The following is a 144,179-nucleotide window of genomic DNA, read 5'->3' as shown; positions in this document are numbered from 1 at the left end:
TGCTGATGTACATTTACCAGCAGAGGTGCTAAAATCCGGAGTGACCTTGTTGGTTTAGTTCTGAGCTCTGTTTGATGGGGGAAAATAAGTGCTGCTGGTAGATATAACACAACAGAAGCACACAAAATCCAGAACAGATAATGGGAACATCAAAAATGTTCAGTGAGGCAAAGTAATAATGTTCCAGAAATTGGAAATCCCATCAGATGAAGTCAATGATATGGAATGTATGTCATGAGACATAAAATGTCTGATGGAAATAAAGAGGGTTTAAGAAAGTTATTGAATACACTGAACCAAAATATTTCAGTCTCAGAATCAGGAAGTCTGAGAGGGAATAGTTGGTTGTACTGGAGGCTCAGGAATCTTAATAAATATTTAAGGAAGGGAACAAGTCTATGGAGTTGATAGGTGGCTTTAAACATCTGTTTTTACCGGTGATAATCCATTTGAAATGTTGCCTGAGACATACTGTTTTAAGGGAATAAGCATGAGATCAATGAGGCGCAAAAGAATGATCGAAAAAACATACTCAGAATACACCTAGAAATTTTGAAAGGACTGAACAGTGGATTTTCTGAGCTTCAGACAAAATAAAAACAATACAAGAAGCATAATATCAGCTGCTACACCAGGAAATTGGATTGTAGCAAATATTTACATTTTTTTAAGTATTAAAAGTATTAAAAGAGAATATTTTAAAAGACAACAGATGTCTCTGAATTATGAGATTGAAAAAGGACTGAAAAAATAAATATTTAAAATATTTCTCTAAGACAGTCATATAATTTTTAATTATCATTTGCATTTCATGCTTAGTGTGTAAACATTAGCCAGTCCTCTGTTGCATTTGTAACTGACAGCCCTAGGACTTTTATCTGTTAATCTGAGGTTTTTTTGATTCCACGTGCTTTTCTTTTTCATTCTTTTCCATATGCCTGTAGTATCGTCAGTGCAGGGGAAAACAGAAAAGCTGAAAAAATGAATGGGCAGAGCAGTTCATTAAAGAAATTATATCTGTATCTGTGTGCATCTCATAGAAATCTGTATTAACCTTCAGCAAATGAGAGTGGAAACTTTAATTTAGTTCCAAGAGTAATAAAAATGTTCTGGATGGAAATGCGTATCATTTAACAGCACAGCCTTCTTCTTACTCACATTGTGTATTGCATTACTCCCTAGGGAACACATTCCTTCACATTTTTCTCCATCAAAGCCAGATTGCTACTATGCCACGTACATTGAGGCAGTACTTGAAGTGAAAGAGCTGGTGGCTCATCGTTATGTAAACCCTGCCAATGAGTTCAAAAGTGATGGGATTACTGAGTTTCTCAGTTCTGTCTCTTCAGCAACAGGGATTTCAGTGGCCAACTCCAGTGCTTGCAGCATGCTCTGTGGTGGTGGCTAGCTGCGCTGTCCAAAGCCACAAAGCTGAGCTCTGCGTGTTTGTGTGCCGTCACCTCCCAGCCCACGCCCTGAGCAGTCCAGTGCTTTTTGCAAGCCAGTTTGCAGGACATCTCAGCTGCATTATGAACAGGCTGTGGGGTGAGGGGATGGGGTGAGGTGCAGGGTGTCTCACAAAGCTGCCTGTGCCCATAGTAGCACATTGCAGGGGATCCTCTGACTAATGCTTGGCTATTGCCTTATGTGGGACTGCAGGAGCGCATTCCCTGCCTTGTCCTCCTTATCTGTTTCACGTTTTTCCTTTACATGGTGCTTGCCCTGTGAAATGCCATGTTGTAACCTCCTTATTCAACAATATCTAGCCCAGCTCACTGCACTCGGACCCCACCTTTTCCCCTCCACCAGCCTTGCTAAGGCAGCCTTTACTCTTTTTTCCATCAGCTGCTCTTGGGATGGTAGAAGCAGCCTGTTTGGAGTTGGGGTTTTTTTTGGTCCACAGCTATAATTTTCTTCTTCCTGTTGACTTCACTGTGATCTTTGGGAGAGCAGGAATGTCAGAATTTTGTCCCTAATTCAATACTTTAAGTTTTCATTAATGAAATACAACAGCCAGAATCTTAGCAAGATATGGTGCAAGCCCCAAAACTGATGAAGTGGGACCCCCTGACCACAGATGCTTTTTCCCTGAATCTTCCTGTGGAGTATGTAAAGCAGTTGGCAAGGACTCCTGGCAGATGGGATGAAGACGGAATAGATATGAAAGACTTTTTAATAAAGCAATATTAAAAGCTTGGGAAAATTTTATAAATAATAATAAATAGTACAAATTTATTTAATTTTTTTCTGTCCTTCTACTTTGAAAACCTGATGAAGGGGACTAGCATGGTTCAAGACATATGCAAGGGCAGTGCTACTTCAATCTTCTGTAACTTGCTTCTGTTTCTACATGGAGTTTGATCATTCTGGCCTTTGGGAGCCTTCTAGGAGGCTCAAACAAAAGATCCTGGTGCCAAAGACATTAGCTCCAAATACACATTTTTAAAGCTAAAAGTGGACAGCACCTTTCTCCTGGCTGCTTCACTGCTACTGCATTTAGTGCCTGGCAGCTGATCTTGGTCCATCTGATCTCAGTTCAGCTCAACAGAGCATGGACACTACATCCCTATTTTAGCTCGGGGGGGTAGGGGGGAGGGAAGGGAAAGCCATAGCAGAAACGTGCTTTGAGAACAGTTTGACAGTTGTCAGTAAGGAACAGCCAGCACAAAGCATTGGACAAACACTGAACTGCTTCATGCAGTGACAGTGAAGTGTTGTTTTCCCTTGTTTTCCCTAACTGCTTATTTAAAGTTAGTTATCTTCTTATTTTCTCATGGTACATTTCTCTACCTTTTGATCCTAAGAAACCGAGTAGTGCATTATAAACTATGAACTCTCTGACTGCACAGTATAGCTCTGGCTTCTAAAGCAGCTCTGTAGAAAAAAAGCAGATTGTAGAAAAAAAGAGCTAAAGCATCCAGGAAATTCTGGTGAGATATCACACGTTCCTGTCCCAAGCCCACTGACCACATACTTTATAATAAGTATCTTCTGGCACTGCATAAAGCAACAGACAATTACAATGTATGCTGTTTCACTAAACTCTCTCATCTGCCCAGTGCAACCTTCTCACACTATTTTGACGTTTCTAACACCAAGACAATAAGAAAGTATTTATTATTTAATTTCTTAATTACTTAAATGCTGCTTTGTGCTTATCACAATGTTAGACAAGTGCCCAGGAAAAGAAAACGGTAGATATGTACTGTGGACAAGAAAGAAGATCAAAAGGTGGAAAAAATAACTTCCTGGGTTTAAGATTTAGGAATATGGTCTTCTCACAGGAAAGTCAAGGCAGCACTCTATGGGCAGACTCAGTATAGAGCAATGACAGCAATGCTGTTGGAATTTCCAATGCAAAAATAGACAGAATTATGTTGCAGAGGTATTTCCATGTATTCCTAAGCAGAAACTCTCATAGTGTCTCAGACAAGCTGATAGGAGCTAGGATGGGAAAGTTGGTAATACACTATCAGACATCTCTGAATCTGGCTAGATATAGACAGGTATGTATGTATAGCTGCTCCTCCTTAGTCCCATCCACTGGTGGATTAGATAAAGATAGGATTAAATACACAAATACACAAGAAGAAGTGAAAGGGTGAAGAGACTTCTGATTGAATAAGAAAAGCAGCCCAGAGGACTGAATGGCATCTGCCTCAAACTTTCTCGTCTAGATTTCATAAACATTGTGAAATGCTCTGTGGTCTCTACTATGAACAAAATGTACCCGAAAGGCTTTTGTTTAAAATCTGCTTTAAAAAAAACCTCGGAATTGCAGTTTTTGTGGTCAAAAACCATAACAGATTGCAATAAGAAGAAAAAACCCTGGAAGATATAGGTGTAAAATTCATGCTTACCTTCTGGTTTCTGTGCTGTCAGAGTGACCCTGAGTGATAATTGATGGGATTTTTTTTCTTCAGCAACATGTCCAAAGATTAACCTAAGAAATCGGATGAAATTCTTAGATGATACCTCAAAGAACATATATATTAAACTCACAAGTCTGAGCTTCCCAGAGACCATCAAGTATTGTATGTTTAGATTAATATCATGAAAGCCGGCAATTCTTGAAAACCATGATTTACATTTCAAATCAAACTTTAGGGATCCCAAAAAGAAATTTGTAAGGAGGGTATGAGTGGATCCATTGGAGTGAGAGCTGATAGATCAAATGAAAACTACCATTAGCATATCCAGATAATCAGAAAAGTGACATTAGGTTGCCTTGCCCTAATAGAGCTGTCAGAAAACCTCTTTGACAAACCAGTCGTTTCTGTGTTTTCTTGGTCAGAAAATATCTGTTTGCTGACACCGAGTCTTTCCACAGGAACGTGCTATTTAAACAAAATTTATTAAGAAAATCTTTTTTAGGTTCAGGATAGAATTGCTGATCAAGTGTGAAAGAGAGAAGCAGAGAGAGCGTCTACACACCCAGTTACCTGGTGGTTAGAGCACATATTGCAATGGAAATGCTTCGTGCTAGTCCCAAGTGATACTTCATATTGGGTTTATCAAATGAGAGGTGACCGCCTCAGGTCTCCCGAAAGAGACAGTTTAGTGATTTTTCCTATTGTTCTTTGGCGTAAGAAGAAAGTTTATGGTCTTAGCACCACTATGAAATCTTAGGAAACCCAGTTCCATTCAGTTGTATTTTTGAGCTTGTAAATTTCAAAATACAAAACCCAAATTGATCAACTAAACTGGTAACATTTTCAATGTGCCATTTTTTATGGAAACAGAAGAAAAGTCAACATCCCGTGCATTGACAGTAAGGACAACAATCAAAGATTACATTATCTATAAAGTTGAAGATGGTTTTGGATATTTTTGAAATGTCTGAAGGCAGAGCAGAACACCATCTGGCAAGCTCAATACCTGAGCAGGTCTCTGGATTCTGGAATGAATCTGTCTCATTATGGAGACTCCCATAAAGCATAACTTTGAAATAGGGCTTAAACACAGTATACTCGTATTCTGGAAAACTGACCCAAGAAGAGATGTGCCATGGACTTTCACTTCTTTAAAACAGCCAAGTGTAAACTGACCTCACAGAAAAATGTTTCTGAAGTAGCATCCTCACACTACCCTAAGCAGAATCACTCATTCAGATACTATTCTTACCCTAGCTATCCTCTAAAGAATGGAAATCCTGGACAGGTGAGTTGTATAATTACTGCCTTCCTTTTATAAATCAGTGAAGGCATGGTTCTTGTCACTGGGTGTGTACAGCATGTGGAAGAAACTGTATGTGGATGGGAGAGGGACTTGGCTGCAAGGTACTGATACTGAAACAGCAAATATTCCTCATAGCTTAACACTGCAGTGCTGGTTTGGATGGCAAGATGGTGCAAACGTCAGTTTTAAAAGGGTTTCCAGTACTTTAGGGATGTGATTTATGGATCTTAGGTATCCAACCTCAGTTAACCATTTAGGCTTCTTCTGTGGTCTGTGGAAAGAGACTGCATAGCCATGTGGTAATGGATGCATCTTAATATAGGTCTGTATGATTAACAGGCAGAATCACTTCCTATAACTGCCAATCCCTCTCCATACACTAGAGAGGTTGCACACATAACTGATTACATTGGGTGTTTATCTTACAGATAATGGAAGTTAGATGAAATGAAAGTCCTCTCCCCTTAGCGCTGTAAATAACCATCTAGTTCCTGTTGTGTAACTTCTGAGCAAGGTATCTCGGTTTCTGTGAAAAGCAATGATACATAAGACTAAACTTTTGAACTCCCCATATGCAGTTTCTTGATCTCTTCTGGGGACGACACAGGTGGGAAAGAGCAATCAATCTTAGTTCATTGTGATTCTTCAAATTTTTTATCCTATTCCTTATAGACAAAGAAATCTGCTGTTTCATCTTTCTAGTGTAGCTTTGACATATGGAGACAAGTTCTTTAAGTGGGTGGAAGTGAACACTCCTGGATGTATTGTGGAAACATTAAGATCTTTGTGGCTATAAACTCAGAGTGATGTCATCTGGGAATTGTAATTTAAAAATTGACCTACAATAAAAGTTTAACTTAAACCAGAATAACTTTTTGTAAGTTCTTTGCACAGTGTGAATCTGCACTTACTGATTGTACCACACTATGACCTTCAAATAAGAAAAATCCACATAGATTATCTGCAGGGTCAATAAATCTTAGGTAGTTCAATGTTACCATTTTTAGTTTCTAGTAACCCAGACTTCTACATATAACATGTAGGTGTTATTCAATCTTAAGCATCTGCAATGATACTCAAGAGTAGAAGAAAATTTACTCTCTTTCTAAATTGCTGCAACACCTGAACCAAGATGCCAACTGAACGTCCTTTGAATGAGAATTCCGCTCATCTGCACTTCTAGCAGTCTTAGTCTGCAAAACGAACATCTACTGTCTCCTTGAAAAGTGGTAGTGGAAATATCCACTGCAGGCATTTGAATACCACTCAACACCAAAACGCCAGAGTCTGACATACAGACCTATTCCTAGGAATACAAGATATGAAATCTCATTGACAGCAGTGAACATTTCTGCTGGGACAGTTCCCTGATCATGTTCTATATTCTGTGATGGAGCTCAGATTTTTCTCAGTCCTTATGAAAAAGTGTCTCCTGTTGACTCATAGAGAAAAATCTTGTTACTAGTAGCTTTCTTATGGCTCAAATGAGATGGACTGTCTGTTAATAAAAAGTACCTCACAGCCTTAGAAAGAATGAACCTTACTGAACCTTTCTGGGTATTTTATCTCCATGACTAATTGACCATTATTAAAATTCTAAGGGGTCTAAAAGTGAGCAAAAATGGGGGCTGGGTGGCACTTCCTTGGATTTCTACACATGTCTGTGTTCAATAAAGTGAATGTAAATCTAAGACTGACAGGTGGTGTTTTATAACATAGTGTCCAAGGTCTAATGAAATTTTAATTTTCCTGCCTTGTCTTGCCCTTGCCTTTCCATCCCTTCCTTTCTGTCCCTTTTTTTCTGACAAGTATTTGGAGACTGAATGAATTTTTGCCTGGCAGTTTTAGGGTTTTTTTACTTGAGAACAACAGTGGAGCATGGGAGTTAACAAATCAGAGCAGAGTACTACATGCTGAACACAGTACTTGCACTGCAAGCAATATGACTTTTGTGAGAAAAAATGTACCTTTTTATCTTAAAGGTCATAGGAGGTAGTGTGTCAAATAAATCACCAAGTTTTGTGGATTTCTGGTTATTACATGTGTTCTCCTGGAGAAGCAAAATTTGAAAGAGCGGGACCCTGCTTCTAAACATGCTCTGTGTACTGGTGTTTTGCTGTGTGCGTGGGGAATTCGCTGTGCTGGGGCCCAACTGCATGTTAAAATTGGATGGTTTAAAATCAATTCCTCCTCGACATACCTTTCAAGTCTGAACAGATTGGAAGCCCTCAGGGTTCTGAATGTGACCTTCTCTGGAAGCAGTTTATGAGATTAACTCTCAAAGCACAGCTGGTCTCTGTCTCCCGTTATGCTACATATTAGTGATGCCATGAAACTCTATTTGGAAAAGCACAAAAATCTGCAAGCCTAAACTCAAATCTGACTGAGGAAAACTTGCTCCAAATTCCTTATGTTTCCTTCTTCTTTATTCAGAGGCCTTCATGGAAACAGCTTCCAGAAAGTATCCCGTGTGTTAATATCTTCGTATATTATATTGCAGGTGGAAGAAAATATATTTTCTTTACAACAACTTTGGAGAGACTTTAGGGTTTGGCGATTTTTTTATGTACAGTGAGTCTCTAAAAAACATGGTGAAAGAGAGAAGCAAGTTTTTCCCCTAAATTTGTACAGAGCAATTTTCTTCAGAGATCTGCTTCATAACACTGACAGCACTAGATAAACAGTTGTTAGGAAACAGGATTCAGAAACTAATCTAAAGAAATGTGAAGTAGAAGCTCTCTTCTTGCTCACAGGCTGTGATTATCTGCCAAGATCAGTCCACGGGTCTTTCTTTTAAATTGAATTTATTCAAAAGGCCACTCTATAAACAGCACAGAAAGAATGAAGACTCGGACTTTATTAGTTATATCACAGTTACTGTTTGGCATTTACAGAGTGAGTCTGTGGCTGTCAGAACCAAAATTAGAAAAAAAATTGGCCTTGACTACTACAGTTGGCCAGTGTCTGGACCAAAATGGAGTGAATTGGGACCAAATCTTTATCAAGACTTCCCCCTTTCAGTCATGGCTGCAAAAAATGGAAGTTCCTGGCTGGCTGTTCCCCAGTGTGCTCTGTCATCTTGTTATCTGCTTTGGGATGGAGCTGCTCTGCCAGTTGTGCTCGTACAGTGGCAGCAGCCTATTTAAACACTAAAGCACACATAGTAAAACTACATGTACTGTTCTGGTTCCTTTCCCTATTCACTACTTCATTTATGTATCTGAATATGAGATTACATGATACCATGTGTCATCTCTCAAAAGAGTCTTCAAGACAGCAGTTTTTTGTCCTGAAAATGTCAGACTTTACTGAAGGCTGGCACCTGGATACTTTGCATGAAAAAAAGTCAGCAGAGGAGTAAATAAGGAGTAAAGTTTGTACACAGATTGCAAAAGGTCATGATTTTGGAGAAAAATTGGAGCTTGCTTGAAATATTCAAAAGGAAAAATCAAGTCCATCTCTGAATTTTTATCCAGCTCATTCCTAATACTGGAAGAAAGCCTGTCTAGCATTACTTTAAAAGCTTTCCCCCCCAGCTTATGCAATGTGAAGTACAATGACTTCATGGTCCTGTTGGAAGCATCATGCATCTGCTGTTATGCTGTTTTCAGAGCAAGCTGTCTTCTGTCTCACAGAGGCTAAAGGGTCCAGATACAATTTATTGAATTTTCTAAAACTAGGAAAAGATAATTCTGATCTGCAGTTGAAGCTATACTGGAAAAAATCACTAAGAAATCATACTAACTTATGAAGTGGGTGGAGTAGAGCATCTGCCTCAGCCCTATTCCAGTCAAAGCCTCTAATGTAAGTTCATGTTGCTTAAGCCCCTGGAAAATCAGGTGGCTCCTGTTCAGATTTACTAGTCAGTTATAACAACCCTTGGCAAAGGTGTAAAACCAGATAGAAGTCAGGTAGAAAAAGATAGATTCCTGGTAGATCTGCATAAACTATCTTTTCACTAAATGATGAGATGAACCTTATCTGACTAATCCAATTTTCATTTGCTCTGGTGAAAAAGGAGGTAGGAATGAGGCAGTAATCATGTCTGCAATTACAGGAATAACACCTCAGTTCCTCTTTAAAAATAGAAATAGGTGATAAATCTTTGGCAATAGAGAAGAAAAAAGGTCTGGAAGCTTCCAGAGTAACCCATGTATTCACTGACAGACATGGACTAGAAACTTTCTGATAAAGGTTTTTATAATATGGGACATGTGATGGAGCAAATGAATGACTGCATCGGAGAAAGAGGACAATCAGCAAGGTTTTTAAATTATACTTGGCACAGTTTACTTTGCCTCAGAGCTTTCTAGAGAATTAGTCTTTCATTTTAGCATGAGCCCAAACCCAGGTTTTTTTTTAACAATCTAGCTTTTGTGGCTGGTTGCTAGAAATGTGGGTAAAAAGGAACTTTGAAACACAGTGCATAGTTGCATTTCCAAAATCTACATCAGGCTCTGAATTGTTCACTTTCCTGGGGCAGGGGAGAGGAAGAGAGAAAAATAATTAAGGTGAATATTTTGTTCCTTGCATTTATTCTCTGCAGTAATAAAAGATTCTAGATCAAAGAGGTTCTTTGTTAGCAATCTCCAAGTTCAGCCTCACCTCTAAAGACAAATCCAAATACTGTCCTTTTGATCTTTTTGTTTCATTCTTGAAACCACTCCCTTGATGCTCTGCATACCTTCCATCATGTGCTTGGATGGTAGTAGACTTTCCCCACTTTCAGACAGGGGCTGATCAACCCCTCTTGGGGCCAAAAGCAGTAGTGATATCTTTGAAGGGAGGGTCTGCATGCTAAATAAACTTCATCGCTTTTTGCTTTGTAAAGCCAGCACTCTGGAGAAACAATGAACAGCAGCCTTTAACTCTGTGATATGAATTACTGAAGCTAGACCAGTGGGCTAACCAACCATTTGTTTTCAAAATTTTGTGGAATATCTGTAGCCTTTCTTTATGTGCATCTGTAGTTCTGTGAGTTGGCTGCATGAAGGGAGTTAAATAGCACCAGTGATCAGAGTCTTTCTCTACTCTGAACTTTATTTAAGGTAGATATAATTGGCTATGTAATGTTTGTTGTTTTTGTATTAAAAACAAAACCAAACCAAAAGCAGTGTTATGTGAGCAATTTAACTGCAGAAGTCTTTCATGTTTACAGCAGTTGTAATTAGAGTTTCAGTAGGCATTTTCAAAAATCTGACTGCGATCAAGGAAAATGGAAAACCAGATAGAATGCAGTGGGGGAACTGTACAAGCAGAGGTTTTGGTTCCCATGCAGGACATCTGAGAAAAGCTACCACAGCACTGTGGCAGCTTGATGTTACTGATAATGCCTGAGTGTAGCCCTGCAAAAGGTACACGGTGAATGTGTTTTTTTGGTTGTTGTTTTTTTGTTTTTTACTTCTCCCACACACGCATGGGTTTGCCATTTAACAGTGAATTTTCAAGAGTATTCTAAACCAGTCTCATTTGAAAGCAAGGTAGTTTTTGGAAAGTAACTGAGGTGCCACAGCTGTGAAATCAGAATATCAGGGCCTGCTCCTTCGCAGCAAGGTTTTCATGATCTCTTCCAGAAATGAGATCATATGCACTGTGGAAAGATAGCTAGATACATTGTCCTTGGTATGAATGATTGGGCGAATTACAGGACATGAGCAAATGAGGGCCCAGAATATGTATATGTGTACAAACACACACACACACACACATGCATAAGCACATTTATTTTAAACACTTCTGTGCAGAACTGCCTTTACCAGATACATTTGTGTGCTTTGATGAACAAGCAGAACCACTGCTTTCAGCTATCACTGGCAATATGTACCAAAATACAACTGGCAAACAGGCCACAACCAGCTGAAGAGCTGCTTTTAATTAACCTCAGTGCAAGACGATAATGGAAGCACATTTCTGTTTTCCTGTTGAATGAAGATGCACTGATTCAGCAATAATTGAACTCTGAACACTTTGTAAACTTGTTCTGGGAGGAACTGCAAGAAATGCCAGCAAAGTCATCTGTGAGTCATTAAGAAGAGAGAGGCCTCTGCTGAGGCCTGTCTTCCCAGTCCCAGGCAGCAAAGGGAAGGCAGTGGCAGTGGCTGGCCGTCTTGGCCATCGCGCTTGGCATAAGCAGGCCACGTTGTGAGTTTTCTGGAGGTAGTTGTTATAAGACAATAGGGTAGTATGATGTGGTCTAAGATCTCTTTGTTAAAGACACTCTCTTCTAACAGGTCTTTTACCATTGCAGTAGAACTGTTTTTAATGTGCTTATGTTAGAAAAGCAGGACTGCATTTATGTTTCTGCTTTGCGACTGCCAGAATCCTCAATTGCTTTATTATAGTACGTTGCCAGTTTTGCTGTAGCCAAGACGGAGGACTCCTTGTGTCTGCAAGCTTTTTTTCATGTAAGACCATAAACTTTTGCTGGTCTCGCTTACAACTGCACATGCCTGCTTATGGTGCAGGATTGGTTTTGTGTTTCAGACCTTGGGTTCAATGAACAAGAGGTTTTAAGATACAATTTCTGAATAAAACACCATTTCATAGATGAAATCTGCGGCTGTGTGTACATGTGGACTACTATGTAACTCCCTATGGACAGTCACAAAACCTGGCTTCACTCCTACCCCAGGTTCACTCAGGTGTTCGCTGCAAACCTGCTGCTTCCCTGGGAGATGACTAAGAAAGATGTGAGGATTTAAATTTAGACGGGAAAAAAAAAAAAAGAAAAAAAAAAAGAAGGAAAAAAGGAAAGAGATTAGTCTTTGCAGAGAGGTACGCCTAGCTGTCAGGCACCAGATGAATTAGAGTGAGCACTGGCAGACAGAATATCCTAGCAAGTATCTGCCCATGAGCCAGGGGCTATATGAACTTAATTGCTCAAGGGAACATACTTTGGTTGCTGATTCCATGTCACACCCAAGCAGTGTAAATCTGAACCTTGCTCTTGGCTGAAAACTGAGAAGCCTCTGCAGGCGTTTCACTAAAATACAGCTCTGCTAAAGCAGGGTGTGTGTATGTGTACAGAAGAAATATAATCAGAGTCTACTGGCTAACCTGAAGCTGGTGGGGAAAAGAAAGTGCAACATATGCATGCTGGGTGGGAAGTGATGGAGGAGTATCAAGCAGCAGCTTTAGGAAGGAGGGAGGCACCATGCAGAGAGATAGACAAGAATACAGGGAATAAGAATTCAGGGAACAGTTAAAGGACAAAGCGGGGCTGGGAGGCCAGGGCAGCAGAAGGAGGAAGGAAATGGGTGAGGAAGGTAGGGGGATATCAGACGGGGCTGGGACCAGAGATTGCTTTGCTCTTCCTTCCCAGATGTGTTCTGGGTTACAGAGCCTGGTCATGGGTTAACAGGGCCCTCATCCTGTCTCCAGTTTAGTGAGAAACTGGGGCTAGGGAAGAAGTGAAGAGACAAAGATCATATGGATTTAATCTTTAGAAAGGAAGTAATTTAAATGTAAGGCATAGACAACCTCAAGTATGCTGGTGGCCTGGCTGGCGTATCACGAGTGGGGAAAGGCCTTGGAGGTGCATGGATCAGATAGAACAAACAGAGAAGAAAACTGTCTGGAAAATGTGCGGGATTTTATTTCAGTGATATCCTAGGCATGACCTGCTTGAATGATAACTCCATAACCCAGGAAAACCTTGAAACTGCTGTTTTTTCTAGTCTCTTCCACAACAGAGGATGCAAAAAGAACAAGCCCCTGTTATATGCTAACTTCTGCAGAGTCAATTGCTCAAAAAGGAGGGAGGAAGCAAGGGAGTGAGAGGAGGAAATGGAGGAAAAGAAAGAACTGGAAAAAAAATAGGCAAATTGCAGGTACCTTGTTGAGAGGGAAGACAAAGAAGGAGAGAGACCGTATATTTGTATTCTCCTTACCATGTCTATTTTTAATGGAAAATGAACATTTTCTGGCTATGTTTATACAGATCTTGCATATTTTCTATCAGGCGAGCAGTGATCTGATAGTGCTGGCACATGAGATGTGGTTGCTCTTGGTCAGAAACTCCAGCCAGGCTGCCATATATCCAAAAGTCTCAGGTACGTTCCTGAGCAACTGTATGGTGCAATATACCTACATGGATCTGAGAAGCTCTGGACCTACTTGATATCTTCTTCATAGATAAGCAACTATGTCCTGAAATCATTAAATTTACTGTGCATAGATTAATAGTGTAAAATGTGTGTAGCAAGTATATGAAACACATCTTGGGTGCACCACACAGCACAGACACATGGCCTCCAGTACATGAAATCCTGGAGAGAAGTGTGGTAGCCCTGCACAACAGTTCTCTTCCGAGCATTTTAATTTGCTATAGCTACTATACACTATACATGTTCATGATTTATCTCGGTAACCTTGTTAGAAACCACAAAAGGTAGGCATTTCTCTATTATCTTGCCCCCTTGCCACAGTAAAAGGTGAATTGGAAGGTGCAGCAGTAAATAGCACTCCCAATAGCAACCGTGTGGCTTAGAAAGAGAAACATTAGATTAGCAGCCTGACCCTGGAAGAAACAAGGTATGACGGAAGGCTTTTACACCTTGGAAAAAACATGTCATTTTCTTCCAGTGAGAACAGGGATTTCTCCTTCAGCTCACTGAGCACTCCGGGGTGGGGAGAGTGCTCACCCCGCCATACCATGGAACTCCGTCCTTTCTTTTTAATGAGGCACAAGGTGGAAGCTTTGTTAAGAAGGATCATGAATTTTTCTGGATCTGACATCTCTTTCCCTTGCAGGTTTCTTACAACACTTAGCATGTTATCCTAGGCACTTCCCTCCAGGACTTAGCATGACTGTATGTAGGTGAAATATGGCAGTAAAGAACCCCTCACTACCCTGCTATTCACAGCCTGCCAGGGGTTTATAACATCCCTTTCCATCACACTAGGGGGATCCTTTTTCTCCCTTCCCCAGGGCTGATCTGGGGCCAACAGGCAAACAGTGGTATGCTGACAGCTCTATGTGAGGGCTTCTGCTTGCTCTTGCCAGTATGGGCACACATGCCTTTTGCTACACATGGTTTCTAGACAAGAGCAAGATCAAAAAATCAGTGAAAGGAGACCTCAGATGGGACAAATGATAGCCCGATTAGGGCTATGAGACAGTAAAAAAGTTCTTTGCTGTCAGTACAGCTAATTGCTGACATTAATTGCAGCATCAATGATAAACACCACTCTGTGTGAAGCAAAAAATGCAATGGTGCCATGATACGTGAAGTGACCCTTTGAAATGCTGAGCAAGATACTTGCTGTAGCATGCAAAGCATCAGGGCAGACTGAGGAGGTACCTATGAGATCCTCCAGCTTTTCAGTTTTCTGCTTTCAGCTGTACATTTCCTTTACTTTGTGCAACTGAAATTGTCTGGAAAGCTGTAGAGAGAGACAGGAATTTGGAAGGAGATATTATTTTTCAACATAATAAACATGGTATTTCCAAAGTTCCCTTGTATGTTCACAGTCTACCAGGCTGAGACTACCCAGAGCACTAAAACTTTTTACACATAAGAGCTTTTTAGGTGCTATCAAGCTATGAAATCCCCTTCTGACATTTCCTGTCAGTTATCTTGCAATATTTGATATTACCTTATTATTTGTAGTATACAGATAATAGAAGCTTAGTTCTGGATTTCAAAGTTAAGTCTGTAAGCTGATCTGTGGTTTCCTACTAAACAGACATTTGGAAAATAAGACTTATGTGGAAAAGTTGAGGGAACTGGTTTTGTTTAGTCTGGAAATGAGGAGTTGAAAAGGCAAATGATAACAGGTATGCCAAGACAGCTACACAGAAGACAGTGACTGATTGGATTCCTGGATCATGGGGAATAGGACATACAGAAACTGGCTTATTTTGCAGCAAGACAACTTTAAATCAGATGTTAACAGAGCACTGGTACAGTTAGAGAAATTGCAGAATCCCTTTGATCATCTAGTGTATGTTCTTTGAAATGTATAGATGTCTGTATGGCACAGAGACACATGAAGCTGCCCCTGAACATGGGGATCTGACCTGAAGATCTGACCACTTGAGGCACCTTTCATCCGCTTGCTTCTGTGATGTTGCCCTAAGAAAACATTACTGGGACAGCCCCTGAAACCTGCCAGTGTTGCAAGAAAGATGTTTTGAAAGGTGTTGCTCTACCTGATATTAAGCAGAGATTGAGCACTGAAAGGGTGGAGGGTTTGGAGACCATGATAACCAGTCAAGATGGTCATCAGAGGAAGCTCCAGTAGCACAGCAGCCCAGCTGCACATGGTACATGGTGTTGGTGAAGCTTACTGTAGGTGTGCCAAACAGTAGAGTGATGTTGTCCTGCAGTCCCGTGGAGCCCACATGGACCATGGCTTCCCCTGTCACCCTCACACACTGTGGGAGCTCGGCATAGCCAGTAAAATGATGAAAAGCAAGCTTTTCAGGAGAAAGATCAGTGTCTCCCTGTCTTGGCCATCCATGAAGTCTAACCAAAGCTGCCACCAGTAGCTCTGATACCAGAGGAAACAAAACCCTTCCCTGCTCCTGCTGTGCCACCGTCCTTCCCGTGTGCCACCCTCTGCTCCCCACACAGAATCCACTTCGATCATTCCACCATTTTTTTACTTTCTGAGATGCTGTGGGGCCTCTGTGGAACAACCCCAGACATTTTCTTTTCATGAACACTCCAGATCCTATCTGGGTATAAGTTCTCAGGATTGCCCTGCTATGGATAGTGCTGTGGCTGTGTTGTCACAATGTTGAAATATGGAGTGCTCTAGGTGACACACACTGTATGCAGACAAAATGACTCAAAGACTCAAACAATTTTGTGGTGCAGAAGTTTGGTAGAAGTTTCTTGAAACTCCTTTTTTCCTGTGTTGATGGTGGCTCTGCATTTCCCAGTCTTGTACAGAAGTGGAAATTCCAAAATGCTCATGGAAAAGTTTTACTTGTGGTCTATGACCAAGCCATAGACATAAAGTACTGGAAACATTGTGCGAGCATTTTACCCGTCAGCTTGGCAAAGAGTAGCAATATTTATTTATTTACTGCCTAGACTGGCTCAAGCATTTAAGCAGTAAGCACCAGGACTTCCCAGACATCTATTTATATGACTTTTTCTATTTCATAAACAAGAGAGTTTGTACTTGTGGTTGCCAGCATATCCTTTTGGATTCTGTGCTGGTTCAGTATTCTTTTAACAAATTGCTAAATAAAACACCTTCCAAATTTCTGAACTAGTTTTGCTTTCTACCCTGGTGAAAATGAAAAGCTTTAAGGTATTGTTTGTGGAAGAGGCTCTGTCCTTCTTTTGGGTATTTTTTCACCAATGAAAAAATTCATATAGTATGTGGATTATTATATTTTTTATGTATTTTTAATTTTTTTTATTTTTTATTGTTCTTGTGTTCAGTGGGCTTAAGTCTTGGTCTCAGAAATATTCTTTTGCCAAAAACTGCCTTTGGCCAACCTCAAACCTGTGAAACTTCTGTAGATGTATAAAAGCACCTAGTACTTCAGATTTAAGGAGGAGTAAAAGGTTTTATAGTTTCTTTAGTTTGCCAAAGACTGTTTAGGATTACTGATACATTCCCAAAAAGGAAATAAAAATAAATTATATAAAATATTTCCCCCTGCTGAATTTGTGATCAAGATATCTTATAGCAGAACTTGAAATGACTGCGGTCAGCGAGGAAGAGTGAAAGGATGACATGAATGCAAAAAGGAGTTTAAGCTAGTATTTCTTTTTAAAATTATGGCTGTGAACCCTGAATTTCCACTGCAATTTCCTTGCTCTTGTGTGGTACCAGCCATTTTACAGTCACATCCTTAAGAAAGGGAATGATATTTTTTTCTTTAAAAATTAACAAGAAATTTAAATTTTATCAGTAGCACAGCACAATGAAATGTGCAGTTTCTACAAGGCATTTATGGACATGTTTGCTTTTTGGGTGGTCTTTCCAGCTCAGCTTCATATTTTTCATGAATAAACAGCAGTCTCTCATTTAAGCTTGAACATTTAACCATCTATTGTACTCACAGGCAATATGGGTGCTTGTTTGGTGCTCATGTGCTAAATTGTGAGACTTTAAACACTTAAATGTAGATCTATCTTTGAATTTCCGATCACTCTTGGTATCCACCTGTTCACTGGCAATTTCATGTTTAGAAATAGGGTTGGAGTCTCAGCAGCAACACATTTATTATCAAGGCCTTTCAGGTAGTCCAGATGCTTGGTTCCATCCAGTGTTTTTCATGGACTCCTGGATTTATGTTATAACTAACTGTGCTCTCATGGCATTAAATGGCTCAGCCACTCAGGTCAATGTTCACTTCCCTGGCAATAAAAAAAAAACCAAACACCAGGGACAAAAGGAGGATTTGCTGGTCATGAAATACGTTTGACAATAATTCTTAACACTGAGGAATAAGAATAGTAGGGACTGAGTATTGAAGGAGGGTAGAGTACAACCTGGAATATGCTACAGTTCACCTTTAGGTCAACTAGGCACAGCTGAACCCTTCCGGGAGTATTTTGGTGTCTTAACCTGTCATACTACAATGACCATCTCTTATAAGAACTTGGTAGGCAACACACTGTCAGGTATTCAAGTCTCTCAGAGGCTGGATCTGATAAGAAGTTACGCAGTGGTACAGTCTAGCTTTTGCTCTTTCAAACCCATCTTACTGTGGCTTAACACAAGCTACTTTGCCACTGTTCCCCATGGCTCTTTCCTCTGTGCTTGAATTCTTCTCTTTCCTAGTTTCATGGACAAAACAAGCTCATCATGGTGTTGCAAGCAACCTCACTGAAGTATTGACTCAAGCAGCTAGTGTAAATCTTGAGATGCAAATTAGAGGGTTTCCTTCTGTCCCTGGAGTTATTATTATTATTTTTTTTCTGCTTCCTCTGGAACTTCTTACTGTCAAGTTTCAGAACTGTTGTGGTGGTGACATCGTCCTATTTACTTTCTTACTTTAAAGTGTCCCTGATTCTTTGCTTAATGGGAAGCTATTAAAATCTTGCCTTGGACCATTATCTCAAATGGCTGAAATTTTGAAAATGCATTAATTCCTTTTTCTGGTGATTTCTTTTATTTGGTACTTTCCTTACCACTGCAACATTATTTTTACTTTTTTATGTACGTTTTTCTTAAATATCGGGGTGCTATCTTTCAATGCTGTAACTGAGATTTTTGCCATCTGATACAGAGAAAACAAAGTTTTGTATTTACCTTGAAACTTCATAAAATTAGACAGATTTTGCAAAAAGTAGAACCTATTCCCTATGGCCTTAATTATATTTTAAGGGCATCAAATGGGTTTTTTTCTGAATTTTTCTTTCTTTCAAGCTCCTTGTATAGGTACATCTTTTTCCTACATCTTTAATTGGCTTTCCTAGTCCTGTGTCACAGGTCCTCTTTAATATTCACTTTGACACCTGTCTGCTTCATTCAGTCTGTCTGTATTGCTAAAACACAAAGGTTGCCTGTAAATGTTCTCAGTGAGTTTGTGGTATCTCCATCCTTGGAGTTATTAAAAACCTGACTGGACACAGCCCTGAACAGCCTGCTCTTCATGGAGGTGGACTAAATGTTCTCCATAGGTCCCTATCAACCTCAACCACTCTGTGATTCTGTGAAAATATGGACAAAATTTCCTTTCTCTCCTGACAAGACTTCTTGTTCCTTCCCTCTCCTAGAATTCAGTTCGATGTTCATTGGAACTTCTGTGATAGTTGTTTTCTAAATTTCATTTGGCCTTTGATATTCTATTTGTCTTTTAATTTAGCTGTGTAAGAAATGTTATGCATGTACAAATTTAGACAACATCATTTCATTACTACTTTCTGTAAAAACATTTTCTGTCCCACAAAACCCGAGCAGTTAGCCAATATTCAGTGCTTTGCATAGTTTGGGTTGGTTTTTTTCCCCCAATAAAGAGGAAATGATTTCATGAGACAGAAATGTCTTTAACACAATCTAGTCTATTTACAATGAATACCAAGTCCCATTTGCTTGGAAAAGAAAAGGTAGATGGAGACTATTTCCTTGCTCAAATTTTCCAAGTCTTCAGTCTTTCTCTTTTAGCGCCTTCTCCGAGCCACACTTCTTTCTCTTACTGTTTCCAGACTTTAATTTCTATCTGCTTCTGACAAAGCAGCCAGTTTCAACAAAAAAGTGCCCAGATCTGTACTCTCATCAGTTTGTGGAGGCACCATCACCCATGTTACTCAACCTCTGCTGAGACATTGTCCATATCTGGAGCTCTGGTTTTGATGGTGCCAGTCATCTTATTCTGGGTGGGAGCTCAACAGCTTTTTCCATTTGGCCAGAATGAAGAACAATTCACATATACACAACTTATAAACATATTTGCTGGCAGGTCTCCAGAACACCTTTGTGATTAGTGAAAGATGTTTAGGCTGACAGGTATGAACCTGACATTTCATTTAGCTCCAAGAGAGATGTTGATAGTGCTTTATTTTCCAATGGAAAAGTTAAACATTTCAATTCATGCGCAGCTGATGAATGAATACCACCTCTGACTCCCAGAAGCAAACACACCCACCCCTCCCACCAGTCATTAAAAAAAAAAATTAAAATTAAAATTAAATTAAAAACAAAAAAACAACACAAGAGACATCTAGGGCCTGGTTTCTGTTCAGATTTTGTTGTATGAATTAAAAAATTGCACACATATTTCACATATGAAAAGAAAAATAAAGGTGATAATTAAACATAGTTTGGCAATCAAGGTTCTTAAAACCATGCTAGATCTCAACATTTACAAGTTCTTTTGGACTGATATTGCAGCTTCCATCCCTGTGGAAACAGCTGTTGTTAGAGGCATTATATTGAATCATGAAAGAAAGAAATTAACTCTGAAGAAAGATTGATTCTCTCTCTGGAAAATTGCAGAGCTTTCCTTTTCTTCCAAACTGAATTTAACTAGCAAAAATACAATTACCTCAAATTAAATCCCATTTTTTGGAAGTAAATCTTGTATTTCACATAACACCAGACTGACACCTCACCACGAGGTCTGCAGTGCCAGAAAAGAGGTCTATTGACTTTTCCAGGCTGAAAGAAAATGTACTTCCAAATCACACTTATACCTCCTTTCAATCACATATAGCATATGTTCTCATCTCTATTAAGAACATTCAGATTAACCTATTATATTAATGGGAAACATTTATGCAGGTCTTGCACCCGAAAGATCTTTACTTTTGCAATTAGCCCAATCTATTTTGCAGGGTAGACATAAAATATATTATTCTTCTTCCCCACATAAATGGCTACATACGTAAAATACTACCAGAGGTTCCTTCCTTTCTTCAAGCTGACTTTCCCTGCCCCTCCAAATTAGTTTGGTTATTCCAGCACTTCTGAAGCACTCCATATGTCGATGAATAAACCGTCATTTCCCACTTGTAATGAGATTACTCAGTCCTTGGGAGCAGATTTATTAGCTACAGTTATTTCCTGTCTAATCACAGCCTTACTTTCCATAAAGAAAATGAACAGGCATGGATTGCATTTGAGAGCTTGAGGTCCTAAATATTTGGGTTATGTCTATGTAGAGTGTCATTTGGAAGGGAAGCAAAGGGAAACAATAAAAGGCAGAGGTAGAGAGCTTTTTACAAACCTAGGCTAATAAATATGAAGAGTCTGTCAATGAGCTTTATGCATATGCTTTAAAGATTTTGCACAGGCTGAATACACCTTCACTATGTATTTGTCTAGCAACGATGTCATCTGTTATGAATAAATGATGGGTGGGAGCAGAAAAATGCAGTGGAGGGAATATGCTACAACAGTGGAATAAACAGGCCTTGTAGTAACTGTGTGGTGAGAGAGAGACACTGTGTGAGGTAGAAACCATATTTCTACCAGATGGCATGGGCAGCTGTCCTGGAGGAGAATAACCCTGGAGGGATATGATGGGGCTCAGCTGTAACTCTTGATCTTCCAAGTATCACCCTGATCCCAGAACCATGCAAGAGAGAGTTTTGGGAAAACGAAAACTCAGGTCATCTTCCTCTTTTCCTATCCATCCTCCAGGGTGAAATTCAGAGGGAAGATCCAGTCAGAAACTTCAGCTGCAAGGGTAGTAGCCAAAAGTAACCTAAGGAGGGTTCTTTGAATGTTTGGAGAACTTAGGGGAGATTTGGACCTGTAATTATCGTGGACTAACCTCCACCTAAGCCACAGCTGTCTCTCCTACTGCCTTCTCCCCTTACTCTGTTTTATTATCACCTGTCATTTTCAATGTACCCTTTATCCTTACCTTTCCTACTATGTAGTGTTTTCCTCCAAAGTACCTCTGCTGTCCCTGACACTGTCACCAGCCTGAGGTCTGCTGCTACTCGAGGAGTCATGTTTGTGGTGTCAAACCCATTCAGGAGTCTTATCTATCCTGCCTGTTTAGAGTACATGCTTTTTGCAGCAAGCTGCAGCTGTGATTCTTCCCAGCTGCCTTCTAGGTTGATGTTAATGTATAGTCATTCTCCATTGCTAACACATAAATAAACCAGGAATCAAACTTTTTCCATTCCAGGGTTCCCTTGGGTATCTTATTGTATGGCTAGTGCAGCTAGGTGTAATGAAATAATAGAAAAGATAATTTTCCAGGCATATTTCTTAACATAAAAGTTCACTTTCTACCATTTCCCTTCTCTTAAGAAATTTGTTGTTGCAGGTTTTGCGGGTTAGTACTAGAAGTTGTCATTTAGTTCAGAATCTGTTACTGGTTGGGTAGAAGCAGTACATTTGAATATATGCAAATGAACGTTAATTGTTTTTTAACCATTGAAACCTTGGTTCAGCGATGACTTTGCTCCCGCAGAACAGTCCAGTGATCTCAGTTTTCCAGGGAGGTATATATTAACCAAAAGATCCAGGCAGTGCTATTGCAATTTATAGGGCTCACCAGCTGAGACTTCTCTCACACAGTGCCTCTGTCGCCAAGTTACATGAAAAAAACAGTATAGTGCTACACTGCTAAAATAGCATACACTTATAGTACCTGGTATATTTGATGCTATCACTTTGATTTAATACATTAGTATATTTGAGGTTAGAACTAGGAATTGAAATGGAGAAAATGAGCAGCTTTGGGCATTCTACCAGACCACAACAAATAGCACATTTTTGTTTTCCAGATAGAGGCTAGACCCCCAACTCAGCATAGGTGGAGAATGTTTGGAAGAGAGGTGGTTCTATGCATCTTAGGAACCAGAGAAACCTCTAGCCTGCTCTGTTGTGGATGCTTGCAGTACTGCCTTGCCCTAGGTTCAAACATGCAGTTTTCTGAGAAGCAGGGACTTTTAGAGACCTCTAACATCTTTCAGGCTCTACCGAGACCTGGGCAAAGATGCAGAACATGGTATAGGTATTTCACTTCTGGACTATGAGATGCTTATAAGCTGGGTGCTTAATGTGGCTTTGACAATGCAACTGCAAGTACCATGTATTCTGTGCTTCTGTGGGCATTTCACAAAAGCTGGTAAGCATACAGTAGAAACAGTAGATGCACTAAAATTGTATCTAATTATGGCAAAACTCTGATTAATATGCAGTTGTCAACAATGAGGACACTAAATAGTAATTACTCCAAAACATTTTTGTAAAAACAAAATTAGCCAAAGTCAACCAAAAAACCATTGCCCTGTAGCAAGAGGAGCTGGAGGTGATGTGCATTCATTCTGGGATCCTTTCTTCCCTTTTCCCCTCTAATAAAACTTTCCTCAACAAAATCTCTGTCATCTTTCTCTTAGTGGACCTTTGCTCAATCACATCATGCTTGTCATTCCTGCTTTCTTAATCCCTCTGAACCAGACTCTCCCCTTTTATTGTTCCCTTTGCTTGTCTATCTTCTCCGTCCTATTAATCTGCTGCCCCAGCTGCTATCCTTCAGAAGTACTCCCTTGTTTCCATTGTCCTGTTCTGTCAGTGTCTCTCTTACAGCTCTTTTATTCTTATCCTTAGTTATATATAATCTTGTCCTTAGAATTATGAAATTACCATGTCACTACTTAAGGATATTATTGTATTGCTTATTTTTATTGTGGTAAAATTGTACGAGAATTGTAACTGGTGACATGATCACAGATCTTGAAACATTAATTAGGCCCTGTGCAAATATTCCAATATGATTCCTACTCCAGGTAACGTAAAAGTGTTAGAAAAGAGACAACACAAGAAAGTAAGACAAAGAGGAAGGAAGGAAGGGAGAAAGGAAGGAAGGAAGGAAGGAAGGAAATAGGGAAGGAGCGAAGGAGGGAAGGAGGGAAGAAAGGAAGGGACAAGAGCACAAGAACTGTAGTGCCACATTGGTTTATTCACTTACCACTATCTCTTCAAATTAAAGAATTATGAAATAATGGAATCTGAGTTGCTTAATTTTCCCACATATCTTTTTGTTTTAGTCTTATAACTTCTTAAAATCCCAAACTACAGCAATCAACTTTAACATGTTACTTCCAAAAGCCAAGCTGTGACCAGATTGTCCTTATACAGCATTTGTGGCCAAATTCTTCTGCTTCCATCAAGGTAACGTAATTCATATACTTGCTTCTAGTTCCATACCCCAACCATCACCTGGGAAATAAACACAGTATCTCTCAAATCTCATATATTCTTGCTTAAAATAACTTTCCCTGTAGAAATATGTCTACTTTCTGGGTGCAAGTTGTTTCTAATACCTAAAAACTAATGAGAAAACTGCTGAAAATCATCCTGCAGCTGTGGTGAGAAGTTTGGTTTTCATACATGTGGACATGGCAGATGCAGATTCCAGAGATTTCTAAAAACAACATCTGAGATTTGAATGACAGATGGTTTGTGCATTAATGCAAAGAACATGGGCTAAATTGAATGGTGTGTATGCTTTTTTGATTAAACTGGAATATCAGCAGCTGTAAGATAAATTTTTGGTTTTGCTTTGAGAAAAAAGGGTTACATTCTCTTTTTAATTAGCAGTGGCAGCATGCAGAGAGCTCTGAAGAGATTTGTTCTATGCCAAAAATCTTCACAGGGCACATGGGGTCTGCGCTCTGAAAAGGCTGAACATAAATGGCTAGCATTAAGGGCAGAGTTTACTAAGGGAACAAGACCATGGATTCATAAGATGGTGGCTACAGCTGCAAAACCAGCATGGGAAGTTCCCACCCCATGTAATGCCTTTGGTTATTAATTTCTCTCCTGTGCTATTTCCTTAATTGTAGAGTTACAACTGGTCATAGTGTTAAACTGTCGAACAGCTCCCTGAACCTACCACAAACAGCTTTTCAAAAAAGAAGGTGTTTCTATTCTTCACTCCAATTACATCAGTGGTCTTGGGGGTGCAAAGAATTGAATGCAGGGGACATTCACACTGGTTTTCCTGTCATGGCCAGTGCCCTATCTGACCATACATATAAAAAGTCCACCAAGCAACATACAGAAGTTCCTAAGATACCTCAGAATGTTTGTCTGTGCAGAGACATCCTTGGACAAAATGACTTCTCAAAATTTAGCTCATACCAAAAATCAGCTATCATTTAGAAAAAGGTTTTCCAGTGTCTTTGGAAAACCCAGACTCATAAGTATGCTCTGAGAGAACTCAAGGGATGTTGTTGAGTCCAACAGGATGTTTGAAGTAAAGTCTTTTTATCTGGGTGGGCAGGGTGGGGGTGGGTAGGGGGGAGTGGGTTTGGCAACTTTGGAAGACTTAGATTTATGCTTTTCAGTTTGATGGGTTCAAGATTACCTACCCTGATTTCCAGGACATTTCTTAAAGCTTTGCCCAACCAGAAAGACTGAGTTGGAATTACTCTTGCTTTTCAGTAAACCATTTTTACTGGGTTTGGGTAGCTATGGGGTGGTCTGAGATCTCAGTGAATGCAAGTACCACTGAGCAAATCACTCACCTTCTCGGGCAGATGTGATCCCTCTTCTGCATCTCTATGTGCAAAGCCTACAGTCAGCTCCTGGATGCTAAACAGAAACCGGTATCTGCTCAATACCTCGGTTAGTATCCTCACTGCCTCCCCCAAAGACTGCGTAGGGGCAACATTACTACTGCTGTAAGTAAATGTGTTAGGCTGACTTAGGGAATCTGGTAATCCCAGGAACGAGTATCAATCCACTGTTATTTAAGACGCATACAATAATTTGCAGTGATAAAATAATTAGAATTATCTGTGTCTATTATTTTTTTCTTCTGAACTAAGCAGATTAAATATTTCAGTCTTATAAGAGGGATTCTTTGGCGAATTTATTTGTTGGAATTCCTGTGTCAGCTATTTTTCACAAAAATTTTACTTTTCTATGTAGTTTTGAAAGACTTGAGAAGGCTTTAGTTTCATTTGCATTTTGGCTTGGCATTTTTTTTCTCTAGCTACTGCTTGCTAAGATAGATTGAAGTACATTTTAAAATGTAATTATTTAAATGTCATTCAATAGTGTAAGCAGTGTGCCTGGATACTTGTGGCTATATAGTCACACAGCTATACAAGGGGGAAAAAAGAAACCATGGTAACTATGTTACTCAGAAATAACACAGATTGCAATAATCAGTTTAGGATGGAAGAATATTGCAGAAATTATGCAATTTATAGATAAACTAGTATGCTATCTGCCAGCAGGCAGCTTTGCCGTAATCTGTGCACATATGTGTGGTTACTGTCTTTATAACTAGCAAAATTCTGTGACAAGAGGCACTAAAAAAAGAAAAGAAAAAATCTAGTATTTTTTTAAATTACAGTAAGAATTGTGTCCTCATATTTGTTTCACTTAATCCTTATAGAAAAGCTCATTTTTGGATACTTGGAAATAAATTCCTCAATTACTCTTCTGATAGAAAGGCACTACAACTAGCTTGGACATTTTTTCAGACATTGGCATTTTGAAACAATGAAGCCTAAATAGTGATTTTAGAGAACTGTTTTTGGTAGACTATGTTAAGAAAGTAATCAAAGAGGTTAGTAAATCGAAGATGGAATACTGTTGAGCAAATGAACACCCCACTCCAGTTTTTTTAGCAAGAATGGCATTTCTAGCTGACAGAACAGGAAACAGTACTTGGTGGTATAATAAGTTGCAAATTTATTAAAAATACAAGAAGTAAATTAATAATGGACATGTGATTGTCCTCATTTTCTTTCGTCTGTTTTTCCCAGTTCCTGTACACTCCCCAGCACCGTTTTTTGGAAACATTTTAAGGGGATTTTAAAGACAGATTAAAGATCTCTGACACTGAAATGCAGCAGTCTTCGTGTGACAAATATTTTTCAAGCTTACTTCTGGTAATTGTTTTCATGCTGTTTATGTGTGAAAGAGGGCAGTAGATATGATTCCTCTTATGCTCCTGGATGAGACAAGAGAGGTAAAGGCTGCATTTTCAGAGGGAATTATTTCTGCTTTATTGTTTATAGATGCTTTTGCTTAATTTGATAGTCCTCACTTAAGCATATAATATCCACAAGTCTTGTGAAGTCAGTGGGTAGCAATAAGAGCTTAGCACTTCAGAAATTCTTGTCTTTGAATATCTAACAACCATCCACATTTAATATAATTTTTGAGTATGAGGCTATGAGGCTTAGCATAATGCAACAGAGGACTTCTGGTGCCTTTAGAGGACACAATTCTCCACTAACAGCTTGCTTCGTTTCTTCACAACTGTGGAGAGTGGCGCTCTGCCACATGGCAAGCAGTTGATCTTCCCCCTCCTCCTCTTCCTCCTCCTCCTCCTCTTCATGTCACAGTAACAGGTTCCCGGATTGGCTTGAGGGTCCACAATCTGTTTCTGTGTCAATGATTTTCTCCCTTCTGCCACTAATATCCTTTAATACTTAGACCAAAGATTTTAATATAGTGAGTCCAGATTAAGTCTTGAGAAGAATAAATTTTGCTGGTTTGAGACCAAGTAAACAGGAATTCCTCCGTTATCAGTTTCTGCCTTTATAGCAAGGTGGTGTTTGTAGTTTTTTTCTTATTCTTTTTTGATATGTTAGCCTTACCTTTATTTTTCAATAGTTTTCCATCAAAAACCTCTTCCTTTGAAGAACTTGCAGTTTAGCAACTGTATATAAGCAAAGAGTAGATGAGAGGGAGTTCCTAAAAGCAGCAACAGACACCTCCCTCTTTGTCTTCAGTATAAAAACCTCTGCAAACCCAGCTGTCTGACGATAGTACAGCATCTGAACCACAGTACTGTTTAGCTTTTTTAAGAGTTGAAATGCTGTGTAAGAAGTGAGAACACTACATTTTTCCTTTGGCTTTGGATAATACCGGGTTTATAAAGAACTTCTGCCTATGTACTGTCTTTATATGACTTTCTGCCTCCATGTCTACTGACTGACTTGAGATCTGACTGCTAATATGCAGGAATCAGCTGAAAGTTTAATTTGAAGCAACCTTTTTGTCTAAAGATATCATGTTACTCCTTAGAGAGTGTTTTCTCATATGCTTTTCAAATTACAGATGCTCAGACAATCCTCTGACATCTAAGTCATTCAAAACAATGAATATTATACTCATGCTGTTGAGGCACAAAATGTCTTTATATTTCTTCAGGAAATATTTTAAACCAATAAACAGACAAGCAGAACATTCATAATTAAGGCTGCCAATTTGTCCTCAGTTCATGTAATTTTTAAACAAAATGCTGCGTTTATTTTTCTGAAAAGAAAAAGAGAAGTTTGTGCAATTAGATATGAAGCCTGAGATAGCTGCAAAGGAAACTGAAGCTGACTCTTCTGGAATGGCAAGTTAGGGGGTTTATGCAGTGGCTGTCATTGCTGCTGGCGTTCCCCTCCTCCCACAGACTCAAAACCACCCTTGGCCTTTACTCTGAAAGGAGCAATTTTGCTATGACAAGTTTTTTTAATAACTTTTTTTTTTTAAATTGCCACAGGAATGCAACTTCAATCTCCTTTTGAGCAGCAAATTCAGTTTCCCAGATTTGGGTAGTAGTGCTGTTATCTCGACTCCTTTCTTGGTAAGGAAGAAATTGATTCCCTGATAATTATATTCACTTGGAACATAAAACCAAGAACTGTTTCACTACAGTAACTAATATTAATGCTTCTCCTTACCTGAAACAAGAAAAAAAATTGGCCTTAAAAAGGCAATACCCATTTGAAGTCCACTCAACTTCAAGAAGTCAAAGAAAGTAAGTGTCAGTCCCCTTCCATTTTTAATAGCCTTACAATTTTTAATTTTCTGGTTTCTCTTCTCCTGTAGTTGGAAAATGAAACTATACCATTTCCCCTAGCAACACAAAACAATGGAAAGCTGTCTGTGTATACGCTGGAGAAGGTGAAATAATAAAATTTTGTGTTTAGTGACAGAGAATTCTGAATCACTAATCAGTATCAAAAGTGTTTGGTAGAAATGATGAAATAGTTCACTTCCTATGGCACCAGGCCTAAAAAATGACAAAATGGGGCAGACCCCCTACACCCATGGAGAGGCCAAGGTCCCTTGCTGATATATGCATACGCAAAACAGCCACCCACTGGAAAAGAGGGCAGTGGAATATCTCCATCCTTCTGGCTTCAGTTTAAATCCCTTTTTTTTTTTTTCCTTGTACAATTTCCTGACTCCCATGATAATTGATTTTATACTCTCTCAGGTATAAATTGCATTATTCTGCTAAATATTTAGGCAACTGTCATAGTACATGTTGTATTTTATGCCTCTTTATAGTAGAGAGGAATAAAACTGCCTTTCATTTGCTTTCTGTTGATAGTTCCCAATTTTTTAGCTTTACTTTTAGCTTTTCACCCATCTGTTCTCTGATTAGTTTTAAGGGAGCACACAGAATGCTTATGTGTCTATTTACAAATGATGTTCATGCAGTTTCAGTAAGATTAGCAGCAAAGCATTTCCAAAGCAAGTTTATAAAGATAGCATATTTGTAGTGCTAAAGGTGTTAAGCTGGGCATCTTACTGTCCTTAAGATTTATCAGCAGCATTTGTGCAGGCATATAATGTATTTCATGAAATCACAAACGGTTTGCAGCCTTCTGTTTGGCTTTCCACATTCTTCGGATTTAATTTTTTCGATGGCCTGTGGAAGTAGGCTATCGTTCTAAAATAGCTGTAAAAGAGCAGTTGGCACCTAATAAAAATGAATACCAAACCTTCCAAATTGCCTGTTCCTAATTGCCCAGAAAGTGTGAATTAGGCTCTAATCCTTTGGGTACTTCACTTGTACTTTACTGCACATGTGAAGGGACCCCAGAGAGTGGTGGATGGTGGCTGGGACCCCTGGCTGTGCCCTGTGCCACAAGCGGCTGCCCACCATCCCAGCTGTGGCTGCAGCAGCTTCGCTTCATGCACCTTCTGCAGATGCAGCCTCAGCCTGGGCAGCCTCGAGCAGCCTCAAAAGCTCTTACCTTTTCAACTTTCATCATTCTACCAAGACTTTGAAAGAAACAGGGGATGGAATTTGTGACTGGCCAAATTTTATCAAAAATAAAATACCTCTAGTAGTAAGATGCACCTTGACAGTTCATATCTGTACCAGCAGTACACAGCCAGAGCATTTATCTGTTAAAGATCTGGATGTAAATTCAGGTCTTCACTCAGAGCACCTTTTTAAAACCAACACCAACATGCCCACAGTAGTCTGAAGAATGATTTGGCAGCTCTTAAGCAAAATAAAGAGAAACCACCCATTCAGTGGTGTACTCACCTGCTAGGAAATCATCAGTAAACACCAGAAAATGCCCTAATTATGAAATTTGATAAGGTTTCCATTGTGTGAAACAGTTCAGACTTACACAGGGCTAACAACAGCCCAGACAAGAGAAAGAGAAAATGTCTTGGTACTAATTCTGCAGAAAAGAATCTTGACATGAGTCAGCTATGTTGTGCTATAGGAGTAAAGGGAAAAAATGGAAAAAAAAGTCATGTGGCATGTGTACATGAATATTGCTTGTGAGATATGCAAAATAATTTTTATAACCTACAACTATAGTCAGCATTCAGAGGGCATCAGCTGGAGTCCTGTTTTGGGTACTGCACTTTACTAAAGATGTAGACCCAAGGAAAAAGCCAGAAGGTAACTCTGTGAAAGACCAGTGAACAAGAAATCATAGTCTGTGAGGAAACACTGACAAAAATGAGGCTAGAAAAGAAAGAGCTGCACAGAAAGAGGTCTACAAACTACCAAGATTAGAAAATGGACTATCTCGTCTCCTTTTCAGTGGTGGCAGAAGAAGTGAAAGGCTTTGCTGTAGCAAGAAAGCTTCAGGCTGTGGGAAACAAACCTTTCCAACTGCTGGGAAAGGTCACCACACTGCTGCTGGAAGCAGCTGCCTCTGGAGCTGTAAGGCCTCTGTCACTGATGGCCCAAAGTACCCTGGGCTTGGCAAGGGTGCCTCAGGAGGGGCACAGCTACAGCTTACCCTGTCCTTCAGCTCCAGGTGGGAATGGGTGTCTTTGCATCCCTTCCACCTGCAGGTTTCTTCATAGAAGAGAAACTGCAGTTCTTAACCATAAGCTAGATATCATTGCACAAAAGACGTGCGTGGTTAGCAAGTGATGATGCTTGCTTGTTTAGGAAATAACATCAAAGACTCAATTATAAAGAAGATTTTCCTATATTTTTCATAATTCAGAGTTCTGGGATAGGTTTTGGTGCCTGGAACAGAAAGGTTTTATGAGGTTGTTATAGGCCCTGTAACTTCTTGGCCCCTTCTCATGATTCACCATTGGCTGTTGCACTCAAGAACCAGACTTCAAGAGTTTAGTCCGGCGGGTTTCTTAAGTAATGTGCAAAACCGTACCGAGTTAAGAGTTCAGACAATATATCTAATAATAAATGGCTTACATTTTAGATATGTCTTTTATTGGAGAAGAAAAGTATTCCCTGCTACCAATTTCAATTCCATGTTACATCCACACTTCTTGGATGTATCAACAAGGTGGATCAAGAAATATGAATGTGCATGTCAAAACCAGTATGTTACCTAATATTTACAGTTAGTGGGTTGGCTAATATTTATGACCATCATATAAGGTATAATTTTAACCCAGAATAATGCAAGCAATAATTTATCTGTAGGATCCTAGAGATTGCTTGTCTCCATTAATCATATCCAAATCTCAAACAGCTGTAAGCACGTTTAGAAAATGTAAAGTTATTCCTAAGAAAAGAGTCAGCACCTGTCTATAGAAATCTCTGTAGGAAAACATGTGAGTTGGAAATTTTACACACCTACTATAAGTAAAAATTATTTAAACTGGATTGAGTTCTGAGTTATCACTATGTTTGGGTGTGAGTAAGGGCAAAATATTTTCAAGTATTCAAACAAATTGAAAATTGTTTTTCTTTTGGTTTGTGTATTTGTTTTTACTGAACTTATGTAGATGTGGAGTTTGGTTCAAATGACTACCTAAATGTTACCTCCAATAATTTCTCAGCCCTTTGCTCAGCAGAAATTACAACAAATGTTGGTATATTTTAAAATCACTGTCTGAACGATTCAAAAGCAGAAATGATCCACTTCTAAAAGACAAATTATTTGCCAAGAATATTACTTGAGTTCAGTGATTTTTGTTGTTTTCTAGTTGCTGCTTTCATCAACATCCCTGTACTTCCATGAGTGCTGCTAAGTTCAGACTAATGGCATATTTTGAGAAGATCACATGGATTGAACATAAAAAGCAGTCTTTCAAATGCAACTTACATACATATAATTTTAATATTAAGATTTATACCATAGGTCCTAGAGACCTGAAATGACAGGTAAGCCTTATTTTCTTGTTACTAGATATATACCAGATAAGAAACACTCTAGTCAAAGAATCAAAAGCTTTACAATCTCAAACTTTCTATTGTTTTGACTTTTCAGATGGCAGAAATATTTTTTCTGGCATACAAACCTGTTATTTGAATTACTCCTAGTACGTTAAAAAGCAATATTATTAGCATAAAAGGGATGCTACCTGCCAAGCAGCCTGTGAATTCTATCTGGCTAATACGTTGGACGTTAATTCACTAGCAGTGCCTGGTACTCTGCCTACTCTGATACTCTTCATGTATGGCAATAAAATGAGACTCAGCAGCAACTAACACACAGCAGTATATTACATGCTACTTCCCAAATATTCCCTACATGAAGAATGTCAGACGAATCCCATGCCAAGGAAAGATAAAGTGTTAGATACTGGAGCTGGGAAATAGTAAATGGTTTCTTAACATTGGTGGAGAAAAATGCAGTATGGACAAAGTCCATGTTATTGAAATTAGCGGTCCTTTTAAACGTGTTCTGCAGAAGTAAATTACAAATCTTTATTAAAATGTATGTGAGCCAAATCTTTTCTTTTTCAGTACATAAAATATCTAGTTACTTTTCCTGTAATGTTATATTCATACATGATTTCACAGTAGCTTAAATTTTCTAATAGAGTTCCCAAAGTGCTTGCTTGTATCCAGATATGTGGTCTCATTTTAGAAGTGCTGAATTCCCACATCTCCCACTGAGCAAACACAACTGGGTCGATGCACAAAATTGACCTATTTATTTATGGTCTTATCCGACACCCTCTGAAATTAAGGAAAATACCCAATTCCCTTGTGTGCAGAAAGATGAAAGAGTTTGCTAGAGTCCTTTAATTTTAGGCATCTACTCATACAAAAGCTTGTCAATAGAACCTTCAAAATGCAAAAAGAAAAATTTGGTAGAAAATTTTGGGTTTGCAGGAAAACATTTATTTCTGATCATTGACACTTATTTTGGAAAATGTATTTCTAAGTCTTTTCTACCATAATATTTGTTGATAAAGAACAGTGCAAAAATACCTACACATGACAACATTTTTTTTTTGAATACTACAGAAAAGTTTCCTTCCAACTGATTTGGGAGAAAAAAATAATATCTTATTCTTCAGTGTTCTATCATAAGGCAAAAGAGGTGTATCTACATAATGAAAATACCCTTGAGTAAACACACTATAATATTCAAGCTATTTTCATATCTCAGCCTATTAATGCAGGCAGCTTTCTCACGGCCTCTCATATAATCTATTTATACTGTGTCTGTCTGGACAATATGTGACTGAGAATGGTATTTATTTTACTTTACTTCATACTGAGAAGCGTTCATTGCCCTCTTAAATAAGCATTTAGAACTTCCTGCTTCTTTTGGAAAAAAAAAAAAAAAAGCTTTCTTTTAAATTATGTGCAAAGCTGAATGAATTTGGAGGAAAAATAAATCCCTTGCTTACTGAATAACTTGCTCCAAAGAGCAGTATTATTTGTTAAGTACAGCAAATAAAATTTTGTTAAATAAAGTGAATAAATACTTGAGTAACAAACCTTATGAAAAACCCCCAAACAGTGCATATCTAGTAAACAATTTTTTGCCTGCTAATTTATGAATTCCCATGAGCCTTGTGCTTCCCTCTGGGCCCATCCTAGATAAGCTACACAAGCTTTTTGACATGCCTGTGATAGCCTTTACTCTTCCGCTCTTGTCATACCCTGCATAACCCTAGAACTACACCCGGGCAGCCCAGATGAAATGGTCAGGTAAAGCCCTGTTGGGCAGCTGTCTGTGAGCAGCCAGGTTGTTTTCAGGGGCCTCTGTGCAACATAGAAGCTTGAAAGGAGTTTAGTGCTTAATGATACTATTTCAGTGTTCAATCCACTATACCTTTCATTGAGAAGTTTTTTTAAAGCCCACTTTTTAAACTAACAAACTTTGAACATAGTATTTGCCTTGTAACAATACCAGTTCCTTTTTCTAGAAGTGACTGAAGAAATTTCTCAGCATGAAAGTAGAAAGAAGTATTACTCTGTGGGAGTGTTCAAGTGTACATATTTCTTAAGTCTCACTGGTGAATAATGGGAAAAGATGTCAGAAAAATGTATGTGCTAGGGGAGGAAAACTTTAAGTGATTCAGTCTGGTGAGCAATAGGCATAGCTTGAATTTCAATCTTTCTCCATCTAGCATTTTCCTTTCCCCTTTTTTCAGTCTTATGTTTTTTATTTTCCTCTTTAATTTATTTAATACTTTTATTTATTCACATTCAGTCTTATACAATTGACATTTCTTTTTCACAAGAGATAGTAATTCCCTGATACCACTCATTATTTAGAGCACTATGTGCTAGACAAACTTTTCAGATATTCAAGGGATGCACATTTTTGCATTGTGGAATGTCTTGCATTTAGTGGCATTTAATACAAAATATAACGAATATAACCACTTTGCCTTTACATATGCAGCCTCCAAGAACAGCTTTCACAAGAAAATATCTGGATTGCAAACAGTCTCTTCAGTGCCAGAAAAAACCCTGCTGTCTATACGACTCTACAGTCCCGTTGAGCTGCAATTTTAGAGTTGCCTGGCTATTCTTTCATGTCTACAAATCACATCATTGTGTGTCCCAGTGTTAATATGTTCCCTCAGTAACTGGTTCACGTGAAATGGATTGCTATAAAATTTACATCCACATTTTTATTGTACCAGTGAAGAGGAAAACCCAGGCATTGCAAATTTACTCCATATTTTTTGCTACAGACACATTAAAAGATAGGAATCTTTTGTTTGGACCAAATTAAACAAAGTGCAAGATTTCTCTGAAATAATATGTACTTCCCATGAAATGTTTACAAATTATTTCTGCAAGAGTAAAAAGAAGTAAATCAGTCCAATTTAAATGCCTGCTGTAAACCTGGTTATAGTAGGTTGAACATAGCCTTATATTAAATTTTAATCTATAATATTGACACCAAACTGAAGAAAACCAGGTCTGCAGTCCCTGAAGGAAAATAGTAATTTTTGTGCACAACTTCTTCTTGCACACTCTCAGAAAGATCTGCTACTCCAAACATTTGAAGTAGATGTCCAGTTTCATCCATGCTCTGTTAAATGCAGAACAGTGTTAAGAAATGACATCCAGATTATAAGTATATTTTTGTTGCTGATCTCTTACTCTGCCTCCAAGATGCAATGGAGTTTGGCTTCAAACAGATCAGAGCTGCTTTTGCTGGGTTCTACTAGCACTAATTGATGTGCCCACACAAACAGTACAGACAAACAGACAAAAGCGACTGAAATAAAATATTTCTAACCCTAGTTTTAGGGTAGATTTCAGAGCTTTGGTACTGATATTCACTGTCAGCCCTGAAAAGGGTATTTATACATTAGTCTTTCAATGGCTGAACTCACATTTATTGGTTCAGCCAATCCTGAAGTCTACGGAAAAGCCGGGAATTCAAGATGTTCACTTTTTACACTGTTTTAACCAGATGCGTCAACTCTTCCTTCTTGTTTCGGAATACGTAGTCACCTTTGTTTTTAGAGAAGCTGTTTGTTTTGTTTTGTGAACTATTTTGTTGGATTCTGAAGTAGGAGCATTATCCACTTGATATGAATCTTGTTTCATTACTCTAAGTCAGGTAGTTGAATACTGTGAGGGAAAGCCAGGCATTCAAATAATCCACCTTGCAATTCTTTACAATGTAATTATAATGCCATCAAGACGTAGAAATCCTTGGCAAGCTCAATACTTCTCATAGAAAGTCAGTGTCATCATTCTTCCACAAAAGGGGAAACGAAGCTACAAAATGTGATAATCTGAGATAATTTCTAATTCTCTCATGGTAGGTAGTATGGTGCCTCTGTATTGAATATGAAGGTGGAGGTTTGCCATTTTTCATATCTTTTGAAGACATGTAAGACAATAAAACAGTGACAAGGATTTGTTAAAAAAAAAAAAGGCTGTTCATCCAAACCCAGGTTTTCCTTTCAATTCGTAAAGGCTAGAAATAAGAAAAAAGTTTTAATTGCTTTCAAGGAAAAGGTAACTAAACCAAGAGTCAATCCTTTTGAAAATTCTTTAATGTCAAAAAATATCTCCACAAAGATAAAAGAAGACTTTCTAGTATAGCAGACAAGGCACAGAGGATGATTGCGTCACTCTTCTAGGCTCTGATGAAACTCGCATAAAGTATTAGGTACCCCATTTTAAGATTAAATTAAGAGAATCTGTTGGAGAATAAATGAATCATCAGAGGATTGGGAAAAAAAGTGTAACAAGAGAAAGGGTTAGAGGATCAGCAGTTGTTCAGAGAAATCTTAGGGAGGAAATGATGACATTCTTCAAGTACGCAAAAGGTTGCATCAAGAAAACTGCAATGAGTTGTCCCACAAGAAGTAGAACAAAGAGTAAGTGGTTTAATTTGCAACAGAGACTTGTGTTTGATATTGGGAAAGCCTTAACAGCTACAAGTAAGACTGACTAACGGTCCAGAGCTGGGGAGCGGAGGCCTTCTGGATATGCCTGGGCACAGGGAGCATCAGAAACGGCCACAGGGAGAACCAGGATGTCTGAGAGGTATTTAACTTGATGCTGCATCACAGCAGGAGGATGGACTAAATCTTCTTTGTTCTCTCTTCTACATTGCTATGACTAGTGTGATTATTCCTGCTGCACTTTGTCACAAGCTTGCAGTGCAATACCACTACTGAGAGAACGTGTGTTGGAACTTCTGCTTCACAGGCATAGCATGCGGTTTATATACTATGAGGCGCTGCTGTTTTATCAGCTCAAAAGCCTATCAGCATCAAGAGTGCTTGTTGCATTTGTGTCTACAGATTTTACAGACTTGCAGCCCATGGAACTTATGTGAAATTAATTGTGTTATCTTACTTTACATAGAATATACTTTTTCTCTGGAAATTAATGAACACTGAAAGAAACCACTCCATTACACTTGGCAACCCTGTAAACAGTATGTCACATTTACTATGTAATATATAGCTGGTTTATGACTAATGTACCTTTAAATACAAGGGATGTGGGACTCCAATTTGCAGTCACTTTTACTGAATTAAATAGGAATAAAATAAATGTGCTTTTATAGAAATGACTCAAAACCCAAGAGAACCAAATAATGAATGAGATTCTTTCAACAGAATTTTTACATGAAAGTCAACATAGAACAGAGCTCTACAGTAAGAATTTAATTTTCTGTTAATTTTCCATTTCATTGTTAGCTGATTTAAAAATACTATACAAAATCATTTTTCTTTATATTAAATACCTTTTTCATACACACAATTCAGACAATCAGATTTCCTATGTAATGATTTTTTATCTTGTTCTCTTCAGAGCTGGATGTTTATAAAGACAAGCAAAAGGATATTCTGATAAAACAATTTAATTCTTAAGCTTCTAAATAAAAATACATGTGTATATTAAGCCATTGCTCATGGTGATAGAGAATATCCTTGTGTCCAGTTACTGCCTATATTGAGTACACTTCTCCAAAAGCAGAGACTGGAAGAATTAAGAATCTGATGCACAGTTTTCTGTGCCTTCTGTAGTTGATGGGTCTTGGTCTACCTCTTGAAGTTTGGGAAAGCTAACACAGAAATCCAAAATTCAGTTAGCAGTAGATCTAAACCGAAATCAAGCTTTTACACTTAAGATAAGCCTAGGGAAGTCTGGGCAAAGGGCACACTGTAGATCAGAGAGTGGTAAAACTGTTGCATATGTCACATCAGTCACATCTGTTCATCAGCTTTCTACAAACAAAACGAAACTAGGAAAAAAAGAGGGTAAATACTCTGAATGTCTAGAAATGTCATATTTAATTAAGTTCCATTTTGTACTAATTTGCTTCATGATTGCCAGTTGCCCTGATTCAAGAGTTTATAGTCACCAGAATCGTAAGGTCACCACAATATTTTTTACAGTCACACTTAGCACCCAGCATAAGGTTTATCTCTTCTCAGTATCAAACAGCAATTCCTTCTCCTTTAGAGTATAAAATGGCAAATCCCTACATGAACATCACTTTTTAAATGGAAAAGATTAAAATAAACACTTAAACATTTGTTTTGGTGAAAAATGGGAATAAGTAAAAGGCAAAATTCACATTTTTTTTCGGAACACTCTGAGCAATTCTTAGACTGGCAAGGAAAATAAATTGAATCTACAATAAATATTGTACAAACTTTCATAATAAAGCAGTAATTTGACTCTCTTTTTCCTTGATGAAAGATATATGACATTATTTTTAAAAGTCTTGGACCTGAAATACAAGAATGTGAATTTTCATTTTCTAGAGCCACTGATCTTTTATTTTAAACAGAAGGTCATATTATGGTTTCATTTACAAAAGAAAAAAAAAATATCCTGAGGTATAATCTTATAGGTGAAGCCGTAAAAAAAAAAAAAACCACCAAACTCAGACAGGCTCAACCTTCTTTCAAGATTCAAAGAATACTTTTTAAAGCTACAAAAAACATTTTGCTGTCTCCAACAGTTACATTTCATACATTTTTAACTTTTTTAGTGCCACCAATTTTGTTCTCCTTTAATCTAAACATACAATAATAAATTATCAATTCACTATTTGAAAAAGAAACTATATGAAGAAGCTGCTTGCTTTGGAAAATAGCACCAAATTGTCTCAATGAACAGAGAATCTGAGGAGTAATGGGGAGACTTGCAGGAAAGAAGAGGGAATTTCAGTAGATGGTAGGAGCTCCATAACTCTGTGTGAAATTCATATAAAATGGCTGGCCAGTAACCGTTTTGGAGAGGATTTAGAACATACTGAGAAATGAAGTTATGTAAAGTGGTGGCAAGGGGTGAAATAGCGATCTGCCCCCAGAACAACACATTTTGCTGTTGTTATAGCAGAATACATGAGCTCATCAGACTGATCAGGCTATTGGGCCTCTTGTCCCAGCAATGCCATCGCCTGCATGTCCTGGTAACACTTACAACAAACAGTATAAGAGATCCCAGTGGCTTCAGGTGACCTCAAGTTTAGAAGTTCAAGGCCATGGAACAAAATAGAAATGTATTAATCTTAACCTAAGTAACCCTAATTTGCCCCTGTAAACCTGCTGTAATCCATAATCCAGAGGTTTATTCTGTTGGAGGCAGGGGAATGCAATGTCTGTGGTAGCCAGGAGAAGTGAGATTGCAAAATGGACTCTGTAAACTGCACAGGTTTCTGTCCTGGATGTGCACTTAACAAGTAGATTATGATTATTAGATAGGCACTGCAAACCAAATAGCAGGTGTCCTTTAGGCTAAAAGATAACCTAAATTATAGTCATAGTTGGATAAGGGGAAAAAACCACCACATTAAAGCCACAAAAGTAAGGCTTGCAAGAGGCCTGAAAGATTCTACAAAGACCTCTAAATCATCAGAATTTATTGGTTGTATTTTTAAAACCTGTTTTACTCTCTTCTATCCTATAATTTGCCTAATTTTTTTTTTTTTTATCTCGGTGACTTAATTCTATTGCTTCTTTTGCCAAATGTTTCTCCTTTTAAATTGACACAAAAATGGCATTGCAGGCTGTGAAGGGGTTACATAGAGTGTGAACTCCCACTCAGAAAGCTGAATTTTCTAATTGTGACTGAAAGATAGGTAAATCCTCTTGCAGAGCTGATTCAAACAATTTTCAGGAGACACAGGGTTCAGGAATACAGTGGAAGACCTTTAACAACATGACAAATGACTGTTCCAACCTGTCCAAGTCTCAAGATCCAATTTGCAGCGGTTTTGGTTTTATAAATGAGGAACAGTCTCTGAATACATTTTTGCTTGGAAGCATATGTGTGGATTCTTCAGAGGCAAGCTTTCCATCTTGTTACAAAAAGCTGATACATTCATTTTGAAATATCCTTTTTAATTTTTACATGCAAGGCAAAATAATTCCATCCTTAAATTTAGTTGGTAGATTCAAACTAGTTCAATATACTGATGTTTTAAAAATTATTAGTTGGTGTGGATGCCTGGCTGTTTTCTGTGGCCATCCTCCAGTGTGTTATGCAATACCTGATTTTCAAAAAAAGCTCTTTGAAAATCAAATCTATTAGAGGTATTTTGAAAAAACTGTTAGTCACTTTTCCAAATCTTGACTTAGATCTCTAAGGGTTTGGGTTCCTGGTATATTATGATAGATGAAGATGAGTCAAGAAATCCAATGGCTAAATTTTGAAATACCATAAATCACAGGATGCAGAAATTTCAATAAGATGGTATGATTTATGTCTCCTGGGGGTGTGTCCCAGCATGCTCATAAATTCATCTATTAAGTACAGAGATCTAAAAAAGAAAACCAACAAAAAAAACCCAACCAAAAAACCAGAAGTGAGACAAATAAGTGCAAACCAAGAATATTCATAATCAAAGCATAGTTTAACCTGTGTGTTATCCTTTAAGTTAAAATGTAGCTGGTCTTTTTGGAACAAACTTTTGTTCCAAATGGTATGGAACAAAGAAGTAACTGTAAAACAAGTTGTAAAGAAGGAAATAAAACAATGAATAATGTAGAAAAAGGATTGCCTTCATTTTTTCTCATCACCAATAGAGTAAACATTCCACTGTAACTGATTAGCTGAAGGAATTGCAATCACATTAAAAGTTTTTACATGTAGAATTAAAAGCTGTTTTGTTTAGAAAACCTCACCATTTTATCTAGGTTGACTACGGAAAATTACTGTTGATGAACATCAGTGCAATTAATTGGTTAAAGCAATCCTTTGAAGAGCTTATTTACAATAATAAAAGTACAATTTGCTTTCAATAGTAGAAAGAAAGCCCGTATCTGGTTAATGGCAAGTTAAAGTGAATGACTCTTCAAATGCTTAATGAAAAGCAATGGGTATTTTGAAGTGTTCTCTGAACATCACTCTAACCTAGAAGTATTTAATGGCCAATGCCCCTAATCCCCAGCAATGTTGGAAGTGGAAGATATCTGATTCTATATTGATAGAAAAATATTTGAAACGTATTCAAGACTTTTTTAATTCTGAGTCATGATAGTGGGAAAATGAGTTTAAAAGGTTTCTACTCCCCTTTTTTGTAAAATTTCATTTTGCCCTTCTTCAAGATGCTTGTATTCTACTTTTCCATGTCTTCGAATCAGGTAAAATTTGAGTACAGTGTATAGTGTTCTTATGATCACCTCATCCTGTATGCTAGAGATCATCTGTGCTATTTGACCTCTACTCCCACATCACTATTTTTCTTTATTATGTTTTTAAATTGAATCAAATGCAGTGAGCTACTTCAAAGGTCCAAGAGTTACAAAAAGCACATAGTTTTCATTTGAACCCCACAGGGCACGCCCTGTTTAGACAGGGTTGGTTCTGATGAAACTCATCACCATCTACCTTAAGATTCTCTTTATATTTCCTCTTTATAGTGATGTCACATAATCTGAACAAAACTGTTAAGTTTTGTGATGTCATTGCTTATATCTTCAAAGTAATGATTTCGTATGTTTAGCTGAAGTTAGAAATTATTTCCTCAACAGATTGCCAACATCCAAAAATGAGCATTTTAATACAGACACACAGACACAAACCCTACTGTAAAGGTCCTTTTTTTCTATTCCAATCCTGTTTTTAGGACTTCCCTCAGTAATACAGTCAATAGCTCCCTCTGAAAAAGTTTACCCTCTGTGATGACTAAATTGGAAATCAAGGATGACTTGGCTATTCACATGTTTTTCATAATCTGGGAATAGGCTGTTCAGAGCTGCACAGGATGTGTCTCATTTTGAATGCTGGTTCATAACCCCTGACTAACAGAGGACATACAAGGAGTATAGTTCCAACAGTTGCATGAATTACTGTCATCCTTTTCTAGGGCATTGTGTAATCCAGCTGGGATGACAAGGCTTGTCCAAAGCATGATCTCAGGGCCATCAAAATGGGAATTAAAGGTTTGGATTTCCATCTGAACCTTGAAAATGGTTGGACTCCAATTCAAGATACTGCAAAATACAAAGAAAGGCCAAAATCTGATGAAACAGCTGCTTACTTGAAATTTTATATCCTCTTACCTAAATGAATCCTCTCCTCTCCAGTCATTACTCCATCTTTCATGACCCACATTCCCAGTGACAGTCTTTCCTGGGAAGATCTCTTCCACAGGGAGCTGTAGCCTCCTGGTAGCTTTGGTGAGGGACATCTGCCAGCACACTCTTTCCTTCGTGTAAGAGATTTTCAAGAGGGCTGGAGACTGCTGACATTCGCACAGAAGCCAGGCAGGAACAAAATATAATGCTGTCTGTCACTGAAACACAGCATATGGAGCACCTGAGTGCTAATACAGAGGTATATCAGTGTGTATGATAGCAAATGTTTTCTGCATATGGTTTCTTCATCATTAATTAAAACTGAAAAGGTAAAGTCAAAGTGAGGTTCAGGTGTCTTTGGTCCATTATTGCTTTTTCTTTTCTCTCACCCTTTGTTTCTAGCATGGCTAGTAGCTGGGAGGACTCATACAAAGTCTAGTTTTACCAATTTACTGCATTTTTGAGGGAAAGAGGTAACAGTGATCCCAAAATGTCCATCTACACTACAAAAATGTGAGGAATAGTTAGGAACAGGCTTCCTCCTCAAGATGGAAGTTAAGTTTGGAGTGTGTGAAATGGTAAGTAGTAAGGCTACATTGATATGTGTTTAGCTCCTGCAGCTTCTGGATACATCTGGATAAAAAATTTGATTCAGGAGAGAATAGAAATGCCAGCAGAAAGGTAAGCCAGTGTCAAGTACAGAAACAGATTGGCCTTTCCAAAGAGAAGAGAACAAAGCAAAGGACATGATCATGTCAGATACTGCAGCTGAGGACAATTTGAATCTCTTTCCTCGAGTGACCCTTAGATCCCACAGACTCCCTTCAGAAGACAGCAGGGAGATGACTGTGAGGGATACACAGTACATGCTCTTGTGGAGTGGGAAAGGGAGAGAAGGGAAGACAGACAGTGATGGAAGAGACTACTCCACTAAAGAGAGGGCTCTCTTTTTTGCAGATTGGTTGCATTTTGTTCAGTTTTATAAGAAGTGCTTTCACAGCCACAGAAAAATAATGCTACTGGTAACACATGTCCAGAATCTGAGACACTGGTCCTTTTGATCTGTAGAAATGTCAAAAAGTTCAGGACTGTAATTTCTGAGGTCACAGAACACTGAAGGAAACTTTGATTCTCAGAATATCCAGAAATTACATTTCTGTCTCTTTAGCTACTTGTCAGCCTGTGCCTGGGTCAATATTTACCTGGATCAATGTTTACTAAGCATGGGTCAATATTTACTCGCATTTTTAGTAGAGGAACTCCATTGCTGTGGTAAAGAACAGATTACTACAGGTGACTGGAAGAAATTATTACGCATAGTATAGAAAGGAGATGAGAGACAGGCAGTAGTGTATTTGAGAACACAGAGGATACCATGCTAGGGAGCTAGGAAAGCCCAGGCGTGAGGTCTGAAGATAGAGAAGGTGAAGACGGCCCCTGAGAGGCAGCCAAACAGGGGATCTGGTTTCATCCATTCCTAATGGGATTGTCACTTACCTAGCTGGTGCATGAGCACTTTGAGGCAGATTTGCCTGCCCCTCTTCCTTACCACAACGACCACAACAACACTAACCAGTCTCTGATCATCAAAGCTGGGATCTATTAGAAGGCAGCCCAAGAAAAATGCCTTTTTCTGTAGTGGAAACTTAGAATGAGGAAGAGCCTGAACCTCTGGGCCACCATGTTCCTGCAGGACAGATCCTGTCCTCCTGCTTTGCTTTTCTTCCATAACATTCTTGATTGAAGTAAATGCTCCCCTTTATTTTTTTCCCCAGGCTCCCTAAAATAAAGCCTTTCTTCCCACCCCCAGGGGCAGATTATGTCAGCTCCCCATCCTTCTGAGGAGCCTGCAACCTGAGCTGCAGCACTGGGCGCCTGCTGGACATACCTCTCTCCCAGCCCAGCCGGGCGCTCCAGGAGCTTTTCCCTCAGGGTGTGTTTGCTCCTCGCAGGGCAGCCACTCACCCCTTCCTGCATCGGCTTCCCTGGACCCAGGCGAAGCAGTCAGCAGCAGGCAGGCTTCCTGTCTCCTCTCCCACCCCTGCTCTTTGAAAGGTCCACAAAATAAGCTGCGAGCAAATGAAGCAGATGCTATCCATCAAAATTTAATAAAAAGACTGTTATATAAATAACATTAGCATGCAGTTGCCTGTAACTTTCTGGGAATCAGTATTTGGAGCAGCATGTAGCCCTGTAAGTTTGTTAAATTGGAGTAATAAAATCATACAGAAACCAAGATTGTTCTAATCATGATTTTTTTTATATTGACTAAGCTGCAGTCAAAGTAGGTCAGACTGGGAAGGAGAGCTTATCGATGCTGGGCCCTGTGCATGGCCATGGGCCTTAAAATTACAGAATGACTTAAATGTTGTAGTTTAGTTGTTTTTTTAAAAAAAACAACCTTGTTTATCTTCTGAGTGTCATAGCAGGGGGCAAAGAGTGAGGTTAAAGGAGTACTTGTATCAGACCTACATACCCATAAAAGCACACGAAAACGGGCTACTGCACCAATGTTCAGACTTGAAAGTCCTCTCCCATTCATTGAGATGCTCTGTCCTCCACATACTCCACTTTGCATTTCAGGAGGGCTGGGATCCATAACACGTACCTCTACTGCCTCTGGGCATTGACAGGTAGTGCGTTTCCATAATCTCTAAAGGTAGTAACACCTTCCCTCTGAGTTTCTTGGGATGGGCTTTATTACAGAAAACATAGGAAAATCCTTCCTCTACAGGCAACAGTTCCTCTGCAGGCAGACTGGGAGCCCCCAGCTCAGGTCCACCTGCTCCCACCTTGATCTTGATGTCTTTCTTTGATTCTCCCTAATGCCTAACACAAAAAAGCAGAGATGGCTGTCCATCTCCTTATGTGCCTCCAAAGAGATGACTAAGCTATTAAATTATAACACCTTTCAACCCCATAACAGATATCAGAACAAATGTATTACGATTTTACTGGGAAAGTATATGAATGGGTTCTGTGAAGCAAACTGACAACAAGTTTACCCTGACCTGTTCCTCATCAAAATCTTGCTTTGAAATGTTTTTAAACACCAGATGCAGCTGGTAACGAAGGTTCAAATAACTGACATTACTAAGATGCAGCCAAGATTTCAGCAAGCCTCATGGCGACACTTCTAGACAAAGATAAGGCTTTGTTTTAAGCATGAAAGCTTGGAACAGCACTAACCATATGTAGAAAAATGTGACAACAAAAATCATTAGCAGTCTTGCATCCAGTGGAGAGGCAGGGGAAAGAAGTTAGCTCAAGGATTGGGAGTGGGGGTGGGGGGCGGGGAACAAATGATCCTTAACTTTTAGAGTGAACTATGTAAAGAAGCTGTAATGTAAGGTGTCTGATTACACCTTTGTGCTACACTGACCAAGACTAGCAGTCAATTATTCTACCATGTTTTCTTCCATCAAAGGAGAACAATTATAAGAGCTGTTTTAATGGCTCTTCTTAAAATTAAAAAAAGAGAACAGCTAAACTTTCCAGAGTTTATTGTGTTTCTAAAAATTTGGTGTTCTTTTAAACATCATTTCACATATTACAGGCTTTAGTTTCAGATTTGCACCTGGTCTTAGCCTGGGGGCAGGAATAAAAGGATACAAGTCAAAACACAGAGGCACAAGCCTCCAGTATATGGATAGGACAGCTAACAGAAGAGTGAAGCTACACAGGTTCACAATGTGTTTGGATTACTAAATAAATAGTAATTATTGTATTTGCTCTCCTTTCAGTTTGCTAGACTTTTAAACATTTTCAGGAATAGAAAAACTGTATTTTATCTTCTGTTGATTTTTGCATCAGAACAGAAATTACTAAAATAAAATACAAATCTGAACAGAGTCAGATATATTTTTCCTTTCATGCTTTAAAAAATCTCCACTGTCTTAAAAAAAACCACCCCCCCCAAAAAAACCCCACCCCCAAAAAAAACCAGTTAAAGCTAATTTCCCCTCTGTCTTGCTATCCTGGAGAGAAAGTAGTAAAAACAGCAGTTTTATATAAAGCAGTTCTAACCACAAATGTTAGAATCGTTCTACTAATGAAAACATGTTTTTCATACATATCAAAAACATGCTGTAGTTTGAAGAAATACAGAAAAACTCTATTATTAGACAGGATAATAGTGTATTACACTGTGTATTACTTGGTTTGACAATCATTATAGCATAAGCAAAGGCAGGTTGATATCTGTTTAAATAGTTTTACCTAAAGCTACCCCTTTTTTCTGATATTAATCTCCACTTTGACTAACTACAAGATTAATTTATATCATTTCCTTGAATTACAGATACTGTAAACAGGAGGAACAGCCAAACATTTTTCTCAGTAATGAGTCAGAAAAAAACCCCATAGTTAAAACCAAGAAAACTTTCCTAAATATATGTTATAGGGATATAAATAAGTAAGATGAATTACATCTAAGCATCTGTCTTATAGTGTACAAGTAGTTTGGGATTCTAAACAGATGAAAAAAGAAATAAAGCAAATGAAAAAGAAAAAGGAGGAAAAGAAAGCAAAAGAGCTGATAAAGTTTCTGGCTACAATACAGGAGACATATCATTACCATATGATCTAATGTGGGTGTCAGCCTGGATTGTGTTCATTGAGAGAAACCTTATTTTTTAACTGTGCTATGGAATAGAAGCAGGAGGGTTTTCCACCAAGTGACAGTCACTGAGCTGAACTTACCCCCTCCTCCTTTCCACACCTGCAAAGCCTTTTGCTTGGGTTGAATATTTAGTTTAATTACATCTCAGCTTTGAGAGCTCCTGTTGCAAATCCCTGGATTAAAAGGTACGGTTTTCAGTAATTCTCCTGAATTATGCTGCACTAATAAAACTTCGGGCAAGTCTACGGCAAGAACTAGTTGAATTTTAGGAGAAGTAAGGAAAAAATCCTACTAAACGTTTAGCAATGTTAAGTTCTGTATCCAGCACTTTTGTTTCTTGGGAACATGAGAATGCATTCTCAGGGACTGTGCGGATTTCCTACTGTTTATTTGACTGTTCTGTCTCTTGTTTTGATTTGTATAAGCACTGCTATAGTCCTTTCTTTTTCCTTACTGTAAACTTTTGCAGCAGTATATTCTCTGTTTGCAATCCAGTGTTTAGAATTGGTGATGTAGTGAGTGTAAAACAGTGCGTGAGTTCTTACATTTCTGTTTTAAACTGTACTCTGTGAGTTCTTTTTCATTTGGATTTCTTCCTATATATTCCAAAATTAATGAATATAATTTCAATTTCAGAGGAAAAAATATGAAGTAGATAGTTAAACAGGCTCAGGGTATGACTTTGTAACGTTAGAAAGTGCTATGTTACAGTGTACAAACAAGGGACTCATTTAAAGAAGGTTCCTATGAATGAAATAGTAGAAAAGAAAACTCCTGGAGTTGAAATTCCCGTTAACAGGGTTTTAATCTCTTTAAAACTTCCAACTCCTATGTTTGCACATCTAGACTTTATTACACAAAATGGGTAAAAAGTATAATTTAGGGGATTTTTTTTTGAAACTGCACATATTGTTTAACTTGTCTTTTGTGGCATTTTGAGAGATTTCTGACAATAGGTGAACTAATATTTAAAATGTAATATTAAGGTAAACTGACAAGAAGACCACCAATACAGTGGTGACGTGAACTGATGAAGCATATTTCCAGTGGTATTTTAAACTGAAATGTGGCCAAGTCTATGGTATAGTTTCCTCAGTTTGTGGAACAGTCTTCCTCATTATAAACACATAATTAAAGCAAATTTAAACAGTTATGTCCTGCAGATGTAAATATTGTGTCACAGATGTTTAAGAATTCAGAATTTTTTTCCCCTCTATTTTTTTGTAAGTGAAATGTGAATATTTCTTACTAGTACAGTTTTGTAAATGTCTTTTTCTCTGGTTATGTTCATTTACACATGCAAACAATAGGAACAGATACATGTGCCTGCAGTATGAATGTGTATACGAATGAAGATATGCAGACACATATCTACTCCTGTTTCCTGATTAATATGTAGCTTATGTCTGCTATTTTCTCTGCTGTGTCCTCAGATTGGATCCTTGATATCCTTTGTTGTCCTACAGTCTTCCTTTATACTCAGTTCTCACTGTTTTTATTATGGTTTTGACAAAACAGGGACCTAAGGAAAAGGCCTACTACAGGGTTTAACTGATATAAGTGAAGTCATCAATAATAATATGAACAAGAAGTAAAGTGTGAAGACACTTCCAAAGTGCCTTTGCATTGTTTTGGGTTTTTTTTTTGAGGGGTAGTAATTTAATTCCAGGATAAGGTTCTGATTGTGCATTCTTGGGAAGGATGGTGCTTCAGCAGTCACCTTGGGGGGGGGGGGGGGGGATACAAGCAGTTTTAAAAATTTAAAAGTATTTTAAAAATATACAAATATCTAAAAAAGAGCTGGGGAATCTTTTATACTGACAGCCAGTGCCATGCTGGAGTTAGTGTGCAGCATTACCAATACTTATTGATGTTAATGTATATCCTGAAAAGTAATTTGTACTGGAGTACTGTTTTATTGATCATTTTCACACAGCAGCTTATTAGGATGAATGGTGATGATTTAACAGATTTGTCTTTCAATTTCAGATTATTAATAAATTGCATTGTTATTTTTCAATAGTTCATACATAATAATGATTATTTTTTTTAAAAAAATGGTTTTGATTAAACTGTGGTAAGAATTCCCCACCATGCATTGACACCACATTACTGTGCCAGCCTTACTTGTCCATGTGGACCCTGCATGTGTCCTGGGGGTGCTGCTGGGAAGCGGGCAGCCCCGATGTCGGTGGAGGGCCAGGGCAGGGTGTGCAGGAGGGTGGCCCACATGGGGACACAGCCAGCCCTGCTGCATGGCACAGGTTTGCACAGCACTGAGCTGGGCTGACAGGACATGCTGAAACAGTCTGAGCCTCTAGTTGACACTGGGGTCTATGAAACCCCTCAATGCACACAGTAGGTAGTATGTCTGCTGCACTAAGGGAAAATGCTTTCAGTTCATATCAAGTCCTAAAATTACAGAAGCAAATGGTTCTTAGACAACAGAAACAATGTTTTGCTCCATGTGTGAAGTCACTTTGAAGTCTTTGGGACACTGGAAGATGTTAGGTACCTGTCTTCCTGTTAGGCAGGTGACAGAAACGTAAGCGATGATTTTAAAACACTAGCAAATTTTATAAGGTTACCTCATCATCCCCTCAAGACTGAGCCCTAAAGCTTTCTGGAGGATTGCAATGTTGGCATCTGCAGGTAGAATTTCATAAAGAAAATTGAACACAGGCACAATATAGATTGTATCTAATTCCAGGCCTGTGTGTTTTATTTTGTTTTTACTCCTGTGAGAGTGCTTGGGTGTGGTATTCTAGAAAGAGAGGCCTCAGTATACCAGTCGCACCTAACATCAGCTGCCCATGTCATCCATCTGCCTGGTAGGTTCCATATGTTGACGCGGAGAGGGAGACAGTCCTCCTCCTCTGCTTCCCCCCAGGTTTTGTATGTTTCCATTAGTCAATGTAGAGCTGAGAAATGCTACACCACACCCATAACTTTTAGATAACTTCTACTAGAAAAAAATTAAGCCCAGCTAACACCCAGACAAGGCATTTTGGAAGTTATTGACCTGAATAAGCAAGTGGACTTTTTTGCTTTCATTACAAAGAGCAACATCTGTACTCAGGACTATGCCATTCATTTTAAGAAAAGGCTCCTAAATCGATGAGAAGTTTGCCTTTCTGACACTTGGCCACTTGAAGACAGGTTTCTTCATATTTTTTTGTGAGTTGTTTTTAGACCCATAAAGGTTTGTAAAAGATAAACTTTCTTATGTAAAATAAAAAGAAAAATAAATTAATTTCCAGAAAACTAACTGATCTATACAGCCTTGATGCAAAACTTGCAAACAACTGTTTTGTAATTTCTCCTTAGTGCACAACACAGGTAGTACGTTGTACAGTGTGTTGAAATGCATTTAGGCCTAGGTCCTGAGAAAATGTATTTAAACAGTTTTCCTTGTTAATATCTATGGCAATACATGCTTGGGTAAAGTTGTTCCTGAGCATGAAAGTCTGTAGAATGAGGCCCTGAAGTCCCATTACAAAGTGTGCTGACAGTACAACAGGCATCAATTTGAATGCTCATGCAGTGTAAAACAGGGGATTTTCAGAGTATATTGTTTATGTCATAAAATCCCCTAAACAAAAAATTTGGAAAGAAAGTTAAGAATATCCAATATAACATCGTATTCCATTTTATTGTGCTGTTTAAACTGGGAAAGGAGTATAGCTCATTTAAACAACTAAAGATTTTCCCCTCTCCACCCCACCACTAAGTCCTACTCTTTCTCAGTCAGTTTTACTAGGCTATAATTTAAAACACACAGCAAGCTGGAACTTTAAAAAAATATTTCTCAAGCCACAAGTTTGGGAACCTCAGGTTCGTCCCCAGGGGACGAACTCATTCCTATGAAACAAATGCTAATGAAATCAAATAGACTGTTACGTTGGCAGAAAACAGACACATGGAAAATGTGGCTTATTGTTTTGACTGTTTTGCATAACAAAGTTGACAGCGCTGCCTGTTCCTAATAAATATTACTCTAAATATGCAAACAGATGTGTTTACAGTTGTCTTTAAACTGCTCTGTAAGAAAAAAGCCTACTGACAAGCAGTTACCAGACTTCTATCACATAACTGTCCTATTTTCACAATTCAGTTTTCATTTATTGAAAGGAACAGTTATGCAATTGGTGGATATGCTGGACCTCCTTCGGCAGGAACTGTGCAGCTATGGGAAACTGCTACTTTTGTTATAAATCTCCTGCTTTGATCCCTAGGTTGTGCCCGGAGTCGATGAACTAAGCCATGAGGCTGGCTCTTCTCTTTGTCCTACTGTTGCCAGCATGCTTGGCCAAGCCGTTCCACCAGCAGGGCCTCTTTGACTTTATGCTGGAGGATGAAGGGTCGGCTGATATGCCTCCAACGGATGATCCAGTCATATCTGGATTTGGACCAGTGTGCCCCTTCCGCTGCCAGTGCCATCTTCGCGTGGTGCAGTGCTCTGACCTAGGTAAGCCCAAGAGTATCTTTATAGAGTATATCCTTACATTCCAGCCACAGGTTTGCAGCTGAGAGGATGAAGCTTCTATGCACTGCCACTCTGAAACTGAGTTTTTGCCAAAGAAATATAAAGAAATATGCTACAGTAATGTTAACTAGAATGTGCTATATGAAGTAGGCCATAGAGCCCTGACAAGATGACATTTGTTGTGACCCTAAAGAATGTTTGATTTTTCAGTGTATATTTTGTGTATGTACATTTCATTTGTTCTTTGAAAGACCAGTTTTCTGTTGCAGAGAAAATAACTTTTCAAAGCTATTCCTTCAAATGCATATTAAATAAATTCAGTGAGGTCAGATGTGGGGATGGAAACATTTTTAAAGGTTCTAAATTGCATTGTCCAAGCTCCAGCACTCTTTAATCATACTGTCTAGTACTTCAACATAGAAATCATCCCATTTCCATTGGAATACATGAGCATGGAATAACCAACCCTGAATCATATATGCTGGGAACAGCTTTTTGGAGGAAAGAGCTTGGAAACACTCCAAACAATGAACATATTTTGGAGTTCCTTATTAAATATCTCTCTTAGACACTGTTCAACTGAAACCATGAGAACCTTTTTCACAAACTCCCCTTACTCCCTCACATACAAGGGCTTGTCTGCACAGTCAAACTATCAGGATGTGAAGCCACGCCTGCCATCACTGTATTTGACTTTCCCATGCAGAAATCTCAAGTAATGAAGTTGACTTCAGTGAGGCTGCTCTTGGTTTAAGCCAGTATTATTCAGTCTAAATCAGTGTGTAGCACAGAAAATCAATTAAAATTGGTTTTGCTCACAAGGAAGTTAGGCAATTTATTCAGTGAACAGCCAAATAACTTTTCTTATGATTTTATAGCTTTTTTTTCTTTAAGTTTTTTTTTTCTCAGCTGTTTAAATGTATAGCTGGATGTTTTTATTTTCCTGTGTTATAACATTGGCTTTGATAATTAGTGTAAATCATGGCACAAATCCATCAATTAGGACCTGGGTCTCATTGTGGTGGGTGTTGTACAATTACAGAAAAGGAAGGGGAAATATTAGTTACATCCCTAGAAACTTCAGTGAATTTATTAAAGCAAGCCACATAATTATGCAACAGATACGTTTGGCAAAGACCCAGTGAACAATGCAAACCAAGTTGCAGTAATGAGCATGGACTAACTCGCCTTGCATTCATAAAGTTTTCACAGTACTGTCCCCATTGAAAAAGAGTCTTTTTTTACCAGTTACATGTGAGATAACAGCAAACATGGGGTGGGGAGTGGGGAGGAGGTTGCCTCACATGCCATGAAGGTCTTAGGTTTTATTGTTGTTACATTGGCTAATGCTGATGGAATTTAAGTTATTTTGGAAACTTGTCTCCAGTCTGCTTCAATTCTGCAGAATGTAAGGAGCTTTCATTTGGTAAAAAAGTAGAGATACTCACAGAGGGATCTTTTGTTGCTGTACTTGCTCCCATGTTAATTCAGTTCTCCTTCATACACACATGGTTTCCAAAGGGTTGCACTGCAGTCCACTGCCTGCGCATAATTCTGGCTTAATAGAGTCCCGTACTGACAAGGACACTCAGACAGCAATTAAGGTCCCAGGTCTGTGTTTCTCAGATAATTTTGAGAGGAGTGATAAGAAAGAGATATATTTTGAGCTTGGTTTAAATTCACATTCTGCAGATACCGCAGTGAAAAAGTTGTGCTTTTGAAGCGGCTGGGCTGATAACATCCAGCCTCTGGGCATGAAGGAAGAGAGATCTCCCTGGGCTTAAAATATGCAGCCCTGGAAAATAAATAGAGAAATGAAAAGTCTCAAGGAAGTAATGATCATTCAGAGTTCCCCAGCCTTGGCATGAAGTTTTATCCATCCTTGTCACATGTGGCTACAACAGCCCCTGGTGGGTTGTGGCCCAGGTGGGATGCTCACCAGAGCACAGGTCTGATGGCCACTCCTGTGAGCAGGGACAGGACAGCTGTGTGTGCTGCCTGCTCGCAGGCAAATTGGCTCTTTGCTCTTCTCTCTTCTGGCCTTCAATCTGTTTCTGTGCAACTCAGACTCAGACGAGGTCAGATTTACCTACTGGCTTGAGGAAAACTGTTCCCAAAAGCGCAAAATTCTGTTGCAAGCTGTGGAGGTCTTTCCAGGATGCCGTAACATTCTGCTGGGCTATGGGATGAAGGGTGCTTGGGACACAGTGATCAGGAAGATGTGCAGACCAGAGCCACGAAACAGCAATAACAGTTCCACCTCCCTGCTAACCACTGCTCCTGCTCGCCTCTTCCTTCAACTCTGGGCATTTCTGACCCAAACAAATTAGCTACCACCCTCCCTCAAAATTATTAAATGTAGTCATCTAGTCCCATTGGCACTAATTGAAGAAAAACTGCAGGCAGTAACAAGACTCCTCCCAGGGATATATTAAGAGCTTACTATATTAAGACTCACAGAGGAAAGCTGAATTCTGGAGTAGGATTCTTTCTTCCACTCACCCTTTGGCATGGAAGGAGGGCTCTTTGCAGTCACAAGCCCCTGGGCACATCAGAGAAAGGCAGCTGGAGAACCCTAACATGGGCTACTTATGGAGAGGTCTCCTCTTCCTCAGCATGCTTCTTTTTGTGCCCAAAGGGGCATTTGCTATTTGTTTTTGTTTTGCTTTGTAAGGAGAAAACCAACTATCTGACACAGTTTTATGAGTAAACCACAGAACTACCACATCCAGGGTCCAGAAATCAGGGTTGCCTGTTGTCTCATGAGCACTGGATGGGGATAGTAATAATAATAATAAAATAATAAAAATCCAAATTCAATAAAAACAGTGAAAAAAATGCCTGGTGGTCCAATTACACTCCTGTCAGCTGAATTTTTGCATTCCTGTATTTTTAAGCTTCAGTCACATCTTCCTAAGCACATACCTTCCAAATTAATTTATTTTGCCTCCAAGCCAAGAGCTGAGTTAGCAGGAAGGAGAATTCCGTCTTCTCACACCCTGAAGAAGAATTCTGTCTGAGCTGTGGTTACTGACAGATCGAGAGCAGAGCCCCATGTGCCTACTTTATATGAGATGTCTTAACTTTGTGCAAGGATCTCATCAAGGAAAGCCACCATGGTATCTTTATAAAAGCACTGCCTTTTCTGAATATGCCTCTTGTTGCTGAAAGGGAGCCACAGGTTTACCTTTTAAACATGCAGCAGAATAAGACATTACTATGCTATAGCCATACTTTCTGTAGAAATCACAATCTTTCTTATTAGCACACACTACAGGCGGGGAGTACCTGATGTAGCTGGTCAGAGGCAGCTCTTTGTGTTTTAAAATAATAAATACAGAGAAGATGTGCAGTCAGTTGACCAGGCAAACATCTCGTAAAAGTCCTCATAAGGATTAAATGTTCCATTTAAAGTCTCATCCCCCCAAAGGGTGTCTCAAGAAAAGGTTCCTCTCAGAGTGCCCTGGTAGGCAGGAGGATGTACGTGTGATTACTCAGCCCTGCAGCGGATGCAGAGTGCTCCATAAGAGCATTTGTAGGTCATGACCAGAGCTTTATTTCACCTTCAGATAAGTCTGGCAGCCCCTTATGAAGTGAGCAGTGTCTGTGTTCTGCAGGGTGCAATGAGGTCGCCTTCCTTAGAGACTTCACAGGACATAGGGGGGTCCCTCCAGCCTTCTTGCCATGAGCATGCATGGAGGATTTGTGGACTCCAAATGTTGTGCGAGAGATGGATTGCAGTAATCAAAGTTCAAGCAGTATTACAGCTTAAACTGGAATCTTACACAGAGCTCAGAAATGCAGGGCTTCTCCAGCTGTAAAGAAGGGTATACTAAAGCTCAACATGGGTGTTAGAGTGTGTGTTTGAAAAGCACTTTGAGATCAGTGGGTGAAAAACTCACATATATGTGTAAAGCATTATTCCAGGGATCCAGTAACATGAGGCAGTTTGAACACATACAGTGTCTAAACTGTATTAACTGATGGCTCTTCAACACCTGAACCATAGTAATGTGACAACAGCTAATTTATTTGTTGACAAAAGATGATATGTCTCATTGTATAAAATCTTCCAGAAACATCTGAACGCCCCTTATCTTATCATGACTCCATGTGGAAACTTCATCTCTCATCATAAAGGAAATTATCTCCTTTGGGATATACCTTGATTTGAACATCAGATATCAACATAAAATCTTTTTAAAGCAAAATAGTATGTACCTCACTGGTGATCAATCTCAGTCATTTCTGAGTTCAAGAAAACAGACAGGATTACTTACTATTGTGTACTTAGCTTTAAAATCCCTGCCAGTATTTGGATGTTTACTTTCAAAAACATAACTTTTAAAGCTAAATGTTTAACTCAAATTCTTACAAGTTTCTAAAGATGTAATAAAAGACAGCATGGATCCCTAAAGAGTTAGACATTAACAAAGTATAGTTTTAATTATTTTTTTTTGTTTTGTTAATTTACATTGTAATTTCTGAGCTTTTAGGACAACTTATTCCATGTTTTATGCATTTTTTTCTGCTAACAGTAAGGACTAGAGACGTATTCCTTTCATGTTTAATAGAAGTTGAGATTCTCATGAAATCCCCTGACTTCATGGAACCGGATCATTTAACAAAAATATTATCAGTAAAAATGGAACCATGAAATCTGGGAAAGTATATTGTCACTTATGCTGAGAGTAGCCTCTGCATCACAGTACCGTGGCCTTAAAACTGAAGACTAAATACCTTTTTTGACAACATTCTTTAGCCAAACATAACTTATGCTGTCATCAAAGACAAGTCACTGGGCTTTCCACATGCTAACTGGTTGAATTGTAATGCCCTAACATGCTGGACATCAGACTGGAAGACTGGTACTATCTGTAATATAGGAGTAATCTCAGGTGGTGTTAGTTAAGGGTTATCTGGGACCCTTTCATAGCCATGGGGAGAGTTAGGTAGCTGCCCTCAGGGGGGCAGTTCCTCCTGTCAAAGGTGGATGTCAGTGACAGAACGGCTACTTTGTTCCTGGAGAATTAAACTAACAGCACAAGGCCTCAATGACCACCTAAGCCTATGCAACTTACTTTCAAATTAATGAAGTTAAAATTAAAACATGGTGTCCTGCTTTTGGAAAAAAAATAAACTTGAGTTACCAGCATTAGTTTGTAATAAATTTGCCATGGGTTATTAAAAAGTTTATATATACTCTGCTTAGATATATTTTTGTAGGATGCCTTGGAAAACATGAAGAAAACATGAATTAAAGCCCTGTAGTCAGTACATCCTGAAAAATTATCAAGTCAAGAACCCAATAATTAGAAAACACTCATGAAAAATTGTCAAGAAAAAAAATATCAGCCTGGATGTAGACTGCTTCATATTAACAAAAAGTCGTTAGCTTTTGCCAATGCAATACTAAAAGACAGGCCTTGTTGCATTGCAACCTGAATTGCTGATGTTCCAGTTCCAGTTGATAAACATGATTCTAGTTGAAAATTAATCCAGTCTAAACACATCCCTTCTTTATTAGCTGCTTAGTCCTAGGTAACAGTTACCAACTTTGTATTTTCTTTCTTCCCCCCTCCCCCTTTTTTTTTAAAAAAAAAAAAAAAAAAAAAGATTTGTTTGGTTGCATAAGACTAGGAAATGCCATTTAGAAAGCCTAGTGGCAGGAAGGGAAATGCTGACTGCCAAGTCCAAGTGATACAAGAAGTGACTGTTTTCTGGTTTGCACTGTGACAGCGGTTCATTTCTAAGATTTCCCAATATGCAAACAAATAACTAATAGAAAGCTAGTAAAATGTGACTTAATTATTGTAAGTCATAGCAGGTCATTACAGTGCTTTAAAACATACTAAATAATCACTGCTGACACCTACTAGTGTTATGGACATCTATAGTACATGTATTATGTTAACACCTTTATAGGGTGTATTATTTGGTAAGACATGGAACTATTTAAAAACTGTCCATGTTTTCGCTACATAAAGCCTGTGCTATTCGACTCTGAAAGGTTACCAGCTGAGTCTTAGGAAGAGCTAAAGAGTCCAAAGGCTTCTTCCCAATGCTCACTGAGAATCCACTGCCAACAGGGAGACCTGGGAATTTGGGTCCTATGTGTAGCCACCAATGATAACAGCAAGGAACTGCTAATACTAGCCTCCACTGCTTGGGAAAACTCTGCTTGCAGAGCCTAGTTACCATGGTATTTAAAAAGATTCTAGTTTCAAGTTTCAAGCAGATTTTCAAAACACCTGTCTCTAACCCAGATTTGAGAGTATCCCCTCCTTATCAGCTTTGGACTCACTGGTCTGTATTTTGCTTTACTCATGTCCTGGATATGCCAAGTGATTAAAAGGAAATGCGTTAAAAGAAAATAATCAGGTTACATTAAAAAAACAAACAAACAAACAAAAAAGAGTATTTTTCTGAACGTATTTACTTTTCCTAAACTGAAAGTCTAACAATATATCCTTCAAAATACATTGTGTATTTTTATTTTTTTTAATTTATCCCTTCTGCTTTACATGCCTGCCCTGGCAAACAGTATTGACAAATGCTGGAATGCTAGGTCCATTCAGTTGTATTATGTTTAAGGACTCATTCACACAGGGTATTATTGTCCTTTATATTATGAAAGCAAAGTAGATAGGGAGTAGAACTCACTCATTGGCTTCTCTGCAAGGAAAGAGATGGAAATAATTAACACAGATACAAAGGGACATTATGACCAAGGACCATGCCTGCACAGGGTTTTTTTGAGGGGTAGGGGGGTCGAGTTGTAATTTTCAACTTATAGGACCAATTATGGGACTCGAACAGCTCTGTACAAACGACCTTGTTGTTAGCATGGTTACATTTGCTATATAGGCAACTCTACTGCAAACTTCTTAGGTAGTCAATAGGGAATAAAAAAGGTGAAAGTAGTATTTAAAGAATTTGTGTGCTCTCTTCATGCATACTCTTAAGTGAGAGGGCACCCAGGAGAGTATCCCATATCAGCTTTGTGTTTATTTCCTGGGATCTCTTAGAGTGCTTTGAGTTGCTACAAAATCTGTTAAGGAGAGCATGCTTGCACTTTTCATTTCAATAAGAAAAGGAATGCAATAAATACACATATTTTAAAAAGCAGCAAAACCAAGAAAACTTCTCTGCCCACCTAATACCATCACAACGTTAGGGATTTAATGGGAAAAAGCAAATGCACAGAATATTTATAAAATTCTACAGTATTTAAAGCATGTGCAAATGCAAATGGGACTACAGTCTGGTTCTGTAATACATCATTAGCACAATAGAAATGTGCAGTAGGTCATCACAGAACCAGTTTCTGCCTGCACCTCCTGTACCACCTAAAATGTGAAAGCTTAGGGTGACCTCAGTTTCTATGCTGGAGTGCATGTTTTCCCTTCTACTGCTCCAGTGTGGGCCTCTAGATGAATTCTATTTTAGAGATGCATGGAAGAAAAGTGTTTGTAGTGGTGCAATAACCAAACTCTTCATTGATTATCTCTGCCTAAGAGGTATAGGATCAAAGGCATAAGTGAGTTAGCCAAACGGGACTAAAATGCTATGTTATCATTCATCTCTGATGCCATTTCTTTCCATAAATTCAATGAGGTCTCCAGCTTTGATTTCCACACCTTCAGATTGGGAAGATTGTACTGATGCTTTACCACTGGGAACTAAGAATGGGAAAGTAAAAGTGAACAGTGCTAATAAAGTTTGTATAGTAGCAGCAGCCCAGGAAAGAAAAAGAAAAAGAAACGAAGGGATAGTATGAGCAAGAAAGGGAAAAATCTTTTCTCTTTTTCAAGGGAAGCTATATCAGTAATTATTAAAAAAGGAGACATATAGACAGTTTCAAATCCAGGTAAGGAAAAAGGAAGAAGGAAATTATGAGAAGAAATTAATTAAACTGTTTTCAGGGTTAGTGGGGAAAATTTATTTTCTGTCCTTTATTCTTTCATTCTGTGACAGGGAGTTTACATTCTCTGGGCTGGAGATGGCTGTTACAGTGATACCTGACCTGAGGAAGATCTGTTACTAATGGACTAACAAAATAAATAAGTGACAAAGCAAAAGTATCTAAGAGTTATAAGCATATATAAAACATCATTTAGTAAAAAAATGGGAACTAACAGGCCTGTAGACTCCCTGTTTCAGTTAGGAAATTATCTCCCAACATTTACTGAAATGTTATTTACTATGTCCAGGCACAGTCACAGCAGCTCCTTCCACTGTTAGCTTGCATGAAAGTAGGTTGAAAACAATCCTACAACGTTTATGAAAAATGGCCATGTTATGTTTAGAAGTACCTGAAATAACTGGGAACATAACTTTGCCCTCAGGTCATAATAAAACTAAGGCTGTGCAATGGCCATGTGGTCAGAACAGGAAGGGGTAAGTGTGCTTGAAACCAGAGAAGATCCACCCCCACACCACCAACTCCCCACCCCCCACCCCCTGCCAAAGTTACTCTTTACGGCTAATAGAATATGTTAGTGGTAATTCTGGTAAATCCCAAAGTAAAGACTGAGGGAGCTATCTTTAAATTGTCATCTGCTGCCTGCTGCTTAAACTGTGAACCAGGCAACCATCAAATTATATTGCTCCAAAGGATCTTTCAGAATGTAATTTGTTAGATAATGCTCACTTTTCTGAGTCACTGAAATGCTTTCTTCTGACTACTCTAAAATACTTGTAAGAAATAAGTGTTTCACCTTAATGAATGAATACTCATAGATATTACATCTGCGTTGCATCTACTTCCACTAAAGCCATTATGCACATGGTGCTGGCAGATCGCATGAATCACACAGGACAATTGCTGTTCTCTGATGGGATGTTTTATGTCTGTAACCATGACAGTGGGAAATGTAAAGCTGGCAGTTCTAGGAATTCAGCAAACTCATAATATTTGATATTTTTTACTTAATGTCTTCATCCTTGAAGTCTCATGATTATTTCAGAATTTTTTTCTGCCTTTCTAAAATACTTCAGTGCTTCTTGCGAAGGCATATACCTTCTGGACCTTTGAAATTAAAAGTCAGTTAGAAAGAACACAGAAATAGAAGTTGCTGGACTTTTAGTTTCAAGAATATATCATTACTCTTAGGTATTAGCTTTTGGAGCCAGGAGGCTGAATCTATCTGTACCAAAAATGTGACTAGCGCTGAAAAATAATTCGTAACATCTGTAGCTTGCAATATCCGTTTTACTTTGTTTGCTGCACAGAGTGGGTGGAAATGGAAAGGAGTAGTTAAAGCAATGCATTCATTTTTAAACCTTCACTAGGTAGGGCCTTTATAATTATTAGTACTATCATAATGGAGAATTATGCATTTGATCTTAATGCATGAATTTGTTTTTATTTTTCTGTGTTTCTCACTCTGCTCTGGGAAGGAATGTTGTAAATGTTTTGGGGAAAAAACCCCAGTGTGGTAACATATCAGCAGGTCTACCTTTCTGAGAGGCCATCTCAGCAGGGAATGGAGTTAATTTTCTTGTTCTTTCCTATGGAAAGGGTCAGAGGTATACAAAATTAATAATCTGTGAGAAAAATAAGTCCAAAATGGATCTTAATGGAAGATGAGTCTCACCAACTGAAGAGGAGGAAAAAAATCTGAAAAATGGTTTTGAATCACGTTTAAAAAGATGTATTTTAAGTCTCATGCATTTGAATAGACATGGCTTTTTTATATCTCTTAGAATAAAAAATATTAATGCTGATTTCATAGCAAGGGAGGGGAAAGTAGAGAACAAATATTTACTTTGAAAGCAGGAGAGGAAGGGACTGTGGATACCTCTCAGTAGAGAAGGACAATTGTTTATTATTTTATGGGTGGCAGGATGCAAATAATGAAATCATTCCTATTTGCAAATCCCACACAATAGCGAGCAAATTTCCAGTAAATACTGAAGCAAATAGCCTGGGAAAGCATCAGTGAACTTTTCTAAGTCAAAGCATTCAAAGCTGTGTTAAGCTCCTTGCCATCCTTCCAGAAAGCAGTTCTTGAGCCACTTTTTTTTCTGTGACTAAGTATCCTGACCCTGTAAGCTTGCCATTCACCTCATTCGCCCCAGGGTCCATTCAGGGCATTATAAGAGCATCCCCGTCAGTGGGATGCAGCAGAGCTGGGCTTGGAGCAGGGGAGAGCAGACAGCAGCCTGCCCAGGCAGCACAGGCAACTGCTGGAGAGGCTGCCTCCATCGGGAAAACAGCCGCTGATGATCACGGCTGGGAATTACATGTAGCTCAGCCCAAATTCCTCAGCTGGCAGCAGCTGTTTGTGGAAACTGAAGGAGTCTTGAAAAGAGCCCCATTTTATGGCCCCTGTGATAATATTCGTGAGTGCTGCAATGTAATAATACATGTATCTGAGCTACGGCATTCAGATGTGTCTCTGCTTTTGGCCCCTTCTCTCCAGCTGGGGAAGGGAAAGTTTATTCAGAACAAAAAAGCCCCATTCCTGCTTGTTTTAAAATGGATAGGTGGAGGGGAAAAAACCCCCAACAAATACTCCAAACAAAAACTTCAAACCACAAGCTCTGTTGCGTTGTTAAAGCTGTTTATAATTGGCACTGTTCACATATTTGTTATTTTGACTATGTGGTCTCAGTGCTGCAAGGATGCAATTCTCATGGAAGTGTCCTCATCTCTGGGCTACAGACAGACTCCTATTTGCTTAGTCTCCCTTGCTGGCCCCATAAATCCCACATTCCTTTTCTGCATAGTCTTATGGCTTCAGCAGAAATGTGGCTCCATGCCAAGTTGCAGACTAACTTGTGGCTCTCACTTCTGAGAAACTGGAGCAGTGGACTGAAACCCCTTCATAGCAAGGAGGGTTCAGAAGCCACCCTTCTCCTTTTGTGGGTTAAACAGTTCCATGGCTGCTTGATCACAGCTCCTGTAGCTGTGCAGGTTACTCCCTCAACTGCAAAGCCTGTCTTGTATACCAAAACCCCTAACCTGCCTTAGTCCTCACACTATTCCCAAATCCTTGCTACAACTCCTACACCTGTTTGGCTGGCTGAATGGCAGCGTAAGCTCACTGGGCTGGTGCAGTACTACACAGGAGATGGCTAGCCACAGATTGCTGCTCTCTCAGGGACTGGAGAAGGGCTCAATTATGCCAGCCTTGGCTCTTCTCTGCCTAATTTCTGGTCTCATAAAATTTCCAGATCCATCAGTCTTCTGTCCTCTCCAGGAGGTGAGGCAATCACAGTTAAACAGCCAGACACTGTAATTTCCTTAAGAAATTATGAGGAAAAAACTACACCCCATGTAGATAGGATCCCACAGAGACAAGCCTGTTTTATGCAAAGTTACCTCCTTCTCCATCCTCCCACTATACGAGGAATTCCTGGTCCTGTTAACCTCTCCCCACCAAATGTCTTCTAGGTAGAGAGTAGATGAGCCTTCCAGTGCTTCCAAAAGTGAGTGTGGGCCCTTGATTATCCATCTCTGCTGGATTGTGATGAATACATTTTGATTGTGTCTGTTCCAAAAATCTGTGGTGTAGTGATAAGTGTAAGAAAAAGTTAAGAAAACTATCCAGAATAATAAATTTCAGCTGATCCTGACTAACAGGAAGTATTTTGAGCACACTTGCACAGTTCCCCCCCACCACCCCATTTTCTAGTTCTGTGCTGTATTCTGTTCTGTATGTGTTTTCATGCGCATGTATTTTTACACACATACGTGTACACTGGTGGGAATCATTGAGTGCTACAGGTTGATAATGCAGAACAGAAGAACATTTCCATTATAAAAATCTGCAGAGAATAATACAGATCTGATCTGTGCTGCAGGAACCGATGGCTGCTCATCTTCTATAAGGAAGTCATGGTTTCTCCCAAAGAAATATTTTAGTGCAAATCAAAATGGTCTTTATGACTGAGGGTACATGAACTGATTTATTAAATCCTTTATATTTCCGTAATATTTAGGCTCTTAAATTCAGTGTAAACAAGATTTTTGGAATGGTGGAGCTATACCTTTTATACTTACTTGTGAATAAGTAGAATTAAAAAAAAATATTTACAAACTTAAGTAATCAATGACTTAGTTTTATTCAACCAAAATAAAGACAGATATTTTTGATTTAACATACAGTGGGAAAGGCAGAAGAATCTAAAACTTTACTCAGTTACAAGTTAATCTTAGGTACTAGAAGCCTGAAATATTTCCAGGGAACTGAATACCAAACTGCGTAGCACTGATTATTCACATAAGAAGTCAGACTACTATGAGAGATTTTCATATGGCTTTTTAAGAAGAAAACTTTAATGTATTAAAAAATCACAGCCAAGAGTTGGAATACTTGTGTAAACTGTTCTTAAAATGATTGAGAGGTGACTCAATTGACATTTTCCAACACCAGTTCCCTTTTCAGTTAGTATTACATAAATTTCACTGGAAGGCATTTGTAAGCAGACATGCAGTCATGCTGTACAGCATGGCTTCAGAAGTGTATGGGTGTCACTGGAGTTTCTCAGAAATTGGTAGTAAGGACAGCCCACAGTTCCTGTCTAAACTTCTCAGTCTCCCAGACAGAGGAATCAAAAAAACCTCCAGGGAAATAGTTATTCTAATCCAGAACCCAAAATCTATTTCAACTTCCAGTGGGATTACAATTTTCTTGTTTCGGTTCAAATTCTGTCATGCTGTCATTTCAGTTCAGGCTCCCCTGTTCATCTGAACTGGCTATCTATTTACCTGTCCTGGCCAGAAAGGTTTGAAGGTTTGCTCTCCAGGTAGGGAATCTCCAGCACAGGCACTAGTCTGGACTACACCAATGCTCGTCCTACATGTATCTGTCTGGAGAACCATCTATCTGCACAGCGACCTGGACCTGCCAGCTGAAGCAGAGCTCTTGAAGCCATCGTAGATGTGACAAGTGGTGGAACACTTGAATCCAGTCCACACCTGAAACACAGTTTAGCCCTGAATTTACGAGGTAGTCTCCAGATCCATCCTTTTATAAACCCTTCCTCCACTGGAAAGCTCCAGTTGGTGTATCTTTCAGCTGGAGGATGTACTAAACCGCTTAATGATAATGCAATGTCCCTCCAGCACCTGGGGTGCATCGTGTACTCCTCTACGCTTTGGTCTTCAAAACTCAAACAAGTCAACAACAACAAAAAAATCATTTCTATAGTTTTTTTCTGAAACATTTTAAAAAACAGCTTCAGGAAATGTGTAACAGAATATACATGAGACAGGTAATAAAACAAGTTTAACACTTTAAGGGATGGGAATTACATTCTTTGCATGCAAAGCTAATTACTGTATTGTACATCTTCCCAGTTTTTCATACAAGGTAGGAAGCCTTTATTAATCGCTTTTCACAAATGGATAGCTGATCATGAAATTCGCCTTATTGTTATAATTTGAAACATCTAAAGTTTAACTTCATTGCTCTCAGAAGTTATCAGTTCTACCCTATTCAGGGATAATGAGCTGTTAGATGCTGACAGAAGCTTGAAATGTATGGTTGGAAATTTAGTTTGAAGTTTAGTCTCTGGCAAATTATCCCCTCAGTGGCAATCCAAGGGTTCTTACAAAGTATGTTCCAAGGGAATGGCATAAAGGACGGCTGTATAGCTCTCATGTGCCCTAGTTTCTGCCATAAGCACTTATTTACAGATACCAGTCTACTTATATAAATATACTGAGAACCATAACTTAGTAATGTCACTTTGAGTGCAAGTAATTAAACCTTTTTTTTTTGTATTTATATGTGAAAAATGCTATAGAAGTTGCTAGACTGTAAGAACTTATAACAAAATTATGGTCTTGAAAAAGGAGTGCTTTTTGGGAAAGAATTTTTAGTTGCTGACATCATTCCTCTCCACTAAGGACAAAAACTGTCCAAAGACAACCAACGTACAAATTATATGGTATCACATTTTTATATATTTGGAACTCTAGTCCTACACTTTTAAAAGGAATGAGGGTTTTGCAACTGCCTTCACTAAAAATGAAGTCCGTGCCTGAATGAGGATGGTTAATTTTAGTAATATGAAGGATCTTAATCTCTATCATATATTCATGCACTGAGTATCGGTAAGGTAAACAGGATGACAAGTGAGTTTTGGATCTTGTCATTTCATGAACAGTAGAAACTTTTACTAATTCATTCCAGGCTGGATGATTGTGCTTTTTACAATTTTTGTATAGTGGTGTGATTAAAATATAGTGATGTGATCAGCCAGGCTAATGCATATGATACTCAGTTTTAATAAATATCACATTTAAATATTTTCATATTTTTTAGCTAATGTTAGATAATTTGTGGATGGGAAAATAAATTTGAAAGAGTGGCTAGGATGTTTTTTAAATTCAGAAACCAAACTTTTGTAATGATAGGACAACAGAGTATGTTCAATACAGGCTAATATGATCAATTCAAAAGTAAGATTAAAAGAAGCAAACCCTTTTCAAAAGTTTGGGTCTCTTGCATACATATATAGATACCTAAAAAAGCAATCTTATTTCCAGAATTTGCTAAGCACTGAAAAGCAGTAACAGACATCAGTGGGATCTGTGAGATGCTCAATAATTTGGAAGATTCACACCAGGCACCCAAAGATGAATTGGAGACCTCATTTGCATGCAGATGTTTTTAAGAATATGGCCAAATCTATAATGAATTCTTAGAACATCACTAATTGTAGTAAAAAGCTGCAATACACAGCACTGTGGCATCTCTAGGGTTTATGGTAAAATTTTATGGTAGTAACTATAGAATATAGTACCAAATGTGCTTTTTTTCACGGTTTACCATAATCCTTCCAAATAAGACCCAATCTTTTTTTTTTTTTTTTTTTTTTAATTACTTTACAGATGTATATATGTATGCTAAAAAAGATTGAAAGAGAAGCGGGTTTGCTTAACATTGGATTTTGACAGAGAAAGCTATGTTCCAGGTGTGAAAACACATTTGTGGTGAACCTTAAATATCACAGAATCACAGAATTGTTGAGTCTGGAGGTCACCTTTTGAGATTATCTTGTCTGTCTCCTGCTAAAGTAAGGTCAGATACATCAGGTTGCTTAGGGTTGAGTCCTGTCAACTTCTGAATATCTCCCAGGATGGAGACTCCACAACCTTTGTGGGCAAAGCACATCTTACCTCTGGGCAAGCATATTTCACTGTGTTTGCAATGCCATGTTTCAGATTAAAATAGATAGGTTTAAAGAAACAATATATGGAGACACATATCTTTCATCTGAGAACAGTATCACGCAGTCCATCATCATACTGGGGAGACACTGGTGATACTTACAAAGCGATCTTTCTCAGGGCAATTCAAATACAGTTCAAGAAATATTTTTTAAAATATTTACTGATAAAAAGACTGCTAGGCAGAGAAGTCCACTTCTATTAGATGCCCATGCAGAGACTTTATTAGTGTCTACCATTTGTTTAGCATTTCACATTCTATTAAAAAAAACACAACCCCCCAAAAAAAAAACTATTTAGGAAAGAACATTTTAATTTTGTGGTAAATCAGAATGACTGTAAAAGATTTGCTCTATTCCAAGTCACAGTATGAAAGGAAAACTGGGTAAAGCAAGTGTTATTTAACACTAAATAATTTCATTTCCATGACTTCATCGTACTTACATATCAGCTATTCAGAAAATAGTCCCAAAGAGAGTCTTTAATTTAAACTGTCTGATGTTCTTTTGGCTGTTGTAGTGAGACCAAGAGATTTGTTCTCCAGAAAACTTGGACATAGCTTCAGATAAAAGAAAAGGGGGGACGTGGATTGTTGGTGGTTTTTTTGGGTTTTTTTTTGGTTGTGTTGTTTTTTTTGTTTTGTTTTTTTTTTTTTTTAAGGTGGACAGTTACTGTCAAACAGTATTTTTTCTGGAAATTATTATAATTAACTAACGTACTTCTTTCAGAAAGGCTTACTACCTTTTAAATAGCAAAATAGCAGGAAATGTTCTCTGTCCACAAAAACTAACACACAGTGAAATTAATAAATACCATACCTCCTTCTGAAAGCGATATTTATTCACACAATTCAGTGGAATTAAATGTGTTAGAAATAATTTTCCTAAATCGATATGTTGCTTCAAGCTATAACTCAGATATAGTTTCAGGAAACAGCATAATGGAAATGTGAATAAATAAATTTTGTTTTGACATAGCAAAATAAAACTCCCTTTGACTGGCTGGGGACAGAAATACTTTCAGATAAGTCTTCATAAGCTTTTTCAGGAAATGAGTTCTAGAAATGGTGTTTAGTGAAGGGTAAATGCTGCTAAGAAGAGTAATGATCCCTATTTAAAGTTTCCTTCAAAGTCAATTCTTTCTTTTCACTGTCCCTAGGTCTGGAAAAAGTGCCAAAAGATCTTCCTCCTGACACAACTCTTCTGGACTTACAGAACAACAAAATCACTGAAATTAAAGAGGGAGATTTCAAGAACTTGAAGAATCTTCATGTAAGTGTATAAACTAACTAATATTTGCAAAAAAAAAAAGAAGGCAGGGGGAGGGGGGATGAAATGTGGTTTTGGCCTGGTACTCAGGTTTTTAAGGAAAACTGATGAAATACTCTGTGATCTTCCTTCACCAGCCCAGCCTGTGTGTTTCCTTTCCCATTCCTCTCCTGCAAACTCTTCTCACACCACAGAAATTTCTCATCTCTTTTCATCTCTTCATACCTGCCTCCTGTCCATTCAGTCTCCTGGTCTCCATCATAACTTCTCTCACCTAGTCATTTATGTTTTCAGTCCCTTTGGCACAGTGGCTTGGCTATTTCTATTTAAAAAGCGGATCCATCTCGACCCTGCAACCTCACTCACTCATTACTGTATTCCTTCCCCTCACCTCTGAGCCCACAGAGATTTGAATATGCCATGTTTGTCAGCAGTTTCTCTGTACTAATTTTAGTTCAAGAATCTTTTCAAATCAACCTTCTGCAACCTGAACTGCAATGGAATTGTGTTGTTGCAATAACCTCCTCCCAGCAAACTCCATCCTCATCCTCCTTTACCTGCCAGTCTCTTCAAAAAACTGCTGTCTGGTTTTCTCTTTGCTGAAATATTTTCCTGCCCTGGTTTCTGTGACTGCCTTTTTTTCTGGTTCCCCTGTTCTTTTCCAAGTTTCCATCAGACAACTACCTTCCTCTGTTTCCAAATTTTTGTTTCTCTGTCCTTCTCCTTTATTTCTATACTTTTAATCAACACCTTAAAATTCATACCTCATAGTCTTCCCTCAATTCGGTTGAAATAATCTCTTTCTTTCACGATCAGAAAAAGGATATTACTCCTCTGCCTTTGAAAGTAATACCCCAACTCAGTCATATTTCTGAAAATACTCTTTTTCTAGCCTTTCACCAAATCAATTTATCCTGTGTATTATTCCATTTGATCCTTTTTGATTGTAACCAATGTAAACTACCCGGCTTTGTTTTCCTGGCTCTTCACAGCCTCTTTCTATGCTGTTTTCATTCACAACCAAGAAACCAGCTCCCACTATTTATCTGTTCGTGATGCCAATGTTATCACCCAGACAAGCACTGTTTTAAAAAGAATCTGCATTCAGCCACTTATACTTGAGAGGAAAAAAATAAATCCTGTAAACATTTATCTCCTTTATTGCTTCCAAATTCCCTCTTAAATGTTTGTTTTAATGCAACATCAAGAGGAAAAGTTTACAAAATTTTCTAGGAATAGGCACAATGCCAGTCTGTCCATAATGAACTGTATCAGTAAGCCACGCTGAGGTTCATGTCATCTAATTTTAACATAGGTATCTATACTTGAACTAGTTACATAGATAACCTCTACAGTTAAAAAAGAGAAGTAGGTGCTTCTACATGACGTTTCATCTGACTTGGTTTTAGAATGAGCTGAGAATTTTTTTTTTTTCAATTCCTCTGCTTGGCTACTGAACAGATTTGCAACCCTAATTCCTGTCCACTTGTTTTGGTTTTCTTACACCTTGGAAAGAAATCTTGTGTTTACAGTAAAGGTCACCTGTAAAGTGCTAAAAAAGAGAAATGTCTCATCAGTGAAATAAATCTTTTCACAATCCTTCTTCATGACGCTGCATGGAATGAGTTAGAGCATGGTACTGCAGATGAAAAAAGCACTTCCCCCAGTGACTTCTGCCTACTTGGCACTCAGCTCAGGTCTCTGTTATACATCCTGCTGTGAGTTAAGGTATTGTGAACTATGTAATCTCACTGAGGTTAACTCTGTGGGCTGCTTTTCTTTATTTTCTTACAGCAGGTATAATTTAATAGCGAATTAAATAGATAACTCTTCAGGGAAGAGATTATTTGTTTGTCTTACTCCCAAGGGTAAGTTCCAAAATAAGTGCATGCTTAGGGACCAGTGGGAAACATACAGAAGAATGAAAATAGTAAGATAAGTTTTAACAAATAACCTTCTGAACAATGCAGTTTTCCTGGATTTACTCAAGAACAAAAAACGATCCTCTCATCTCCTCCCCCAAATAATAATTTAGTTATGTGGTACATTTATGTGACTAGGCACCATCTTTACTCTCAGCAGGCATCATTCTTCTTCTTACGTAATATCTGGGAATGATTCCCATTCCCCACATTGCAACTAAATATTCTTCAGAGCCATAGAGAAAAAGGGATATTGTTTTTAGATAAATATAACTCAAAATCTTTGTTGTTGATAGAGCTCTATTCTCACTTCTGTTTTAAGGAGATATATGTGTGTATGTGAGATATACATATATGCATATATATATCATGTATATGCTTTTTAATCCCTTTTTTTAAATTCCCTGATGAATATGACTTGTGATAGTGTTACACTTTACAGTATGATGTTCATCTCTAGACTTCTTAGACTTTACTAAACCTTCTTATACTCTACTAAAACAGGAAGATTTACATAAATTACCTGTATTATTGTTCCAAAATCTAAAATTATCAGCAACTTCAATTAACCTCTTGCATGAAGTGATCAGCTAAGGGAACAATTTCTTTAATCCTAATTTTCATAGATCTTGAAAAAATGAACAGTATATTCAGTTTATTCCTTTTGAATATTCATTTAAAATTCCTTCCTAATTCCTATAGACACCACCAACCACAGGTGTAATAGATCTAGAAGAGATTTTCATGAACAACTTGGGGCAAATCTAAAGTTCAATTTGTACTAAAACCCACACGAATTAAGAAGAGAAGAAAGGATCTACCTATAACTTGCCCATAGCTTCTCTTTCAGCATAAATGTAAATGCTTGTTTTGAGTGCACAATACACAGAAAAAGAAATGAAAGATAAATTAGTACCTACAAAAATATTCTTTATATCAGAAAATTTTCCAGAGTAGGTAAAATAGTGGTTAATATCTGCAACTTTGAAAATATGGCAAGTAAGAAAGGATACAATTAAGAGAATATTTATCTGCAAATAATAGATGCTTACCAGAAAACACCAGAGTCAACAGTTTTGGAGCACTTCATGTTTTTATATTTTTAGATTTATTCAGGTAAAAGTGGCCAAACTATTAATGTTATATTATAAACACTCAGTGAGACTTTACGCTATTTAAAAATGAAAGATAAGGTACATTTTATTAGCAGAGGACTTGGAAGAATAGGGAAAAAATTGAAGACAGTCTTTTTTTAGGGCCGAGGATTGAGTTTTGTGGTTTCAGAAAACTGTCTGATATTATGTGAAAACTTGCTTATGATTTAGACCTGTGGCAAAGCAATCAGAGAGGTGCTATGGAAAAGCCAAGGGGGAAAAAAAAAAACCAAAGCAAAAATACTTCTATGAAACTGTCAGAATTTTCCAGGCAGACTGACACTTCTGGATAGAGCACAGTACTTTGACCCCATGGACACAATAAAGAATCCAAAATACTACATGAGTAAGGCCTCATGCAGAGTGAAGGAGGAGTCTACAAAAACAGCACATGGAGTTGCATGCTGTGTGGCAAAGCCAAAGCAAACCAGTATAACACCTGGCACTTGGAAAAAGAGGTAAAAGAAACTACTGTGTATTAGATCACTATAAGAACAGCACAAACAACAGAATAGTGACTGCATGCTTTTCCAACAGGAATTTTTCAATGGCACAGTGTTAGTACAGCAAAAGAAGACAAATGCATTATTGGCTTGAAATCAAATGGAATGTTACTTAATTTAAGCTGGCAGGACTATCCAAAGCCATGGCTGTGCATACAACAGCGCTAAACCCAGTTGTATTTATACTGAAGGAAAAGACCTGCACAAAAGAGATAAGATATTTAAACCTGGGACTTAAGGTTATGACCATATCTACATTAAGGCATTATCAGCATTAGATGTATGGGCAAATAAACTGAAACACTCCTTGTAGTAATATCAAGAGGAAAAAAATCATGTATTGCATTAGAAGTTTCAAGCAGTCTTTTTTTTTTTCTCCTTCCCCCCCCCCCTTTTTTTTTTTTATCAAAAGAAGGCTCCCTATGGAAGGCAAGAGCCCAGATTAACTGAAGAGAAGTCTAAGAACATCTTCCAGGGATCCATAAAGTCCCTAACAGATCAAAAAATATTAATGAAAGAACACAGTCTTCTGAAGGCTCATTACAGCTTCAGTTCCCTTTACCAAGGGATAATTAAAAGAAAAGTTAAATAAACATAATGCTCTGCAAATCACAGAATGAAGAATCAGTAACCATCAGCATACTGTAAAAACCAGACAGACATCTATGTCCAGTTTCTACCTCTGAACTCAATTTCCACTATCATCAATGGCAAACATTCTTCATGGGACTGAAGAATACCTTTTTACATTTTTTTTTCAACATGATGCAGCTGTAAGTTTCTAACAAATATTCTGAAAACAAAAAAGGTTAATCTGAAAGGCAGGACTCCCTTAGGGAGCTGTTGTTGCCTCAGGCTCTCCTTTGCATTATGTTTAACACACAATGAGATTTTCCACTGAAACATACATGCAAAATATTTTTAATGAGCAGAGGGTTAAGATCTTTTTGTGTGAGGAGAACAACAGAAAAAAAAATACTTTGAGGTCCTTAAAATTCTGGAAAAAGTCAGCTAAACTAAACAGCTAAAGAAAAAAGAAAATTTTATGGAATACAGCAATAAAATAAACAAGCAAATTGTGATAAGATAAATAACCAAAATGCTTGATTCAGTAGATAAGGACAGTGTTGAAAGATTCTCTAGAACTCCAGAGCATTAGAATTATGCTTTGTTGGAGCAGGAAAGTGTAGAACCATCTGTCCCCTGGTCATCTGTGCAAGTCACGTTACACAAGACTTATCAGTGGGAGCTCGAACACCACACAAACTAGATCTGCGGCAGGCTCCTTGGTTTTGTGAGATTATCCAGCAGGGTTCTGTGGATGTGACCAAACTGCTTTCCCCAGTCTGTCATTCATGCTGACAGGCTGTTGTTTTAGTGCCTTGCCATCTCCTTCCCTCACAGTTCATTCATCTCTTCCCTATTGTTCCTCTGTCGTCCCTTTTTCCTTGCCTTTCTCAGCTATGTTCCCTTGACCCTGGGTTTGGTAGGGTTACTACTAAACCCTACCAAAGAATTTAAGTAACAACAAATAAAGAATAATTGCACCATCATGGGTTTTTTATACCTTTATGCTTTTCCTGCCTTAGTTGTAGATCATAGGCCCTTCAGGAGACGTAAAATCTGGAATCCTGTTCAGAGACCTCCTTGGATCCAGAGGCTCTTGGTTCCTTCAAGTTTACCAATGTTCATGATTTTTTAAATTAATTTCAAAATGAAGACTTATTTTGTAGAATTCTGTCTCCTGGTATAACACAATTAGAGGAGAAAGTCAAGTTCTGGTTTTTATTTTTTGTGTTCTTCATTAATTTTTTTCCTAAGTCACTATCCACTTCTAATAATTTGACAGAAAAGCTTGTCTATATATCCAGGTTATCACTTAGCTAAAAACACAAGGCAAACAAAAAGAATGAAAATTATTATTTTTTTTACTTGATTGCCTGACTCCTGAGCTTACCGTTCCTAAGCCATTACTGTTCCTAGCAGAACTGTAATAAAAACCAGGTAATAATGTAATACATAACCCAGGAAATTAAAGAAATTCCATCGGGTCAGCAGATTGACTTTTCAGTTTAAACCCTGAAGGATGCATGCATCATTAAAGACTTGATGTTAGGTAAGAGTACCATCCCCAGCTGGCAAAACAGATGTATCACCATGTACTATGGCTCATAATAATTTGCTGATCATTTCACAGTTCACTTCTGATTTTGGCAAGGCTGTCTCTTCAAGGTATTCTAAACTAGGAAGAATAGAAGTAGGGATGAAAATCTCACAGATCAATCCCCTGAGATTCTCACATAATGAGATTACACCCCAAAATACAATCCACTGCTCCCCACCCCAGGCAGGGCAAAAATTGTAAATTTTGGTAATCCCAGAAGAGCAGCCATATGCTAACTAGTTCCTACAGGATTGCCACACACTCCCTCTGCAGTTTGTCAGGGTGTATTTTGACACAAGCCTGCCAACAAATGTTCCCAAATTTTCCTGAATTATGAATCCTCCTATTTGTTTTGGGAATAAATATTTGAGGTAGAAACCAGGCCAGAGGGAGCGAAATGGCCAGACTCCCACTGACTTCAATGGAGCCAGCATCTATTCCTGTCATACAGGAATTTTAGTTCGTTTTTTTTTTTTTTCCCTGACTATGCTAATACCAGAGGTGTTTCAGTAAAAAGTAAGCCATCTTTGGAGCAAAGCTTGGATTTTTTTTCCTCTGTGAGCACTACTTAAACTGCTGGTCATGATAAGGTGGTTCATAGGTATTATCACAGTGCAATATTATAACAGACTCAATGTTTACCATGCAACATTTACATGCTATAAATGACAAGGGGAAAAGGCTTTATCTCAGGGAAATGGGGATGGAAGCTAATTTTTCTCTTATCCATAGGAAATTGCCATGAACCCTCCTAGCCTAAGTGATGTCTTTAGTACTTGATGTATTTACATCTCTTTATTTTCTCCTTCTTTCCTGCCTCTTTTCTTACCTATGGCTAAATATCTTAACACCCATACGAAATCAATCTGAAAGGTGTACATTCCTGTGCTCAGCCTTTTGTATTGTGGATTGGTGATATTCTTCAACTCTTTTTTTTCTTTCTTTTTTTTTTTTTTTTTTTTCCTGGTGTGTGTGTGTGTGCATTTTAACAGAAATATCTTTTTCCATTCACTAAAATGGAAATGTTGAAGAAGATAGATTTTGAATACAAGTATCAATTCCTGTGGCTCTGTTCTAGGCTCTTAGATTTCTGCCAAATCATTTCATATACCACCACAAGTGCTATCTGTGGCCAAGGGCTCCAGCACTTTCAGCACTTCCAGGCTGACCTTTATTTTTCCCTCCAAGTACTTCTTGCTCTGTAAAAAATTTTTGTATGTCCTTTAACGAGATGTATATAATGCCCCACCATGCCATCTGGGCTTTATTCAGGATAGCTAGTCCATGTGTGTATTTTTGCCTAACATCCCTTCCTCAATAGCACTGCTGCAGATGTTTTCCCTAGGTTTTGCTCCTTTAGTTCCTGTTTTCACTGACCTCTAAATTCCCCTGAGTTTTTTGTTTTATTTCGTTTTGTTTTGTTTTAACTTTTGTTACATGCAGACCATACGGTGCACATTCTGAGGAAAGCAAACAGTATTGCTCCAAGGCTAATAGCTTGGTCTTCAAGTCTTACATATAATAGAGTTATTGTGAAGTGGGAAAGGAACCCAGGGGTATGGCTTGCCAGGTGTTGTGCTGGTGTGTTATCCTCATCATTTTCTGTTGCTCTGGGAGACAGTAAAACTTCTCCTGTGAATTCTGATGTGTGGGTTTATTTTTTTCTTTTTTACAGCTGTACAACAGTGTGGAAAAATAATGCAGGCTTATAATACCAGGAGCAGGAGCTTGCAGAGTGGGGTGTAAGTGGGAAATGATATTCTGGTACAAAAAAAGTTGAAAACTACAGGCTTGTGATACCTTCCACCTTATGCCACCATACACACTATTCCACTGTGAAATCAGTATTTTTAAACACACCTTTGATAGATACCATCATTTCTAAGTGTGAGACTTTCTGAATGTTTGAATAAAACAACATTTCTGTGTGTTTCCTCAAGATAACATGATCATATTCAGGAAAAAGCATTGGCAAATTGAACAGATAAATCCTAAATACTTAGATAATTTCTGGTTTTGGTCAGGACTATCAGTTCTGCTCTGAAGACCTGTAACAAACCTCCTAACATCAACAGCTCAGAGAATATTTACATTGCAGTGCCTAGCTGAATGTATGCCTACCTATTTCCAGCAAGAAATATTTCACATCAGATCATCAGCTGTGATAATCATAGCCCAAATGTTTTATCTGAAAGGCAACAAAGTTAAAATAAATCAAATAAAGAAGGAATAAAGGTAAGGGAGGCTTTTAGCTGAAATAAATGACCAAGCAGAACAAAACAGGATGCACGATAAAAATTTCAAGTCTCAATTCCTTGAATGTTGATTTATATGGAAAAGAAATCCATGGGAAAATTAAGAAAGAAAAAAAAAAAGAAGAATGTAACTAGCAGTTGCACATTCAGTTATTCACTTATTACGATATAAACAAGGAAAGAGACTCATCTGCATAATTCAGACTGTATCCCTTATAACTGAATTATTTCCTATGTCCAAATATTGTGCAGGTAGCTGTACTACACCATAGGCAGAACCTACATCTGTATCACAATTCTGGCAATGATGACTCAGGAAACCACACCCCATGTGTACCCCATGTGTTTTCATGGCAGTTCTTATAGCTCAGGCTCAAATAAAAGACTGTTGGGGTCATGGCTTCCACTGACCAATATATTTATTTTGGGAGAGCCTCATCATTAGGGAAATACTCTGCTGAACTGTGAGTGACCTTTTCTCCTTCCTCTTGCAAATGCTAGCTAGCATACAAAATTAAAACCAGATATGCTCAGCTTTACGTGTATTCAGTTAAACAATGTACAGAACATACTGCTTTCTTTGCTTAGAGTGATCTGCAAAAGGAATGCATTAGGGAAAAACCCCACAAATAAAATACTATTTTAAGCTATCTTCTCACCTCTCTTTCTGTTTCCATGGTGGAGAGGTGCTGTCACAGATGCTGATACACCTCTTGGCACTGTTTTAATACTTAACTGACTGTGGAAAGAGTTGAATGCTCAGTTTTCCTCTAGGAAAGAGACTAAAGTGTAATTCTGAAAATATTGTGTATTAAAATGCACTGAATTTTAACTATAGTGTATGCAATATAAAAAAATTGTGGTTTAGCAGTAACTGTTGCCTTCTGTTTCTAAAAACAGCATCATGGAGTTAGTGAACAAAGATGGTCTTTAGCTATTTTCTAGTAATGAATCTAAGCAGATATTATATCTATATTTATACAGCCCATTCTACCTAATTCACTGCACAAACATGCAGCACTGTAAGTCTGATAAGTAGATAGAAAACAAATGGAATTATACAATTCATTCTGATGTGTATCGTATCTGAAATCCTTTCCAGTAGCTGCATTAATGTTCTAACAGTGATGGGACTTTCTTTTCCCTTTTTATGTCCTGTTTGGTAAATCAGAGACTTAGCATTAATGTGAAATTCCAGAGGCATACTGGGACCACTTATGACAGGTAACAGAGTTTTCATAGAAGCATTTCTCCCCTGACTGTATGGAGAGCTAATTTGCTTAGTTACCCTGAGTCTAGATATCACAGTTGTGAGAATTAGATTAAGCACCTACATAATAGCCATTATGAATATGGTCCATGATACCTAACTGCAGATCTTACAGTATGATGCTTCAAATTGCTCCCCTCCTGTACCAAGGTACACTTACCAAAAAAAAAAAAAAAGCTTATATCTTTACAAAAAGGAGGTTATTATCAGACAGAAATCTAATCAGTGCAGTCTCTACAACTAACAGGAAAGAGGTAATGATAAGAATACTTTTACTAAGCTGGACTGTGCCTTCACTGTATAGAATCATAGAATATTCTGTTCAGAAAAAAACTGGTTAGGATGGTTGTGTGATGATGGGTAAGGTATAAAAGTATCCTCAGAATAAAAAAAAAATGGAAAAAAACCCTCAAATAAACCTGAAAATGTTAATTTTATGTGCATGTCTTGTTCTTTACAACTTTCAAATGGAAGGGTGGCACTTATTCTGGAGTATCGATTATGGATGTTAAGAGAAGCTGCATATACCTCAGTGATGAAGTGCTCACTTGCATTTATTATGTAGGCCTTGTTTATCTTTCACCATTTCAGAAGTTCTTTATCTATTTGTTTTAGTACTGCATTGTATTTTCTTCAGCTCACTAGATTGACTGTCAAAAGGCATCAAAAATATTATAAAAGAATCATCATTTTAAAATGTTTAATTCCTAAAATAATTTCCCTAGTGATCATCTGAGATCTCCTTCATTATTACTCCACAGGCATTGATCCTTGTTAACAACAAAATCAGCAAAATCAGCCCATTAGCTTTTGCTCCTCTGAAGAAGCTGGAAAGGCTTTACTTGTCCAAGAACAACCTGAAGGAACTCCCAGAAAACATGCCGAAGTCTCTCCAGGAGATACGGGCTCATGAGAATGAGATCTCCAAGTTGAGGAAAGCTGTCTTTAATGGACTGAATCAAGTGATTGTCTTAGGTATGAGCATAAGAAATTATAAAAAAAATCAACTCTGTTTTTTCAAGATGATGTTTTAGTTCAGTCAGTGATTTTATGTAGAAAGTCAAGAAATGCTCCAATAAATTGTACCTCCAAAGTGAGTTTTAGCTTTGACCTGAAGGCTGTAGGTACCTACACTGCAGCAAAGCTCATGACCGTGTTTTGTTGGCAGAACTAGGCACCAATCCAATCAAGAGTTCAGGCATTGAAAATGGAGCTTTTCAGGGGATGAAGAGGCTCTCCTACATCCGTATCGCAGACACCAACATTACTAGCATCCCAAAAGGTAAGAAATACAATTAATATTACAAAGATTTGCACAAGTATAATATAGTGACTTCTAGTCAGCCAGAAAAAAAAATATTATTATGGAAGAATCCTGAGTTCTGAGTCAGTCCTTAGAGTACCCATTACTTGACTACTTCATTTTTTGGTCAGTTGACTTTTATTGGCTTGGCAAATTTTGGTTTTCTATTATGAGAAGCTCTACAAGAGATGCATTGTTAAAAGTAAGCCATTTTATGATATTCTGCTTTTCTTGTCTCATAACTGAAATATAAAGTAGAAGAATATTTTCACCCTCCAACCCTGATTGGTGAGCCTGATCACCATTAAACAGATGTAAACTCAAGTAGAATCAACTGAAGTTCTACAAGCATAAAATCAGCGCTCCACAAGTCTGGAGTTTGAAGCCACAAATACTATTCTTATACAAAACAGAAACATTTGCTATTTTTAAGAGTACTTCATGGCAAATTGCTACAAAATAAGAACTTCAAAATAACTTATTAAAAAACATAACAAAATAAAACAAACCAGAATGGTTCCATTCCAAAGGAAATTATATTCAATTTATTCATACTACAGTCAGCAGATTGTTTCAAAAGAGCTGAAAACTTTTTCAAAGGTAATACTAGTTGTTATTTCTTTCTTCCCACATTTCCTGTTTTGGATATTCCTTTGAGGGACCTCAGATAGTTAAAATACTTGGTTCCAATTTTTTTTTCCTGATAAACAGAATTTGCAAAATACTGTGTGCCCTACCTAAAATAAAAAAAATAATTATTTTACCTCAGCTGTATAATCTCATTTTCAGCTGCTGTTATTTGTTAAAAATCAATGTTTGTAGATTTATGTATGTGGATAGGCTGGCTAAAGTGAAGGCTCTTTCTCTTACCTTGAACCATTTACATAATCATGAAGGCCAGAATTCATATCTGAGAAGAATATAATTTATCTGGTTTTTAAGAATTAACTTTTATGATGACCTTGGGAGCTTGATTTTATTTCATGCTAAATAAATTGTTACTAGTTGTTTTTAGTTTCCCTGATTGTGAAAGTTCCTTGTTTCCTTCAGTGAATTGTGCTGAGCCATGTCTAGTAAAAAAATTTTTTGTTACTGTAAAAGATTCTCAGTCTAACACAAGCCTTTTTAGAATAAGATACCAATCCTTTACCAAAAGTGATTTGATGGTGTTCTCTCTTTCAGGCCTTCCCCCGTCCCTTACTGAACTTCACCTTGATGGCAACAAAATCAGCAAAATTGATGCTGATGGCCTGTCTGGACTCACCAACTTGGCAAAGTAAGAATTCTTTTCTTCTTTTTGTGTAAAAGATTGGTTGAAATTGTAACCACCACACACATAATTAGAAACATCATTCTGGGCTTCATGAATGTTACCATCGAGGCATTCCATAACTTAGGAGGAAAAGCTTCTAAGGAGTTGTGTACTGACTTATGTGAACAAAACACTTTTTTTTTTCCTTCTAACAACACTTTCCAGCTGTTTTCAATTATGAGTGATGTATGCCCAGGACAACTGTTTCTTTGATTCAATTAAAAAGAAAAGAAAAAAAACCCAACCAAACCAAAACCCCCAAAGGAAAATAAAAAAGAAAGATAAAGAGAGAAACTGGAATTTTTAATTATGTCATCTTCTTTCATTGTATTTCCATCTTTGGTTCACGCAGTTTTCTTGGGACATTGCATTTCTCATGCAATTTGCCCTGGAAACTGAGGAAAAAAGCACATGGGAACCAAAACTGCTTGCAACAGTGTTTCCTTTGTTTCTCAAGAAAGGCAAGTCTTCAATGAGTCCCAGAACATGACCAAAAAATACCCCCCCAAAAAACACCAAACCAAACCATACAATATAAATGAAAAAGTGTCATTTTTTTCATGGTGACTTTACCTTGCTAATTGAAGAATATGTTGTTGAATAAGTTTCTCTAACTGTAGGAAAAGGTAAGGAGAATTCCAAAACAGTAGTTCTAGACATACAGAGTTATTTGTGAATTAGTTCACATTAGATAACATGCTAAAATAGTAAAGCAGGCCTTTACTACAAGGTATTTTAATATTATGATACTTAATGTTTTTTTAAATGGAAATAGATGTGTAATTGATCTAAAAGTCTGTAATCAGGTTACTGGATCTAATTCCTGGATCTTCATCTTAATCATTCTGCATGTCATAATGAAAGCAGAAAACAGAAATCAAAGAAAGATTACTGAGCAACAGGAGTTAAGTTTGCCGTTGATTATAGTAGATTGCACAGTGCTTTAGTGCAATGAAGTATAGAGTAACTTAACACTTATTTTGAATCTGGCAATTCCAAGTGGTAAAGTTTAGAACAGGTTTCTAGAGCTTGTAAAATAAGACTTTTCAACTAATTTTTGATGTTCATATTTGATGACAGATTCATCCCTGTTCAAAAAATGTCTGCACCTGGTTTTTAATGAAAAAATAAGAATCCCATGATTATCGTTAGGGTACTATGAAGCAGTTATTTTTTTATGAAAGAAGCTTAGTATAAAATGTAACATTCCCCAGATAAATGGTAAAGAAAACTTCCAAAACCAAAACAAGATAATAACTACTCAGGTAGAGCATAATTTACTTTATTGGAGGAGGGAGGTGTGGGGTATGTCAGCTGTCCTGCAGATGACAGGGGGTTTCTGCTTTTTCACATTCACACTTGGAAAACACTACAGGCTATATTGTGGGAAATCTGTCTTAAGGCATAAAGTTTTATGCTGCAAATGCTGATGGACTATTAAAAATATCGAACCTTGGTCTGCTTCTGTTGTGATTGTACAGTACAGAGAAAAAGATGCTCTGTTGATTGTTGTGTGGAAATGTGGAGCTGCTCAGAGCAGACACCAGCTTTTAAACTGCCCTCTGACCTGTGCTTAAGGATGCAACCTGAACATAGTCAGAAATCCTCTTTCATAATGCTGAAAAGTAAGGCAGAATACAGGTTGGTGAAAAAGTGCACACTGGACATAACGGAGCAGACAGATGAAGAAAGGAGGCAGCTATGCGAGAGGCAAGGATGGCATATGGGATAAATTTAAGGGGCATGCTGCCCCTTATGCCACGGAAACAAGCTACCAAAACCCAGCTTTTATTGACACATCTATATCTTTAGGAGCAGCAGTATGGGGTCAGACTGCTCTCCTCCTGGATCATGTCATGACAGCTGATGCTCAACAGTCTAATACCTGCCCTAAAGCACAGTTAGACTTTGAGAAACAGGTCATTCTTCTGCTGTGTTAAGGTGTTTTGAACTGTAAAATGTTTCACACAAGAGCTTGGTATAGATCTACTGCTCATTCTCTTTTGAGTTCTTGAGTTCTAACAGCACATAAATATTTGCTTTTTGTTTCTTTGTTTTCCTTGTAAAATTACTCTTAAGTCTTCCAAAAGTCTTCATATAGTGCTGCAATAGAAAAAAAAAATATATCTCATGAATGTAAACTGAATAAAGACTGCTGATCGCATGGGGGAATGAGCTCCATATACATTATGCCACTGATGTTACTAATGTCTATATCCTATTAAAGTTTACGGAAAATTTCTAGCTCCATAGAGTAGAAGTTGCATCAAGCCCAGAATAATGATATTGTTGAGCAGCATGAAGTTTGTTTAAAAAAGTGAGAAAAAGCAGGGTTGTTGGAGACAAAAGAAGGTGGAAAAATACTTGAGAATTTATTCAATTTTTAGGTATGCTTTTAATTATGGTCTTCAAAAATTTAAAACGCTGGGACTAATCAGCAGAAACACTGGAGAAATGTTACCTATTCACTAATATAAAAGGAAGTAATATGTCAAGTATATTAAGCAAGAGTGATTTTTTGAATTCTTCCATTTTTTTACCCATGGGAAAAAGAAGAGAGATGAAGATCATAGTCTTTCCTAACACTCTTAATCACTGTGTATTTTACACACTAAGATTGACTTCATTTGTAACCATAGCCCCGAGTGACTGAGAGATCGTAACACATCTAGATGAGATGTAATTACATATAACTGCACTGCTTGTGGAAGTTAGATCCACTTTTCTACAGACTCCTCCCATTTCACTCTTTCCCTAAAAGACTTTCCCTGCATGAGACAATGCAGAGTTGGATCTTGTCCATCCCTATCATCTGTAAAAGGGTTATTTTTGCTTCAACAGACTAATATGAAAGTTAGACCTGCTTTTTTTCATGCTAGTCTCCCCAGGTGTGACACATCTGCTTGGAGACCTGCATATGTAACATATATTTAGACATGTGTCAACCAAGAATTTATAGCCTTCTGCCAAACTGTTTGGTTTTATTTGTTTTCTTTGTCATCCTTTTAAAGACATTCACCATGAGCACCCATCACTGAATTCCTTTGTAGACATTCGAAAGATCTTATTGCTCTGTAGGATCAAATCTCCCAAACTTTCCTAAATCCTGATGTACTCTACTCAAAAGGAATTTTGTTCTAATAATTTTGAAATGAAAATTCTTCCTGAACAAATTCTAACAAAGATAAGGGACACTGTGAACTTATTTCTGAGTGAAATAAATCCCTGTTGATGTCTGTAGGAGGTCTCATTAAGCTCTCCTTTGTCATCAATCATTTGACAGCACTGGAATGTTTAAATAAGTATGATATGACTATTTGTATTATATGTTGCCAGTTAATAGGATATTTCTTTAACTTTTTATTTTTAAAAGAAAAATTATAAAATGCACTTCCATTCTTGGACATTATTTCTGGAAACATCTCTGCCATAAAGATTGAACAAGAAATATTAGTTCTGTGATTTTATATTAGGTCCAGATTCTGACTTTTGAAGCTGGCACAAGCCACAAAGAATTATAGGTAGTAGATTACCATGAATAAGACTTTATTTAAAAGTACTCATCCATAGCAAATTATTTTATCACAAGGATTCTGATTACCAATATTAAATTCTTTAATTGATTCAGTTATTAATAAATCTTAGAGCATTTCCCCTCAACATTAAAAAAGATTGCCTAAAGAAAAAAGATAAAGCAAACTAGATGAAGTAGGTTTAGCCTCTGTAGAAATAATTTTCTCAAAGGACAACACTCCTGATGATAACTCCTGCAGAATTACCACTGAATTCCTTACTGCAACACAAAGCGTTGTAACTTATGAAAGTCTCTGGAAAAGTATTCTGTAATTTGGTAATTGCAACCCAAAATAATATTAACACAGAAGTACATGGATAGGACCAGATTTTCCAAACTGGGCATAAATTGTGCTAGTAAACCCAGAATGTGGATGTATAAAGCAGAAAGGATGATTTTTATGATGAAAGCTCTGGACTGGAACCTGGGAGAAATGTGTGCATCCCACTTCTGTGTCCTGCTGAACAGGTCATCACGTATGACTGAGCTCATGGCTCCAGTCTGTAACATGGCTCTAACTACATAAGTATCTTCAAAGGATGTGGTGAAAATCTAAACTTAACAGTTCTGGTCACCCTGGGTTATGTACTTTGACAAAGAAAGGTACAGCCAGTGCTCCTAAAGTCATGCAAGAAACTCTTATTCAGCTTTTTAAAAAAGACTGGTGCCTATGAAGGTATGTCATATGCATTTACAGTGGGATTAGTCATATATCTCATGAAAGTATACAGTACCATGGGCACAGGTTGAATGATAGAATGATAATTAGCTCATTACCATTGTTAGATGTCAAACTTATTTAAACATGTTTAGCTAAACTAGTTCTCTGAGGTACCTCTCTACCTCATGCATAATTCTGAAAATTAGACTGGTCTGTTCTACAACAGTAGAGTAGAGAAGTAATCAACCCAGGAAAGATGGTTGTGTGGGCAAGTTTAACATATTTTTTTGTTTGGATTTTTTTTCTTTTTTTTCTTTTTTTTCTTTCTTCCCCCAGATTGGGTCTCAGCTTCAACAGTATTTCCTCAGTTGAAAATGGGTCTCTTAACAATGTGCCTCATCTGAGAGAGCTCCACTTGAACAACAATGAACTTGTCAGAGTACCTGGTGGGCTGGGTGAACACAAGTATATCCAGGTAAAGTTTATCGTACTGCCTCAGAGAGCAATAGTTGAAAGATTCCTACTAGTATTTGTGCGGTTATTCAGTCTTGAACAGAAATGCACACAGTATTTGTGCAAAGGTAACTTGATGCAAGTTTCGTGCTGAATAGGCATGCAAAATTTACATACAACAGGAAGATTCTTGTTCTGATTTTTGTGTGAATGTGGCTATGTAGGTGTATAGATCTGGAGGTGTGCATTCGTTATCTCTGTGTCTGAGGGGAAGCAACAAATATGGGATGAATTATGTACTTTAAATTCCTCTTTACTCAAAAGTGCTTTCAAAGAAAATTTCATCTGCTGAGATTTTTTCAATTCTACCCAGTGACATTTTGAAACCTTTCACAAGAACATTCCCTTTGGTATCTCAAAATGCTGTGCCTTCAGGAGGGCAAAGACACTCAATACACGTTTCACATTAGCGGTATTTTTGAGGCCCGTGTGGTTGGATAGCTAGAAATATGGCCTCTTGGAACCAACTGAAATCTGTCTTCACCTGGACTAGGTTTTTATGGGAAAGAAAGCTCCCAAAGAATGAAGATTCCCAAATGAAAATCACTACTTGCATGTAGCTTGGGAAAATTAATCTGAAATGGTGACTCTGGAGCAAAGTCATATTCATCAGCTATTTTAAATCTTTGTTAGTGATTACTTTGGCTCTGAGTCCTGCACAGTTGCACTCATGAGAGTGAAAGCATTAGAGCTAGAGAGAAACCAATTAGTACCAAATATATTCTTTATATACAGCACATGCTTCTGAACCACAGCACTGTATTAATAACTCCACAAGTTTGAGTCCTGTTTTGGTTACAGTATGATCAGATAATAGTAATATTATTAGATTGTCTTGCACAGTTTCTGCTTTTTCTATGGAAATTATTTCTAATTTGGTATACTCTAGGTATTTCAAAAGGTAAACAGAATCAAGCATTCATTAGGAAAAAAAGGATATATTGCTACTCTGTATAACATTGCACAATACATACCGAGTATTTGACATTGAATCATTTATCTTATTTGCCATAGTAGCTCTATTTCTCACTTCTGTACTTCTGTGCTTTTCAGGTGGTCTACCTTCATAACAACAAAATAGCTTCAATTGGTATCAACGATTTTTGCCCTCTTGGTTACAACACCAAAAAGGCTAGCTATTCTGGTGTGAGTCTCTTCAGCAATCCTGTGCAGTACTGGGAAATCCAGCCCTCTGCTTTCCGGTGTATCCATGAACGCTCTGCAGTACAGATTGGAAATTACAAATAGATGTCTAAAGATGGGGTTCGGTTGTGTTTCAGCTAAAAGTACCTGTTGTAATAGGCCTGTTCCAAAAATTATTGCTAACAATAATGCCAAATACCAGAAACTTCACTTCAAAGTGGAGATGATCCATTGATGTAGAATAAATGAATCATTACAGATGTGCAAGATCAAGCATACCATCAAAAAGAATTGCAAACTGTGCTTTAAACTGACTTATTTCAGCCTTCTTTTCCAGCATGCTTTCTGTGGCATTTTTCAGTTTGCTGAATGCTACAAGTTTTCACATTCCACTGTATATGAGATTCGGAGTAAATATTTGTCAAGCTATATTAAAAAAGAAAAAAAAGATAGTGATTGAGGTTATTTTTATAGCCACACACACACACACAAAAAAAAAAAAAAAAAAAAAAAAGAGGGAAGAAAGACTCTCAAATCATCTTGAGACTTGAGAAGGTGAGAGTTACCTCCTTTAAATTTATTTCAAGCCCTGGAGGTTTAAAAATATCCACTATAACACTAAGCTAATTCTGAATGTATCTATTTAGCAGAGGCAAATAAAGTTGTTGCTAATGTCATTATTTTGGGAAAAATTAAATAAATTCATATAATTAAATAAATTCATATTGTACACATAGTTCTTTAAAGTTTGCCATTCTTCTAGAGCAATGCTATTCAGGATTAGCCTAACATAATCCTATCGAACAAAATAATGAGTAGTCTGCAGTGCAAAACCTGTAACCTATATCTGGAGTTCAATGACTAAATTTCTCTAGGGCAAATACTTCTCACCTTGGTCACAGAAGCGGTTTTAATGACTTCAGTGAGACTGCCTTGCAGGGTATGGTATTAGGATTTAGTCATTGGTATCAATCCATGTATATATCTAAACCAAAAATAATATCAGTTCACTGTTCTGCATTGTACATGTCAGCATCCTTTACTGTTTTCTAAACAATGTTTTTAATTGTCAAGTAGAGATATGCAGGCTTCCCATCTGATGCATTTGAGGAATTTAGATTATAAGAAAAATCATAAGTATAGCAAAATATGAAGTGAAATAACTGCAAGGCCTAGCTGGACATTGCTGGGACATAATTTGTATCTTCTTAGAGTGATTTGAAGCCCTCTGCAAATTGGGATTCTTCAACCCATACCAGTGGGTAGCAAGCACATCAAAGGTAGGCTGCACATTTCTACTGTCAATCTACAAAGCTAAACATATACTCAACAAAAATGTCACCTTAAAAGAATTTTCTGCAGCCTCTAATACTCCAAGGTCAATCTCTCTAATTTGTAAAACTTGTATGTCATTTATATTAAAGAATAATGTAATACAGGCAAACTCCAAAGTGTTTGTCTTTATTTTCTGTTTTGATAGCATAACCTAGTGTGTTAGAACTTTAATTATGATTAAGTCTTGAAAATTGAATGTTTTTAGTATGATGATAGCTAATGTAAGAGCAATTTGTCAGAAATTCTCTTGCCTCAAGACAATTTTTCATGCCTAACACTCAGGTAATTTTTCTAGAAAAATAATATATTCTTTTTATAGCTGTCATTTATTCAAGTAGTAAATAATTGGAAATGATTATGAATCACTAAAGACATCACACAGAAAAAGCATGTTTGCACTTTTGTTAGCTATCTCCTTCATATAGTAGCCAATTATCTCCCTCATTTGCATCTATTCTTTCTTCTGGGTTTCACATCTTCTGAGTTTTATTTTTAAATAAAACTGACAGTACATGATACCCTTGTGTCACTGAAGAGAAAACCCTCTAGAACATCAACAGTTACATTTTTTTTTCCTTTTGGTTCTTGGTTGGATATCTGCGATTTTTCAGAGAGAGACTTCATGCAGAAAGCTAAGCACTGGCATTTCAATAGAGAACAAAGGCATTGTCTTAGCCTGAACAACTCCACAGGGTTTCTATGTACACAGTTCAAATTAGCAGATACAGATGCAATTTATAGGAAGAGATTTTTACAACAAATAATAGCAATACTTATTACATAATATTTCATATAAACATATTCACAAGTTTCCCATTTCTCCCTTCATGCCTTTAAAATCTCTTCAAACTAAGGCTTTTCCTTCAAACCAGAAGCAGCTTTAAGTTCAGAAGAAAGTATCTGAGTCTCGTCCTCTTCTGTGATACCCATGGTATGTCCCATACCAGGCTTGCTGCCCTCTGTGCTCAAGCACAAGCTATTCCTCATTAAACACATTCCCTGCTAACAAGCAAGGGCTGCAAACATAACAGGAATTTCCTGATTCCTAGTCCTGTGCAATAAAACAGAATAAGCAAATCCTATAACATGAGACCTCATGACAAATTCAGAAGGTAAACACACTGTTGGTTTTCCATAAATTGTGCAGCCATACCTACAATGTCTGACTGATGGGACTCTAGACACATAAAGCATCTGCAAAGACTTCAAAGCAGTGGGAAGCCCAGTACTTTTAAAACTGCTTTCATATAAATACAGAACAGATGGCTCTTCCATTAAAAAAAAAACAACACAAGAACAACAACAAAAAACACTGAAAAACAAGAAAAAAAGAAAAAATAAGACAAATCCAAACAAACTATAAACAGTTGAGATGAAAGAAATAAAAGAGCTAAAGTAGAAAGCATTTAGACCTAACAGTGTATCTGCGATCCATCCATAAAGTATGAAGATGCTAAACAGTCACAACTGTAGGACTCAAAACACATTAAGAAATGAATCCCTTGTTTCCTGCTGCAGCCTGAGGCCTCTTATCCCTTCCTGCATCCCTGGGGGACAGAGGGGTCCCTGCAGGCAAGGGTGTGACCACCTCTCAGGTGTGAGAACTGGCCCTCCTAGGGAGCCTGCAACAAAACATATCCTCATAATAGGGAAAGTCAAGCTGGTGGAAACGAGAGATATGAGAATAAAAAGATATAGTGACAGATCCTCAGCTGCAAGAATAATGGAAGAATTTAACTGACAAGCAGAGGCTTCTTATTTCTTCACTCAATATAGAATTATAAAAAAATCCAAACTAAAATAGTAGCCCTTGCTTGCCTTTGCTTTTAAAACCAATTTTCTAATAATATTTTTAAAATTATATCTTTTTGTGATGAAGAAGACAGAATGATAAAATTAGATACACCAATATATTTTCAGTCATCTTAAATTAATAATGCCTATGATTCATCACACTACTTAGGAACATGCCTGAGTAAATGTTTGAACTTCCCTTTTCCTTATGTAAAGAGTTTTCAGAATTATGGCCAGTATTTTCTGCTATTTTTTTATATCTAAATGTACAATTCTTCCCCTAGTCATGAATCTTTCTAAAGTGTTAATTAAAACCCCTGTAAGAAGTTTTTAACTAAAGAAAGTGGTCCCTTCTGGTTTCGACAGAATTGACAAAATAAGTTGGAAATGAAAATAATGACTTGAAGAAGCGATGCTTCTTTTTTACAGCAGTTTGATGGCAATACTGTAAACTTATTCTTTTGCTTTTTTAGTATCCTTTCCACCATTTTTTTTCTTTTTTTTATTAATGCTGTCTCTCAGGTTTAGGTTTTCAAAAGTACATGCACATCTTTTGTTAACAAAACCACATTGCTAAATAACGTGGTTTTTCAAAACTTGACTACAATTCAATTAATCCCTTCATCTATACTTGTCTTTTAAGGTCAGAAGGGAGCTGGCTGGTTTGTTCTACACTGCACCAGGTTATGGACAGTCATCATTTCTTGATTGTTGATGGATAAGTGGCATCAAATCCAATTTCACTTCCAGGAAAGGATCAGCTTTCAAATCCCTGGCATCAATGTGTTGCTTGATTTCCAGGCCTATAGATTTTTCTCAGTTCCCTCCACAATGTACTTCTCAAATCGTCTAAACACAATGTCTTGCAACAGCTCCTTGGCCCATAACCTGCTTTCTTGACCTACTAGTGAACCACTCTGTTATAATCTCTTTCTGCTTATGTTTGTTTGTTTTTTTTTTAAACCAATAGTATTATCTATCTCACTGTCATACATACAAATTAGCAGAAAGCTGAGAAATTTGTCTGATGCAAGCATTAATTTCATGCATCTATAATATCATATATAAAATAACCAGAGAAGATTACAAGATATTCTGATCCCACCACTACTCTGAAGTGCCATCTAGTGTCACTGAGGGACAGTAACAAAGTTCCTGTTCAGTAATTGTGAAGAGGAAAGGTGTTTATGAAGCTTTAGGAGCAGAGGCTACACAAATTCACATACTTACTCTGCTGTTTCTCGCTCTCTTTTTTTTCAGAGTGCATATTTTTGAAATCAATAGCCTCTTTGTATGTCCACATTCAAATGTTCTTGCTTTGTACACAGGCGTGGTTTTGCTCATCCTTTCTGAATGTACATGTTGCTCTGAAGTCAGTTTTGCTACAGGGACTGGCCTACATCTCTGTAAATTTCTTTTCAGAAGAGGTGGCCTTATTTTCCACGGTCATTACCAAACTGTTGCTAGGTGGTTGGGGTTTTTCCATTCCAAATTTTAAACCACCAAATGGCTTTACTCAGTGCTAATTTAGCTGGAAGCAGTTTATACAATAAAAGAAAAAGAAATTAAGGAGCATGTTAGTGACAAGTTTGCACAGCACTGAAAAGGAAATGCGGTCTGTGAGATGTTCAATATTAAATGCATAATCTTCAAACTGAAATACTGGAACCAAAAAGAGTTGATAATTTTTAGCATAAAACATTACTCTAACAAGTGCTCCAGCAGCTCCAGCTGCAACAGACCTAAGTATCTGTGCAAGTCCTGAAAAAGCACAAAACCGTTTGAATTAAACTCAACACAAACACTCAAACAGCTACACTCATCAATGGATACATTCAAAGTGACATAGAACAGCCCTTGGTCTCCTGCCCTGCTTCCTGTTCTGGAAGCTCAGGGCTGTTGGCGTGCCGAAAGTGCCTGAGGATCCGCCTGGATGCAAGCACTGCAGAGGGCTGCTTACCCTGCCTGTTAAACTCCAAAGATACAAAGATGTGGTGTCTTCAAAACTGCTTTGTCAGGCAGTTCTCTTACTCATTGTGTACATTATGCCTCTTAAAAGTTTTGGAGATTGCCTCTGTGTGGGTGTCTTAAGCCAGCAGACCAGAAGAATGTTAATGCTTTGTTACTGCCTGCTTAAACTGGAATGTAAATCTGTGGGGGAAAGAAGGGACAAAACTATGAAAAATAGTATTTTAAAAATCATACATATTGTGTGTGTGTGTATGTTTATATATATGAACACATCTTTGTAGATTATAACATAATATTAAAAAATAGAAAAAAAAGGAACTAATAACAGAATCAGAGAATCTTCAGTGTGACGAGAAGCAGTTATACTCATGTTTCTGAACCCACGTGTACGGCTGCAGCAAGCAACTTAGTGAAGAGGTTTTGGAAAATAACAAACATTGTAGGCTTTGCATCTGCAAACATTTACCCACATTAATAGTTCCAATGTTTTTGGTCAGGGGAATGGAAAGCTACAGATGGGCACTCAAACTTGAAGGGAAATTAAACAAAAGTTGCCATCCACTGCCTAAATACAAAAGGCAGGTTTTTTTTAAAAAACAAAATGCTGTCTAAACTGCCTCTGCCCAGAAAAGTTTCATCCAAGGAATTGCCCCAGGTACTGTCTTTGGCTCACACCGAGATGGAGAGAAAATGAATACCTGCAAATAATGATTTCTGGTGATAAATGGCATGACATTTTTCTTATACACACAAATATTAATTGGTAAATTTTGTTGTTCTTGGCATTTGGCAGAATGGACAGAAGAACATTTATTCTGCATAAATGGTTACAATTCACAAAACTTTCTATTTTCATACCTAACATGAAATTGAACAAAATTCCAAGGTGCTTTTTCCCCGACCTTTATGTTATTGACTGAACAGCACTGAAGTATATAACTTGTGATACATCATGCTAACACCTTTCACTTATTTTCAATTAATATATTGAACTACATAATATATTTGAATGAAAAAAAACCTTAAGGATATTGCTACTACATTTGCAAACTTCAGGTTTGGACAAGTTACGTCATTGCTTCCAGATGAAGACTTTGAGATGAATTGGGGTAGTGCTTCTCCACACAGTAACTTTTTGAAAGTTCTCAAATCCAGATAAAAAGCCGTGGAAAATAGGGACCATGTGTCTGCTGTTAAATGCATATTAGAAAACCCTTTCAACAGAAAAAAACTCAGAACCAATTAAGCTAACCATATAGTATTCCGCTGATGAATCCTTTCATCTTTTAATTTCAAGGTATTGAATCTCTGCAGGAATCAAAAGATTATAAAGAATAAACCAAATTCCAGAGTGCAGGGGGAAAAAACCCCAAGAATTCCAAAATGCATAAAATAAACATGACATGACAGACAGAATCATTCTAAATATTACGTGGCTATGTTAGAAACCCTAGACAACTGAAATGCTTCAAAAGCCTTATTCACTTTTGAGAATAATCCTTCAGAGTTTGTCCATACACATCATTCTAATGTGGAAGGAGAGAGTAGATATGTTTCAATGAAGTCTTGAAACAAAGTGCTATCTTTGAAGTGTTGGCTAACAGACAGTGATTGAGAGATCCTGAATCTCAGGTGATTAAATATTTCATCATGCCATCACCAAAATTGAACAAAAAAATTAACCTTTGGATATATTTTTTTTTCTATCCCTTACTGCTCATTTTCAGCATCAAGATCTTTAAAGACATGCCAATCATTTTTGATACCTAGCAGGAGACACTGCATATATATGTTACAGGGAGAGAGATTGTGTGAATTTCTGTTCAACAGATGCAGATAATGGAATTGTAACCGAAAAAGTTAAGTAGTTAGGCTCCTTACTGCTGTCAAAGAACTAAATTACTGTGAAATGGTAATATTTTCTTTGAAATTCCCGGTCAGAATTCTGACCCACAGGATTGTTGTCTTCCCTGCGTCTTAGGCAGTGAGAATGTGCTCATGCTATGGAAAAATACAACTGCACAATGATTTTAGATTATTCTGCAGAGCAGAAATAGAAAAAGATATCAGGAGTAGGATTAGAGAAGACATGTCCCATTTACCAAAGATCTGACTACAGAGGAGGAAGCTGAGGATGCCTCCCATCCCCCTCCACCCCACCCCTCATAGTTCAAATGATACAGAGGAAATAAAAGCTTTCCAACTGCTTGGCTACCTCATGGACAGCTTCTGGTTTGTATGAGAACGTATACGTGAGCCTCATGAAGGTCAAGGCAATACAGACTGGGTAATGAATGGATGGATATCAGCCCTGCAGAGAAGGACTTTGGGACACTAGTGCATGAAAAATTGGATATGAGCCAGCAATGCACACTTGCAACCCAGAAAGCCAGTCACATCCTGGGCTGCATAAAAAGAAGCCTGGTCAGCAGGTCAAGAAGGGTGATTCTGCCCCTCTACTCAGCTCCTGTGAGACCCCACTGTGGAGTGCTTTATCCAGCTCTGGGGTACCCAGCACAAGACAGACATGGACCTGTTTGAGTGGGTCCAGAGGACAACCATGAGAACAGTCAGAGATTGCTGGGACACTTCTTCCACAAAGAAAATCTGAGAGTTTTGGGGTTATTCAGCCTGGAGAAGTCTCTGGGGAGATCTTATTGCAGCCTTTCAATATATAAAAATGGCTTACAAGAAAGAGACTTTTTACCAGGGCAAGGGGCAATGGTTTTAAACTGAAAGAAGGTAGATTTAGGTTGGATATAAGGAAGACACTCTTTACATGAAGGGTGGTGAGACACTGGCACAGGTTTCCCAGAGAAGCTGAAGATGCCTTATTCCTGGCAGTGTTCAAGGCCAAGTTGGATGTGGTTTTGAGTAACCTGATCTGGTGAACGATGTCCCTGCTCATGGCAGGGGGGGTGGATTAGGTGACTTTTAATGATTCCTTCCAACTCCATTCTGTGATTCCATATGCAGTACCAGCGCCCTGAGTACACCAGGAGGCTCTTGCTGCCATGACCATATTCTTCCAGAGCCTCTGCCTACCTAGACATCTACCATGCATTATCCCAGGAGCTACATTTAAGCTCGGGTCCTTGTCCTTTCCCTGAATTTATAGCCAGGGTTCAGCAAGGGAGGGCAGCTGTGTGAGGGAAGGCAAGCTGGGAGCCAGCCATCATACAAGGCAGGGCAGCAAAGTGCAGAGTCCCACAGCACTTAATGAAGAAGAGCAGAGCTGGTGACAGTGACCAGGACTGGGCAACCATCCAGTGATGTCCACTGTGGAGGCAGGTCCAAGGTCAAGCTCAGATATCATGTCAATAAGATAACACCAGGTACAAACCCAGGCACAGCATACCCACAACGCAGCTAGGACTAGGGGTTCAGCTTATATACAACTGCTGAGCCGATGGGTGGAGGCAGTATGGCTGGAGTATGTGGATGAGGCTGGTCAGGACAATCAGAGCCTACTGGTATGCTCAGGGTCTGAAACATGGTGTGTTGTCACATACAGAGCTTGCAGAAGTCTCCAGTCACATTAATGGCCTTGTTTACAAGCTTGAAATGCAGAAAATAAATGTCACCTTCCCTGAGGACACTCTCGGCTCCAAGATTAACAGGCAGTTCAGACATAGACAAGATGACCTTTACTAGACTGAAAGGCACACAGGCATGGAGTAAAATGTTCAGCATCACCTGAGTGAATTAGGAGCTCAAACATTGTTTTCCAAGACCTTGGAAGGCACGTTTCTGAAAATGTTTTGATATGTGAATATGTGACAAGTCATTAGTGACTTTCAGAAGGATATTATGCTCATTGGTAAGGCAAACACCTTCTTCCCTGCACCGTGCTTTGAATCTAGTGTTATGACCTATCATCTGCACATCTATTCCCCATTGGCTTGCAAGAATAAACCTCTTGCGGGTTTGCTAGAGACGTCACCAGTCTGAGACAACACAAATCTCTGATGGGTCTGGGTGCAGGGGACATGAGGATGCAGACTCACACACATGCTCAGAACCAGCCTTGCTCATTCATCAACACTTGCATGCCTCAAAGAACACTCTTACTAAGTCCCAGAAAGGGGGAAGAGTAAATCTCAGTAAGAGAGGAGAAAACAGGAAAGCCTCACCAAAACTCTTTTACAGAAAGTATGGGTCTTTCTGATGTGATTGGCCTGTTAATATTTTATGATAGCAGGTACTCCAAGAGTTATTCAATTGTTGTGCTAAAAGTACTAATAAATGCAAAGATTTAATTGCTGAAACACAGTGTAAATGCCTTCCATTGTTACTCATGTGAGATGCTTAGCGCTGGAAATATGAAAGTCTCATTCTGCTTTCATGAGATTGGAACAGAAGCAGTGGATCTGGCTATACCGCAGCTGGCTAGCCATAGTATCAAAGTTACCTATGGGATAGGAACATAACCTAAATTATAGTGTTGCTTACTGGTACTGCTGTAGCTAAGTTTGTGTCAGCAATTCTATGCGAAACCAGCTTTTCCACTTAAAAATTATTGCTCTGCTAAAACTTGGAATCAGATCATATTTCTGGAAGGTATTTGTTTCTCTTTTGAAAATTACAAATCATGTATTTTCTTCAAAACTTGAGTGTAAAGCAAGAGTGACAGACACACACATACAAACACACAATAAATTTTGTGAAAATGGTGAAAATAATAAAATCATAATTTGATAAAATGATGATTGTGGGTTAGTTAATGTCAGCAGACTTTATGACCTGAATGCCTATTTTCTTATTGATGTCCTAGGTTATGTTCCAGAGTCTAAAGCTGCATCTGTATTGTTAAGCAAAATCATGCAATTTTCCGGCTCTGAACCAAATAGCATGACTTGGCCTCATCCATATTGTAAGGCTATCTTACTCCACAAAACAAGGTGGCTTCATTTGAACCCTCTGTTAAGAGTGGTAAGTCCCAAACTGTGGCTAGGAATTGTTCAGTTCAAGCTAGAATCATGAAAAAGCACCTTCTAATAAATTAATACTATAAAAAAATGACTTGCCAGTGCCAGGGGCACTATGTGATTTACTAGTGTAGGTAGATCCTAAAGGGGAGATAAGTCATCCATTTGCTTATATAAAATAATTTTGTGTGGTGTGGTGACATTAATATTTTGCATATTTTTTCTCCTCAGTCAGTTGTAATGCTTTCTTCAACCCTTCATGATGAAGTTTATCTCTGTCTTTATATCTTTGAACAGCTGGTAACATGGAGTTCTGATCTGTCTGAGAGTTTGGAGAAGTCAAATATCTGATTGCAATGTTTTACTTGCCATACCTATGATCCAAAAGAAATTACAACCCAGCATTTGAAGAAAGAAGGAAAGAACTTCCTTCTAGGTTAGCTTCATATTACTATTCCAAAAAGGTGCAGCATCATTGAAAACATTATTCTGTTTTGTAATATTATGTATCTATATAAGCAAAAGTAATTTTAAATATCAAGAAATCATGAAAAAGACTACTGGGAAGATAAAGGGGTAGACGTTAATTCCAGGTTTTGGTCCAAATCAGTTTGCCATTTAGCAGACAGAGACGTGTATAAATAAATATACAGATACATAATTATCCAAATAGAATTGCTAAGAACTTACTAAAGTCCAAAAAAATACAAGGAGGTAAAGAAAAAAGAGTCAGGCTAAGTAGACAGAGGTCTAAAATCTATGGGAGGTGAACAAGAATACTTGGAAAGTGGTGTATTTTCCTTAGTCAACACAGGATGAGGGGAATGTTGGTACTGTTTGTCCCTTCTTGGGTTGGATGGAGAGCAAATTAGACTTTAAGTACTCTTGTGTCAATTCAACTTAAGCATATAAAAGCTTGTAATGCAAAATCTCTTAAATTGTTTCTGTGCTTTCCAATGTGCGTAACTTACACAATTATATATGAAATCTGTTGAAAAGCTTTGCTTGACTAAAACAAAACTGTTCAGTGAGGACTCAGGTGATGATCTAATAGAAGCAGAGGATTGCCTTCTAAAGTTTTATTTGACCTTTCAAAAAAATTCCCTATTTTGGCTTTTTTATTATTATTGTTTTTAGAGTCAGTAAGAAAATGGAAAATACCTGTGGGGGAATAGATCAGGACTGTCTCCAGGCTTGTACATCTCATTTTGCTTGGCTCTATTTCTGTGACATTTCTTTGCAGACATTGCACTGAATATTCAGCTAAGAGAAGTCTACAGAAAAAAATTGTTGGAGAAAATACTGTGCAGACAGTTTACACAAAGTGAGGATATTACCTCACTGATGTGACTGGCTGTCTCCTGAGCTGCAGCTCCAAAGGCACAATTCAGGTACAAAACAAAAGTGTTTAATGTCATTCTAGATTGCTTAGATGTGCCTGATCTCCTGCCACTACTTCAGGACAGAACAGGTCTCCTCAAGATTCTGAGCTGTAGCAGCCAGCCTCACTTGTATGTGCTGTACAGTTAAGGACGTGTCAGACAGCGACAGATGCCTTTCCATCACCAGCTGACTGAAGTCGCTTGACAGCATGCCATTTCTAAAATGCAGATGCCCTGTTATTAGGCACTGTGGGATAATGTGCTTTGTTATCAGCTGCCACTTGAAAATCGGACAGGTTTTTAGGTCCTGTCTTGTAACCGGTACAGATGAGCTGGATACCTTACGGCATCTCACATGATGCTAGATGTTTACATTTAGGTAACTGAATACTGTTCTGGGTCTCTGTTAGAGACCTGAATTATGCCCTAGGCTCCATAACTACTTAGCAGAGCCCCGTTGACCATGAGGAATGCTTGGACTCCTAGCACACATGTAGACACCTATGGCTGCTGTCTTTCAGGACCAGAGAGTGTGATACAACATCCTGAGACCATTTATAAAAAAGGTGGTCTGCATCTCACATAGAAGTGGAGGGAATCTTAATGAAATACAAGATGGAGAAACTTATGAAATAAAAAAGATTTTCTAATGGGAAATTTTATTTTGGTCAGATGTTGCCGGCAGTGCCATGCAGCCCATAATAAAGCATTAGTAGAATTTCTCAAAACTGCACAATTCCTGAGACAAAAGGTATTGCATACAACATGAGTAAAACCACTCTGGACCTCCTTATGATGAACAAAGACAAGTTAATCACTGGATTGGAATCTGGTGGTTGCCAAAGCTGGCCATTTAATATGGTCAAAAGCATATTTCCAGCCAGTATTCCAGAGGAGTTCAATGTCCCCAAACAGGAAAAGGATGAGCAAATTTGTCTGGGAGGAAAAAATTCAAACAAACCCAAGAATACCTATACTTAAAAAGAATTTAAGAGACTGTCCTCAAATACCTTCCCCCCCCGCCCCGATTTTACAACCAAAAAAGGTCAGTTTTAGCCATAAGCTTGCTCGTTTAATAGAAAAGTGAAACGCAATTAAAGTGAAAACATGAGAAGTATGAGACATGAAGAATTAGGAAATACAGAGTATATATGTAATAGTGTCTCTGTACATATTAGTAAAAAGTAAAAATAAAACTGAGGTGCAGTGGAAATATCGGTGACATTCACAGCGTGGCTGAAGAGATTTGTAAGAAGCTCAAGTTTATGATGAGGCAAATAAATTCTAGTAATGTTATAGGCTCACAACTAAACAGACACAAGACAATGGGTAGAAATTAAATACGTAAAAAAAACCCCAGTAAACACCATTTTTCTGCATTTGGAGAGGAGTAGACTGATGTACTTTCATCAGACTGACATGCTCTTGTCATATGACAACTATCACATAGTTTCTAAAGGGGAAAAACGAAATAATATTTGTTAATGACAAATACTTTTAAATTGGGCTGTCATAATATTTTGTACTTAAATCTCTTAGAAAGCCGTTGTCCTGGTTTCAGCTGGGATAAAATTAATTTTTTTCTTATTAGCTGGTGCCGTGCTGTGTTTAGAATTTGGTGTGAGAACAGTGCTGATGGCACACTGATGGCTTTGGTTGCTGCTGGGTGATGTTTACACTCAGTCAAGGACTTTTCAGTTTCTCGAGCCCTGCCAGGGAGAGGGCTGGAGGGGCACGGGAAACTGGGAGGGGGCACAGCCAGGGCAGCTGACTTAACTAGCCAAAGAGGTATTCCATACCATATGGCATCATGCTGGGAATATAAACTGGGGGACAAAGGAAGGGGGGGGGACACATCCAGCATTAAGGTGTTTGTCTTCCCAAGTAGCTGTTACACATGATGGAGCCCTGCTTTCCTTGGGATGGCTGAACACCTGCCTGCCCGTGGGAAGTGGTGAATGAATTCCTTGTTTTCCTTTGCTTGTGTGTGTGACTTTTGCTTTACCTGTCTTTTAAACTGTCTTTATCTCAGCCCATGAGTTTCTCCCTTTTACTTTTCAGATCCTCTCCCCATCCCACTGTGGGGGGACTGAGTGCGCAGCTGCGTGGGGCTTTGTTGCTGGCTGGGGTAAACCACAACAGCCATATAAGAGATCTTTGGTTCGTTTACAGCCCATTTTCATGTGCCTGGGAATACCGGAACACCAGTGCATTGTTACTGTTCATGGACTACAAAAAGTTAGATACTACTCACCAAGGCTGTTAACCTGCCATCAGTCCCAGGAAAAGAAATGTAAAAATCTGATATAGCATCCAGTTGATAATGTATTAGGTGACCACTAATGTCAGGATAGATACTAATAGGTAACAAATGATATAATAGATACTATCTAGCAAGCCTTTACTTGCTTATGAGGTTGCAGACTTGGTGGGTAACAGGGTCTTCTGCAGTAGCAGTAGATTTTTCCAAGGTGTTTCATTTTAAAAATGACAATGAGCAGTACTTTAAAAACCTGCACATTCAATGTCTTCCAAACTGTCCCATCTTCATAGCAAACACAATTTATTACCAAGTGGATATATTCCAGTAGAGGGTCACAACAACTGCCAGAAGGCCAAATGCTGTGTGATGGTTGTCTGGACATTATGTTCAAAGCCGGCTGTACACCAGGCTGCTATTTCCTACACAGAATATCTCAGGTTGGAAGGACCCCATAAGAACCATAAAGTCCAACTCCCTGCTCCTTGAGGACTACCTAAAACTAAATCATATAACGCCATATTACTGTATTACTTTAGGCAAAGGGTTGCATTTATAGAATTCACTGTGAGACAGAGTCTTGTGGAGGAGAAGCATGATGCAGTAAACCAGCTTTGCAGGAGGCCGTGTTCCCACTCCCACTGAGGGAGAGCAGACTGTCCTAGCAGCTGCTGCCCGCTGCAGCTGCATGCAGAAACAGAAGCAGCCAGCACCCCAGGACCTCACCATACACCCTGTGAGGTGGAAGCTACTGTTCCTGTACCAGCTGGCAACCCTGTTCTGTTCGTAAACCTAAAGTTTTCCGGTGTTTGTGCTTCAAGGAGAAAGAGAAGAGTAACGTACTGAGTGGGGATGTCCTGGGTCTGTGCTAGCTGAGCAGACTCTCCTTCCTACCAGCCCACCAGCCTGGGAACCAGCCCTCTACTTCTGAGTGCTGTCTGCAAGTGTACGTTAACAGACACAAGGATGAAAACCATAATAATTAAGTCTCACTCAACTGGCAAACTAATTATTTCAGCTGCTACCCCAAGGTGCAACCCTCTGCCCACAGATGGAAAAGTGCTGAGCTCCTGCCATAACCTGCCAGATCCTGAAACCAGCCTCATCAAAATTCAACAAATTTTTTCACCAAATTAGAAAACTCCCAAACTTTTCATGTCTTACATTAAGGTTATATGTTGTCCTAAGCATAAGTGAGCAAAGGTGTTTTGTTGAACTCGGTACAACAGCAACAGGATGAAGTTTAATGGTTTGTGTTATACAGCGGGTCAGGGTAGATGATGCAATATCCCTTCTGACCTTAACCAGTAGTGCTCTGAAAGCAGATAGACACTGCTAATGCTTAGATTAGGGCAAGATGTTTAGCAGCCAATGGTTTTCTAAGGTCTACATTCATGCAGCATTTGTATATACAAATAATAGGCAGTGAGCTAGCCAAGTTTTCCAAGTCTACCTCTTTCTTTTCCTGTACTTTATCTGTACTGTTGGAAATACAAAGATGCTGCTGCTATAATTTTTACCTGTAACTACAACTTTCCCATAAATTCAACAACATTGTGGGATCTCCTTACATTCTTTACATTAGGAATCATTTGAATTGGTTCATGTTCTAGGGTTACCTGACTTTCTTTGATACATGGATCACCACATTTTAAATGCTGTAACACAAAGTACAGTGTATACATACAAGAATCTGTTTAAAAAACAGCATCTTGCCTTTATCTGTGCTTTTCTTAACAGAAAAGCTTTGAATCAACTCAAAGGAATTTTTCCATTGACAATTTTAATCAAATTAAATGCAGTCTAGTACAAAAACAGCCTGAAAAGCAATGGAGAGGAGGCTAACTACTAGAATATAGACACTGTCAAGTTTGAAACAAAACAGTCTGCAGTTTTTCAGAATGACAAAAACAGATTTATGCTCAGCTAAAATATCTGTTGCAGTCTGCTAATAAGTTGTACCACTATTACCATTTTTGTAAATTTCCAAAGCTGTTATTTCCTTTTTAGGAGAAAGGGGGAAAAAAGATTTGGATAACCACAAATTTTGTAATGCTTATAGTATGTGACCTAACACTTTCCATTTAACATGTAAGAACAGTGTAGAGGCTGAACAAATAACATTTTAATTTGGAGGAATGGAAGTTTTCAGATGAAAAAATAATAAGGACCTACAGCTTTCAGAACCTGAAATAGAATTGTTTTTAATGGAACTCATTTGACATGAGTCAGCCTTTAACAATATTTCCAAAATGCTGCAGGACTTCACAAAAACATTTAGCTAATTTTTACTGGACATTTGAGCTAATGTCAAGTTTTTGTTTATTTACGATTTACAGGACAACAGGCTATATATTCACTATTTAGAGATACGGAAAACACCATGCATAAACACTACACTACCTCTTTATAATTAAGTGGCTTGCTATATGGTGCCAATGAAATGGTCTTTTCCCTTACTGAAGATTTGTTTACCTTCTGCTGCAGGCAGCCAATTAAAATGAACTAGCCTGCATTTAATCTTTAGAGTAATATTTAATTTAAATTATGAGTGATCAGTGCAAAAACTCACTACTTATTTTATGAAGCAGTGTGAAAAGTTCAAGGAACACTTTTTCTGAGGCTATATGCTTCTACAATCCAGATACCCTACTCTTAATTTTGGGCACCCACATCTCTTGGATTTTAGGGTACACATCTGTGTACCAGATGTGTACACAGGTTTAAGATTAAAAAGAAACAGTTGGTTTAGATAATGCCTATTAGGTTTTAGTAACTTTAGGGTTGGTGTTTTTTTTTTGGGGGGGAATAATTTAAAAGCAAACAGATTGAGAGGAATTCCCATTTGTGCAGAACCGTGTAGCAGTTATAAAGAAGGTAGTTTTACAGGAGGGAAAAGGCTGAAAGGATATCATTGGTGAATGAAGAAAGAAAATAGTGTCACTGTAACCCAACAATTTTTGAAGGCTAGATCTCACCCACTGCAAAGTAATATACTTGCAGTGACCTCTGTTTTCAGATTCTTTCACTACAACCTACCAGACTTCTTGGCCATCTTCAACCATGAAAATATGAATTATCAAGAAAGGAGCTTTGAACCAAATAGAAGGAATATTTCTGCTCATGTATTAGCCGAAGAATACTAGATAAGAATAGGTTTTGATCACATTTCCCATCAAATAAAAAAAAAATAAATAAGGAATAAGAAGAACATTAATTTTGGAGAAAACAAACTGAGATGGCTTAATTAGAAGCACAGTTGATGTAAAGGTGAAATATCAATACATTCTGACATTATCAAGTATGAAGCATATTCATATGCAACTTAGATGCCATGGGAGAATTCACACATTATTTTCTGTATTCCTTGGAAATTAGCTAGCTGATGTTCACATACCATTAAATGACTTCTGACAGCTACCACCCGCACAAAAAAAAGCCCTACAAAATAGGGCCAAAAAGAAGAAATCACCCACCCACGCTCCCATCCCTTGTTGCAGAAGAATCCATACCTCCATTTTCTGGGCTTTAGTCCCTACCTGCTCTCCTAAATGGTTTTATGAGTGCTTCCTGAGGTGGAACAGTAAGCTTAAGAAAGCATATAAAATCATGCTGAAGGGACAGTATTAAATACCAGAGTGGAGAAATGGCAAAAATCTTATTAAAGAAAAGGAAAATTCTATTGTATTATATCTTATCCTTGGAAGGCATGTGATTCATCATCTTGACTGTGCAATTTGTATAGCTAATTTAAAACAGTCAGCAAGACAGGAACTATATGAATGAAAAAGTCTCAGCTGAACTTTATGTGACCCAAGATTTTACCGTATGTTAATTGTAAAATGTCATCACGTTTGTTTAATAAGATTGTTCTACAAGTTATAAAGATACGCATGCTTTTTATTTCTGTTAGTAGAAAGAGAAAAAGGATGTATACTGGACCTACAGAAATCAATGTAATGAACAACTGGTGCATAAATATAATTGTGCCAAAAACTTGTTAAGCCTGCACTACCTTGTATTTGAAGCCAATATAAAATTCTATTTGTACAGCAAATGCAAAACTACATATATTACTGAAAGATCAAAAGATGTATTAATTTTTTTATAATATTGAGCTTGTCCTTCAAAACAAATCTTTAATCAGAGAAAACGCAACCTGTGTCTTTTCTATGAATTTTAGAATTCTCTTTACAAACATTATGCTCCATTGCTCAGCTTGCTGCACCTTCTTCCACAGAGCAAACCTCAGTAATTGCCTTCAAAAGCATCACTTTCTGTATTAAAAAAATATTCCAATTGATCTTTTGCTGAATGCTTCTGCTTGTTACCCCATTTGCAGTCAAGGCTACAGTTTAGGTTTTCCTTGGTCAGCTAAAACTAATCAAGTAATTTTCAGGTAAGTATCATACTATGCATGAGAAAGTCCATCTGGTCTCCATTTACCCACACGCAGAGCAACAACAGCTTTGTCTACTTCTTCATGTGTAGTTCTGATACCACACACACTTCTTCACCTACTTAGCTTAACTCGCTGTTGTAATCCCACTGCTTCACATCCACTTATTTGCATCATTCAAATAGTAATGTAGTTATGGTCTGTCATCAGCGTGTTTCCTAATGTGTAAATCGTTTTTCCAGGCCAGGGGGACAGGCGTGATGTCAGGGTATCAACACAGTAATGTTGACTCTCTGTGGGCTGCACTGGCACCTAGCACGCTGTCTTGAGCAAATTTGTTTGCTAATCTTGTCACTGTTGGAGCTGAGGTCTGCAACAATTTGGCACCTTTCCTGTTCTTGGTGAAGGATATTGAATTACTTCAGGCCTTTCCCTTCTCCCAGTAACTTATGCTGGCATGGATGCCCAGATGCATCATCATCAGATTTTGGGGGAAGCCCACATCCAGACTCCTTTTCTTCAGGAAGCTGTCTAGGGTTCTCCAGCACAGCCATGTCCCTGTACCATGATTTTTTGTAAACATAGCCAGTTGATAACAAAAGCCCCCTTGATCTCTACCCACAACATTTTCAGTCAAACACAGTTAAACACACAGGACACTTTAAAACGGCTTGTGCATGCTTTCTATATGCACATTTCACTTTTGTCCTCATCCAACTTTATAAGAAAGAGGTTGCATCCCATAAAAAGGGAAGACATCCACCATTTAGAGATAAGGGAAGGTTCTTATGGAAACATTAAGATTCACTTTAAACAGTTACTGTCTTAGTGCATTATTTTTTGGCATTGCCTGGTGAAAATAAGATCCCATCCAAGCCTTAAGATGCATTCTTGAACTACATCCATGGAATAAGAAACAGACAACGTAAAGCTGAGTAGTTCCAGATTCTGAAAAGCAGGAGAAAGCTTTAAGTGCAAAAATGAACAAATGCATGAAGTGAGTTTACAGTAACTGCTGAAAAAATGTTCCTGGGATGTGTTTTTATTAAACAAACATACATTCAGTCACCAAAGAAAATCCCCAGACCAAATAAATTCCAATGCTTTGCAGAAGAAGCTTTGTACTCGGTATTTAATGTTGTGGAAAAGGTTATAATTCAAAGATAATCCTGCATGTTTCATTCTTATCCTTAAGCTAAAACTTTTATTAAGGATATTTATTTTACTGTGGACATAAGACAGTTAAAGAAAAAGGCAGAAAAATGAATGAGTCACTTGGCTGAAGAAGCACAGCAGCATTGAGGTCTGAATGCTATTTGTTAGCTCATGTCTAACAGTATAAAATAAGTTGGAAAACAAAAGTCTGTTTGCAATTTGTTTTACAACCTAAAATGTTTTCCCTCTAAAATACAAAAATTCCTTGTATAAGGCTATGGCTAGTGGTCTAAACTTTCTCAGGTTTGTGAAACACTGGTCATACTCTCATCCCACAGGAATAACAGATGGGTTGTCCTTGTACACAATATGCTATCCACCTGCACTTCATTAAAGAGCTGCATTTTTGTACATGCCACACCACAAGATCACCATGATGACATAGCAGCTTCAGAGAACAGCGTGACTAGGGCTTTTTTTCTTTTTCTTTTTTTTTTTTTTTTTTTTTTTCTCTCTTGTAACACAGAGGATCTGGCAGACTTTTACCTCCTGACACTGTTTACAGCATATATTGGTCGATACAGTCCCTTATTGCATCTGCTCTGGGAATTAAGGAAAGCAGCTTCAAGGCAGTAAGGTAAGTGCTGCTGCATGTTTTAACCGTAATGTTCAGCTATTTAAGTGTAGCTGTAATGGGAATGTGAAAACATGTCAGGATAAGTTTGCCAATTTGTAAATTGAACACAAATCAACAGTTGCTTGGTGGATTTGCTTTCTCAGTTTCCTTAAAACAATCTCACGTATTTTGTGCATCAGTGTTGCTCTTTTTTAGTCTTTTTTGTTCTACTTCAAAGAGTTGATGTACAGTACAAAGAAATTTGTAAGACTACTCACTGCTTACTTATTCATTCATAATCTATTAGTAAGAGTTCCACAGACTCGATTTCTTAAAGAATTTTGCTTCATTTTACAAAAAGACAAGTTATCTTGATATTTAAATAATTAATCAAGTAAACTATGAGAGGGAAATTGTAGGTATTTTGATTTTCTTTTTGCTAATTTTAAATATAATATTGAAATTTTTAAAAATTAGATCTTTTGCAAACTGTGTAAGTGCTTATGTTGCAGAATTAAGGTATATTTAGTTTAAGGCTGATTGAATGATAAGTTTCTATTTATCTTGTTTCACAACTTTAAAATTAAGGTAATATAGATTAGCTCCAAAATACTTTGAATAGTTTGTCTACTCTACTGTAGTAATCATTTTTCCAATGATTATTTTGTGGATATGCCATTTAGTATGTTTTGGCAAGTAGCCTGAGGAACTTCACAAATATTTTCACACTTGTTTTGCAACGTAACAGGTTAGAACAAAAAGGCAATTAGTTCAAGCTTGCTTATGTTATAAGATGAGCATCTAGGAATCTATTCTGATTTATCTTTTGGATTCATACAGTTCAGTGCAACAGACAAGCACATGTAGAAAATCTATTTACCTTTTATACTTCTGACAGAGAAACATTTAGATATGTGAATGAAAAATCCATGAATAAAACAAGTTATCTATACTACATATGTACTTTACTGTGCTATTTTTTGTCACAAACATGCTCATATGCTCTGGCACTACAGAATTGTCACCTACATTTTAAAATGTTGTTGATAAAGTAATTAAAAACATTTGATATCTAATTTTAAAAATTATTTTCAGGGTTCTGCATAGTTAAACTTTGTATACTATTTAGAAGAACTGTCAGCCTATGATATCAGGAATAAAATTTAGCATTACAAATGTAATTTGAAAATAGAAGAACAATATAATTGGAATTTAAAATAGCATGTTTATGATACTTTATCAGTAAGACTATAAAATGATGCAGATGTGTAAAAATACCACTGTAAAGCCAAAGAGTGTAGTCCAAGGATTCCATTACACTCTGTCTTACACTTAGAATACAGAAGCACTTAGTCCCCCATCCTTAATGTTTAGTGCTTAAATAGGACCAGATTTTGAGCTGAATTGTGTCACTAGTGACTTTGCTTTCAGAGGAGCTGCACTTATTTATACCAGCAGGGGACTGAAGGTTGAGTTTACATGTTCTCATGCAGTAATGAAGAACAGACAAAGGAAATCACACTGATTACTCATATTTCAATGATTGTTCTATCCTATGGTTTGTAATTGCTAAATCTGATGGGACTGATGCCATGGAGACGATATACAGTTGTCCTTATTCAGGGGACAGCAGCTTAATATTTAGCAGAGTGACTTTGTGGGTAATTGACTGGAGATAATGAGACATAATGGAGATAATGGAGATAATTAAAAAAAATATTCATGCTGTACTGTAGCAGATCAATAGGCCCTGCCTAGAGGTACTTCAGTTGAGATTATTAGTTGTCTAGAATGTGATGTGGCTTTTATCAAGTCAATAAAAGCAAGAAAATTTAGAATTAGGGAAGACTTTCTAACTATGCCCTGTTTTAAAAACTGTACTCTATGTTAAGCAATGCCAATAGCAAGACTGACTTACTCTGCTGGAAGGTTGCCCAGATCTGAGACCAATGCCTGGTGGTCTCTTTACAGGCTTCACATGCTTTCTGAAATTACTTTAAAAGAAGGTTCAGAGGAATTTCTTAATCATCTCAATCTCTGAACAGTTGTTGGGTACACCAAGCCTTGTCATACTGGTGAAAATCAAAGTAAGCTCATTGACTCCAGTGATGCTAGACTCACTTTTCCAACACATCTATCTAGGTAGTAAGAAATAAAAGCAAGACACTAATCTTCACAGATAAGTATCTTGTGGAGTATCTGACAAGCAAGGTATGCCCTTAAAAAGGTGAGACCAGTCATACTGAATCACAGCAAAAGATCCCCAAGGATGTGTTTACTGACACTGAATGCCCTTCTGCTGTATGTGAACTGGAAGACCAACTATGTGAAGCAAGTACTTGATTGTTCTATTGATTTAAGATGATCATACAATGTAATAAAAATTGTTATATATAGAATTTGCAAGAACATTTGCACTATCTGAATTTCATTCGTTTCAGATCTGCTGTAGATCCATATTAGATAAAGCATACTCATGCACACATATGCATTTTTTGTTGCTTGACATGTCCAGGAGAATATGCTTTATATTTCTATTAGTTTGTTCTTTAGGTGAGTATGACAGTTAGTGTACTTTTTGCTTTAATGGACATGATCCTTGAGGAGAAGATATTTCAAACTACAAGAATCTTAACAACACACTCTACAGCAGATCATTAATCTGAGTTTGTAACTTCCTTGCCTTTTTCAAACTTCAGTCAAATTGCCACATTAAATATGAGGCAATTCAGTATATTAGGATTGCTTGATAAAGTTTAAATGGCAGAACTGCCTCTGAACATGGCCTTCAGCAAAACTGAATTTGAAAACTCTTCTGTGTCAAATTTTAAAAACTTGGGCTGTATCATCCTTCTTGTGACTTAATGAATGAACGAAGGAAGATATAAAGAATGTTTTACTTACAGCCGCAGAATGACCTGCAAATTTACATTACAAAGGCTGATTATAACAAGACAGGGACTACAGGTTTTCAGTAGTAACAATGCAATACTAACAAAATTATATATTTAGTAGCTTTGAACAGGAAGCCTAAATTAATTAGCTTTTAATTATAAGCTTTATGTGGTAAAATTTCAAATATTGCTGAACGAGATTAAAAATTAAAGTTATAACTTTTTTATTCCCTTTCACCATACAGGGACAAGACACATTGCAAAGATGACTTTAAACTCCCTACCCGTCTTTCTGTTATTGATTAGTGGCATTTTTTGTCAATATGACTATGGTCCTGGAGATGATTATGGTTATGATCCTTTTGGGCCATCCTCAGCAGTCTGTGCCCCAGAATGTAATTGTCCTTTAAGCTACCCTACTGCCATGTATTGTGACAATCTTAAACTGAAAACCATTCCAATTGTGCCAAGTGGAATAAAATACCTTTATCTTCGAAACAATATGATTGAGGGCATTGAAGAGAACACATTTGATAACGTAACAGACCTACAGTGGCTGATCCTAGATCACAACCATTTGGAAAATTCGAAAATTAAGGGAAGAGTCTTCTCTAAACTAAAGAATCTGAAGAAACTTCACATTAACTACAACAATTTGACGGAAGCAGTTGGACCACTCCCCAAAACTCTGGATGACCTGCAATTAAGTCACAACAAGATCACAAAAGTCAATCCCGGTGCACTTGAGGGGCTGGTGAATCTGACTGTCATTCACCTCCAGAACAACCAGCTGAAAGCAGATTCTATTTCTGGGGCTTTTAAAGGCCTGAATTCACTTTTGTATCTTGACTTAAGTTTCAATCAACTTACAAAGCTACCAACAGGACTGCCTCATTCCTTACTCATGCTGTATTTTGATAATAACCAGATCTCCAATGTTCCCAATGAGTACTTCCAGGGTTTTAAAGCCTTGCAATATTTACGTTTATCCCACAATAAATTAACAGATTCTGGAATACCAGGCAATGTTTTCAATATCACGTCACTGGTTGAGTTGGATCTCTCCTTCAATCAGCTGAAGAGCATTCCAACTGTCAGTGAGAACCTCGAAAACTTCTACCTCCAAGTCAACAAAATTAACAGTGAGTTAAATTTGTGTATTTTCATTAATATTTACTATGGGCTAGACACTGATGGACAATGCAAGTGTCTGAAAGGGTAGATCAACCAGCCTGAAGAAATGGTATTGGTTGGACTGTTAGCACACTGACATTTCTCTGACTGTTGTCCACATTAATGTTAAAAGAGAGATATTTATCTGATAGCTACTCAAATTACCTAAAGAGAGAAATCTCTGGTTTTATACTAACTTGGGTATTATTGGTCAAATTCTCATCTTGTGTAAATTAGAGTAACTCCATAGAAGCAAGAGCAGTTGTCTTACACAACTGAGGAAAAAACAATGGGAAAAGTTTGATCAGTGTGGAAGATCCAAATGTCAGCAAAAAAGAGACAGATGGCAGCTGAGGATCTGACTGTGGTATGTGTAACCTTTCAGGATGCTGGTTATAAAAGTGCTAGAGGGTGGAGAGAGGGAGAAGACAAAAAATTCATAAGGTATCAGCCACAAAGCACAATGAAAAAGATACAACAAAGTAGCTGCTTTGTTCTCTTTCCTCCCTCCTCCTATGCAGTGTCCCTCCAAACCCATCTCGAAATCCAAAGAGCTACAGCTATTTTAATTTTCATTCCCACTTCCCACATTGTATGATCAGGTGGCAAGCTTTTTCCATTCAATCATGATTTGAAAAAATGTTTCTTCTGAAGTCAATAAATGTCACACCTTGCATGAGATCATGTAGGTTTCTACTGAGACAGGGCTTTTACAGAGCTCTCCTAATCCTCAGGTGGGAAGGAGATGTTGGAGAGCTGGAGGGGCCTTACCACCATGTCAGAAGCTCTCCAGCCGTACCTATGTCAGTGGTGGTCCCTGGTGTGACATCATGTTGCCAGCTGGCATAAAGTAAACCATAAACATGTCTCTTTTGTTTGCCTGCTTGTATCCATCAGGGGTTTAGGATATCGGTGTTAACTCTTCCATACATAGCTAAGTCCATACAGATGTAGCTTCTAAAGTCAAATATTTGAGTGCAGAACTTACCAGAGGACAAGACCTTTTGAAACGTTTTGTATTTGCTATGCTTCACAGTTTCCTCAATGTTATGATTCACACACCACCCCCCACCACCCCCATTACATCTCAGTTCCTTGTTTTGATGAGAGGGGATGGTGTGAGGAGTGGATGAGCACCAGCTACTGCTGCACTGTCATTGCTACCCTATGAACAGACCCAAGAGAACTCACTCTACTGGTTTTTGCTTAACCATAAAATCTAGCAGACTTGAATAATAACTTTTCTTGACTATCTGATTTCACAGGTATAATATTGTGTTTCTTAGGATGCTAACTGACAATGTGAGACAAAATTTAGTTAGGAATAAGCATTGTGATCAAAGCCTTTGTAGTTCACTATTCATTACACCTGACCATACAGTGAGTGCTTAGTCTTTGTAAAAATTGACTGTTCTTTGAGCATTTGGGCCTCAAACAAAGGACTAGTTTCTTTTTTTAATGTTGGGTTTTTTTTAATTTGCCAGAGATTTTTGTAAGGATGACTGTAAACAAGGCAAGCTTCCCTTCCATACTATGGCCCATGGTACAATACTGTGAGATAGAGACTTCTGTTTTAGGGGTAATGATTTGCCTTTAAATGTACAAAAGGTATAATCTTCCAGCTTATGCTTACATAATCTAAAGTTTTCATTTATACTGAAATTTAACTTAAATATATTTCTCCAGAGTTCTTAATTTGTTAGTGTACCTTTTTCTCAGGTACCTTTAGGTGAGCAATAAACATTTATATTTGTCTAAGAAAGAGTAGTCTGATTCCAACTCTGGTAATACCAGAAAGAAAGGAAATATTTCTTTATGTTATTGTCCATGAGTTTCATTAAAGAAATTACATGTTTGAGAAATACCCCTATTTGAGTGACTTCAAACTTTTTGAACAAGAGTTGATTAACATATATATTAAAAAAATTATAGCAGAATTGGCTTCATTATGTTCATTATGTTTTCATCTGTGGTGTGTGGAGCAGTGGTCAAAGTGGATAGCAATCTGGAGTGAAGACAAATTCAGAGTAACTCCTCTGATCTCTAATTAAATGAAGCACATCCATTATATTAAATGTAAGTTAAGTATCAACTGTATACGCTATCTACTGTACTTGATGCTTGTTGGATCTCCAAGCTCAAACCTACACAGTACCTTCTAAACTGAAATTTCTTTTTTTTAATATTTTTTATTAGTAGTAATTTAGAGGGTGGAATTTTCTGTTTAATAACAACAGTGGCTCACTACCATGCTCTAAGATGCTATTAGGATGACATATATGTATACACACACACACACATACTTGTTTTGTAGACTCCTCAAGGCAAAAAGAAACTGCAGGATAGAAAAAGGAATCAAAAAGTTTCAGTGACACAAGAAGAGGGTTCAAATGCAGACTTCTCCATATTTAATTTGTGCTTGTAAAGGGTTAAGGAGAGAGTTGTTGCTTCCACAGGAAACCCCACCAGGAACATACAATGTGAATGGAGTATAACAAGGGGGAATGTGAAAATAATCTGCTCCAGTCTATCAGCTGGATCAGTACCTGTACCATAATTGTACTTATTCTAAACAAAGTTATTTGTGCAGGGGCTTTATGGTCTGTTACCTGGCTCACTGCACCAATCTCAAAAGGATTTTTTTACAATGGCCTAGGAAGATACAACTCACACATGATTACTGTGGGACCACAGACCCCCAAGGATGAGTATAGGATTTCAGATTCCATTAGGGCTACCCCCGGTATTGCACACCTGAATAAGGAACATTTGCACAGTTAATCTTCCTCTAAAGATTAGCTAAAGGCTGCTTACACTCATGAGGTACAAGGCATACGCTCTCACCCCTAGCACATAATAAGAAATGAATTCTGTCTAAAATATAAGTGTTTCTAGGCTCCTGTTTTGCCCTATAGATATAGGAGAGGAGAGAGGATGCCTGTTCCCGATTTTTTTTTTTATTTTTTTACCCCAGGTATTTTAAATTTTCAAGTACTTTGTTAGAATATCAGAATTTCTTATGGCAACAGACATTTTTAGTGAGAAAATAATAATTCAAATGAAAATCAAATTTTCATCCAAACCTTCTTATTCTTAATGTCTGGCTCATTCAGGAATTCTGTGTTGGGAAAATATGAATGCCATACTAGAGGCAAAATTCCAGGTACACTGCCTTTGAACCTGAATACTGTAAATTCAAGAAGACATTTAAACACCTGAAACATTAATAAGCATAATAAGGAAGGAAGTAAGCCACTGACACATTTTGTGCAACATTGCTCTAGTCTAACTAATTGGAGTTCCCATATAGATCATATAGGTAACAACACATCAAGTGTTTTCACAAGACTCACTTATATTATTTTCTGCTAGTGGAGAATACAATTAGAAAACCAACATTTTTAATATGCTTCTAAAACCTGACAATTATATTAACTGTATAAAAAAATAATACACAAACGTAGTGCGCACCAAATGTTGGAGACAAATCCCACTGAAGCCCAAGATGGAGCTTCCTTGACTTCTGTGAGGACTAGATCTGCATCCGCTTCCAAAGTGTTTTCAGTCTCATAAATAGTCAGCACAGATAAGTATTTTGGTAACACAGATAAATTTTGTGGTTTACATGCATGAAGTTACATCCTTTGAATAATCAGACATCTACTGAAGTATAAGAACACCTTGTTTTGCAACCAGAAGTATTTATGCTCAAAAGTAACAATATGGAAAGAAAACAAATCAGCAAATTTATAAAGTTTTTAAATGTCTAGCTTCAACAAAGTATACTTACCATGTCATTCCTGAATGTCAAGAAAATGGATAAAAAATATCTGTATTAGAATTCATGTTTATCCTAATCTTTAAAAATTACACCCAAACTATCTGCAGAAAAGTGGACCTAAATAGTTAATGGTATAGCCTGTAGGCCAAGCAAATACATTCAAAGTCTCAGGAACTTATGTTTTCATTCAGCAAAATTCCACACAGATCCAATCCTATAAACATCTCTCAGATTATATGATTCTAAATTTCACAGGAATCATCAGTTCACTTTAGCTGGTACATTCTGAATTGGAAGAGTATTACAATTTGTCTGCAATCTTAAAATTATACTGTATTGCAATATGGACTGCCTAATAAATGTGCCATTAAGGACACATTTTATCTCTTACCCTTCCAAAAGAAAGCTGTACAATATACAAAATCTACGAAACTTTTTTGATTTTCTTAATCAAATTGGTGATCAGCATCTAATGTTTGAAGTACATTTCCTCAATCTCTATGCAAAACAACTTATTTTGTGAAAGACACACAAATCTTTACCCATTCTCCAACATCACTTCTCTGTGTCCAAAAAATTACCTAAGTTCTCATGCTTTAAAGAGCTGTGTGCACAGATGGGTGCATATTTGCACTTGGTTAACACAAGCCATGTTTCATCAATGATAGATGGTTATTGTAATGCCAGTTCTGAAAGAATCCTATTGAAGTTAAAGTGGAGATATGAAAGACATTTCCTCCACTTCCTTTAACACTACAACATATTTTCGGCCATCACCGTATCTTAAATAATCATGCAGAAAAGATATCTAAGGTGGTGTTTTCAAAAGTTCATAAATGACGTATGATTGGTAGTTAAAATGGTATCTGATTTTGCTAAAACTACCTTGATTTCTCAGAAGTTATGGGAGCTAGTCCTTTGCAACATAAAAGCAACTGAAGATACCAAATTTGTCTGCATGCTAGTGACTGGGTTTCTTAAAGGAGTCCCTTTAAAGTATTTTCTGTGTGAGTTCAATTGATGTCAATGGCCTGAAGAACAAGCCTCTTCAGACTGCTTTAATAGTGATTTAGTTTTTCAATGGACTAATCCTTTGTCTGACTCAAAGTAAACATGGGTGAGAGTGAAGGACCATCCTTGCAGAGTTCACAATGTGATATGCAGGGAACATCAGGTTTAATCACATACATTCTCTCTTGAGGATAGATCTTGGCATGACAGGGATGTATAACATACGTATGTGTATGCTTATGTATACTGAGCACAGAACTCTGCTTCATGAAAATTCTGGCCTAAGTTTAATATACTCATAAGAGACAAGACATAGTTTTCCATTCAAGACCTGTTTGGTGTTATGTGAACCAAATAATACTTCAACTGAATAAAGAAAATATATATATCATGATCTATACATTACAATAAAAATTTTTTAAAATATTTTTTTACATTTCTACTAATCTTATAATCCCACTGTTCTGGAAAGGTTCAACTATAAAATTTAAATGTAAAACTCCTCCCCAACCCCAGCCCGAAACTTCATTTTGAAGCTAGTAAAACACAATGACGCATGAAAAATAATATTTGACACAGACACCTATTGGACTGCCTGTTCTTAAGGGTAGGGCCATATCATGGTTTCAGTTTCTCCAGAAATGTTTTACTTCCCTCAGTATCTTATGTAGCACTGTTTTACGCTTCCATCGTAATGTACCCAGCATAATTGATTCTTCCCTCTGCATCCCCACTAAAACTGGAGACTCATTTTTTACCTTTTTTTCTAAATGCAGGACTAGACCTCTATATGAAATCTAAAGTCTTAAAAATCAAGTGGGAGCACATAGCGCTTGAAAAACTCAGTCTTGAAATTCTGAACCTCTCACAACTAATGGAAAGAACCTTTCCTAACACAAGCCCCTCTAGTTTATTTAAACTCATGGCAAATTGTATCAGTGGATATGCAAAATACTGAAAAATAGTAGAATAAATGAAGGTCAAAATTTCCAAATAAAATTTATAAAAAGCAGAAAAATAATGTTTTTCCCCTATTTGCCCTAATTATTCACACTTTCTTTTCTTCATGTTCCCTTTGTTTCAGAGTTCCCGTTGAGCAGCTTCTGTAAGGTTGTTGGGCCAATGACCTATTCCAAGATCACACATTTGCGGCTGGATGGAAACAATCTGACTCGGGCTGACCTGCCACAGGAAATGTACAACTGCCTTCGGGTGGCGGCTGAGGTTTCACTGGAGTGAGATACCTAGGAGCACCCAGTTCCCCTCTAGGGGCAGTAACTACAGGAATTACATCATGATAGCTCTTTAAAATTAGGAAAAGCCTTTTAAAAAAAGTGTCAATCTGCATATTATCCATTCTGTTTGTTAATATTTAGCATGCACTTGGCAACTTTAAGGAAATGTTCCCATATTTTTACAAACAGTTGTGTTTAGAAAGTGAAAGAATGACCAAACATGGTGCAAAATCTGCCTTCATATGGCTGGTATGTTGATTAAAAACGTTCAATTTGACATAAATCTATGGCCATGCATGCAATACATGCCAGCTGATACCAGACATACATGGTAGCCAGGTGGGTTTCATCAGAGGGCTGAGCAGTATAGGCTAGCCTGTGTAAATACAAGACTCCTCTCCAACCAATCATCATTCATGCCTTTTTCATGTTGTTATCAATTACAAAGGAAAAAAATATTTGAAAATCTAAGAACAATTTAAAGTGTATGAAAATATGTTTTCAGAGCCCATGACATTATTAAATTAATTCAATATATGAAAGATAACAGGGAAACAAACATTTTTCAGGTTAAAACATTGTTTACTCTTCTTTTGGTCATATTTTCATTTAAACTTTCATGGTTAAGATTTTTTATCCATTGCTGGTATAGATGTTATTTCAAAATAAGTCATATATGCAAATATTTTTATTCAATTACTTGCATGCTACTTTTAACCAGATTGTAGAAATAAAACATAGCAAATAGTATTTTTGTGTCCATAGCATTGTCACTCTTTTATAAATTGAAAAAAAATAATCAGGTTAAGACAAGATAACCAAAGCTGTTCCATTATTATTAAAATTTATTGTAAGGTTAAATAAACTGTTTTCTCTACTTTCAAGCTTCAATATGTTTGTAAACATATAATTTAACATATGCCACTGCACTTGTGTTGGCCATTAGGTCGATGTCTTATGGAGTCTGCCGTATGGGAGTCAGTGTACTATGAAATAGTGCAAATTAAATTCTCAGTATTGTCAAAAGGACAATGAAATTTCTTAGAAACTGTGGGCAATGAGTAAAATCCAGCCACAGCTACTCATGATAGAGACATAGTAGATATTCTACCTGGGAATGAATAGTACAAATGTTGTCAGCATCTTGGAACACACATGGAAATAAATGTGTTAGTAACTGAGAGCCATAAATGACTTGCTTGCAAACACAGATCATCCCACGGGTACTATTTTCCTTTCAAGTACTAAACTACTAAACACTCACACAGAAACTCTTCTAGTTTCTATAGCAAAAGCAGAAATGGTCAGCTTCGGGGGAAAAAAAAAACCAAAAACAAAAACCAAAAAACAGAAAAAAAAACATCCCACACCAAACCATTTAGTTGGCACATTGTCAATTCCAGATGTTGGCACATTGTCAATTCCAGATATTAAGAATCAATACACAATTCACAAAGAAATCTGGGACTAAAATAAAAGGGGAGATGCAAGACACAATAGAAATATTTCCTTACTCATCTTCATCATTTTGGAACTCAGAAGTGTTACTGCTTTTTTTACCCACATACAGGAAGGATTGAAAGTAACCTTTGTTAAAAGTAAGGTAGAATTTTCATAGAAGAATAAAAGCTAAAGCTGGGGCTTTCTGAACACATCAAAGTGGGAATCACTATGGAATAGCACCTAGGCATCATAACATAGGAGAAGAAGAAAGATGTGCATGCAAAAAAGCCCAAAGAATAGAAAAAGATACAGGAAACATCATTCAACCATTTCCAGAGAGATTTTGACACAACTGTCCCCTTCACAGGAAAATACACTAAAGACTAAGACCTTTAGAGAACAAACTGGTATTGAGATGTGTCACCGCATAGCTTTGATCTAGCAAACAGGACAGAAACATATCCTTCTTTTGAGTTTGTTTCAGTAAACCAGTTACCTTTATGCAAAATGAAACAGTGTGCACACTGACACTGAGAACAGTCCACCTCAGGATAGATCAAAATATGTTGCTTATGGTGCTTTCTACCCTTATGTTGCAAATAAAGCATACACAGATGTCCACAAGCTATTTTGAAGTCTGTTCAAGGGGTACAGTCGGAGAAATCCCTCTCAAAATTGCAAACAGTACCAATGACCTTCCTCAGAAACCGAAGAACCTTAACCTTGCAAAGAGCACTTGGACAACTAAGAAAAAAATGGCATTTGGCAGTAAGTTTTTATCTTAAACACCTTTGTCCTGCAGTTCAGAAATCCCCAGTTAGCTGGGGAGGGATAACATTACACAGCTTGTTCTTCACAGTACCTGTGAAAAAACAGGAGCAGAAGGTCATTCTGGTAAAGGAGAAATGGAACACAGTACCTTTTTGCTTTCACATTGTAAGACACAGAAGCAAATTTCTGCTTCTGCATTAACTAATTCATCTAAATCACACTATGAAGACTGTATAAGTTCCTGATCTCTACATATCTTACAGAAACTAATAATTAAAAATATACATGTACCCTAGTTCTCAGTTTATAAAAGTGACATGAATTGTTTTCTAGGCACTAGGCAGAAATGTAGGTGTTTGGGAACACTTAACAGAGCTAGAGCCTTGGGAAATGAGTGGCCGCATCTTGCAATTTCTGCCCTTCCTGGAAGGGAAGGTGATGGATCTTGGTTATAAACCCCTCAGCATTCCGGATACCAGAAGACATGATGCATACATCCCTGTTCCCACCTAACCTGATGATATCATAAAAGACTTATGTGTACAGGTGCAAACTTGTTACTTAAAAGCAGGCAGACATGAAGCTGCAGTAACATGGAGACAGCGAGATGGTAAATTAGCCTGAACTACACTGTTTGGGGCTACATAACATGCAGCCTATAGTATAGCTATATGATTTACTTACAATATGCATGCCTCCTTCTTTCAGGTCAAAATGGGCAAATCTGTCATGGCACTTTCATGGTTTTTATGTTTCTTATGGAAGAATATGCAAAAATCAAATCCTTTTGGAATGACATGAAACTGAAAGCAGACATAAAAAGGAACATTTGCGACTAATGTAATGAAAAGCAGTATTGCAATGACAACATACAAAGTCAATAGACAAAACCTTTACCCATGAAATTTCAGGAACTGCTCTGCAAGTATGCTCCACAGCCATTCAGAAAGATAGAGTCACCTTTCAAATAAATAAGTATTGTCTGATTTAAAAAACATTTTTCATATTGGATTAAATTACAGAAGTTCCTTAGAAGGAACAGGCAGCAACTTATGAATTTCTGGACATATACTGGAAACATAAGTTCTCCACGCCTTCCACTGCTTTATAGAGTCCAGAATAGTCAAATGGATCAAGTAAGGAGCAAGCAGTTGTTCCTTCTGGTTCCTTCTAGTGCAAGGAACTTGGCAGGGTCCCATCCCTACTCACAAGCCTTCAGTTTTACTGAAAGGGAATAAATAGGGAGTTGCTTAACATAAACCAAATCCTTGTGAGATCTGGCAACAAGGCAGCAAATCATTAAGAAAAGCAGTCTGAACTGTTATATGTAAAGGTGCAACAATCATAGACTGAAGATGGTAGAGACGGGGAGGTTATAAAGCAAAATGAAGTTCAGTGGAGAGCCACTAAGATGGAAGGTTGCAAAAACCACCCTCAACCTTCTCCTTTCCAGGCTATGCCAAGACACTTCCCTTAGCCTTTCTGAATATACCATATGCCTCGGTCCCATGATTTATTGCAGTCTTCCACTGCCTAAAAGTGCACTATAGAAAAAGGGCCCAGATTCAGGGGTGCACAATGAAAGGACAAGACAAAGGAAAAGTTCCAAAAAGAGGAATTCAAGCTGGACATACAAAGAAATTCTTCACAATGAGCATATAAAGCACTGATACAGATTGCTCAATGAGGCTGTGGACTCTCCATCCTTGGAGTTTTTCAGAACTTGCATGGGCAGTGCCCTCAGGAACTGATCTGGCTTTGAAATAAGCCTTATTTTTAGAAGGAGGTTGAACTGATCTTCGAATGTTCCTTCCAACTTATTTATAATTTCTTTGATTCTGTGGTTCTAAGAATATGAGTAGCCAACGGGGGACAATATAAATTTTAATAACCAGCTCTACAGCTGAAGAGTTTTGCATTGAATCCATGTGGAGCATTTATTGTTTCAGGTTCCAGTCCGTAATTCATCTCCCATGATACTCAAAAAATCATAACTCGACTAAAATTTGGATATAGAATCTGTAGACAAAAACTGTGGAAACTTTCCTTCAATGCCCAGATGTCTGCAGCTGGCTTGTGCAAATCTGCTCCCATTTTGACATTTGTGAGCTACTGAGCGCTGGCAGTGAAGTCAGAGATCTATCTCACCTAACTCTCCCACGTGGGACTGCACTGGCAAGTATGCTTAGATGTCTGCACAAAACAAGGGAAACAGTTTATAAGCTACCAACCCAGTGAACAGAGTGCTTAAGGAGGACATTTTGGTTCTGAACTTTTTTTTGAGATTTAGAGACTGGATAAAAGCCTCTCAAGAGTCTTTTAAGTAGACTCTGTTTCTGTAAGAAAATAATTGGAAGGCTATATAACTTTAATGGATAAATAGCTCCTAATTCTTTTCTGCGTGGTATGAACAGTACAACATTAGTTAGCACAGAGTGCTAACTCTGTACTTTGGGACATTCATCTTGAATGTAGGAATGTCAGGTTCAAGTGCCTGGGCAAATGATTGCTTCATGAGGCAAAGAAAACTGTTTAAAAGAATAGGCCAAAATACTTTTAATCACACTGTGTTCTGCAGTTTCTGAGATAAAGTTGTGGTTGTGGGCTAGACAGGATATAATTGTGCCGATATATCCACATGCTGCAATTACAGGAAGCATCCCACCAACGCTCTCCGAGAGGTGATCTGCCTGAAGTACCCAACTCAAATGAGTTCAGAGGTGAGACTGAATTGCTCAGGTCTGTGCTCACTGAACCACATAAAATCCTTGCCCTAAATAATTCATTTTGGATACTTAGAAGTTGTCCTCAGTTTGATAGCTATTGCAGACCCTAAAGCTTCTAGGTGGTTGGGTTTTTTTTGCTTTATATCCCTCCGTTAATGTATATGAAGGTGCAGGCACACAATCAGGAGCTGAGGATTTCAGTGGGCAGTATTATATCTGGAAAAATACATATTGCTGCTCTTCAGTGTTATAAGCCATGATTCTTTTGTGTGCATAACCCCATCTACATGTTTAGGGGTGAGAGTTATCTTTATTTTTAGAATCTGGAATCTTAATCTGCAGATCAGAAAACACAGCATTTATAACAAGTCTTGATTACCTGAATAATTATTATGTAAGTGTAACTCCCCTTATACAGTGCCTCTGTGGTACAGCATCTTTTTATTCTGAAATTGTTAATAAATAGCAGAAAAATAAGTCTTGATTAGAAGGCAGTGAAGAAATGAGGCAAATACACAAAAGGGGAAATGCTATTTATAGTCCAGATGACAATGCGGACAATGGAAGCACATTCAGTCAAATGCACCTAATTTCTGAACAAAAGGAAAGCTTTACTTTAGAAAAAGTATACTATTCTGGCAAAAGAGGGTAAATCAAACCCACCTCACAAGGAAAGGATCATGGGGTCTTTTATTCCCTCAAAGAAAGTAATCTTCAGTGACATTTTGAGCAACAGCGTCTAAATCCATTCTTACAATATGTTTAAAAATATTTTTAAAAGTTCATGAAAAAAAAAATGCTGCCCATATCTTCTGTCAGATCTGGTTGTAACACTTAAACCACTGTAAGATGATTCTGATTAGCATCCAAGACACGCTTTTATAGTTGCAGAGAGATCCCCACTATAGTATCTCAGCAGTGGAGGTCAGAAAAATCACCCAAATATTTTCTTAGAATCAGACCCTGCAAGTGCAGGTTTTTCTTTTCCCAAATGGACAGACATGAATGTTGGTGAGAGAAAACAAAGTCTGGAATAACAGTGTAGATTGTAGCACATTTCTTTGTCAGAAAACATAACTAGCTGCTTAACAATACGGAATTTGCTGACTTTAGGTTTCTATCCTTCATCCAACATGCAAAACCTCAAACATCTCATGTCTCTGGAGGAGCTGCTTGCTAGGGCTACCTCTGGGCATAGCTGCACTGCCTGAAAGACAGGTAATGCATATTTTCCCAACAGACTGAAGAACTCCTTGCTGGGGTTGGTGCAGCAGCACTCAGAAGAGAAAAATACTACTATATCACTAACTCGGAGAGCTTCCATCCCAGGAGTCCCATGCTCACGTCGAGGTTGCTGCCCCTGTTATCTTTCCTGCTGCAACTCAATCAGTTCTTGTATTGCTCAGAACAAGGGTTTATGGATACGGAGGTCACTGAGTTATCATGTAGCCTTTGGACCTGTAAAGAAAATGGGCTGTTAGATTTAACTATGCAGGCAGACATGCTGTGCAAAAGAGCATTTTTGTCTTTATCGCTTGTCTCCTAGCATGGAGTAAACTGTGCAAGATATCAGTGTTATCTGGTCCACCTCACTAGAGCACGTATTAATAAAATTACAAAGACACTTTGGAATGTATTGAATAATACCTGTAAAAATGCATTTTATTGAAGATAATGCTTTTATTGAAACATGTGTAAGACTTCAGACAGAAGTACTGGAAGTCTTTAGACATTTTATACCCTATAAACCAATTTAACAACAAGCTGTCCTCAGGATAAGTAAGGCCAAGTGTGCTATCTTTCGAAATTCCCATTTTCATCAAACTTCCAGTATCTCATCATGTGCATCTGCCATCCATCTGACTCTGCAGACTGGTTTCCAAACCAGAAAACAAGTGTTTCCTCAACTTCACATTAAGACTTCATCATTATGACCATGTTGCTGCCAAAAAAAAAAAAACCAGTAAGATGAATAAGTTCTCAAACTTATGTGCAATACTGCATTGATTTCAAGAAGAATTTGTGATTCCATGTGTAAAAACGAGATGATTTTATTCAGGTCCCTAAGTTTAAATAAGAAAAGTCACCCCCTTCAGTACTTTCATTCCCACCCTGGATTCAAAAGGATGGCAGGGTCTGTTGCTCCCAATGAAAGCCACAGACCTGAGCTGAGGTATATATTATATACAGAATGCAGAAAGTAACAAAGCATTTACCTCTGGGATTTACAGCAGCCACCATGATGACTGGGGAATCATCTAAGAGCAGGCAATGCTGGAGCACAACCCTGGCAAAGGCCTCTAGAGTGCTGCATGGTACTTGGATAGGGATGGATGCAGGAATTCTCCCTGGAGCTGGATTCCAGAGCTGTCTCCGAAGAAAAAGGTGGTGTCAGCTGGCACCAACGTGCTGGATGCTGAGGACTTTCATCCATAGTATAAAGACTTAGTTTCAACATGTTACATCTGAAAGGATAATTAGTGACTGGAGTATTCATGGTGAGTGAGATTCTAGCTTTGAGTCAGGATTCTGGAAGAAAACCTGAGTGCTTTGGGAAATGCCAACTCTCACAAATTACGACCAACATGCCAGTTCAAGAAAAAAATCACATAATCTAATGTTTAATTTCAGTATTTCCCAAGAGTATCTGCATTAAAAATTAAACCAAAAATATGACAATTTATGGAAAATAAAATAAGGGCTGGGTTTTCATATACCTTAATGCCATTTGGCTTTTCTTTCTAAATGCTAAAAAAGCACCTGAACCTTGAATTTCTCATCTGGCAGAATCACTATAGCAGAGATTTATTGTAAGGAGACTAAAATATTTCTTTCTTTAAGTTGTGGGAGTACTTTTTTCTGAAACCCTTGTCGTTTATTTTAGAGGATAGATCTTTCTATAAGTCTACACTTCTCGGAATTCATCATCGTATTGTGGGAATTAAAAATGAAGGTAATATCAAATATTTTTGGACTTCTTTAACAACAGAACGCAATAAGAAAACAAAAGTAGCACTAACACCTCACAGAATGTTTACGCTATCTTAGAGTATTTAATCCATGATGGTTTATTTTTCAAACCTGCAGATTTACAAAATGGGTGTCGGATGACTAATTTGTTTTAATTTACTGTTAGTTGCTTGGAAAATACTAAACATCTAAATAGCCATATGCAGACCCAAGAACTCCATGTATGTGCGTAATTGATAAATGCATGTTGGATATTTAAGATACATTTAGCATATATGGCCGTACATCAAGCATTTCACAAATTGGGTCCCCGAGTAGGATAAATTTGTTTCAGTATTGAAATTGTTGAAAACATGAAAACAAATTAAAGTAAGAGTTTGACAGTTACATTTACATAGTAGGTAAACTAAACCTATCTAGCCAAGATAAATACCAGATCTTGGCATTGTGTCATGGAACCTTTTTATGGTGTCACTGTGGTAAAGAGCTCAAAATAGAGAAAGGGCCAAAAAATTCCTTAATGAGGCATATTCAGGAGAGCAGTGTATTTCCCATAAAAGCTGAGCCCTTTTCCACAGTTTTTCTGTTCTGAAATGTGTTTCTCTGCAAGGGTCTCTTTAAGCTGAGCTACTCAGTTCTCACTGTGGTTTTTACAAAGGAGTGAAGGTGTGCAGAAAGTAAACTGCTAGAATTTTTTTTCTGGACTTTTAGAATAGGATCTCATCTTCCTAAATCCTATACAAACACTTACATATCACAAATTAATCCAGCCCAACTATTTTCCAGGGTGTCTCCTAATCTAACCTGAAAGCTCCCTGGGTGAACTCTATACTTCCACTGCCTGTATGTGCACAGAAATGCCTGTTTACATAGAAGATGCATTTTCTCTCACTGAGATGTCTAGGCAGACAATTCTAGGCTTCTAGGAGAGATGCAGAGTTCCTGCTTCTGTTTTGGTGTGGGTCTGGTTTTTTTGTTTTGGTGTTTTTTTGGGGTGTGTTTTTTGGTGTGGGTTTTTTGTTGTTTGGTTGTGGGTTTTTTTGTCCCCCACAAGGAATGATGTAGAGTAAAATTTGTCCATTCTAGCAGGGTCTGGGACATCTGTGCTGGCCTCTTTGATCTGTCTGCACTGTCCCTTGGGCTAGCCTGGCAGGCTCACTCATCTGCTTTATTTTAGTCTCTTTGGTCTTGTTGACCTTTTGTGGCTCCTTTTTAAAAGGAGTAGCAGATATTATTAGTTGGGATATATCACTGTCTGGTCATGGAATTGTTTGGAAATAGAACTTTTGTCTTTGTGACTGAGTAAAACTCAGAGCTTCCTACTTTATTTCAATCAGCAATGCAAAAAAGAGATCACCACTACACCCCAATCTTCAGAAAAGAAAGAGGTGGACTGAACCCTGACTAAATGTAAACACCTGCCCTAAGTGGTTTGCATGGGTGGCTGGAGCTATCAGTAATGTGCTGATGGGAACATAAACTGGACTTACTCCCTTCAGGTTCCGAAGCACCACTTTTTTATTAGTTACCATGAAGGGAATTTAAGAGCACGTTTCAGATAAGCAGATTGTCCTTTGGAGCAAGACACTTGCATTTTGGTAACATAGTACCCAAATTAGGCACCCTGGATTGCAGCTTGTGCTAAATGGAGCAACCCACAGAGCCAGTGAATTAGCTCTGCTTGCAGTATACTCATGGGTTTGCTGGTGATGAACTATACACATGCTTGATGTATAACAGACCTTACTTTGTATTAAATATGAGACATATGGCAGCCATTATTGAAAGAAAGCAATGCATTTTTTCACCGTCAGCAACTTCAATGCTGGAACAAAACAACAGCTCTTACAGCACTCCCAGTTGTCCGTATCTCCTCCAGTGGGTCTTTCTAGTTTATCTGTGTAGCCCTTCTAGTCTTTCTCAAGCTTGTGGGCTGTTCTAGTCTCAAGCATGTACATCACTCTTTTCAAGGAGATGTTAACACACTCTGCAGTTGTTGGTGCTCCTCACTTTCTGATATTTTTTTAATACAGATTCTCCTATTACATTGAATAACAGTGTGGATTGCCAGGAGATGTATGGAGCAAAAATCATCTAATAGCTTGAGACATCTTCCTCAAACTAGAATGCTCCCAAGAGTATCTTCTAAAAGGTCTCCCAAATTCACAGAGTGGGCATTCACAGTATTTTTACTGTAATAATTTTTCCACAAATACCTTGCACACTGTTACTTTTGGGGAGATTGTTTGTGGTCTCAGGAGCAGTTTGTGTTTCACTGATATTTGCCTTTGATTGCTCAGCTTCGCAGGTTAAAAATTACCTTATTAACACAAAATTCTTAACGCCCTCTTACTGAACACAAGGCCCTGGAAAGTGTCTCAGGTTGGATACTCAAAACAAAAAGCCTCCCAAACCATTAGTCATTTTTGAAAATCTTGGCCATGGTCTTTTATTAGTCCATAAAACTTTATTACCATATATTGCTCCCTTTAAATAATAAATAGTAACACCAGATGATGGAGGACTGAACAAAACAAATGCATCATGGGAAATATGTGTGTAATCTTGAAGATAGCATGGAAAGCAGTCCTTTCTGAAAAGTCTGCTTGGGCATCCGAGGAATCACTTCTTCCTGCAGACTTCTTTCCAAAATTTTTGAGTGCAGATGAAAATACATATTACAGTCATCACACCCTTTCTTCCTGATTTTGAGGACATTTCTTGTCATTTTTTTCTGCTCTTTGCAACAGAAGAAACAAAAATTCACATTACTGTGAACGTCTTAGTTCTTCTCCGGCTTCTTTGAATGGGCTGGCAGCATATGTGTTGGATAAGGATCAGATACCTGGCCTTCAGATCAACAAAGGGCACACTGTGACACACCTCTCACTTGCTGAACTGTAGTTCATACAAATAGTCCCACTGCCTGTCACAAGGTAACCAGCAGGTCCCTCTGCCAGTGACTTCTATGACAACATAACGAACATCTGTACATGGTTAGCAGGTTAAAGGGTAAATTCAGACCCCCATGAAACATAAGATAAATCAATCTTTCTTTTTTTTTTTAATATGCAACATCTGGAAACTTGCACTTAAGTGTGTCACAACAGGTATTTGCCACCAGGACTCACTATTTTAAACCCTTCAGTATACCATTTGTGCAGGTCTCAGTTCATTCTTTAACGATGAACAGACCTCAGTGCCTCCATATTCTCTCTATACACTCTGTGCAGATTTAGCACAAATGCAAACCAGTTTTACATTGCACTGCCCGGCTTTTACAAGAATTATTGATGCCCTTTTTATGCTGAAGTCTCCTTAAATCATTCACAACTATTTTAACTTTCATACAGCAGTGCCTCTGCCTCTCCCCACCTTTCTTCCCTGGACTCCAGCTGACAAGCCTCCTCATCATTAGCATGTGGCATCACATCTGCTGCGGGAGGTCAAAGGAAACATTTTAATCTTTAGGTGTTTAAAGTGACACTCGTAATAAAAAGGTTATTTTTTTTCTGTTTATAATTAGACATGTGCTTAAAGTTAAAACCTTAATTTTTAGGTATAGATGTAAATTAATTTCATCTCATTTGAACTTCTGAAATATTCGGGTTAGCATGCGTGCAGGAATCAATTTTATACCTGGCTTATAAGAAAGCCCAAACAATCTCTAAGAGCTATTGAAGGATCTGGAGTTCTAGCAGAATGAAACACTTAAGCACTTTTTATTTTTAAGCACATACTTAAGCCAATTAAAATTACTGATAAACAAAACAGGGTAATACAAAAATATACTTATGAAAAAAAAATTATGATGTGTTTAACATTAACCTTGCTGAAGTCAGTGGAAGCTGCACACATACTGAAAGGTTACTTTCCATTTTTTTTAATTAATCATCTATTTGTCTACTTCCAAACTTCTTTTGAAACATTATTAGTTTAGGAAGAAAAGTATTAAATATAATGATATAAATTGTTAGAGGTTTTATTGTTAAAATAAATTAGATGAAACTGAATTAAAGTAATTATACAAATAAGTTTTAAAACTAATATAAACTCATAAAAGGTACAGGATATATTTTCTATTTTCAGTATTTCCATTAGTTTCTTCCCTTAAAAACTTATGCCATTGTTCTGGCTTTGAATGTGGCCAGTTTTCCTGATATTAAGTTGTTACTGTAATCTTGGACTGAAAAAGAAAATTAAAATCCTCCAAAATACTTAATGTGAGAAATATGTGTCTATGTTAGCAAGTTGGCTGGAAAGTGTTTACTTTAGATCAATGATAAAACAAGATAACTAATTGGTGCCTGGATAATTAAAACCAGACCTCACTGCAGGAGGCACTGGAGAGTATGATAACTTTGTAGAAATATATGTAAATATCTCTCTGAACAACAACAAAAAAGGTATGGTTTAATCTTTAAAGAAATGAAAATGTGTTATTAAAAAATTCTTAGCAATTCTTCTGCTATCTTCTCCTCTTAATCAAGAATTATGTCTTTAAATGGCATGGCAGCATCTGCGTTTGATAAAAATCAAATAAAATATTTCCGTAGAAACAGATGGCACTGTTTTTAATTCTTTGTGGCCAGTTCAGGTATTACGAGAATGAATTATGATGTAAGCCAGCTTTGCGTGTGAAGGGTCTTCTGACAAAAATTTTGAATAAAGGAACACTTTGTGCTACCTGTTTCATCTAGACCAGTTCCTCTCATCTGCTAAAACGTACAAATCGACTGTTTTCAGCTGTGTGGCTGCTTGATGTTAAAGTCAGGATTTCCTGTCTTTTCCTGCCTAGGTGCTGAAGGTGCCTTAGTTATTTTAGGGGTTAAAAGCTGTAGCCACTGATGCGTATATATTAGGCTGTATTCATAGAACACAGCTTGTAGCCTGACTCAAGCTATTACAGTCTAACAACAGTGACCAATAGAAAGAGAAGAAGATCCAAGAAAGCTGAGGTAAGCCCAAACTCTGAAGCAACGTCAAATTAGAAACAATAGCTAATAAGGTGTGTATGGTAATACATCTGGGAATACTAGCATGTACTTCAAGTTTTATATGCTGTTAATTCTTAGGAGGACAGGAAGCAAACACAGTGGTTAACAGCCAAAAGCTGTGAATTTACAGTGATTTCTAACTGGCTTCAGATAGCTCCAGGAACTTGACTAACAAGGTAAATTGTTTTATATTTCTTTTTTAAAAATGTTATTAAGGTTATGAATATTTACACAGTGAGAAGGTGCCATTTCACTGTGTAAATTAGAGATGTTATTCTGTAGAAATAATTTATTTGTCCTTTTTTGGAATGCTTCCAGATAACAGTTTCTGAGGCTGCAAGATCTGTGGGATACTACACTTGTTACTGCTACTAACAATGTTGAAAACTATTAAATAACTACATTTCATATGCAGCAACTTAACAGAGCTCTTAACTTTGCTGGTGCCTTAATCCTATGATAGAATTTACTTTTTATTTAAATACTATTTTTGCCAAAACTAACCTCCTAATTTTGACCAGAATTTTCAGCTGTCAGTCTCTTGCCTCTGCATTGCAAAATACATGCTAACCTTTATCAGCAGGCAAGCAAGATAACAGAGTTTGTGAAGCACTGTTTTTGTGCTACACAAATATTTCCCTTTGGAGTAAATTATTAATGATGATTTTGTTCATCATTTAATGGTGGAAACAGTTAAATAAAGCAAATAATTAATTAAGCAAAACAGATACAAGATGTATGAGTCTATACAATTTGATTTGATTAGGATTTACTTTTTGTATCATTTAGATCAGGCTTTTTTTTTGGCTGTTTGCTTTAGAAAAGAAAATTCATAACTTTGGATATGAGAGAGTGAATGAGGGAGGGGAATGGATTACTCAAACATATTCCCTCCAAGCTTTTTAAGAACATGCCCAACAAACAGCTGTTAAAACACTCTTTGATCTTTCACTTTTCTGTGATGAGAAAAGACTCTAGAAAATCTGATCCAGATGTAATTATATATTAAGAGAGGAAAAACAGAAAAGAGGGTATGATGAATTTTAAAAGGAGGAACACTGAGTACAGTAGTATTTATATCATCATGGTATTGATAGCTTTACTGAAGATGGTACCTTATACGAAGTAGTTTATAGTTCTGTACAGGAAAACTTAAATTTATAATCACTCAATGTCGGAAAAATGATCTGTGGTTTCAGGTTCTTTGGAATGACACTTGCATGAACATCAGTTAAACTGGTAGCCAATGTGGAGTCTAAAGCAAATCGGGAAAATGTTCTTCAACATGTAGCACTGATTTGTTTATAACTCTTATATTACTGTTCAGTTTTTCCTTAACAAGCTATAGGTAATATCACAGAAGACAGAATTTGCTATTTATGAAGGAAATATTATTTTCTTTGTAATACGGCTTTGCTAAACTAGTACACTGCTGGAGAGTTCTGTTGAGAGAGCGAGCTAACTGTTTTTCTCCCCTTCCAAGGCAAACAATGTCTCTAAAAGTCTATACAAGCCTTTTGCTCTTATTCTTGGTCAATTCTGTGTGGACTCGAACTGTGAGACAAGTTTATGATGATCTGGATCCTGAGCATTGGTCTCACTACACTTCTGAGTGTCCACGAGAGTGCTTTTGTCCTCCCAGTTTCCCCAACGCATTATACTGTGATAACAAAGGACTTAAAGAAATACCTGCAATCCCAGCAAGAATTTGGTATCTCTATCTTCAAAACAATCTAATAGAAACAGTTTCGGAGAAGCCTTTTGTGAATGCCACTCATCTGAGATGGATAAATCTGAACAAGAATAAGATCACCAACAGTGGAATTGAGAGTGGTGTTTTGAGCAAGCTGAAAAGGCTGCTTTACTTATTCCTTGAAGACAACGAATTGGAAGAGGTGCCTGCCCCATTACCAGTGGGACTGGAACAGCTAAGACTGGCTAGAAACAGAATTTCCAGAATCCCAGAAGGAGTCTTCAGCAACTTGGAAAACCTTACTATGTTAGATCTGCACCAGAACAGTTTGTTGGACAGCGCTCTTCAAAGTGACACCTTCCAAGGACTCAACAATCTCATGCAACTCAACATAGCAAAAAATTCACTCAAGAAAATGCCCTTAAGCATTCCAGCTAACACACTGCAGCTGTTTTTGGACAACAACTCCATTGAAGTGATACCAGAAAACTACTTCAGTGCAATACCCAAAGTGACTTTCCTTAGGCTGAACTACAATAAATTATCTGATGACGGTATTCCCCCAAACGGGTTTAACGTTTCATCTATTCTAGACCTACAGCTGTCCCACAACCAGCTCACTAAAATTCCGCCAATCAATGCTCATCTCGAGCACCTTCACCTTGATCACAACCGAATCAAAAGTAAGTGTGCATTGTCAGTGTGGGATCCTAACACGACATAATTATTTTAAAATGTCTACTTAAACACAAAAATGTTCTTTGAAATGAAGAGATCAAAAATGTGCTGTAGATTATAGGGAGAAGAGCAAAAGGACCTCCCACAGGCCAGTTTTCAACTAACGTCTAAAATATGACAAACAAATATGTGCGTTGAAGTAATACCAGATGTGAAAAATGTTCATATGCATACAGAAAAAACACTTTGCAAACCGATCAGAAATATGAGTGAATTAAGGAGAATTTGTGCATTCACATTTTGCTATATACACGCTGGTAATCATTTTGTGGGAACAAATTAAGTTTTCCACAGAAAGGCTAGGAGTAAATAAGCAAGAAACAACAATAAAAAAGTGGGTGCAGCAAGTTAGGATATCCAATCCACATCTGTATAACTATTAGATTTTCAAAGTTCCTGAACATGTTAGAGACTTCACTAAACTCCCAGAATTGCTGTGTGCTCAGTTCTTCTGAGTATCTCTCTGCCCACCTAAATTATGTAATGACAGCTTAAGGGGAGGCACCCTTAAAACAGAACAAAACGTTGGTTGTAGTCAACACAATCTATTTCAAATATTACTAATTAGAATGTGGATATTGAGTATTTCAGGCTTGAATATCTTCCCCATCTTTTCTTTACTGTGTGCAAAATGCTTACACTTGGGTTTAGTCTTTATGAAAAAATCTTCCTACTGACATTACAGAAGCTTTGTCCTGCTAAGGTTTGTCTCCTCAAATGTCTTCTAACATTTTCTACTTTGTATAAATGAGACAAGGTTTTGTATCCAAGGCTTCTGCTTGTTGTCATGTCACAGCTCTGCTTCTAGCACTGCTTCCAGATTCATCCAGGTACAGTGGGGATGTTATGGACACTAGGTAAAGTATCTGCTCAGTAAGTCCTACAGTCTTTAAATCCTTTTGTTTCATGCCATAAGCCAAAATCAAAGTGATGACTTTCTATTTATCACTGCACAGAAGGTAACCAAGTCTCTACATTTGTCTTCCTGTCACGGTGATTTAATGGAATAAATGGTTCCTTACTCCTGTTTTGTGTCAGTGTAGTTCACAAGTATACTAAATATAATGGGTTGGCTTCTGTATGAAACAAAGACATATGAAAGGAAGATACCTATTAATAATTCAGGTTAATTCACTGCATTTTGAAAAACAACTGTACAAAACCTTGCGAAGAAAAATCAGTTCTGTACAACTGTCACATATTTAAGTGGCCTGCAAGAAGTCTACCAGTTAATTAGAGTTAGGGCTTATGACATGTGTTGTTACTGAACATACTTTATTGCCCACTGGTTACAAAGGGATTTATTTTAATTGGTTCACTGTGAGGCCTCAGCTGCAGACTTTATCTCCTGTCACTTCAAGTAGAAACTAAATTGAAATCAATTGAATGTAACCTGTCCAGTTTAAGAAGCGTTCTGCATCTAGGTAGCATTTAAAGAGCTGCCAAATTATCTTCCTTTTCCAAATGAGTTTTAAGAAGGTTAAAACCATGAAAACCAACCTGTGTAGTATGTGCAAACTCAAGATCTATTTTCCAATGACACATGGGTATCTGTGAGCCTAAATCACAATGGTTTTCCACAAGCCTTATATTCCTTAATGTTTTTACCACTTTTCAAAATTCATTACTGATTTAAGAACAAGACTGCTCTTAATTTTTTTTAAAAAAGTTTTATTCTTAGTAAATACTTATAAGGTAGTCAAAAAATATTAAAAATGGCAACCTAACACCTTAAATGGAATGCAGGTATTATGTAAAGGGTATTCTACCACATAGCATAAATGCTCAAGAGGTAAAGGATAATGACATAGTCTTGATGTGACACTGCTCTAATAGACGATATCTTGAAGGGTCTTTAGGATCACAAACAAGGAATGTAATTCCATCAGGCAGAAGTAATAAGATATGGCATTAATTCTGCAGAATTTTTTTGTCTTCTTAAACCCAAGAAGCTGATGGTCAGTCATTACTGAAGATAACAAATGTAAAAATTTTGAAAGAAAAATAACTGTAAAAGTCTGGATCTGTTTTTTCCACAAAAGGTTCCTTCTGAAAGTTTACTTTTATGTATTCAGTACAAGCTCTTTTTATAAAATTAATTCTCAGACACCCCTGCATACCTGCCAATTGTTGCTTTGTTTTCTCTGTGGTGGTTCATAGCTACACTGCTGACATTGTAAGAGCTCAGGCATCAAAATTTCTATGTTAATACTATTTACTTACTTTTTATTGGCTGTTACTGTATAATACCAGTTCTTTGTATAAAGTCTAAGGTCTTATTTCTGCAGAGACCATGCATGAAGATATAAGGCAATATTTAAAGCCCAGTGAAGTCAATGATAGCCTCATCATTGGTCTCAGTCAAACCAGAATTTCCCCTGTGGCCCCTGCCCAAAGGGTCACAATACACAGGGGAAAAAAAAAGTACTTCTAATTTGGAAATAAAATCAACATAAACCCAAAAGTAATTATGGCTACAAAAGACACTTGTTCCATGGCTTTTTAAACCACACATGTTTACGTATTTATTTATGAGATACACATGCAAGGCTCTAGGGAGACATTGAATGATGGAAAAGGGAGTGTTAGAAGAAGCAAAAAGAAGAGAAGGCATGAAACAATTATGTAGTGGGTCGGCGAGGGTAAGTAGGTGGTGTTACAGACCTCAAAGGAGCAATAAAAGGAAGTGAACAGCAAATTCACTTTGAGGAACACCAGGAGACTGGGATAGCTCCTTTAAGCTAGTATTATTCCATATGTAGGGAAAGGGAGAAGTTCTTGAGGCCGGTAGCAATGCCAGTCTAAGAGAATCCATTTTAGGATATTTGGAAAGAAACGGTTGAAGTTCCAGATCGTGACTTATTCTCAGACCCCCGCACTATAGCTGGTACTGGCTTCTTTGCTGGAAGAGCCCAGAGGTACATATTTCCTGGCTAATCCATGGCTGCTTCAGTTAAATATTATGTGAAAAGTAGAGAGTCCAACTACTGGACTACAGCGCGTGCAGCTAGAGGTTACAAGAAAAACCAGATCACATATCTATCAGAACATATCTATCTTCTAAATCAACTTGCTTTTTGAATGTTTCTAAATTATGAGTTTTACTTGAAAAGAAACAGAATCTTCTGTGGTTTTTCAGCAGATGTACAGTATGAGGCATTAATGAGAACCTCTTCTGCAGTTTTCCCCTATAGCAGTTCCAGACTCGCATTTTTAAATATTTCACCACTTAACAATACTGTTGACAACAGGTGGAATTAATCTTATTTGAATTAAGCATCCTAGATTGTTGTGTCTAGTTTGGGTTAGTCATACACATCACCTACTCAGTTAATGGAAAGAGATACAATTGCAGAGGGAACACCATCCCATTTTAAGGAGCTGTGAATCACCTTTTGGAAGTTCTTATCTCTTTCTAGAGTTTACAAATAGAGTATAAATGGTTTACATAGACTGAAATTACCCTCCACGTGGATCAGTTTAGGTAGAATGAATTGTACCTGTGTAGATGAACTGCCCTGTCCCTCTTGTTTAAGCAAAATTCAGCGATATCCCCATGAACAGAGAAGAGAGAGAGACAGAGAGGCTTTTACTCCTCTGATAGGCTGAGTAGGATTTACTTTTCATGGGAGAACAATAAAAACCCAAACCACTTCATACCACACATCATCAGGATATAACTTCTTCATAGGTGGCCTGTAGTTAGATAACTGCTGCCTCACTTTAAGGCTGGAGTAATTAATTCAGTGAAAACTAATGCAGAGGGATAGTTCCTATGTCAGAGAACACAAAGCTTTAGAACACACATGAAGCTGTCTTGTCTCCTAAGGACAGTAATGCTGGCCTGAAAAGGCAGATATTTTCTGCTACAGTGTTGATTCACTTGTAAAACTTTTAATAAATGTTTTCATAACGAAAGCTCACTCTCAAGCTTTCTGTTTCATAGCTTCATGCATGAAAATAAGCTGTAGCTTGTTTCTTCCAAGAATATCAAATGCTTTACAAACATTAATAACATTTCACAACATAGGCAAAGACATTCTGATATCATGAATATGATAAAAGTCTTAGGTCTTGGCTAACTGGATGTATTTACTCAGTCTCCGTGGAAAAGACGAAGTCCATTTCCAAGATGTTTCAAACCTCTGGGGAGTTTTTCAAAATGGGGTGGGTTTTGGTTTTGGTGGGTTTTTTTTTCTTTTCTTTTGGGGAAAAAAAAGCCCAACGTGTTTTTTTCATTATAACATTTAACTATTTTTTCAGATTTTAATAAAAGGCATGTGCATATTATCATTGCTAAATATAAAGGGAGAAAAAAAATAGTAGAAAGCTTTTCTTTTCCTATTTCTGGGCTGCTAAAAAACTGCTCAAAAAAAAATAATGTTACACACACATTCTCCATCCAGCCACATTTTGCAGGTGGTCTGAGTCCAACGAGACCCTCAGACAGTCCAATCACTAAATACCATCTTTTGGTCAAAGGAATTTGATATTTTTGATAAACTTTACTTCAGTGTTTTCTAGAATAAGGCCATTTTGAGGCTGAAACTGGGCAGTGAAACTGAATAGTGAAACAGCTAAAGACGAAATATGAAGAACATTTTAGCCAAGTGGCAGTGCAGAGGTAACTTAAGGGAGACAATGTAAAGAACCCAATCTATTCAACTCTTATGAAAATGGGTAATGATTTAAGCCATAGTTTCAAATTTTATCTGAACTGAAACAAGCTGTGCATGATTTATAAAGAATTTTAAGGACTTGTTGCCTTTCAGATTACAAAGGAAAAAATCCCATTGTGGAAGTTATATTCTTGCTATTAAAACCAACCATACTGAAGAATTTGAGATAACAGGAAAGTACAGATGTTAAAAGTTACAGAACTATAGAAAAAACTGTTCTTATTCAATACTTTTACCATTTTGAATGCAAGACCATCACCGGGCAATATTATCAGCTAAAATTAATGTACTGTCATTGCAGTAAGACGTTCACAATCTCTCAGCATTAACCTTGTTCTGCTCTCTCTGAGGGCAGAGAGCACATACTGCAAACGAGCAGTTACTGTTGCCTAGTTCCCTGTCTGTCCAAGGTAAAATTATGCATCTAGTGGCCTTTATTCATAATTCCAACACATTGGATAGGTGATTCACTGATCTAGATTACATTGTGTTAAGATGTTTTTTTGCTTGATCAAAAGAGCAGTTAATTGTTAATTTGACATTTTCCAGCTTTGATAGGAGCAAGTGTCTCCCCTGCAAATATCAATGGAAGCCTGTCTTATTTGTTTTCTAAATAAATTTTATCTTCATTAATTTTTCCCATGGAAATTACCTAACATGTTCATCTATATTTTCAGGTGTCAATGGTACTCAAATATGCCCAGTCTCAATTGCCATAGCAGAAGACTATGGTTTTTATGGCAACATCCCTCGCCTCCGATACCTTCGCCTGGATGGAAATGAAATTCAACCTCCAATCCCATTGGACATCATGATATGTTTCCGACTACTTCAGGCTGTTGTCATCTAAAGATATGACAGTGTCACTCTTATGGTGTGAGAGTTCTAAGATACAAGTTTTGCTGGAATGAAACTTGTCCTAACTCATAAATCAAGAACTAACAGCTTTATTTTGACTTTAATTTTTACTTTACTTGCATCTTTTCTATGGCTGAAAAGATTGTTCTTCTTTCAGAAGAGATTTAAGATGGATATCAAACATGCTTAACATTTTACCTAAGAATTCCTTATGCGAATATTTTGAAAATCATCTGTGTAAAATCCCAGATACTCTAAAGCAAATTCTTGTCTACTCCATCTTTCTTGTCAAATGCTACGTCTACCCTGTTATCATTGCTACAGACAAGTTGTATTTCCTTATTTTGTTCCATAGTACCTACCACAATGAATTTGGATGCACTTGGCTAAATATTTATGCTAGAAAAATCACAAGTTGTATTACTACTAGTTATCAGAAGGGCCACTGCCTTTTTTAAGATAGTGACCAATGGTGAACAGCCACTTAACATGTAAATAACTCATAAATTGCTGTCATCCTTTGAAGACTGATACTCTTAAACCATGAAGTATACGAGGCTCAAAGTCCAAAGCAATATACTGAATACGTATTGTTGTATGGATTCATTCAGTGTATGATTTCAGAATTGGAATACACAGATCTAATTCAAATCCAGCAACAAGGGAATGTGAGATGAAATCTTGGTCTGTCAAAATGCCAATTTTCTGCTGTTTGATTCTTCAGTATTCCATTTCTAGTTTTAACACCATTTCTTTCTGTAGCTTTGGGATAGTAATTGAATATTTGATTCATTTTAGTTTCCACAGAGATACAACCAAGAACAGTAATGATTACATATTTCATAGACTAGGTACTTCACAAAAAAATGGGATGGCTAGTTAATATAACGATGATAAAGAAAAAATTAAGAAATTAAGAGATACATTCCTTCCCAGCTATTTACTGAATTAGCCAAATAATTGCATAGGAATTGTATCAGTTTAAGCAAATACAATCAACTCAGAGCAGTATTTAAATATCTGCCAATCCATTTAAATGCACATAATAACACTGGATTTTAGACAAGTCCAGTTATTCAGAACACAGCACATTCAAAATGTACTAAAAAGGGAGATATCAGCAGGCATTTTTTCATGAAATGTGGTTGGGTTTTTTTCTGTTTTTATAGGATAATATTGGGATTTCAATAGTCAACGTAAATATTAGAGTCAACTATTCACTAGGAGAGTATCACTTTTTTATTTCTGATAGCACAACAGACTATCCATCAGTCAATTATTTTAGTCTTTTATTTGTAGATAGAAGCAATTAGTTGCTCTTTGATAGCTTGCATCTATTTCTAACATTTTAAGACTGGCCTCAGTAGGAAGCATGTAAAGACTATGCATGTGGTATAATTTTTTCTTTGAAGATGAATAATTTTCCTAAAAGTAGATTTCTAAAAGGGTTGAGAACTGCAATTTCTAACACTCAGTCTCTTTTTACCTGAAAATCAGGCCTTATTCTGCTCCACTGCACTTGTGGAAATAGCCCATTACAGAAAACCATCATACAAATAACCCATTCAGAAAACCTGTCACAAGATTTATTTCTGCAGTTCTTTTTATGTGATTACTGACAAACTTCTGCCATTCTAGAAAAATATTTTCTGTACCTCTGTGTTCACCCTATATGAAAAAATACATATTTAAAAATTCTATACAATATGTATGCATGTTTACCTATGTTCTTTACATAATAATAGCATAGTAATTTATTTTTTTGGGGAAAATAATTATGTGACAATACTACTAATTAAATTATAACAATAATTATGTGCTTGTACTTGGAAATCACTTTCTACTTTAATCAAAGAACAAATATACATACTCCAAAGTGAATATTCACAGGCTTATATGCATATTATTACCATTGTTTACAGTTCTAACTGATTGCACAGCAAAACATCATGAAGTTCTAGCCAAAATGTATGACCCTTTTAAGCAGTATATACACGTTAAAATAGAAAAGACTAACCCTTCTCCAAAGAGTTGTCAAGCTTATATATGAGAAGTGATGGTATGTAAAATCATATAGGGATACTGGAGCATCAAGGTACTCAATCTTCTTGATTCGGGCATTATGTGATGAAATCAGGGTCACATAATCTGATGAAATCACTTTTAGCAGTTATTTTCCATCAGCTGGCCTGATATTAATGGATTTTTCCAATCCACTGTAGGGTGGAAAGCCTTATAAATTAGTTCTTCAAAGGTCAGTACTATCTTATGGAACAATCTTTGGACACATGCAGATCTCTGCTCAAAACTTGTCCCTGTCAAATCCTGTCTGATCTGAGTGAAGATAAAAATTTATGACAACCTGGGACAAACATGCTGCTGCCAAGTGCTCTGTGTTTTACACCTTTGATGCCATCTGCTGACTCCACTTCTGGGTACTGTTTAATAAGGAGAAAATCTTAGGTGTCCTAATTTGTCCCATCTTAATTCCCTCTCCCAGAACCAGCAGAATGAAAAGCAGTTATGTTACTGCAGTGACCTTCACAAGATAAATCAGCCCTGGCTGGGGTTTGAGCTGCTTTAGCGCATGAATGTGTCTATTTGCAACAGTCAAAATGTTCATAAACATTCTGGGAAAGTCGGTGAAATTTCTTCTCAGTTTACAATAAAAGGCCTAAATTGCATTATTGTGTGGAACTACACAATGTAGGCTTCCAGCCACACCTCATTCAAACCATTTGTTATGCCAGAAGACTGTAAAGGAAAATGTAAAACACAATGTCCTTCTCCCTGTGAAGAGAGTCCCTAAAACAATGTAAAAAGCATCACTGTGCTTGAAAGTCTGATGTTAATCCCTCCTAATCCAAGATTGCTCTAAGACTTCCCACTGATATTTCCTGGTTCAGAAAAAATTGCACTCTTTCACTGCAAGGAGGGAGGAACAGACTTCTCAGCTGTCCTGTGTGAATCCACAGCTGGCTTCATAAAGCTGACATTTGCTTCACTTAGTTATCAGAGCACATCACAAACAGTTTTGAATGGAAGAACATGTACAGAAACAAGTATATTTGCAAGTGTGAGAAGTTGAGAGCAAAGGAGGTCACCTTAAACATATTGCAGTTGTGGTCAATTGGTAACCAAACCACAAAGACCAAGTGCTTTGCCAGAAATGCATATTACATTAATTTTGAAAATATGGTTATCAACACAGATGTGTTATTGCCTCAACCTAGGGTATAGAGAGTTGCTCTGTAAAGAAAAGCATTAAAGCAAAGTGAAAGGCTCAAGAACTAAGAAATATCCAGATGTTTCTGACATGTCTGCCAGCTTGATTGGAGGCTGGATGCTGGATCTATCAAAAGACTGTGTGGTTTTATAATGCAGCTGGCTCTGCAGGAAAAAAAGTCCTTTATAGATGCTGCCAGCATAGTTAAAAAATCAACAATATGCATGAATCTCCCTGCTCCATGCTCTTCTCTGTTATTTTCTATTTATTTCTCAATATTCCAACTGTTGGCTACCACTTTCTTCTTCAACATTTTTAATGAAAAACATTACCACAACAATCATCTGCAGATGCCATTGACCACAGCAGCTTGTATGACACTTGAAGGAAGAAACACAAACACTAAGAGGTAAAAATTTTGAAGACAACTAGCAAGACAGTTTGCATGTTTGTAATTACTAAGTCCAACACATATCTTGTGTCACTGAAGGGATTTTCATTCACCCTTGCTGCACCCAAATGGTTTCTAATATTTGCCACAAATATTTGCTGTCATTTTTCCAGCCTAGAAAAAATATTTGGTGATATTATATTGCAACTAGTTCTGTTATCTACCTGGAATCAGATTACTGTAACACCTGAACTGCTGTGTTGGTTGTTGAACCAAGCTAATGTTCCACTTCTGCCATGTGTGGCAGAGGATCTTTGACACTGTTGAAGTCAGCAAGTAAGCATCCTCCTCTTGGCTGAAAGTCTCCTATGTAAGTGAATCACCCACCCCCCACTCACCCACCCTTGAATTGCTTACCCTTTTAAACATAAAGGCTACCTCTACAAGGCACCACACAGTCTGTGTAATGATAGGAGTAGTACTAACCACTTCAGATCAAGCGTATGAAGCATCATTTGCACCATGTTCTGCCTTAGCTAATTTACCTTCTTCCCCATTAATGGAGGTAATATTGCTTCTTGGTCCTGCGCTTGCTCTGTCAGTGCTAGTTCCAACAAATACGTACTGTAATGAATTTGAAACCTTTCCCAATACAGTTGTTTCTTACACTCCCTGCTTTGTTGCCAACAGTCTGGATATTCTTTTTTGGCATTATCTCTGGGTATTACTGTTTCTGTCCTTGTTTCTGTAGCATATGCATTAGACCAACCTATCTGCCTATTACCTTGATTTAGTTTTGTTTCTTCAGTGTCTTTTAGCTTCAGCATGTTTATGCATGCTGTGCTAATGGTTGGTCTGATTTCATCTGTTCCCTGGAAGCTCAGTGCATCTGGGTTTCTCTAGAAGCACCATCCTGACTGCCACACACGTACTGCGGCAGAACAGCATGCCCCGTTGCTCACAGAATTCATACCTCCTCCTACGCCTGTGCACGGACCCAGGCTGATGGTGTCACATAGATAAAGTATATCTGGAAATCTCTTTTCCAAGGATTCCTTTTCCTTCCCCCATTCTTTTTTATAAGAAAATTAGTGAAGAAACTGGAATCATCCACAAACAAGACCTGTTCCTAATTAGGGGCAGCGGAAATGAAATTTACATGTAGAATCAACAGCTTCAAGTTAAATTAGGCTTTTTCAATAAATCATTTATTCATTAAAATGCTCTATCACAGTTTTTATAAATAATTAGAGAATTCAGAAGAAATACACAAATGGCTTCAGCAATGGGAAAGAAAAAAACCCCAACCAACATGTATACTTCTTTTTTGAATAATCATGTTGCTAAGACATCCATGTAGCATTATATGCCCTTCTCTAGGTAATGAAACCCTAGAACTTGTCTGAAATCATGCTCTAGCTACTAGGAAGCCTATCTCAAGGATGATAATCTCGTTGTGATGCTTTGCTTTGTTTCAGGACTTGAAATAATCACCGAATCTCTATCCTGGCAGTGAGGATAGCCATCATGGTATTATAGGATCTAGGCTCAAATCCTTGTCTGAATCAGAAGCAGAATGAATTGAAGTGTACATTTTTCTCTCTAAGGAAGCTGTTTTGAGCACCAGACTAGAGGTTCACTCTGTTTTGTGAGTCCTAAGATTTGTTTCTTTTAATGACTGGAACAGCTTCAAATGAAAAAGACTGATAGCATCCCTTCTCATCACGGCTTAGCAGCAGAATGGCAGGAGTTACACCTAAAGAAGCTGCTAGACACAGGGCCCCAGATTCCATGCCTCTAAATTACTGGTCAAACGGGGAAGCAAAATCTCTTGGTGAAGATTTTCTCTGAAGATCACGGTGTTTTGGATCTTTTAAAAAGCTGGTCATCGATATGTTTATTTTGGTTTGGTGTAAGCTCTGTAATATTCAATTTAATATACAATATATAAACATGGTGTGAGGTTTATTTTCCATTTCAAAAAGAAAATAGAAAAATATTTAATTCTTAGGCAAATAAACATAAATATTTTTTATATTGGTCTGACCATCAAACAAACAGAAAAGCCACTTTTCTGTTCTTGAGCCAAGATTGCCATGCTTTCCTTTTTTCCTCTATTTTTTTTCTCTTAAATTTGCAGTCTGTCTGGTATCACATAACAGACAAATCAGGTATGGAAGAACATTAAGAATGTTTTCAGCTGCAATATTACATATGCTTCTTATTCTCCTCAAAGTGTTAATAAGTCTCATGCCTGTCTTTTCCTGCTTTTGCAAGCTCTGCGTACAGGCCTCCTTTTCTGTGCTGTTTCAACCGCAGTTACCATCAGTGTTTGTGCAAGATACCTGTGCAGGAAAGAAGCGCTCCCAGGGATTCAAGGCTTTCTGTGGTGCCTGCTTTCCTCATACTTGACACCCACCTCTTGACCATACTTGACTGCCTACCTCTGAAGCTCTTGTGGGGTTTATTCATGGTGGTTTAATACTGCCTCGATACTGGGATTTCTCCCAGTGTTGGTACTGTGAAGGATGGAGCAGGACAAGTCTCATTGCTGCTGGGCTGCCTCTAACATGGGCCATCTGGGCTGATGGAGGAATGACAGCCCGTGTGCCTGGTGTCTGAGGAGCTGAAGCAGCTGTCCCGTAGCTCAGGCTTATGAAGCAGTTACATTGAGTGGTAGGAATCAACACAAGAAAGAGGTTCAACAACTAAATGAAGCATATTTTGTTACAAACGAGCAGAACAGAAAATTGTCCAGCACTAGATAGATGGAGATGGACATGTAATTGGAGCAAACTGTCAGACTGACAAGTACATGCAAATACTTGTATAGGTGAGAAACAGAGAGAGAGAGACAACAATTAGCTCTATCTGGCTGAGGATTAACGATGATGAGAAAAAAAACCAACGGCTTTTTTTAAACTGTTTCAGACTTGGAGGATCCCAATTCTGATGGAAATCCAAAAGCCCACCTGATGCATTCTGCCTGGCATATTTGGCCCTATAACAATCCTATAAAATTTAGGAAAAAACCCGACCTAAATCTTCGGTATATCTGCCATGCTTTCTGTTAGCAGACATACAGAACTGCTCGGTGAAATACATTTTCTTTCACAGGCAGACCTTAACCTTCAATGTGTCAAGAAGTAATCTGGAGACATTTCCACAGCCTCATCTATATCAGTGTCAGCAAACAGTCCCGTTTAGGTGAGAGCTGCATGCACTCTGGAGGGCAAAAACACTTCTACAGTCATTGCCTTGTTCCTTTCCACGTTTCCTTCAAGCAGTCATCCACACAGACTGAACTGCCTGAATGTCCATGAACTACCTGCAGAAAAGACACCCCAGTTCTTGCACTTCCATTTCCACAAGGGAGTCTGGAGGCTGAATGAGGAGCAAGGGAAGGAAGGATCCTGGTTTGGCTGGGGAAATTTTCATGGCAGCCCCTGGTGACTGGAGACATGAACCAGGCTTCTTGGATTGGTATGTCTAAACAATGTTGGGGGCGGGGCAACCTTAAAACAGGGGATTCTTCTTAATTAACTTTTGGGTTTTAAGCTTTCACAGGGTTCGTAAAACTGTACTTTATCCATGTGCAACAGAACTAAAAATTTCACTGACTTTTAACCAAAGCTGAAATTCTCTGTAATCAGTGACTTGAGGAACAGAATTTTCACATTGCCACTACCTCAGCCTCACCTGGCTCGGTGCCATTTCTCACTGAGCCTATGTAATGATCTCCTGTAGCTTCCTTCCGAGTCATGCTAGCTCAAGTCATTAGTGCAAATGGAAGAGAGATCTTTGGAAACCTATGCATGAAGCTTGGGCAGTTTGTTGCTAAGTCATAAAACCAGAGGGACTTCAGAAGGAAGAAACAGTTGAAAGCTGTGAATGCAGAAATGGAAACTTTTTCCCCAAAAACTGGCTCTTTTGATTGCAGTGACTGAGTTAACATTTGCAGAGTTTTCTGATAGTGTGTAATGATTTGTCTGTTCCCGTTTACCTTCTCAGAGGTAAACAGTAGGTTGGTGACACAAACAAGTTTGTGACATTATTTTTTTTTTTCCATACAGACTATTGTGATCAGATCTAAACAGTCATCAATCAGCTCTTCTAGGTCTCCAGAAACTGTTTAGACATAGCAGTTCAGGCACAGCTCAGCAGTTAGGAGTGTTGCTGAAAGCTGATAAAAAACATATCCTTTGGTTAAAACAAACAAACAGACAACCCACACCAAAAAAAACCAACTCTCCTTTGAAAGTTGTAATCTTTTCAGGGAGAATATGTCAAATACTCAAATAGATTTCATTAACCTTTTCATCATTTTATAAACCATTTCCGTAACAGTTCTGATGAATTCATGAACCTTAATTAAAGAAAATAAACTCTGAACAGGCATATCTTACCATCA

At 37.7% G+C, this 144,179-nt stretch overlaps 3 protein-coding genes and 1 long non-coding RNA gene across 7 annotated transcripts; 3 read left to right on the top strand and 1 right to left on the bottom strand.

The window, feature by feature from the left end:
• Window positions 1-26,232: 26,232 nt before the first annotated feature.
• LOC129736165 (uncharacterized) lies at window positions 26,233-44,053 on the bottom strand. 3 transcript variants are annotated; one of them, XR_008732431.1, is made up of 3 exons: window positions 43,895-44,053; window positions 41,992-42,224; window positions 26,233-32,432 (listed from the first exon to the last, which is right to left on the bottom strand). It is a non-coding gene; the product is annotated as an uncharacterized LOC129736165 (long non-coding RNA). The 3 variants fall into 3 exon arrangements; XR_008732433.1 differs by having other exon boundaries at window positions 43,972-44,029; XR_008732432.1 differs by lacking the exon at window positions 41,992-42,224 and having other exon boundaries at window positions 26,233-35,933.
• A 2,437-nt stretch (window positions 44,054-46,490) lies between these two features.
• DCN (decorin) lies at window positions 46,491-86,786 on the top strand. The gene is made up of 8 exons (XM_005446303.3): window positions 46,491-46,812; window positions 50,863-51,095; window positions 67,459-67,571; window positions 77,598-77,811; window positions 78,005-78,118; window positions 79,322-79,415; window positions 84,023-84,161; window positions 85,253-86,786. Exons 2-8 carry the CDS (start codon window positions 50,891-50,893, stop codon window positions 85,445-85,447), a joined length of 1,074 nt encoding a protein of 357 aa, XP_005446360.1. The 5' UTR covers window positions 46,491-46,812; window positions 50,863-50,890; the 3' UTR covers window positions 85,448-86,786.
• Window positions 86,787-104,704: 17,918 nt separating this feature from the next.
• On the top strand, window positions 104,705-116,153 carry LUM (lumican). Of its 2 annotated transcripts, none has more exons than XM_005446302.3 (3): window positions 104,705-105,203; window positions 108,322-109,218; window positions 115,126-116,153. In XM_005446302.3, the coding sequence occupies exons 2-3, from the start codon at window positions 108,342-108,344 to the stop codon at window positions 115,278-115,280; spliced, it is 1,032 nt and encodes a 343-aa protein (XP_005446359.1). In that variant the 5' UTR covers window positions 104,705-105,203; window positions 108,322-108,341; the 3' UTR covers window positions 115,281-116,153. The 2 variants fall into 2 exon arrangements, with proteins under 2 accessions (XP_005446359.1, XP_055568325.1); XM_055712350.1 differs by lacking the exon at window positions 104,705-105,203 and adding an exon at window positions 106,990-107,513.
• Window positions 116,154-128,221: 12,068 nt separating this feature from the next.
• KERA (keratocan) lies at window positions 128,222-137,917 on the top strand. Its single transcript, XM_027815357.2, has 3 exons — window positions 128,222-128,359; window positions 129,667-130,559; window positions 135,971-137,917. Exons 2-3 carry the CDS (start codon window positions 129,674-129,676, stop codon window positions 136,141-136,143), a joined length of 1,059 nt encoding a protein of 352 aa, XP_027671158.1. The 5' UTR covers window positions 128,222-128,359; window positions 129,667-129,673; the 3' UTR covers window positions 136,144-137,917.
• Window positions 137,918-144,179: the final 6,262 nt, after the last annotated feature.

Source organism: Falco cherrug, chromosome 5 (assembly GCF_023634085.1).
Source record: "Falco cherrug isolate bFalChe1 chromosome 5, bFalChe1.pri, whole genome shotgun sequence".
NCBI lineage: Eukaryota > Metazoa > Chordata > Aves > Falconiformes > Falconidae > Falco > Falco cherrug.
This window is presented reverse-complemented; position numbering and strand designations above follow the sequence as displayed.

Coding starts and splice junctions, on each gene's coding strand:
- DCN (XM_005446303.3), top strand. CDS start 50,891: ATGAGGCTGGCTCTTCTCTTTGTCCTACTGTTGCCAGCATGCTTGGCC. Junction 77,812..78,004: donor GAATCAAGTGATTGTCTTAG/GTATGAGCATAA, acceptor TTTTGTTGGCAG/AACTAGGCACCAATCCAATC. Junction 78,119..79,321: donor CATTACTAGCATCCCAAAAG/GTAAGAAATACA, acceptor TCTCTCTTTCAG/GCCTTCCCCCGTCCCTTACT.
- LUM (XM_005446302.3), top strand. CDS start 108,342: ATGACTTTAAACTCCCTACCCGTCTTTCTGTTATTGATTAGTGGCATT. Junction 109,219..115,125: donor CCAAGTCAACAAAATTAACA/GTGAGTTAAATT, acceptor CCTTTGTTTCAG/AGTTCCCGTTGAGCAGCTTC.
- KERA (XM_027815357.2), top strand. CDS start 129,674: ATGTCTCTAAAAGTCTATACAAGCCTTTTGCTCTTATTCTTGGTCAAT. Junction 130,560..135,970: donor TGATCACAACCGAATCAAAA/GTAAGTGTGCAT, acceptor CTATATTTTCAG/GTGTCAATGGTACTCAAATA.